Source organism: Corvus kubaryi, unplaced genomic scaffold (assembly GCF_017639235.1).
Source record: "Corvus kubaryi isolate FWS band 111438036 unplaced genomic scaffold, C.kubaryi_AGA036_p1.0 133, whole genome shotgun sequence".
Classification (NCBI taxonomy): Eukaryota; Metazoa; Chordata; class Aves; order Passeriformes; family Corvidae; genus Corvus; species Corvus kubaryi.
Genome location: NW_024580667.1, coordinates 7,766,146 through 7,910,324, shown reverse-complemented (window position 1 = coordinate 7,910,324; position 144,179 = coordinate 7,766,146). Strand labels below are relative to the sequence as shown.

The following is a 144,179-nucleotide window of genomic DNA, read 5'->3' as shown; positions in this document are numbered from 1 at the left end:
GTCCACTGAACCAGGAAGAGCAATTTTATTAAACTGTATGAGCAGTCTGGTGCAAAAGGTAAGTGAAACATGACCCATCCCAATCTTTAACAGTTTAACAGGATTTTCATTGCTAATATTGCATTGAAGAAGAGCTCATTTTTCTGTTTGTGGCTCAGGATGCACAAAGTAAACATGTCTCTAGGAGAAAAAATAATGTCTTCAGTACAAACTGTGAGTCACGGCTTGCTTGAGAAGAAAACTAGTGAGGGAGCAGTGCCATCTACAGGCTATATCCCTGTATCCCTCAACAGGGATGGTTATGGTCCTCTTCTGCAGATGCAGACATGAATAATTAAAGCAGGGTCTCTCAGCAATCTGCCATATGTATTTGACTACCTGTTGGGGATACACAGAATAAATTTTGTTCTCCATTATTTCCTCTGGTTATGGGCTCTTTCTAGCATGCCCAACAGTCTGACAGCTTTTCTGAAGAAGGGAGAGTACTTTATTTTGGAATTGAAATCTGCAGGGCTGCAATGTGCTCTGAGAGCAAGAGGGTTCAATGCTGAAAGGAAAATACTTCTTTCCATAATACAAATCTATTAAAAAAAGTCTTCAGGCTTGAGGAGATTTCAGATGAGCAATGTGTATCCATGATGTCCTACCAGAAGATTAAATGTCCCTGGTAGGTACCAAAGCAATGACTATGAAGAATATTAATAAACAAAAACCACATTGATTTGTTGAATTTACTGCCAGATGTTACCATGGAGCCTGGATTTATATGTGTTCAGAAAGGAGTTAGACGCCTGCACAGATGGGAACAGCTGGTCCTTATATGCTAGGAATAGGACTAATCTGGGGGCCATTTTTGCAAGGAAGTCTCTAAATTTCTGAGTCCCTTTGAGTGAGTTCTTGTGCACTATTTCTTGTATTTGTTCTCTGTACATCTGTATTTGCTACCAATAGGGAGAAGATAACCAAGTACAGCGGACTTTCACCTCACTCAGTGCATCCATTACAGTTCTATTTATAGAAATATCTGAGTGTGCTTGCAGGAACTAATCCTAATACAACACTAAAATCTCAAATACAAAAAAAAAATTTAAAAAGGCTAATAAAGGTCTAAATCATAATTAGCATTAAGCAAAATAATGGGCTATGTGTGGAACCTTCTTCACTGTAACATATCAGAAAAAATCATGTTATCTTGCTTGATTGTTTCCAAAAACAAACAACTCAAAATTTAGGCATGCAGGCTAGGAGAGAAGCCTGCTGCAACAGATGTGAGAGAATGAGTAAATGAACCTTGTCACTCTTCACTTCTATTACATAATTATAAAAGGAATCTATAAAAGGGATTACATAAATAGGTCTATTACTCCTTTTTGGGGGAACCCAAATAAGCATTTTCCTACACTTGCCCCAGCTCTTTAAACTCACGAGGAGTCTGTGATCAGCAGAGATGTAGAACTCATCAAAAGTCGTTGACTAAGAAATATGTATTTTCTTTCATTTCATTTTATGCCTAAAAGCAAAGCATTGTTACTCATGAAATGGATCAGCACAAGTAATCTTAAAAGTGACTTTCTATTATTCTCTCATTCAGTTCAGGATTTTTCCCTATTATGAGCAGACACAGGTATGCTGCCCATCACCAGTGTTTTGCACTTTCTTTTTTTTTCTTACTATCACATTTTGCCTCAGCCTTTGCAATGGCAGCAGTCCAGAAGTGGTTAGTGAACATCAGATAAGCTGCATGATATTCACATGGTACCAGTTTGAAGCTATTCTTTTTTCTGTCTTCAAAGGAATGAGAAACCTGATACCCTCCATTTAAATTGTGTTCATTTAAAGGCTATCACATTCCCCCTGGAGTTCTCATACAACTTCCCATCATCTCAGATATAATCAGAGGAGACTTGCAATGTTAATCTCAGTTCTCTAATCAAAAGAATGCAAATTTTACTGCCCTATCTCAGTTTGACATCAGTAGGACTACTGATTACTACGAAGGGACAAGGGTTATGCTAAGCTTGCTCTAAGTAGAAATACTTTATGGCTTTATGCTGTTTGTAAGATGTCACCCTATTTCCCTTCATCATCATCATCACTGGCAATCATAGAATAGAATTATAGAATGATTTTGACTGGAAAAGACATTTAAGTCCACTGAGTCTAACCATTATCCCAGCACTGCCAAGTCCATCAATAAAACAGGTCCCCAGGTGTCACATCTACAGATCTCTTGAATATTTCCCGTGATGGTGACTCAACCACTTCCCTGGGCAGCCTGTTCCAGCATTTGACAACCCTTTCCCTGAAGAAAATTTTCCTAATATCTAAAATAAATCTTCCCTGGTACAACTTGAGGCCATTTCCTCTGCTCCTGCTATTTGTTACTTGGGAGAAGAGACTGACCCCCACCTCACCACAACTTCCTGTCAGGCAGCTGTAGAGAGTGATAAGGTCCTCCATAAGCCTCCTTTTCTCCAGGCTAAACACCCGCAGCTCCCTCAGCTGCTCCTCAGCACACTTGTGCTCCAGACCCTTCCCCAGCTCCATTGCCCTTCTCTGGACACACTCCAGCTTCTCAATGTCCCTTGTGTAGTGAGGGGCCCAGAACTGAGCACAGGATTTGAGGTGTGGCCTCACCAGTGCCAAGCACAGGGTGGCAATCACTGCCCTGGTCCTGCTGCCACACTACTGCTGATCCAGGCCAGGTGCCATTGGCCTTCCTGGCCCTCTGGGCACAGCTGGCTCATGTTCAGCTGCTGTTGACCAGCACCCCCTCCAGGCACCTTTCCAGCCACTCTTCCCCTGCCTGGGGTTGTTGTGACCCAAGTGCAGAATGGCCTTGTTGACCCTCATGCAATGAGGCTTTGGAACATCAATCCAGTCTGTCCAGATCCCTCTTTAGAGCCTTCCTGCCCAATATGTCACTTTCTGCAAACAGTGCAGCTGTCCAAGTCATGTGCAGCCAGTTTCTCCAGGAGAATTCTGTGGGAAATGGTATTAAAGGCTTTACTGAAATCCAGGTAGACAACAGTCACAGCCTCTTTCTCATCCACTAAGTGGGTCACCTTGTCATAGAAGCAGATCAGGTTTGTCAAGTAGAACCTGCCATTCCTAAACCCGTGCTGGCTGGACCTGATCCCCTGGTTGTCCCTTTTGTGCCACATGATGGCACTCAGGATGATCTGTTCCATATCCTTCCGTGGCACTGGGGTCAGGCTGACAGGCCTGTAGATCCCTGGATCCTCCTTACAGCCCTTCTTTGTAGATGGACATCGCATTATGTCCCTTCCAGTCAACTGGAATCTCCTTGGTCAGCCAGGACTGCTGGTAAATCATGGAAAGTGGCTTGGTGAGCACTTCCACCAGCTCCCTCAGTACCCTTGGGTGGATCCCATCAGGCCTCATAGACTTGTGTGTATCCTAAGGGGTGTAGCAGGCTGCTGACCATTTCCCCTTGGACTATGGGGGCTTCATTCTGCTTCCCTTTCCTGTCTTCCAGTTCAGGGAGATCAGCACCAAGAAAACAACTGGTCTTACTACTACTGAGGCAAACAAGGCTTGAAGTGCCTCAGTCTTTTCCCCAGCCTTTGTCACTGTGTTCCCCCCAGCCACATATCCAATAAAAGGTATTATATCTCCTTAGCCCTTCTTTGGTTTCTAATGTATTAATAGAACAGGTTTTATTGTCTTTTACAGCAGTAGCCATATCAGACTATATATATATAGACAATATCCAATCAAGGTTTGGGTCTTCTCATTTTCTCCCTGCATGGCCTCAAAACATCCTTGTAGTCCCTTTGTGTAGCCTTCCCTGTCTTCCACAAGTCATAAACTCTCCTTTTAGTCCTGACTTCCAGCCAAATATCTCTGTTTAGCCAGGCCAATTTTGTTCCACTCTTCATGTTTGACTCAACATTATCATTAGATCACACAGTAGGGGTACAGAATGACCATTTTTATTGCAAGGTCTGTATATGCCCTTTTCCCTAACTCTTTTATCCCTGCTAGGGATTTAGAACAAATTGAAATTTAATGCAGGGTATGTTTGCTATTGTGAACTACATATATCTGCTCTGAAAGTGGTAATCAATAAAGATGATGTGCCACCTTTCTTGCTGCGTACAGACTTGTTAAATTTTTGGTGCACGTTTCTGGTAGCTTAAAAAGTAATCCTGCTTTTTCTGCCTATATGCTGCTTAGGATCATTTCTGCATTTCCTGCTGCTGTTTTCACCACTGTTCACATATTCCCTGGATGCTATGAATGGGAACATAGCAACCATTCTGGGTTGCCAAGTGAATGCCAAGTGAAAACAGCTAAAACATGGAGATATGCAAGAGAATTAACTATTCAGAAATCAGACTGGGGGCAGAAAAAGATGGATAGTAGTCCTACTGCATGTGACTTTAGTGAAGCTCAGTGCTTTACCTTGACCCTTTTAAGTTCATAGCACCACTTGTACCACTGTAAGAATTCAGTACTACGCAAAGGTAAATCTCCAATACTGGAACTGACAGTAAATAACTTGTGTAAGCTCAACTTTTTATTGATGAATCGGGGATGTGTTTCAGAGTGGTGCAGGAATAAAAATCTGAGATAAAAGCAGGAGCTGTAAATGGTTCTTCCATTATCTTCAAGTTGACAAATATGCGGCCAATTTCAGATATGATGAAACCTGCTCTGTGGAAGAGGTTTTTACTTATCTAGTTATCTCATCCATACTGGGCCACACCAACTCTTACCCAAAGTGTTCTTTGGATGTACACAATCCACAGACTCAAGTATTAAAGAAGGGTTAGTAGAAGTGAAGTGCCCTATCACTGAGCCCACTTTAAAATATGCGCGTATTGAAAAGTCTGATTTTAGAACAATGGATGAGTGAACAGTAGAGCAATGGGGTTGAACAAATAGTAGTCTTTTTTTCCTTCTTATTTTTGGCTTAAACCAGAACAAAAAGCAAATCCTTTTTCAAAGTTCTGAGGGGTTTGTACTGGAACTGAAACTAAACCAGTTGCAGTCACAACTGAACCCAAACTGGCCTAGGGCAAAGTGTTTGTTATATGGCACCCAAGGCTCAGATGCTGAAGAACAAGAATGTGGTCCCTAGATGAGTTTATAAACTCATTGATGGTCTGGTGATTTTGCTCTGATCCTTCTCATCTGTCTAATACCTTTTCTTTGGTCCATTTTTCTATCAATTTAATGTAATATCCTTTTGGTTATTCAAAATTTTCACATGTGAACTATATGATGAATATATAAAAAGAATAGAAAATTTACAGAAGTTATTTTCCTCCTGCAGCAGGAGGAAAATAACTTTCCAGAGAAGCTAACACTAGCGAAAACTACACATAAAGGTTTTATTTTATAGTCTGTATCAGACTAGAGATAACATTATGGAATCTGACTCAGAAAACATGAACATTGAGAAGTTGATTCTGCCCCTTTTGAGCCTTTGCAGCACAAGGTACCATTCAGAGAAGCTTGGATTGAAAGAAAACCCAAACGTATGGAAGCAGCCTACAGTCAGCTGAAAAAGCCCTCCACAGCCTTCCCTTGAACCTCTCTGGGAAGGAGTGGAAAAGTGGGGGAAGAGTGAGAAGAATCACACCAAGTGTTCCAGGACAATTTAAGCTGGTTTGAGGTCTGATTTCTATCCTGAAATACTTGCTTCATGCTGTAATTTAGCCAGATACTTTGTCAGAACAAGAAGTAGAACCTGAAATCCAAAAATTTTATATAATCTTTCGTGCTGGCAGATCCAATATTGCATTCTTCCAATAAAATATTTAGAAAAATGTATTTTTGCATTGTAATAAACCTTTATTTTTAGTCTTTCTGTCACTCCTCTTAATATGGGCTTGTTTATCAGCATCATTCCTCCTGGACTGCCTCTGTAGGGATATAATGTATACTGATTGCATAGTGCCAATTCATCTACAATGCTGTTGAGTCAGTTGCAGACCTATTTGAACATTTGGTAGTTTAACCTTGAAATAAATGGTAGCGGGATGTCTTTTCACCACACCCAAATGTGTTCCTGACTAATCATCAATTTTTTACTTCCATTCCCGTGTCATTATTACAATTCCATTTTTACAGAAGAAAATCTCCTTCTTTAAAATATTTTCCATTATCCATAAATAAATGACCTCACCATCATGTTTAATATGCACTTGCTTTGTGTGGGTGTCTGCAGGGGGTGTATGTGTGTGTGTGTGTGTGTGTGTGTGTGAATGCATGTTCTTTCTGAAATTTTATCTCAAAGTTAAGCTGAAAATCTGTGCTTTGGTTCCAGGCAGGAATGCAGCTGCCTATTTCCTAGGGGAAATAGGGAGCCTAACAGCTGGCCCTGCTGGAGGAAAAGCAAAACAGATATTTGGCTTCAACAGCATCAGAATTTTTGCCCTCCTTATGCTGGAAACTTAAAAGTTATGAAGGACTGAGCAAACAACTCTTTGTATTTCACAAGGCATGCTGTGCACTCTGGGTTACACAAGTTGGTGTTTCTCATCAGTAGTTATCTACACCTGCTAGGAATGAGGTGCCATCTTTAGGAACAACACCCAGTATGAACTACCAGGATCTACAACTAGCACAAACATTTCTAAAAACATTCAGAAACACGTGGTGATTATCCTTAATATCCGTTCTTATCACATGGATACAGTGGTGCTTCAGATAACACGACCCCGTACTAACAGAACTCAGGAAAGGAGCCTCTTCAAAAAGTAGTTTTTAGGTGCCACCTGAACAATGGATAATTATTCCCTGGCACATGCCTTGTAACCCTTGAAAGCTGAAATACGTAGGGGTTAAAGGATGCAGCTTCATAAAGCCATTGTGGCTCACAGGCTGGAGGCTGGGCCACTCCAAATCAGAAAGCGTGAACCCTTGTCAGCCACAAAGAGGTTTGAAATGCCCTAAGGAGATGTGCATAAGGAAATGACTGAACATGAGATTAAAAAGGTGCAGGGTCAGCAAAGCAGCACTTCACATAACCTTATTGTTAAATATCTTTACTGTTAATTTGCATATTCCTACACAGAAATCTTTCTGGACTTAGCTTAATAGGCTATGCTTTATGACATTTTCAATCTACAATAAACATACGTTGCTGATATATTGCTGATATCTTTCCTTTTTTCTCTTTCCTTTTTTTTTTTTTTTTTAATTTACTGTATGAAAAGATTTACCAAGGAATCTGAATGAAGCCTTCATACCAGGTCAGCTGGCAAACAGAGGTCTTGTCATGTTAATGACATATACCACGCAAACCCTTAGAATGTTTACATTTTCCTCTGGAAGATTAGGTATTTGGCAGTTATTCTACAAAGTATAGTGGACCCATAAAACTGAAAAGTTAGAGGGTCTACTAAAAATGGGGACTCATTAAATTTATGTCATAATAGGTAATAAAAGCTTTTATGCATTACAGTCTATAAAAATAATACAGTCATAATTAACTAATAATGAAATATTCAGGAAAAATGAGTTTGGTGTGATGATAGAAGAAAAGTTAAATTTCTTTATAATTCTGTTGTTACTGAAAAGAATTAAGCTTGTTCTCACAAGATTGGTTTAATTTACCTTCCTTGTTTACCATAATATTTCTTCAAACGTGCTCCAAAATTTTTAGACTTATTAGTGTTGATCTCCAGGATCATGACTAAAATTGATGAAATTGAGTTTTTAAGTCACTTAATTATATTAATTTTTTTATTATATATATATACACACACATACATGGTTTTAGTTTAAAAACAGTAATTAATTAGAATGGAGTACATTATTTTGAAAAGTGACATAATCATGACAAATTTTTCAGTTTCTCAGATTGCCTCTGACCCAGTAGCATCTCTATTAGTGTTCCCTGCAGGTGTCACTGGATGTTTCAGTATGGCTTTGTATTCTGACATTGATTTTCCCAGAGTGCTTTTCTCATTGGTGTCTGGTAAATTTAGCAACCAGCAAGGTGGTTGCCTTGTAGGTTAGGTTGATTGCTTTCCTTCTAAATGGTAAACTGTTCTTAGGTTTCTGATAGTTTTTGACATTTCATAGTGTTCTGAAATGTTTGCTTACTGAGTTCTGAAAGTTTTCCAGCTATGCGCAAATGCTGATTTTTTTTTTTAATAAAAATTTTAGACTTAGAAGGTAGATATAGAACACCACTTTCTCAAGGGAAGGATAGTTTACTAGTATAAGCAGGACAGCTTTGAGGTAAAGTAATAAAATTACGCAGTACCGTAAATAATTTATGAGGAAGACAATAATATAAGACAATAAAATAGTTGTAATAATTTGCAACAACTCTTTCTTAGAAAGCCTGTAAAAAATTATTAGAATAATTAATCAAATGGGGAAAAAAATGTATTTAGGAAGCTAATACAAAGCAAAAATTGTCCTGCCTACCTTACAAAATAGATCAAAGCCAGTAATGAGCATAAAATCTGGACAGTTTCCTGTGAGGAGTCAAATAATGATGCTTGCAAAGGGTAGGACCTGAATACTATTGTATATAATAAAAAGCATTCTTAAGATTGAGAAGAAAAAGAGACATCTTTTATCCTTCTGAGCATACAGAATTTGTATTTATTGCTGTAGTAAGCCATCTAAAAACATCAAGGAAGATGAACAGGAGATCAGATAAGATGATGGATAAACAATTTATTTAATAATACCATGTACTACTTCTGGTTTTGTTCCCATGTATCTGTGAAATTCTTATTAGCATATGCTAATGAGCATTTCTTGTCAGTTTTCAATAAATTTCATGGTTTAGGATATATTTTCTTATTTGTTTGTTTATCTCAAAATTGTTCTTACGGTGCTTTCAAATACAGACAAAAGCTGATATTGCAAATCCTCCTGCTTCTTGCTCCCTGTTCCAAATTTTCCCAGGGTTCCAGTGACTCTTTCCCCTGCTCAGTCTTCAAAGCACTGCCTAAGGTACAAAACCTGCTTTTCACCAGTTTCACATTTCACATGTGCCACACCAAAGCACAGAAGACTGTTTAACTGTGCTTCCCAAAAGCACTGATCCGTTCTCTCCTCTGCCACCTTCTTAATGCATTTTTATTTTCTTTATTACTAGTGCAGCAAGGATCATTGTACTTTCTCAGTAGGCTACAGACAGCTTACAAGAAAATTAGTGTTGTAAAGGTGGTATCAGTGTCTGAAAACTGGCAAGAGGGCAAGACAGTGGAATTTATATCTCTGACCTGAGAGCACAGTATCTCATGTGAGCAGAGAGGCTTTGATATGGGTAATGAATGGATGCCCAACAAGAATCCTCAGACGAATCCTCTGACAATTCAGGCAGAGGTTTCAAAGGCATCCCTCAACCTTCTCCTCTAACCCTTGAGCACAAACTAAAGCATCCTGTTCCTCAGCAGCTGGTCTGCCAAAGGGTACCATTTGACAGATCCTTACCAGAACTGTGTAGTAAAATTGTGTTATAAGACCATGTTATTCTACATGCAAACACATGTGTACTGTCAGCTCATTTCTACATTTTTGAGGGACCCAGCTGGCTGTGTAAGGTAGTTCCTGTATTCAGAGCAAGACATGAATCAAAAATTCAGATGTAGGTGTACAAATTTCATGGCTTCAGGTTCCCAAAGCAGGTGATAAGTTCTGTCCTAGTTTTGCTTAGAGGGTTTAGTGATATCATCCTTCATCACTGTTACACAGAGGAAGAATATATATGATGCTCCTATGGGAAAACAAAGCAAAATTTACTCTGCCACTAAAACAGAGCTCTCAGACCTTAAGGAGAGTGAGAGGACAAGACCTGGCATATCCTCAACAATTAAAAGAGGCTCAGGGGATGTGCTGCACCTCTGCTCCTGCGAGGGGCCAGACCTCCTCATCACAGTGCAGCAGCACATGGTCTGGGCTGCAAAGGCCAAAACAAGAAGCTCAGCTATTTCATTATTCCTGCCACTTACTATTTATACATTTTATAAATGTATATTTATATAAATGTAATACCACCCAAATTAAATCCAGAATAAAAATGTACTGCAAGGGCATCATATTAATGTAAATCTATGCAAAAGTATAGCCTTATATAAATTCAATATAGCTATATTTACATAAATGCATTACATATTTGTATTTTTAAAAAGTAAATGTAAGTATACAAATACATATATGCTCATCTTGAAATGACTGAAATTTCAGAACTTTGTTTTCTACATAATTTAAAAAACAATACTCCACAGGACACTCATTTAGTGAACTGTATTTGAGGTATTTCTCTACATTAGAAGTAGGCACTACAGAACTATTTCATGTCAGGTTTGTTCGTTTGAGGATACAGAACTAAAACTAAAATGTTCCTGATCCAGGTATGCAATTTGATTTGTTATGTCTTTCGTGCCTTTTGTGCTTATCATTGGCACTAACATTATTGGAGTAAAAAGGAATATTTCAAAAAGATTATTTTTTTCACAACAGAAAATTCAGACACTATTTCTTTGCAATTTAAACATAAAATTTTAATTCAAAATTGGGAAAGACTATATTTAAGAATAAATATACTTTTTTAAAAAAAGAATAGCTCTTTGGTTTTCTTATTTTTCTGAAAGACTATGCAGCCTGTTTCCTAATGTTTCAAGTGGAAGGAAAATGCAGACTTCCATGAAATTTAGTGTTCCACTGAAGTACAGGAAGCAGCAGCCACAAAATACTGCCTGGAAAAAAAATTAAATTCCCTTGTGACAAATTGCTTGAGGAGAAACCCTGTATTGGTTTAAAACCTGACAGAAAAGTACCACAAATTCCCTCAGAGGACAGTGATTGTATTTAGCATGTTGCCCTTCACACCTTTTTTATCTCTGATGGCAGCTGCATATCTTCTTTCACTTACTGGAATATGGCTAATATTATAGAAGTATATGCAGTACAGGGAACTGCTGGCTTTATGCACAACTATGAAAACAAAACAGTTTTCAAAAGGACTTTTGTGGTGACCTGTTAACCCCGTGATTCTGTATGTTCCCCTTGTTCCCTCCCCAGCCTTGGCCACTCCCTCGGTTTCCCCCTATTTACTTCTGTACCCCAACCCCACCCAGGGATCGTCCCTGGGCCCCTGACAAAACCATCCCACCCAGACCGTGCTGTCTCTCTACCTCTGAACATCGTGGGGACAAGATGTGATTAAAGCCATCCCAAACCCTCATGAGAGACCCTTCTCTGCCTTCTTTACCATCCACTGCATTGTAACACTGCTGGCTTCCAGAGCCAGATCGCGGGGCTGTCCGAAATGGACTCCGGGATGTGACCAATTGCACGGCCCAGGGAAACCCTCACTGTGCTCTCAGGGAGCTGCAGCCTGCTCGGCAGAGTCCAGCTGTTACAACAGATTTTCATTTAGGGTTTCTTTACTACTAGGATCTTTAGCATCAATGTGTCACAGAAAAGTCCATTGATGTAGGAGCCTGTGTGACCTTCAGTGGAATTCCTAGGGAGGGAACCACTGTGACCTGGCCACTCTGGCCAACATGGGGTGACCTGTAGGTGACCTTTGATCAGGTCCACATCTGCACCTGCCCTGTAACCCCCAGAACTGGTGGTGCTCAACTACAGAAAGCTTCATTCCTTTCCCTCCTCTCCCCAGGCTATCTCAGATTTCCAGATTACATTCCTTATTTATGTATTTTCTGTAGCTGGTAGCCCTCTCTTCTAATTTCTTATGAAAATCATGCAAATGTAGATGTCACCTCGTTATGTAGACATTGTAACTGTGTTTCCCTGTGGACATGTAAGCCTGTCTGTTGGAAGCATCAGCTTCCATCCATCATGCTAAGGCGATAACAAATCACACCCATAGTGAAGGAGAAGATTCACAACTGTTTTGGCCCAGCCTGAGCACAAAGCCAGATGGACCATAATGTTATGGGGATTATTGAAGTTATCAACTGCAAGGAGTGTTCTGTGCACACGCTCTGAGAAGGTAATAGGAAAGGAGAGGGGCTGTAATGGGTTGACCTTGGCTGGATTCCAGGCACCCACCAAAGCCTCTCGATCACTCCCTTCCACAGCTGGACAGGGGAGAGAAAGTATAGAGAAGAATGCATGGGTTGAGATAAGGGCCAGGAGAGATCACTCATCAAATGCCATCACGGGTAAAACCAGGCCAGAATTAGAGATATTAATTGAATTTATTACTGAAAAAAACAGATTAGGATAATGAAAAGTAAAATAAGATCTTAAAAATACCTCTTTCATCCCTTCCCTTCTTCCCAGCTCTAACTCCTCCCCCAGAAGTGCAGGGAGACAGGGAATGTGGATTATGGTCTGTTCATCACAGGTTCTTCCTGCCACTGCTCAAGGAGAGGGGTCCTTTCCCTGATCAGCATGGGATCCCTCCCACAGGAGACAGTTCTCCATGAACTTCTCCAGTGTGAGTCCATCTCACAGGCAATAGTTCTCCACAGACTGCTGCAATGTGGGTCACTCTTCCACACGGTCAGTCCTTCAAGGACAGGCTGCTCCTGCATGGGTCCCCCACAGGGTCACAAGTCCTACCAGGAAACCTACCAGGAGTCTGTTCCATCACGGGCCTCCCACAAGTTCACAGCCTCCTCTCAGGCATCCACCTGCTCCAGCCTGGGTCTCCTCCCTTGGCTGCAGGAGCACAGCTGCTTCACCATGGGCTGCACCATGGGCTCCAGGGGAATCTCAGCTCTGGTGCCTGGAGCAGCTCCTGCCCCTCCTTCTCCACTGACCTTGGTGTCAGAGTTGTTCCTCTCACATACTCTCACTCCTTTCTTCTCTGCCTGCAGTTACACCTGCACAATAACTGCTCTTTTCCCTTCTCAAATATGTTATCACAGAGGCATTACCAACATTCCTGATGGACTCAGCCTTGGCCAGAAGCAGGTCCATCCTGGAGCCATCTGGCATTGGCTCTGCTGGACACAGAGGAAGCTTCTGGAAGCTTCTCTCAGAAGCCACCCCTGTAGCCCCTCCGTTACCAAACCTGGCCATGCAAATCCAATACAGGGGAAAGACTGTCTTCCCTCTCTCGTGAAATGGGCATAACAAATATCAAAGGAACTTTAATTTTCCTTTTCCTTGGTATGGCCCCAAAATTAGAACCAAGGGAGGGAAATAGTCTCTATGACCAATGAGTACCTGACGTGTTGGCTTTTCCAACACAGATTTAGTAAAGCTTTAATCTAACCAACTAACAGCAGGTTTGGTTCTGTTTGGTTTTCCCCACCAGTGTCAGGACAGAATCCAGGCTCCAGAACTGCAGCAAAACCTGCTTGTGGCAGAAGGTAGGACACAGCAGGGTCAAAGAGCAAGCCTACATAGGAGTAGAGCAACACAGAAGTGTACTGAAGACCTATTATTCACACTATTGGCCTAAAAGATATTTTACTTTTAAATAACTCTTGCCTAGTCCCATGAACTGCATGCCCACAAGCAGGTGAGCTCACCTCCCATCTTAGTTTCATCTGAAGGGAATCCGCTCCTGCTCTTCAAGACTATTCCATGGTGTGAGCCAAGGCATGGTAAATGGGAGTGACTGGAAAATTCCCTTTCAAAGATAAACTCCCAATCCAAGTGATGCTGCTAAAGATGACTACTCTTATACCATGTGAAGGCACTGGAGCACTTAGATAAAGCCTTTTTTTTAAAACAGGACTGCACATCCAGCACCATATTGAGAGAAATAAGAGATTTTTTAGGTGCAAAGCAAAATTACTTGTTTCTTGAAATATCACTTCAAAAACTGCAGATATTTTAAACTAGTCTGAGGATGGATTGGGGGTGGACTTTATTTGGGTAGGGTATATATTCTTATATAGATATATTTTCATATATATATGAATTCCAGATATCTAATTTAATTCTCCTTTAGGCCTAAAAAATACAGGAACTCTGAGTGAAATAATTATGCCTATGTGTTCCCTGACTCAAGTCAATTCTCTTGGTTCCAATCTTACCATTACCACACATTTTTAAAAATTAATATTCAGAACAAAACCTCAAAAGCAGTTTCTAATTTTTTTCCATTATTGATTTTTACATTAAAAAACTTGGAAGAAAAGAAAACAGTATACCTACATAACCACAAAAGTTATAACTCTATTGTCATTATCTTCTTGTATTTAATTTTGAAGGAAATAAATTTTACACATGCTGAAGGGAAAAGAATATGAGCTTGTAAGAACTTTTATTTTTGTTGTGAATTAATATACCTTAAACGTCGGTAAACATTCTAATGAAATAGCAGCTGAAGCAGTAGTTCATAAAGTTAATATGCATCAAATGACAAACAGGAGATGATCTGTTGAAAAGTTGATCCATAAAGTTTGTATGCATAATTCAAATGATATTTAGCAATTCATATATCTCAGTTATAGCCCCTTTTTATTGCCAAGTCACAGATTGTATTTGTTCAAGTAATAATATCACTCTCTTTCATGGCAAAGTTTAAACAATTCAGATGTCAAGTATTTGATCTGCCCATGAGTGCTTTAGAAATGGGGGGCAGGGCTGGGGGGAAGTAAATATAGAAAAGATTTTACTGAGTACAAAGACAACAGAGCAACTTGTCACATTCTTTTTTTTTTTTTTTTTTTGGCAATATAACATCAACATAACTTCAGCTCCTGGAGAGAGGCTTGTACTAAAACTGAGAAGTATCTCAGTTTTCAAGTTGATTACTTGAATATTACTGAGACATAAATGCCTGCAGTTTAAGCTTTGAATAATGAGACTACTGCCTATAGAAAAAGACTTGGAAAGGGCTGAGATATAGAATGTTTGTATGTGGTATAGAAAGAATTTATATTTAGTAATTGAGAAGGAGTCTGACATATTCTGCTGACATATTTGCATTTGATATCCAGATAGGGGCAAATTGTTTTCTTAATACAAAAAATCTTGAGCTTTAGTCATTTCAGCCTAAGATTTATAACGTGGGCACAAAGTGACTCTGGCCCTTGAATCTTCAAGAACAGTCAGCAGCAAAAATGGCACAGCAGTGTAACAGTGACAGATATCACAGAATGATAAGTTCCCATTATATATCTGAGAACATGGATGGATTCATAAACAAGGGGGGGTGAAAGTAGAAAAGGAAGAGGCATACATCAGATTATTACACAGTCATGCAGTTTTCTGCTAGCTGGTGTAAGAGGTGCACTGAAATTAGGTATGTATAGAATTTAGATTTCACTAATAATCTTCTTGTTTTTAAAAATCAATTGTGTAGTTAAATAGAAAAGAGCACAGTCAGATGGATTTTGAAGAGTCAGTATAAAGGTGGTTATTATTGTTTAAGTATTAATGTGCCATGGGAAACCCTACCACCACAGGTTTTAAACTAAACAATTTCTCTTACTCTGGGACTTTGAGGAGTCTCTTCCAAGTTCAAAATGCCTGGGAGAGGCCAATTTAAGGTAATATATTTGCTAACTGAAAAGTTATTAGCCAGGAGAGTATATCCAATGGAAAATATTTTCCAAGTGTGTCCAAATATTTCACCTGCCATTAGTGAAAAAAAAAGTGTCTAATGGTAAAGCTGTATAAAATACGGAAATTCTGTTCCACAGAGAATTTCAAATTTGTTTTAAATCAAACACAGAATTTTTTTTACACAATCTGTAAAGGAGCTCATTTAGGGGAGGAGGGGAAGAATGCTGTCTGTCAACCAAACCTACATCTTGCTACTTTATAGTGATACACATCAAAGCTCAAATGTAAAGTTAAAAACAAAGTGAGACAAGCAACTTGAAAAAAAATGCATCTCATTTCAGTGCCTTTAAGAAGGATGTTTGACTATAAAAAAAATTGATAGATGTCCTTTAAAATAAAATTCCTATCAAATGCACACAATTCCTGAGGCTTTAATACTGATAGAATCACACAATCTCAGACAATTTATTTCTTCTGACTGAGAAGCTGAATCTGAAGAAAGGTAGCCACTAGGGCCCACATATTAGGAAAAAACCCAACAGCCTCAGTTGAGCCACACACCTGTGCTGCCTATAGAAGCAGAAGACTTCATGCAGCTGGATTGCTGAATGGGCCCCATGGGGACATTGGACTGTGTAGCCTTGAAAAATACCGTTGATATACATCATATTTTTGAATATATTCTCCCTCTGTAGAGGCAGGGTATGATTTACATGGTGCTCCAAATTAGGAGGTAAAAAAAAAAGTATTAAACTTATTTGTAATTCTTTCTGGACACTTTTAGTCACTTGGAATGAAATCCTAGTTATGCTGATTTTGCAGGGAGGCTCAATGATGATTTTTAAGTCCTCATGATTTCTTTCACCCGCTACTGTCTATTTCAGCATTGCAAACTCACATTTAGCCTTCTTAGTCATTCAGATTCTCCCCTACTGACAAGAAGAGAATGATTTAATATTGTGAGGATAAGAGTGGAGATCCCAGAGTGTTATATTTTTTTTCCTTAGATTACTTGCTCTCATTTTCTTGTGATTTTATCCCTTTGTCCTCTTCTATTTGATTTTCTTGCTGAGCATCCATTGTAATAAAGTGCCATGTTCAATGAAGTTGCAGTGAGCAATTTAAATAATAGCTGGTGTAGATGTGTAGGAATTTTGATTGTAATGCACTGCTGTGAAGAACTCATGCATTTATTGCGCAGTATATTTTTGAAACCATTATGGCAATAAGCCAATCAGCTTGAATGTGCCAGGGGCAGTGGTGCAAATGTATAGAGTTGATGGAATTCATTTCAGTCACTTATTCTTGAGGTGGGATTAGAGGAAATTTTGATCAGTTCATGCATCTCCAATTTGGCCTGCAGCTTTGAGCTCTGGCTGCAGCAGAGCTCTCAAGCTGAGCACAGATGGGGCTGGATAGTATCTGGGTGAGAAGCTTCCAAAAAAATCAAAATGCTGCAGTGTGTAGGTGTTGGTAACTCACTAGGCAGCATGCTTCCCTCGGGTCTGCTCCTTACATCCCTGCCTTTCACTGTGTTGGAAAATGCCAGCTTGTTAGAGGTATTTCCTTTGAAAATAAGAGTTAAGATCCAGTTCTTTATCAGTTGAAAATCCTGTTGTATGTTCTTCACTACTAGCCTTGATATTATGTCTAGCTTCCAGCTCAAGCAATTCCATTACATTCTGTCTGCTTTTTCCCATTTCATTTTCAAAAGGAGCAAGGTTAGGACTGCTGTCAATATAAAACAGCCATGACTGCATTTTGCAGAGAATTAGTTGAGGCTGTGTTAGAAGAAAAGGGGGGGGGTTGTTCTGGGTACTAATCACAACCTACTGCAAAAACTCACTTTTATACATATCTGTTGAGAAAATTTAGGACACTTACTTTGATAGTATAATCTCTATAATCTCTTCAAGTTTTCCCTTATCTTGCAGTTCAAGTCAAGCTTTAGTTTTCAAACTACAGCTTCAGTTGTGCTAGAGGAATTCAGTTAAAAGTTCAAGCACTGCAGCTGGGAACGCTTTCATCATGTTATGCAGGTAAACATAACATGACTTACAACTTATGTACTCTATGCAGCACTTGCTCACCCACTGGACACAATGTCGAACAAGAATTTATATGGAATGGTATGGGGCAGAGTAGAAAAGGTCATTTTTTTTCAGGTGCTTAACAGCATTTCTTTCCCATTGGTTTTAACACTACTTTGCAGTCCAGGGTAGGTGTCTCTCAGATCCACTTCTAACACGTTTGCCGCTTAGGAAACTCTGTTAAGCTCTTCAAACATGAAGGAGGTTTTTACCGAGTTCTCTCACACCACAACTGTGCAAGGAAGCTGGAGAGTGAGTTTGGTGTTCAGACGCTCTGCTGAAATACCACTGGGGACAGGCGGTGGGCGAAGTGGCACCATGGCGGTGTGAAATGTCAGTCATGCCATGGGCCAAGTTCTGCTCAAGTTGCTTCTCCAGCCTGCAGAAAAATCAGTGAAGTTGCATGAATATATAGCAACAAAGAGCCTCATCTAAGCCTGAATTTGCTCACTGCTTTGTAATTACACAGCGGATTCACATTGTTTACAGGTTAAACATATTGGTCAAGGTGTAGTGAAGGAAGTAAGGGTGACACTGTGAAGTTACATGCAGGAACATTACTTTTATGAAGTGCTTAGGAATCAAAAACTGCCTTTGCACCCATTGACACACCATCATCACATCTCCTCAGTAACCCGCCCCCAAAACTAACAAATGTAGACAGGATGATAACTGATGTAATTTTCGTGAAAATATCTGTGATCTACCAAAATTTAATCAAGAGATGTTATCATCCTGAACTTCTTCAAAGAAATACCGAAAAAAAAATTTGTAGCTGTAGAAGTGCATTTTGAGAGATGGGAGATAAAGCAATCTAACATGTAAATTATATCTGAAGTAGAATGTCCCAAGCAATCATATATTACTAAAAAAAATCACATGGGATATCTCAGAAGGCAGGAGCTCAGGATCTCTTTTATTCTCTTACAGCTGAGAGATTTTTTCAGTCTTATTGAGTTTTTGGTCCCTGTAGTTACAAGACAAAATGAACATGTTAGGTTATCTGATAAAAGCTCACCTGCACACCCACAAAAGGGCCCAGAGAGAAAATGGAGCAGAGAGACTCAAAATAACACCCTGTCTAGCCAGTTGCAAGCCCACCCCTGTAGCCACAAACCCAGAGGAGCACAGAGGGACAACATCAGGCAGGGGGGAAATCCCAGTTCAAGATTAAAAGGGAAAGGAATCCTGTCTGGCCCTTACCCAGGGCTGTCCCAGCAAAGCCTCAGTCCCAGTGTCCAGGTGTGAAACCTGTCACCATGAGTCACTGGGAGCAACTCTCTGAATCATCTTTTGGACTAAGGATGGTTCCTTTCTAGGGGTGGGATACATCACAGGGTGCAGGGGAAGAGCGTTTTAGGATTGCACAGGATTTTCTATGGGATTCTTAGGGAGGATGCAAAGATGAGAAAAAGGGTTTTGGGGAGTTTGAGGCGTGATAAGGGAGCAAAAGGGTCCATTAACACATAAGCATGGTCTGGTCAGTGCAGTTGTCTTGCCTTTGATCATCACAGTCTTCTTGTCTACTTATTAAAGTCCACCTCCAACTGCTTTGCAGTAAGGAACTTTTCACCTGCTCTGTGTGTGTCCCTGTCTGCCTGCCTGCCTGTGAATCTGTGGTCCCAGCAGCTGGAGTGGGGCTGCATCCTTGGGAGCTCATATGTCCAGGTGCCCTCAGCTGGGGAGAGTGAGCAGCCTTGCTGCCAGCTGGATCCACCTCATGTGTGTGTTCCTGGACTCCCACTGATGGTCTGCTGTCCTGCCCAGCCAGAGAGAGCAGCAGGACAGGGCTGTTGGTGCTGTCTATGCTTTGGGAATGCCCTGGGTGTCTGTCGATGACCTGCACTGCCAGCTCTCTGTATATGTGCCCTGTGCCTGCTGGGAATAATTTTTCAGCCTCGTTATCAGTTGGACCTGGGGACACAGAGTGGCAGCAGCCCTGTCTTCCTTGAGCTGCCAGATCCAGCATGATACACTTTATCATTATATATTTGGAATTTCCAGATATATAATGACCACCAGTTTTCAACAAGTCTGAGCAGGTCTGCTACTTAGCTTCCTGAATGCAGTCCTTTCCTTTGACAGGACAGATTTATTTCACTTGCCAGAAGAAATGTCTACCCTGAGAGTCCAATGGTCACCATGATAGCCATGAGATTCTCACTTGGTGCTGACAGCCACAGTGTGCAGATTTAAAACACCCCATTAAAACTATTCAAATGCATCAATATATCTTAATATACCCTGCCATTTAATTGTTAGATAATGAAATGTCAGACAGTTGAGTTACAAATAGAAGAAGGTCTTTCAAGTTACAGAGTCTAGTTTTCAAAATTCCATGTCTAAGAAATGATTGCTCTTCTAAATTAATAACTAAGCACATTAATGAGGACTTGCTTAGGTACACAAAATTTATATGAATGCATGTGCCTGTGATAGTACTGGAAAGTGTTCAACAAGAATCATACTAATATTCATATGCAAAATATTGTGAGGAAGAAAACTCTTAAAACTAAGGAAAAATAATCAAGAGAGTAAAAAAAAACCAGATTTTAAGGAAAACTGAAAGATGTCACAGAAGAAAATAGCTAAAAATACTGACTTTCATGAAGCAGCACTGTAAGTTATGGAAGATGATTATATTCATTCTGTAGATTACTGAAAAAAAAATCCATAGATGTTTAAAAACCTTAATTGGCGTCTTAGGTTACAATGTAAGATGTAACCAAAAGTGTATATTTTATCACCATCTGTTAAAACCAGGTGGGGCAGTGTTCTTTATCTCTTCCATGACACATCCCTGATAACTCCCTCTGGGGTATATCTGCTGTTAATGGGCCATCCAGCCTCACTGCATGACTCATAAAATGACATCATCCCATTGTGAGATGCCCCACCCAGGGGGAGGAACCAAGCATTCCTGCCTGGGTATAATCTGAGGTTTGGAATACCACAGCCAGCCCTTACCTACTGGGTTCCCAGAGGACAAGAGATACATAACCACCACTGGATGTGCAGAGGAGGGTCAGACCCTTCTACAGGATCACCACGTCACCAGAACCACTTCAAAGAGGATGCAGCCACCACTTAATGGGACTGCTACCACCACCCTGCCCGGCAGGGTGTCAGGTCCTTTCCTGACTGTCAGGTTAAGCCAGTGTTTCTGTACTATTGACTTGTTACATATAGTAGTAAAGAACTGCTATTCCTATTTCTCATATAATTAGCCCCTTAATTTCAAAATTATAATAATTCAGAGGGAAAGGGGTTATATTTTCCATTCCAAGGGAGGCTCCTGCCTTCCTTAGCAGACACCTGTCTTTCAAACCAAGACAATTGGCTATTCCAGTCCCAAGAGAGAGAGAAAATAAGCCTGTTGTTGAAAAGTACATGAGCAAGAAAGAAAGCTTTTGATAATGTCAGCATGGATCCCAATCGTTCTTTCACAGGCTTAAGGTGAATATTGATTAGTGTAATCTCCTTGCCTTTTGGGCTGTGCTTTTTTTCACATTTCTCTAAGGAAGTTTCAAAACAGTCTTCAGTTGGGGTTTTTTCTTCTCATTTCTTAGTATGCATATGAACAGCATCTGCTTTCTTCCCCAGCAATAGCAATGATACGTTTCTACTGCCTCAGTTCTAACCAGTTTAATGTGCTGAAAAGCACAGTGTTGCACGATAACAGCAATTCTGCAGAGCAAAATGTTGATGGAAATGGCAGGCTGCTGTTAGAGGCAATGATGGGGTTATGGGAAGCCCAGATTCCCTGTGAAAGGAGTTGGTGAGGGTCTCTGGGAAAATATGGAGCAGCAACATCTGTGTTTCACTAAGCTTTCATGAGAGAAAATGTTCTGGATGTATTTTATTATAGGCTTTTGATGAAACTGAGATGGCACCATTGAATGCTTCCAAGATTAGCAATGTTAACATTTCCTTCACCACATTTGGGAACGGCTTTTGACAGAGTATGGCATAGCAGACACAGGGAGACCTGCTGTGTAGCAGATTTTGCCAGGCTCTGTAGCAGCCATCATATGCTCCTTTAATCTTTCTGCCTTCTTTTTATTTTATTTCATTTTTCCTCTTCTCCAGCAAAATTCCTGATGTATAAAAGCCTGTGTTGTTTGTGAAGTAAAAGATCTGCAGAAATTATAATGTTTCACTTTTGATGTAAAGCATTCTTCTTTGGGCGTGTTGCAAACAAGATTAGCTATTTTCCTTTCATATCCTCTGCATACTAATTCCAGAGGAGCTGCTGTGTTACACACACACTTGGTTCCCTTTCCTTTCTTTGTTTAAGACAGTTTAAACAAGTAAATTAAAATCCACTGTAAAGTGGAACCTATTTGTCCCAAGAAAACATAATAATGGTCATTGAGACAATGGCATGTGCTGATGATGCAATGAGCTGCATTTCATAGACTCAGGGCAATTAGGCACTGAAAACTACCCATCCACCAAGCTCATCCACCCACACTGACAGTTTAAGAACAGTCCCTCTAGGGAATTTCTAAGTGTTTTAAACAGTCTTATTTTTAAATTTCACATGAGTCAAGACCACCTTGAAAAATGAAAATCCAAGAGATATTTCAGATATAACTGCATATAACATCCAATACTACAACATGAGGTTAGAAAAGTATAAATACAATTTGTATCTATGCAGAATGTTTAGAACTGAAGCTGGAAAATATGCTTTAACTGTGGTTATTGACTATCAGAAAGTGCTAAAGAGATATAAAATAAGCATTTTTAAAAATGTCTATAAAGGGTCCATTGTGCTACTTAAAAAATGATTACATGATAGTGTAAATGGATCATAGAGGACTATAATTCATAATTTGTATTTTTTTTCCTATTCCAGCAGAAAATCTGTGAGTTGCAGTTCAGGAAAGATGTTGACAAAATGGGTGTGTAAAGGAGGTAAGAGGTCCAGGGAACAAGGGTGATTGAAAGAATCCACGCGAGTAGCTTTCCACAAATTGTAGGATTAACAGCCTTCAAATATGTGAGACTTTTCTGCCACAAAGTTTGTCCATGTGGCTGGTGAATAAGTTAAGAAAAAATGAGATTATGCTACACTATAGAAGGGTCAGCTCAGATGCCTGGAAAACTTTAGAATTTTAAGGGTAGTGACACAAAAATAGACTGAATGGAGGTGTCACAGAGTTCCCATCACTAAAACGTTTAAAGACAGATTAGACAAGCTCTTGCCGTGTATGACACAGTGTACAATTCATCCTGTCAGGACAGGAGGATGGATTAGATGATCACATGAAATCCCTTCCAGCCATATGACTATGTAGAAGAACAGAATATACACCCACTGTAATTTATAGCCTGTTTCAGCTTTACTGCTTCTCTTCATATTTTTTTTCTTGTCACCTTTACTGTTCTGTAATAAAATTACTGATGGGAAAAGGGGTTCTTTGCTGAATCACTTCTATGGTTTATATTAAGGAAACATTGAGACCATAGCAACTCCAAGAATACTGGACTCTTTGGGAGCCAGGCAAAACTAAGTAAGCAGTGCCTTCTTCATGCTATCAGTAATTGCTTTATGCTTATAAGGGCTCTAGGTTTGTCCCATAAACAAGGTAGAAAATACTTTCAGATATTTGTCGCGACGTGCAAGATAGTGACAAGGAGGGAAAGACATGGATAACAGAAACATGATTTTCTCAATAAAAAGGAGAAAAGAAGTTATCTGCAACTTCCACGATGCAGCTGGAGTAAGCAGGGCAAGATGCAGTGTGTGTGGTTGTCCAGAACAACCTAACTGGAAGGAGCCCCAACTTCTTTCAGCCTACATGTCTGATGTACGTCCTATAAAAACCAAAGCACTGTGAGGGAGGGAGGAAGAGAACTGAGAGAGGAAACTGCAAGCACCACGTTGGTTTCATCCCAGAGCAGACCTGGGCTGTAGCTTGGGTGTGCCTCTGGTCACAGGAGGGCACATTTCTAATTGAGCTGGAGTCTTAAAGTCTAAGCTCTTTCTGAGCATGATTTCTAGAGAGAATAACTAGTTCCAGCTGATGGTCATTAAGTGTCTTAGAGTTTGGCTGTATGATGCACCTTAATTCAAAGTGTTAACTGGGCTGTGATAATTTGACCACAGCAAATGTCAGTGAAAGTTTTCTGTTCACAACTAAAAATCTCAGAAATTATAGAAAGGACCTGTTGAGGATCAGTTTAAAGGCAGTAACTTCTTGAGTTTTGGTACTTCTTTATCAGAAGCCACTCAGGCATCATTCTTACCTCCCTCAATTTCTGCACAGATTAGTGTGTCTGGAAATCAGCTAGAAACAACTTATAAATTACGAGTCATAAATGCTATCTCAGCCATTTCATCTTGTTTGAGAACAGCTGAAGTTTTCAGCTCAGATGAGCTCAGATCCCACCTGAAATAGGTTTTTCTCTTTACCTTGTTTGAGAGTCAGTTAATTGACAAGCAGGATTTCCACCTAATTATTCTAGGCATTAGAAATGCAACACTGCTCCTCATCTTTCTGGAAGTTCTTAAAGATCTCCTCCAGCTCTGGTTCTTCAGGACACAAAAGTCCTTGACAAGAAGCAGTACACTGGATGGCTGCTGCCTGCTAAGTTGCAACATTTTGAAGGCAGAGTCACATCCATTCCTGTATCTTCCTGACCTGGTAAAGATAGCATGGAAAATGGAAAAAAAATTTAAACCCCCTATAATAACAACGATAAAACCGCCTTGTTCCAGTACTGATTGTTTTGGTCATTTGATCAGTCAAGCCTATCTACTCATTCCAGTTTCAAAGAGACAAAATAAACTGGATTGTCTCTTTCTTTGAAAAATGGATTCATTTTCTTCAGCTAGTTCTGACTTAGAGATGGCAGATATTAGTTTTATACATAAAACTTGGAGCAGCAGGCCTGCGCCGAGGGTGAACATAATTACATGTACAAAAGCTTTTTTTTAAACACCTCTCTACTCTTGCAGGCTTTACTGACTTTCTTGTTATTTCTATTAACCCAGTCCCACAAGAAGAAGAGAATATGAATTGTCCTGCTACATTTTGCTATGTGTATGTGTACGGATACATGCATATGTGAGAAGCTTCACTATGGTCTCAGCTGGGAGAAGATGGCTGATGGTTTGCAGAAGTGAGGGTGACTCCAAAGTTTCATTTTACCAAATTGTAGTGATTGACAGTACAGTGTATAACTTGAATCCAGCCTTATTTTGCAAATTATGAATCCATGATGCCACCCTAAAATAGGGGTGCTGGGATCAAAAGGAACCTGGAGGTCTTTGTGCCTCTCCATCCTCTCCAGACACAGCCCAGATGCCCCAACTAGGCTGGACGTTAAATTTTCAGACAGTTTAGTTTCAGAAAGGTGAAATTAACCCCGTGTGACAAAACATTAAGTGATTCTATACAATTAAAGAAGAGGCTCTTTTTTTCTGGACCTGAAATTAGTGTAATTTCCCTTATATAAAATAAGTAAATAACATATGTACACACAGAAGAAAAAGGGTCTGTGTATCATTTCTGCTTGCATAACACTTGTGTGGTTATTTACCTACATCTAGGCATGTTGTGAATATGTAAATGAAGCTGGGGCAATTTCATTACTGACACAAGCAGTGAAATGGCTACTCATTCCTATCAACAATGTGATTTATGTCAACAACGTGAATGATTCGTGGATTTGCATAGAGCTAACAAGTTATAGTTCTGTGACCTCACAGAGCGTGTAGATTTAGGAATATTTTTCTCAAAGTTCCTCTGACAGTCTCTAGTTCTCTCAGCTATTGAATCTTACTCATGTACACTTCAGATTTAAAATACTACACTTCCATAATTTAAAATAAATATTAGGAGTCCTAAGACAATATGTGTGTTCAAACCTCAAGCTGTATCTTGAAATTCCAAAATTTTTTGATATACTATTTGCTTACACTGTTCAGGACTTTTTTTTAGTGAATTAAAAACTGATCGCCAACTGGTTTTCTGACATTTTATTTTACTTTATTTTTATTATTTGCCATATATTGCAATGCCCAGAAGGTCCACTAGATGAATAAGTTCTCTCTGAAAAGAGACTAAAGTGACTGACAGTACCATAATTTCAAGCCAGTATATGAGGCCAATTCAAAACATGAAAATTTAAGTTGCAGAATCCCAACTTTGGTAGGAAAGTTATTACTCATTAGCAATTAACAACGTTCACAGTCTACCCACAACAGCAAAATGCTGCAAAGTTTAAAGCAAACTATTAGAAAGGTTACCAAAACAAAGGTCATAAATTAAATTTGGAAAAGTAAGATTATAAATAAATGCTATGTTTTTCCTTATCTAAAAGAAACACTCATAAAACTGGAAATGCAAGTTCAAATTATCCTCTTTCCGATCTCTGCAGAGGAAAGGACATTGCAAGGCTACTTTGCCACATGGTACTTTGTGATTAGAAGCCCTGCTGGAGTGGCAGTCCTGACCAGGAGCAATGGGAACCTCTGCAGAGGTGAGTGGGAATGGCTCTTTGTACAGCACTGCTTCTGCCTGAGACACTCACTGTGGGGATCACAGGATTAAATTGCTTGGGAGGCTGCTCTTAGCTAAAATGTCTCTAACACCCTGGAGGGCTGAAAAAAATGGTACTCCTGAGGAGATTCATGCCCGGAATGACAGGGATAGAGAGCAAACAGAGAAAATGCTAAAATATCCTCAGAAGCCATGTCAATATCTGATCTGAAAAGTAGTCTTTAGGACTACTTTTAGGAACTTTTAGGAACATTTAGGAACATGCTGACATTTAGGAACATGAGGAGAAATTCTGTGCTGCACGTGACAGTGCAGAGCTCTCCGCACAATGCAGAGCTCCCAGCACAGTGCAGAGCTCCCAGTATTGCTCAGAAGCAGGCAGGCCTGGAGGCTTTTGTCCTCTGCAGGAGTCAAAAGCAGGCAGCTGACAGAGCTCTCACGTGTTACCTGAGGCTGCAGGAGGGTCTTGAACTGCCCCCTTTCTTCTCGTAAAGGCTACATTACCAAGAAGCATCTTTTAATGGCCACTTTCCTTTCGCCCCTGCCTCCCTGAAGCCTCCAGCAGGTTGTCCTACCCTTGCTGCTCAGGATATCCAGAAAGATCACCCCTTGTGTCACGGCAGTGGCCATGGCCATCCAAGGCTATCTCAGCCAGAGTTCACCCACCCTGCACAGGACAGAAAAGGATCTACTTCAGTACTTCTCCTACCCAATAAAAAAAAATGTGCTGTAGAGCACCCAGGGCCAAAAATCTGGAGCAACCAAGTGGTTTTGCTTAATTCTGAGAGCACTGTATGCTGTTGAAGGCTGAGCAGCTCACTCTTCACACCTGCACAGCTGCCATTATGGCCCCTTCTGCAGCAGCAGCAGCAGCAGTGGAGAGAACAGGCCATTTGTCCCAGCAGGTCAGTGAGGATGCCTGTGTCTTCTTCAGTGTCAGCTTCTGCAAATTTTCTGGACTTGACAGAAGGATCCTCCCACAGCAACCTTTTGGCTCAGTCTCTGGCTTGTTTTGTGAGCTACAATCTCTCTCCAACTCCTTCTACTCATCTCTTGGCACACTGTCCCCACACTAAAATCAGACCCTTCCCTACTGTGTTCCAGAACCACACCCGACCCTTCTCTTCCGTTCTTGCATAGTTCTCCCAAGTCTTTAGCTTGGTTCCTCCTACAAATCTCTTTTAAATGTCTTGCTGTGTCATTCCTCTTCCTTTGGCCTACAAAGAGACACTTTTTTTTGCCAGTTCTCTGCAAAAGCCTTGACAAATTTGTTTTCCCATTCAGATTTCCTACTTACCGTTCCCAGGTGCTTCCATTAGAATAGACAACAGCCAAATGACTAACAGTATTGCTGGTCCAAGAGAGATATTATAGAGTACAGTTCAAGGTGGATTTGAAGTGCATATTTTTCATGACAGCTTCAGGAAATTAAGCAGAATATAGAATTTGTTGAGACATCAAAGCTGGGGATGTAAGCAGGTACCCCTCAGTCATGAAAACTACAGTATTTAGTGGCACAATAGACCCACGCTGTCTCAAGGTGACTGTTCAGCTGAAAATACTGGCCTGTGACCAAGGCTGAGCTATTACAATTAATTGTTAGGAGTACTGCCAACAAGTCTCTTCTGCCACTTAGCAGAGAAGTCTGAACACTACTGTGAGTATTAATGAATTCTGTGTGGCAATAAAGTTGTTGTAATCTGAGGCTGTTGGAGTTCTTTTTAGTCCTTACCCAAGATTCATCGTCTGCCACTAACCACTATTTAAATGTTTCAGTGTCATGCTTTGTGTTTTTGTGGAAACAGGTTTCTTTGTCAGGCATCCTTGAGAGTTAACTACTGTGAGGTCATATGCTGTCTACAGAGAAAGAGGGAAATATATATACATAGCTATGTTAACAGAGATATTAGGTAAGCTCAAAAACTATTGTAAACTCACAGACTATTTACACGTGCACAATAAATATTATCCGTATGTAGATGTTTGTTATAGGTGTGCATAAGCATGTGTGTGTACATATAAAAGGACCAAGCTAATAGAAAAACAAAACCTGCTCTCTTATGGTCTGAACTGGTCTGAAGTCTGGACTGGTAGGTAAGATCACTTTATGTACATATTTTTTCTTTTGAATTTTTGGGAAGCTCCACATGGTATACAAGCCTATACACAGTTATGTGAGCACCAGAACACTGTTCATTTATAGACCACCATTGGTTTTTGGGATGGTTGTGTTTCTTACTTGGTTTTGTTTCCTCAGTGACAGTGTCAAATCCATGAGGAGATTCTTATTGCCATGGTAATACAAATCTCAGTGATATTTATGAATGAACTTGTACACCTAGGAATGTTTGGCTACTTCTCAAACAATTTCTGCTTCCCTTAAGTTCTATCTGGGTAGGTACAAGCCAACAAAAGTGCCCCTGCTCCTTACCTTAGTGTAGGACCTGTGATTATCCTCTGTGCAAGGTGGCAGCAAAAGAAAGCTCTTCAAACTCCCTCCTCTCTCCCCTGCACACCTCCTATTAAGGAGAGCAACTCCTTCAACTTTATTAATTGTGTTTCAAAAACCACCTGTTGCTAGTGGTTAATATATGTCTGAACAATACATGGAGTTACTGATACCTTTTACTTTGGGAACACTGTCACACTTCACTTTCTATTTCTTTACCAATATTCCCCTGAGGAAAAGCTAGAAAACTGCATGCAAAGAAAGGAAATCCATTAAACAAATCCCCTTAAATCACTGATTTTCCCTTTCTGATTTTATTTTTAAAACAGTATTTTTCCAATGAAAACACAATGACTTTGGGAGAAAGGATCCAGTCCAAGACAAAAAAAAAAAAAAAGTTTAAGCTCAATGCTTAATTAAGACATCATCACATGATCTGACAAACTGTGATGGATGTACCAGTGGTACCTCATGTTTCAGCATAATAATTTTGTTTTTCTACAGGAATAAGTAGTCTGAAGAATCTGACTATTGAAATCCCAGTTAGCAGCTATCTAGATGAAATAAGTGTGAAGTCCACCCTGCTAGTTCTCCTGACCCTAATCACCACTGGCTGTTTGCTTATTTTCAGAGGTGGTTTTTATTTGCTTGTTGTTTTGGGGAACAGATTTATTTTATTTTCCGGGAGCCCAGAGTATGTTGAATGGAATGTTTTACTGCAAATATTAGAGTTGATGAAGCTACTTTAAGGTTCATTAAGCCTCAAAATACTCCTAATACATCTTCCCCATATGGAAGAAAACCTTAGGTGAATATTTAATAATCTTCATAGACTCTGATTCTGTAAAGTCAATAGTAGTAAGAATTGCAGTAAGACTGCTTATTTTGAAAAAGCAGGGATTACTCACCTTGAGAGTACAATATAGTAAATATGTTCTTTATTCAGAGACATGGTAAAAGAATAGCCAGTCAGCTTTGGATATGAACATTCTCTACAACCTTAAAGCTTGTTTTGATGATCATAACCTTATTCCAAAACCACCGTGTTTAATAAAAATTAATTTCAGAACTTGAAGAATATTTTATTATGGAATACAAAAATACTATCTATGTAAAAACAATAAGTTAGTTTATTTACAATACTTTACACTATCCTGCTCTGTGGCTTCCTTTGCACTGGACTTATTTTCATTATTTTACACACCTTTATAATTTTGCACAAAGCATTTCCAAAAGCATGTCATCCATGTTCACCGCTCCAATGATGGGCCTGAAGAATAATTCAGCAACCACATTAGCATTAATAGATCTTAACAAGGAGAGAACAACATTCAGCTTGGCAAATCTGGCTTCATCACCTCTGTGAACGAGTCTGACATGTTCCTTTAGAGCTTGTTGTGCTTCCCTCTGCAGCCCTTCAATGTACTGTGTACACTGCAGTCCAGGTAGATCTGAAAAGGAAATCAAATTATTTCGTTTACATAATTTTTGTTTATAAAACAACATTATTCTTACAGAACAACTCCTAACAGCCCACAGATTGTAATTATCACACAAGGAAAGAAGGAAATTAAATTGCTAGAGGACTTCTTGTATGCAAAGTCAACATGCCAAATTTTATTGGGCACGTCAAATTCTTATCATATCATACTCTTCTTCACAAACCTTAAATATGAATGTTCATCAACATTCACTTAAGTGCTAAACAAATTAGCTGATAAAAACTTTGATTGAAGAATGCTCTCCAAAACACCATTACAGTGGAGAAGACAATAAAATTAACTTTTTCAGTTTTTCACTTCTACAAAAATGCATTGTTCACATTTAAGGCTTCTTTTGACAACTGTTTCTACTCCAGTTTATAAGTGGCAAGAAGTACTGACTCCAACATACAACAGAAGTTTCCCAATGAACCATAGTAAGGATACTGAAAGATGGAAGGTGCAGAATTAGGGCTATATGTGACCACAGAATCATTTTGGATGGAAAAGACCTCCAAATTCAGCGAGTCCAACCACTAACCTAACACTACCAGGTCCACCACTAAACCATGTTCCTGAGCAACATAGCTATATTTTTGAACAGTTTCAGGGATGGTGATTCAACCACTTCCCTGGGCAGCCTCTTCCAAAGCCTGACCACCCTTTCAGAGAATAAATTTTTTTTTACCAGAACAATGCCTCTATCATTTTACATTAGACCAGCTTCCAAATTTGCCTTGTGTAACATAAGCTTCACCATTGTAACTTTTTCTCTCTTACCTGTATAGGAAGCAAAGCTACAGGAGCAGGATGATAAATGCAAAGTACTACTGTAGGAACCTAACCATCAATAACTAACAGTTTGGCTGTGGGAGTGCTGGAAGAGCCCTGTCCCACTTTAACAGGGCACTGCCATACTTGGGAAGTGCCATATCCAGCCTGACAGCTACCTTTCAGGCGAAGTCACCAACATGATAATATGTCCCTTGGTAGAGCTGCATTCATGGGAGTCTCCACAAAGAGAAATGGCAAAAAACACCCCGATCATAAGTGCTACACCAAAAGCCAAAACAGCACTTTGTTGTGGAAGCCCTGAGCCTTCCCTTGCTCTCCGGGGCGCGCAGACCGCCGGGCACGGCACGGGCAGACCCGCTGCCCTCGGGCGGTGGAGCAGAGGTCCCGCCGCTCCCCTGAGGGAAACGAGCAAGGAGCCGCTGCTGACTCCCAATTTTCCCTAATCAACTGGCAGGCGCTTGAAATTCGCTTTGTTCGTGGAAAGCATCTGTGGAGGGCGCCAGCCCTCAGGACCCCAGACCGAGCCTCTGCCGGACCCCCTCCTGCCTGCGGCCGGGATCTTGAGGAGGGCACAGAGGGTGAAACCTTGTTCCGCGTCCCTCTCCTCCAGCACCTTTTTCAGCCTGAGGAAAGCCCCGGGTCTGCCCCGCTCCCCTGGGGATACAGGAGGGTCTCTCCGCCCTCCCCGCTGCCCTGTGGCAGAGAGACCCCTCTGCCCCGCCCGGCCACTCACCCGGGTTGAAGAGCACCGTCCCCTTGAGGTAAGCGTACTCTTTGGTGCTGATGTCCAGGCTCCAGCACTTGGCCAGGAAGCTCTTGATAGCCTGGATGTCGCCGGCCGAGGGCAGGTGAGGGCCGTGTTGCGGCCGGCCCGGTGTCGGTGCCCGCGGCGGGGGCTGCTCGCCCTGCTGCCGGGCGGTGAGGATGCGCTGCAGCATGCTGGGCTCCGCGCTCTCCACCGTCTCCAGCTGCACCCGGTCCTGCGCCAGTCCCAGCAGCAGCAGCGGCGCCCAGCAGCTGCGGACCAGCAGCAGCTGCTCCTCCAGCGGCAGCTCCTGGAAGCAGGGCACGTTCTGGACGAAGCGCAGCGTCTTCACCAGCACGGCCGAGGCCGCCTTGCAAGCCACCTGCGGGCTCCGCAGGGCCACCCGCCTCCGCGACCCGCACGGGCAGCCCTGGGGCGCCGGCCCGGCCGGCGGCACCGCCCGCTCCTCGCTGCGGAGGATGCTGTAGAGGATGCTGCTGTGCCGCCGGCCCTCCGCGCAGCAGCGGCAGCAGCGCTCCACGCACGCCATGGTACCCGCGGGTCCGGCGCCCGGGGGCCGGGCTGAGCCGCCTGGGAGGCTCGGCGGGGCGGTCCCTGCCTCCTGGGCCCGCCGACGGACGCGCACTGCTCGCCCTCTGCCCGGCTCTTTAACTTATTTATAGCCGGCGGGGGTGTGTGCCTGTGTCTGGGGGTGTGTGTGCAGCCGCAGGCGCCGTACCGGCGGTTCAAAGGGGCAGACACTCTTTACTGGCTGGAAAAGAGGCGGGGGAGAGGAGGGGGGATGAAAACCAAACCAAACCCTCCTCCTCCTTAGCTGAGACAGCGATACCCGGGGGGAGCCGGCGAGCCGGGCACCTCGGTCCGCAGGCTGCGGCGTGATGAGCGGCAAATTGCACCCTACTCGCCCAGCGCGGGGCCACGGGATGCCCCTTCCCGGCCCCACTTTCCGAGGGGGTCTGGCTGATGCTACGCCGGAATGCTCAGAGCAGGGCAGGGCAGGGCAGCTCCCGCTGCTCTCTCGTTTTGCCACCGTAGGGAGCAGCTCCCGCCCCCGCGATCCCCGCGGGACCCCACCGAGAAATGACAACCGGCCCCACCGCCGTCACAAGTACCCGAGAGGCCTGGGGGAGGAGAGAGAAAGGTGTATTGGTGAAGAAAGGAGTGCTGAATTGGTCCAAATAATTAAATTCCCGCAGGAGAGTAAAAAGTGACACCACTAATGACACAGAGGACTTTTGTGCATGCTTGCCCTAAGGAGTGATGCCTTGTGTGCCAATTGAACTCCTCAGTGCTGCCCTGCGGGGAGAGAGGATCGGACATGTCCCTGCCCAAATGGGTGCTCTGTGAGGGGTGCAAACAAGGCTCTGTCAGCGTGCCCTGAGGCTGGTGCCGCTGCAGCACCCACGGGGATCTCCCACCGAACCACTCCCATTAATAATTCCCTTGCTCTGCCTTTCAACACATGGCCCATCTTTCTGATGTCATGTTGTCCCATCCATGCATTTAAAATATTTTCATTTTCCCTTCAGGCTCTGTTTCTCCATGAATCTTTCCTCTTAGATACTTTCAGTGACCCATCTCCTCCGAGTAACATATGGACTCCAAAGCAAGGAGATAATCCTTCCAGGCCTTGATGTTTACACAGGAGGGACAGGGGAATAGTGATTGTCCAAGTGTGGACTTTTGAATGAAAAATAAGCACCTTCTCAGCTAAGCTAAGTAAAAGTGGGTGCAGCAAAGAGGAGTAAATAAACACTACAGAAAGTAAAGTTACTTCTGTCTGCTGCATATGGGTTAAAACAGAAACATTTTCTGGTTCATGTGATCTGGAAGAGCCTTGACAGAGTTAGAGAAAGCAGCTAGTTTTAAGCAAAATTCTGTACCTGCTCCACTAATATCTTCTACCAAGAGAAGATTAAATCACCCTTGGAAAGCTGCATTTTCTTTCCATAACCTTATTAATGTTTTTTTAAGAAAATACCATTGAGTGCTTTGGATTTTGTAGAAACAAAATAATTTTGGGCTACATCTTGGCAATTTCTTTTCCCTGTGAAGTCAATCCTACCCTATCAGCTTACACAAGCATAGAGTCATATAGTCTTTTCCAAGTGTTTCTTCACAATTGGACTCAGAAGGGATATTCTTTACAAAAGTCTTTTACAAATGGCTTGTGCTTTTTGTAAGGCACTTTTCTATAAAGTTATAAAAAACACTGATGGGCTACCTGCCTCAACTAAACCTTGTTTCCAAATGCAAACTGTCCAAAATCTAGATTATCATACTTCTGGTTTTACCTGTGAAATGCATTTTCTTTTCCACAGACCCTAGCAAGAGAAAGCCCTTTACTGGCTTTGCAATAGCGGAGAACTGCACCAATTAAGTGATGTCTGCACTTTGCTGATAGGTCAGTTGTTTCACCAAACTTCCTCTAAGAAAAAAAAGATGTTAGACATCCAAAACAAATGTATTAATTTCAAATATTACCAATTTTTTCATTTGAATAGTGTAATTGGTAAAGGGAAAACAGTCATTTATTTGTCTAGAATTTTTCTTTGCCGTTCTAGGTTGTTTCCTGTTATAGTCATCAGTGTTTCCTCAGCATTAGGGTTTTAGATAGTTTCTTTCAGCCTTTTTAGTCTTTTTCCTTCTTAGTTTTTTTGGGAGGAGGGGTTGTTCACTTACTTCAGAGGTAAATCTTGACAATTTTTAGAAAAAGAGCGTCTCAAAGCTTTTAGTTGTCTTCAGTAGCATTTCTCCTATGAAGTACAGATTAGTAGTCTGACTGTGGAATCTAGATGTGTTTTTTATGAGTCTAACTTGGAAAATATCTATGGGAAAGCATGGTACAGCTGAGACTGGAATCATTGCCTTTGCAGCTTTGACCTTGGACTCCAGCTGTGGGAATGTTCTGCTTATTATGGGAGGATGCTGCTTACACAGGGCTATAGACAAAGGAAATATTTAACTTTTATACCAAGTCTACAATAGATTTTTCTTTCCCTGATGTAGCAATATTGGTTGCAGGTTTTTAATTTTTCAAGGTATTTCTCTTTCAAACAAGTCTGAAATGTAGGTGCAATTCTTCTGTTATATAATGATTTTTCTGACTCTACATTTTCTAAACAGACTTATACAAAAAGTCTTTGTCTTTGATAACTATAACAAAATGTGTATCCCACACTGAAACTGAAACTTGATTTACTACTCAGTGCCAGAAATCACACTGCTGTAGTTATAAGTGTACTTCCTTCTCTGACAAGTGCATTTAAGCAATCATTTCTCTCATTCTAATTCTTAATGTATTCTGATGTACATGGAAGTTTATTTTATTCAGGTTAGATAATCTCTTTCCCAGCTAAAACATTATGAATGTCTCATAAATATTTATTTGTGTTTTTCATGTTGGTATTTAGCAATTTATAGTCTTTATTTAAAAATCTGAGTTCTGCCTGTCCATAGCATTTAAGCTAAATTAAAGTCAACAAGCATTCTATTCACAACCAAAAAGAAAACAAAATCCCTCACAGACACCTAACTATTTGATGGAAAACGCATGAAAATCCTTTTAGCATGAAGTGGAAGTGCCTGGTTTCTGCTGGAAGATCTGGTGTTGCATGGGTATTACCAAGCTCCTTGTGGTACAGTCATGAATGGGTTTACAAGCTTCCAGACAAAGGATTACTTGTTTGTATTGTTTGGGGCTTTCTTTGTTTCTGTTTTGGGTTGGTTTTGTGTGTGCGTGTGTGGTTACAGGGTTTTTTTAACTCAGACAAAGCCTTGGATATGAAGGTGATAGAGTGCAGTCTTGACAGCCTCTCTCTCATGTTGCTGCTCAGTGTCTCTGTATCACTCATCTGGTAGCACATTTGGTTCTTGGCCAGAGGGCAAGACTTCAGTTTCAGAACAAGACCAAATAAGCATTTGTTTTTATGCCATCAGTGCTTCAGTGCACCATTAGATGAGACAAGCCTTTTTTTCCAGTGTAGAATTTGATCCTCATGTCCTATAAATACACACTCTTCCTTTTAGTATAAGTGCTTAAAAATAAAATTTGATTTTAAGATCATATGTAAAATAGACTCAATTTGGTGATTAGTTCAAGAGATGTTAAATTTTCTCTACAGAAAAACAAAGTTTTATGTGGCATATTGTTATAAGGATATGTTTAGCAGTATGTCTTTTGTAAAAATAAATGCTTTATTAAAACAAGGTTTTGGAATTGAAGTATATTTGTATTTTTCATGCTTTTCTCATTGTGACTATCCATTTGTTAGATTGACCACCATTCATATTTCCCCTATTTTACTGGGGTGTTTTTTGAAATAAGTGGGGATTAAGGGAAAAGTAGTTCTACCTATGTGTTGTACCACATACTCCTGATGGCACTGCTGCCCCCTTCCTGGATGGGCAATGGATTCCTTAGGAGGAGCATACTGAGAGCCTGAGGCAAAGACAGTTGAAGTGGACCCAGCTGAGAGATGCTGACAAGAATTTCCAGAGCTGTTCCAGCTTCCCTGAGGCTGTGATTTGACAGTGTTCCTGTATCCCACCAGCAGCTCACCTAACAGTGTGTGTGTCTTGGTTTGAAAGACAGGTGTCTGCTAAGGAAGGCAGGAGCCTCCCTTGGAATGGCAGATACCAACCCTCTTCCCTTCGAGTTACTATAATTTTGAAATCAAGGGGGCTTTCAGGCAAAGATATGGGAAATAGGAATAACAGTTCTTTACTATTATATATCTATATGTGTATAACCAGTCAAACAAGCAGCAATAACTATGGCAGTAACAGCAAACAATCACAAACCCAGTCCCAGCCTTCTCAGCTGTCAGGCCCTTTCCCCTCGGGTGCAGTTCCGCTCGCAGCCGGCAGGGGCGCTGGCGGCTCCCGGTGAGCAGGGCAGGTGCGATGGTTCCCCCGCGGCTGCAGGGGGCGCTCCGGAGCGAGCTTGGGGAGCACGCGGCACCGGTGCCCTGGGATCCCGGGGAGGGATGGAACAAAGGAGCTTCACAAACCCCTGGGCAGCCGATCCTGGTGTCCGGCCGGACCCTTGGGAACAGCAGGCTGGAGCGGCAGGGACGAGCACAAATCCCGGGTGGCAGACAAGATGTATCCAAACTCAGAAGCTGTGGTGGGAACCCCTCGAAGATCTTGGCAGGCAGGGCGCGACAGGGCACGACAGGGCTACAGAGTAGCAAAGGCTCGCAGCAGTGGCGGGGTCAGGGCGGCTGCAGCCTGGCTCCCAGCGGGGCAGGGAAGGCAGGCTTGGGATCCCGGGGTTTCTCTGGTAGGAGGAAAGCAGCCTAAGAAGCAGCCTCTCTCTCCTTCCAAACGCTGGGAACTGACTGCCCACCAACCCAAGTGATAAAGAGCAATCAGATGCACCCCACCTCTGTAGCCAGGTCTTTTGTTTTTCTTAAATACCCAGCAATTTGTCCCCCTAGCAACACGAATGGGAAAAATTCCTTTAACAGAGAAAAAACAGGAGAACTCCTAAAACCCCAACAGTGTGCTTGGTCTGGAGCAGGATGAGCATATGGTGACACTTCTATGGAATTAGCCAAAGTATATAAAAAAGAGTTTATCCCAGGTTTAGACCTTCCTGCCAGCTGCCTGAAAGCAGGTGATGTCTAATCCGGTATAAACTGTAATGGTGCAAAATCAGCCTTTTAACATATCTTAAACAAACCAGAACATGTAAAAGGGAATATATTGTTGTTGTTGCCAGATCAGTTCTTTGTAAAATGTGGCCATGACATTTTGGATACAAAAATAGCAATCCTCAATTTCAATTTACTCTTATTGGACCACACACTTCACTGTCGTATTTCCACTGGCAGAGAGCAAATTTAAGGATGCCTTTGCATATCCCAGACCTTTTTTTCTTGTACCCATATGCTAATTTCCCTCAGCAAATGCTGAGTAAGTTAATTAGGTTTTGGGGTAGGCAAAATCAGGGAAAGAAGCAGTCTTGTGAACTTTTTGCAGTGAAAGGCACTCAGTTGTTTCCCATTAAAAAAAGATTAATTGATCTTTGGGGTCTGTAAAGAGCTGTGGGCCTCAGCAATCCGAAACTGTATATTTAGATATGCTATTGGGGTTTCAGTGTTTAGAGGCAAGTAATAACTTGTATTTTGGTCCAAAGCAGGTTTATGGGGCTCCCAAATATCTGCCAGTGTGGAATGGTTAAGGTTGCAGTCCCATAAGCCCTCCTCAGCCAATCTAGCAGCTCACTGGAGCTCAGAGAGGTGACTCCCACAGGAGTGTTGCTGACACTGCTTTCCTTGCCCCAGCTCTGGCACACACCTTGTTCTTTGGTGAGCAAAATCTTCTTTCTAATCTGGCAGCATTTTTCTAACAGCCAGTACAAGAAAAGTAGCAGAAAAATGAGATACCTTGAAATGGGCTCTCTGTGCTTTATTTTACCCAGTGATACTTTTGAAGTTTCTGCCCAACCTGAGAAGTTGGAACACTTGTGAAACAGCAGAATTGTGCCTGGTGAGGCAGCAAAAAACAAACACATCAAGGAAAAAAATGTGGTTTTCTGCTAATTGAACTGAACTGAATTCAGCTATGGCTGAAATGGGTGCCAGAGCCAGTGGAAAGGTGTAGCCTTACCACCCTTTCAGGACAATGGGGAAAGAGTAGGAAATACTGCTGCAAACCAGTATTCCACTCCCTACTCCTGGTCAACCTTGTTCCCCATTGGTTGTTTTGTGTTCCCCTGCGCGGGAAGGACCCTGGCTTGTCCCGTGATTGCTACAGTTCTTGGGCAAGACCCCGGCCATGCGGCTGGAAAATAAACACCTCTAAAACATCTATCAAGAATCAGTCCCTATTTTTCCACAGGCCTCGCTGTCGTATGCATGTTGCAGTAATCCCTGCTGCAACAATGGTGGAGATGCTGGGGATAACGATTCCCTGGAGTCAGCGGCTGAAACTATCAAGATTTTGAAGATCCCCAAGCATTCGTGAGTAAAGAAACTTTCTGGATTTCTCTTCTTCCTTCTGTTTGGCTGTTCTCTCTGGACTATGGAAGAATCGTGGGAAATGCGGCTGTCTAAGCCACAGAAGGAAATGTCTCTAGAAATTAAAGAAATCCTGGCACAGCAGAACATGAAACTTGCTCCAGGATATCTGGAACATTTTTTTGACTGGCTTTTCAAAAATTTCCCTTATGTTTCTCGAGATTTACTTTTTGACGTTAGTCCTCCTAAAATTAGTATCTTCAGTTTTTGGACCGAGATCATAGATAGGTAATGGCTCAATCAAAACATACTGTAATGATAGAACTTCTCTGTGCACTTCCTGTAATCAATGAAGTTCTTGAGAAGCACGTGCATGGTCCCTTTACCTCTATGGCAGAAGATGACCGTCATCGCACGGCTGAAACCACGCGGCAGCCATCCCAGGGGCGCGTGACTGCAGCCACAGGATCTCCTGTGCCTGTGTGGGTGGAGGTGCCTGCGCTGGATGCTCCCGGCCCCCTTGGGAACGCGCACCTTATCGCGGGCCCCATCCCTGTCTCGGGGTCCCCTGCCACGCGACCGCGAGTGAGGGAGCGATGCCACAGGCGCCGCGGGTGCCGTGGGCCATGTGCAGCAGAGAGCCGGCACCCACGAGCAGCCAGGAACGGGGGGTCAGCGTGGCAGCCCGCTCTGAGCACACGGCTCGGAGAGCCCTGCGGAGGGAGAAGCGGCGGCTTCCACAGCGACACGAGAAGCCGCGCAGCGCCGAGCCGGAACGGGGCCGCTCTCAAAGCAGTGTGGACTTTGCGGAGCGGAACCGCTCACAGGGTGCGGGGCCTGTGGCAATGGCAACGCGGGGCCGCGCAGAGCCCAGACACGTGCCGGAGCAGCACCGCTCAGAGAGTGCGGAGCAACAACAATGCGGGGGCCTGACAGAGACTTTGGAGTCGGCAAGGCAGCGGCCGCGCAGGACCAGCACCCACGACAAACACGCAAGCACATGATAGGAGAAGTTGTAGCAACGAAAATCACAGGAATTGTGAAATGGTACAATGTCAAAAACAACTATGGATTTGTAACACGAGATGATACAGGGGAAGATTTATTCATCCATAGAACTGCCATTAAAAGGAATAACCCTAAAAATTACCTGCAAAGTGTAGGAGATGGGGAAGTTGTACACTTTGATATCGTTCAAGGAAGAAAAGGCCCACAGGCAGCCCACGTGACAGGGCCTGGGGGTATTCCAGTCAAAGGCAGCCGTTATGCACAAAATTATAAACAATATCCATCCCAGCAACTTCCCTACCCCCAACCTACTTTCCCCTTTTACCCTATACCCAATATGTACCCTTTCCTAAGTTTACCCCATCCCCAATTTATTCCTAATCCGTTTTTCACCCCATGGCTTTCCTATATAACTCCCTTTCCCCACAACTCCTCTCCGATACCAAGGTGGGGATGAAAAAGGGGAGGGAAGAAATTAACTATTGTTGTTTAGAGTTCCAACAGGTACAAATGGAAGAAACCCTCTCCTGCCTCAGTTTCCCCACAAAGCATGCTCAGAGAGTCCTGTCTCCCTTCTGCCAGCACTAAGATGTTCCAGCAAAAAAAAAATCTGTTTGGACATTTAGAGACTCAGGAGGGTGGCTTGTTTTCTTTTGAAATTGTTATCTTATGTTCATCCAGTTCTTTCCAATGTTAAGTTTTAAATCTCTTTTAGTTAAAACAAAAGGGTGAAGTGTTGGGGTTCCTCTAGCCTGGTGTGGGGTCCAGGGGGAGGGGGACCCTGGAGTAGAGGCAAGGCTGACGGAGTTTCCCTACTCCCCGGTCAACCTTGTTCCTCATTGGTTGTTTTGTGTTCCCCTGCCCGGGAAGGACCGTGCTGGTCCCATGATGGACACAGTTCTTGGGCTGCACCCCGGCCATGTGGCTGGAAAATAAACATCTCTGAAAAACATCTACCAAGAATCAGTCCCTATTTTTCCACGGGCCTCGCTGTCTTACGCATGTTGCAGTAATCCCTGCTGCAACACCTCTCAGCCACCAAGTGGAACTGCTCCCTCAGGAAGGTAAAACCCTAAAGCTTGACAGTTGAAAAAATTAGGTGTTAGGAGAGGGCTTGTAGCAAGCTTTGGTTTTAAATTATTCTTTTAAATACCATGAGAAATTGATCTGTGCTCTTGCTGATGACACGAATAAGGGAAGTGTGTTATAAAATATTAGTGTAGAAATAGCTTTCAGTTACTTACTTTGAAGAATACATTCTGATACAGAATAACAAATGGGTAACAGGCAAAAAGCTCAATTAAGCGAGATACTGTTCAAGGTTGTGGCTTAAAGAATAAAACACATTCCAGCTCTACAGTGGCAGGAGGATACTATGTATCCACTGCACCAATTTTTAAGCTTAAAGTTCTGTATGTTACTGCCTCTAATTGTCTGAGACTGGTGAGTTCACAAATACACTGTCATTTGTGACTGATATCATAGGACATTCTGCTAATACAAATTTACATTCAAATAGGCCTATAATTTAGCATATATTTTATCTGAATATCAATGTGCAGGTTTTAAAAATCCATACATCTTTCCATAGGTTTTGATTCATACATATTTCACACAAGTTGGATATTTAAAAATACTGTCGTCTGGTGAATCAGTGAAATATTTCTCATTATTATATATATTTATATATGTTATATAAAAAAAATATATAATAATATGTATGTATATATATATATTATATACATATAATATAATAATATATATCATATAATTATATATAATATATCTATTATATATATATAATTTGTGTAATGGTATTAAAAATGTATTTCTTTGGTTTTTACTATTCTTCAAACATGAGTTTGAAAGGTACATATTTAATTTACAGCTTCATCTATAATCTGTATCTCAAATACTTATGCTCTTCAAATAACTTCTGCAGTTCTTTGCATTCTTTGCTCCCATCACCATTCACCAGGTTTCTAAATTTTCTACCCATTCTGTAGCTAACAGGGAAATCACTTGGCATTCTGTTCTGCTGTCTGCTGGCAGACAAGACAGACTGCATCTTCAGTTTTGTTGAAATAATCATGTTAGCTTACCCTCTCTAAAGAAAGGATTTTTCTCACCTAGATCTTTTCCACACAGCCGGATTAGGGAGTGACCCAGCAGTTCTGTTGGTACATTTGGTGTACTTGCAGTCATTGATAGCCCAAAGTACAGTGGGAAGTGCTCACATCTTAATCTGTCCGAGCTGCAGCCAGACAGCATCCTTGGCTGGGCTGTGACTCAGACTTTGAGGCTGAGGAGGACCATCAATTCCCCTTTCTGATTTCCTGAGGGCACTGTTAAACACGGAGCTGTTGCTGACTGAAGTACAACTTCTGCTCAGCTCTGTGCCTCAGCAGGAAACCATTCAATCTCAGTTTGAAAATTCAGTCCAAGACATTAAAGGCCACCAGTCTACTCATTGTTTATCCAGGTTTTTGTCACTCTTACTGTATAAAATTAGCACTGTGTTACTATTTTCCAGATTCAGCTTCTAACTTCTAGGGTCCTGATACATATTTCCCTATTAATTTAAAGGCACAGGAATAATCCCTGTCAATATTCACCCTTTTTTTAACAAGTAAAACATATTTTATCTTATAAACAGCCTTCAAGCTAAAACTTTGAAGGTCTTTTTTCTCTTAAGACCTGTTTCTTTGATATCCCTTGTGCCCATTGCAATGCTTTTGACAGTTTCTAAAACCCTTTGAAGTGTGGACATCAGAACTTCACAGAGGGCTCCACTTGTGCTGTTCTCACGAGTGCCAGAGAAAGAGACATAGTAACTTCCCAACTCACATTCATTACTCTGGGCTGTTACATTAAAGAATCATTAGTCTTTTGGGGTCCTAATTGCATATTGCACGGGGAACTCATGTTATACTGCTTCTCTGCTGTGACTTCCTACATAGTTTTCTGATCTTATTTCTATGAGCTGTTCATTAGCAGAGATAGGATGTCTTTCTTGTTTCAATTCTGCATTTGGCTGCATTATAATGTGTTCCATGTGAACAGGTCCAGCAATTCAAGGGGAGGCCTTCAATTGCTTCTCCTCATCACCATTGATCCTCATCTTCATCCATGAACGTCTACATATCCATCGAGTTGGAGATGGAAATATTTTCCTCAGTGTGTTTTTCCATTCTAAATTTCTTAAGTCAGTTATTGCTACGGCATAGTGCTGATGTTTTAAATGGTATGTCATGTCACTCAGAAAAATGCCTTACCAGAATTATAAAGAATGTTGTATCTGAGTGGTTACTTTTGGCTGGACATAGACAGAGTTGAATATTACAGTGCACAACTACAAAAATTTATTTAGGCTTCATCTTTTTATTCGAAAATTTATTTAGGCTCCTCATAACTGAAAAGTTTCATGTAATGCATTATGTTAGAAAGATACATACAGTATTTTATGATAAAAAGAAAAAAAAAAAAAGAAGAGAAAAAATTGTGAGTCTGAATCTTCTGGTTCTTCTCATGTCTAAAGACCTGTGTGGTAGGAGTTGCATTTTTTAGGTCCACTTCTTGAAACATTCTGAAACCTCTAAATATTGGGGTAATAACACTGGAATCAATAATGTAAATGTCACTGAAAAACTCAGACAAATCAAGGATCATATGCTATTTTAGAGGTCAATAAGGATGTAATAGGCAATCAATTTAATAATGTTTTGGTTGTTCTGCCTTGAATACTAATCTAGTAATAAAGGAAGTACATTGGATGATGATAGAGTAGCCATAAGATGTGACATAGAAAATGAGCATGTAGAGGAAAACTTTAGCTTAGAAAACTGGAAGAAGAAATTATTAAGTGATGAGAAATAAAGAAAGGAAAAGGAAAAAGAACTGAAAATACAGAATGACTTACAGGGGATGGATACGTTTCATGAATAGACAGAATTAAGACAGTTGGTCCCATAGAAATAGGAAAGATTGATAAATACTTTTCCTTTTATTCTCGCACAAACCATACTTCACATAGATCTCTCTTTTTAGTGAAATTTCACCAGAATGTGGTTATTTTGCTATGTCCCTACTTTCTCTATCCTATCAAAGCATCTTTCTAGGTTTTGTCTCTGAAAATTCAGAAGAAAAAGCTGATTGCAAATTCCTTCTTTTACACTTTTGTTGTTTATTTTGCTTACTGGTATGCACCATGCAGAGGGTCCACCTCAAAAGGAGAAAAAAACCACCCCACAATGTCATCATTGACACTTCTTTATCTATTTCTTACTTCCAGGAACATACTCAGTTTAAATCTTCCACTTTTTTCACTGTTAAGTTTTCTCTGCACATCTGTAGCACAGTAAATCACATCATTACTTTGTCCTTTTAATCTCAGAACTGCAGTAGTTCTGAGAATCCAACCTGTTGCTGACTGTACATGTTAATATTTAAAACTTTTGCCAATTACATGAGGGTTAGTTTGAGTAAAACAGTCATGGTTGCTTTTGATTTGAAGTATGACTTTTTACTTATTATTAACTATGTTCTATCCTTACAATAATAGTTCTCACATAAAGCATAGAAAACTTAATCTGATATTTTGTGGCTTCTTTCTACTTCTCCTAAAGCAAAATTGTATGCTTTCCTTTACCAAACTTAGCAAGGGTTAGTGCTTTACACACACAAATCCTAGAAGTTCCCTGGAGACCTTTGTCTCCCATCCGCCTCCTTCCCCTCCATCTCCAAATCCCTTGGCAGTTCAGGTCTTTTAAAAGTTTCTGTCATAGCCAGTCTGAATTTTTGACAGTCTTTCCTGGTAAGGAAAGAGGGCTTAACTTAGAAGCAGGTCAGACTACAATTAAAAATTTGGAAAGGAGAGAGAAAAATTACCTTATTGTAACAGAAACTGGCTGAGTGAGTTTTCTTCCAATGTCTTGCTTACTAGAGGATATGAAGAGTCTTATCCACTGCCACAGTAGTTATTGGACTCCACCCTGACTCCTGACATTCTTCTCTGATCACTGGAATTACACCAGTGTTAGGGTCTATGTAAAATTGTGGTGCCTCAGACTGTTCAAGTCCTCTAGAGTTTTTTCCATCCCAGAAAATTAAACCAGGGTATTTTTATTAAGTCTAGGAGGAGTAGCAATGACAATGAAACAACAGTCACTGTCCAAGTCCTCTAGGCTGTCAACTATATCACCTTCATTCTAATGGTTAAATTAAACCTGCAGTGGCTTCACATCTTCATTTTGATACGTAGACATACTCTTAATAACTTTGATTTGTTCCCAGTCATAACTACAACTCCCTGATGTTATGAAGCAACAGAAGAATGAAATCCTGTGTGTTCCCAGCATATGGAGCCTGTGTTCTTCTCTGAGACTGTAATTTGGGAAGGATGATACACTACTAAAAGAAAATTAACAGTGTTTTCCCAAAACATTTAAAAGCTGAGGTGATGTTGCTGAAGCACCATCATTTCCTGTCTCTGTTGCTGACACAGCTCATGTAGAAACAGTTTTAATAAAGTCATTACAGGGTCAATGGAAAATCTCTGTACGTATCTGAAGTATGTTGAGTGATTTATGTAAGTCCATGGATATTCATTATGATGATATTCTTTCAGGTTTCCACTGACAGGCAGAGCAATGTCACCAGTAATGTCCAAAATAAATTATATCATCATAAAGCTGGACCTTAAATGCAACAGAATTAAATTTAAGGTAACTGTTAAAGTCTGACAATTAAGGAAACTTAAAGGACATATTTCAAGTAGTAAATTGCCCTGCCCTGGGTAAGTATTGTCATTCAGTAGGCTTTGTGACACAGAAACAGACATATCCTCTGTAATCTGTGCTACAAGTGCAAGAAAGAGTATGTAGTGAGACAGCCTATTCTAAATTCTCTCCCCGTGTCTGGTTTACAGGTACTTTGTATCAATACATTGTTTTCAATGCTGCGTGTCTCTCAGCACTTCAGTTTTCTGTATTAGATGTTTGCTGTGGTCTGTAACCATCAACAGATTCTTCTGTGAAGGTTCATGTGTAAGTGATTATCCCCAGCAATTGTGCAACTGGCCCCAGTGAAAGTAAGGAGTGCTCATGGATTTCCTGATACAGTCTGCTTTTATATTGCTGTTTATGTGGGATGATGATAACTAAAGACTGAGATAAGTGTGCCATTGTGTCAGTGTGCATCTCTGACTAGTAATAAGAGACTATCAACAGTTTGGCACAGGGATTATCACAATTGGCTGAAGAGGATCAAAACCAGAGAGGACAAGCAACAAAGATGTGACATTATTTGCCTGAGATTATTTATTAAATCAAAAACTGAATTGTGAAGCAAATCTGCCAGTTTGTTTAAGCCAGCAATAAATTTTCTCAAAGGTTCAATGAGGTCAAGGTTCATCCCACATATTATGGATTTCCCAATTTATCCTCCCTTCCACACCAGGCCTAGCATACACCTTAATTTTAAAATACTGCAGTCCATGTTCAATACAGCGTGTTCATTTTGCTGAACATTCAAAACCAAACTGGAAACTTGGTTCTCTAATCAGCTGAAACAGAGATCGGCCAATTTCCTCACCAGTAAAGCACTGAGAAGTGTGAGCAGTATTCACAAAAGATCATGCTGGCTATTAAATGTTCCAGGTCAAAGGCCCACTTTCAGAGAAATAGTGGAAGCTAACATAAAAGGGAGTAGTCAGCATTTCTGGTATCAATGCTGGGAACATTTGCCTATTTGTCCACCACTGGTGATGTGCCAGAGCCCTTTCCACCCAGTAAACAGTCCAGTGCAGAATCAATTCTGCAAAATTTGCCATTTCACTTTCATTAATCTTCTTTTTTTTCCTTGTGTGGTGGTTTCATGCAGGTGTTCATTCCCTAAAGCCCAAGTTTTCTCTGAAAATGCTTTTGTAGGCATTACAGGGCCCCTAACTTCAGGATCCAGTAATATCTGTAGTAGTTTTCTCCAAAACATAGAAGGTACTGATACACATCTGTGTCATATTTATTGAAAGCATTTACTGTTCCTGGGGAGTGGGGCCTGGGGAGAAGAAAAAATGCTTAGAAAAGCTAGATTGGAGGGCCTGTTCTTTCATAATCATCTAAAGCCATCAGAGTGGTTTTAGTTCTTTGTGATAAATTGCTGAAGTTAAATAAGAACAAGCAGGAAGAAGATCAAGTGAAAGAGAAGATAATTTTCCTATGTTGAAACCTATCATTATGATGAAATTAAGAATATGATTAACATCCTCAAGGACACTGTCTAGGAAAAAAAAGCCAGCATTTTGAGACTCCAACTTGATACACACAATTTGCATGCTGTTATCCTAGATTTGACTGCTAAAAAGGAGTGAAAACTTTAGTGTTTTAATCCAGTGATAAATCGTGGGTTAATGAAGAGGGAGAGGCTCTATTTTCCCTGTTTAAAGTTGTCCCTGCATGAAAGCCTTGCTATACATCCCATATTTACTGTCAGGGCATGTAACTTCTCAGTCAAGTGATTTTGGTCAGTGAAACACTACAGCTTAAGAGTCCCATGGTGAACTGATGAAAAAAGGTATAAAAATAATGAACCTTGGAGTTATGTATAGAGAAAACATTCCTCTTTGCTTTAGCAGGTTTACATTTGTTCAGCTGCTTCATTGCAGGCCAAGAGTCATGCAGAAAGGAATGGAAACAAGATGGGTAGAAATAGACAGGAAGATTAAAATTTGTAGAGTCAAAGCATGTCTGCAGTTTCCCACTAGGTAAGGCTGTTTGCTTATATCAAAATCTTTGATACTTAACTGTATGCAAGAGTAATGTGATGATTATTTTAATTAAAAGGTAAATAATAAGAAAGAATTCTGTGATTTTTATTTCCATTAAATTCACTCTTGAATGAGTGATTCTGACTGAAGACGTTTCTTGACTTTTTTCAGTAAAATGGTGCAGTTGTGCTCTAATTTAAATAGTTTTATAGTCATATGGTCTTACACTCCTAGCCCTTTATTCTGGTGCTGAGAATTCAGTGTTTAACTCAGGGCAATGAAGAAAATCCAGTTCAAGGAACAAACCAGCTTTTCTACTTTTCTTTCTTTGTGTCAAGAGAAAATAAGCTATTTCCATAAATTTACATACCAATAAATTTATAGCAATTTTTATACCAGGGATTATATTAAATTTGCTTCAGAAATACGTATTCATCCATATTACCATATGGATGTGCTTTCATTCTGAAACAATGCAGGGGCTTCTGAAGAAGACCATGGCTGGATTAATGAATTGAAAGTTTCAAGATCTGATGACTGCTGAAAAGTTGGTTGCTTCCTTAAAATATTCTAAGCAACTAGAGAGACCATCACAGAGCAACAGAGATTCATTCAATTCACAATCAGATTCACATATTTTAATGTCGTCTTCTCCGCCAGCTTTACTTTTCATTTTCATTTAGATCATACAAGTGTATAATAAGAATACAAATCCATTTTCCAGTATTTTTGAAAATGAACAAGTAAATTGTTTGAACCTTGTAGCTCAATGTTCAATTTACCAATCTGAGGATGCTCTACATCTTTTGGTTAAAAATTTGAGATGACTGAAGTAAACCTGCTGTTTTGAAAAATAACTGGGTAAGGGGAAAAGAAAAACAACAACAAACAAAAATCTAAAGTCCAAGAAAATAGATTATTTTAAGAAGAGACAGTAAAAAACATCAGGATAACATGAGTGACTGAAAAATATTCATGAACCACAGTGTGATTTAGACATACAGTTTATCAGAAAGTTGTTCTGAGAGGTTGTGAACACCTTGGTTTGCCCTGTAGCTCATTTTATTTTGACTCTGAGAGCCATCCATCCATCCATCCTTTTCCCTTCATAGCTACTAGTTTCTTCTATGACTAATATATTTTATGGTTTTGAGTTAATTTCTACTAAATCCTCTAGTTATGGTGATTTTTTTATTCTCTTACTCAGATTCTGTAGAGTATGAAGAGGTCATAGGTGAGCCAAGTCTTTGTAATGCTCAGCCAGTAACCAGGGGGAGCAGAAGCTTGACCAGTGTTCATATAAATTGCATCCCACCTTTCCAGGGTCGAGTTAGTCCCTAGTTTTCCATTTCACATCCTGCGTTTTACCATGGTTGCTAACAGCATCACTAGAAGACCTAAACCTATGGAGAGTTCTCTCACTGCTTAACTTTAACCTCAGTGCTTTTAACTTTAAAAAATCTGATTTTTTACAAAAATTCAAGAAATCTGCCCTGAGCATAATATTTGAAATCTTTGAATGTTGGAGAATGTGCCTTTTTGACTCCTAATTAAATTAAATTAAACCTCTCCCTATCAGTTCACCTCTTTATCATAACCTTGCAATTTAGTCCAATAATACCTAAATTCAAATCAAATTACTCAAATAGATTTGGATACTTGGATTGGTTTATTCCTGCCTTCTTGGCTGCACTTCTGCTGTCAATCATTTTCAGTGGAATAAAGTGAAATAAAGAAATTCTGCCTTATTTGTGCCTTTCTGTCCTAGCTTCATGTAGTGGGAATGGATGGGAATGGCATAAAGAGGATCTTAGAGCAACAAGAGCTCTAGCAGAAGAATGCAGAAGTAGCATTCTGCAATAATTTGCATAACCATTACAATATTGGACCACTCTGTTACTTAGAATTCAGACTAAAGAAACACTACAGCATGTTGTGTATGAAAAAATCAAAGAATATTGATAAACTAATCAATTTTGGTTTCTTTCCCTGTCCCTGCACTTGCGTGACACTAATCTGTGTCCAGCCAGACAGGCCTAACTCAAACTATCTCAAAGCAATTTGTCTTTCCACAATATGGAGAAGGTTTTTTTATTCCTTAAATAAAAATTTCATCAGCAAACAAAAATGTCTGGGCCATTTTTCAGGTAGTAGGCAGTAATATGTTCCTGTCACTACTGGATAAACAGAAATACAGATGGTATCATGCATCACTGGTGAAGCAGGACTACAGTGTTTGTTTCACCTGCTGTCTCAAACACCTCAAGTGTAGTCATGGGTAGAGAGACTGTGAATAACCACAGGTTATTTCAGCAAAGCTTCTACTGCCCATTTTCCACTGACTATTTTTTTTATTTCTATTATTATCCCAGTACTAAATAACAAGAAGGAGAAGCCTTTTGTCCAGAAAATGTGTGATAAGGCAGTGCAGATGTGGTTCAACTGTGTCATTTTAAAATAAACAGGAGGTAATTTTTCCTGATATACAACAGCTGACTGATATAAGTTCTATTTGTTATCATCACTATTAGAAGAATGATCTGTTAGGACTTCTCTTTCCCCTAGAGAAGCTTAAGTTAAAACTCCAAGGACATTCCCAAATAGACTGTAATAGTTCAGACATTCTTATCAGCAGCATATGATGAAACTGTGCTGGCTTTCTCCTGCTTTCCTACAAGCCTGTGAGACTTTTCTCAAAACATCAGCAAAGGAAGGGCAAATTCGATGCACATAAGTGCAAAAACAACACTACCAACCTGCATGGTGCAAGCATATAGACAGCTGTAGATGGCTTTGTACCTTTTCTGAGTACCCAGTCTTCTATACCTATTGTCTGTATGTTATCTGCTGAAATTCCATTTGTAAAGAATTGGTCCATACCCCAGTGAAAGCTGCAATGGATTCACAGGAGGATGATATGCTTTGTAAAATGCAATGAGCAGCTTGTGGTCTTAGTGAAGAGGTTATCAATATCTAGAAAAAATATTCAGCATGGCCCTCCACATACTCACAAATACTGTTCAGAGTAGATCATTAAAGTCTTAAGCATGCCAAATCCTGCACTGCTAAGACTATGGCCTCTTTTGACTTTGGAAAATAATATCTGATATTTAAAACTGTATCTTCTTTATAATGGCATTAAAACCAAATCTATCCACCAGATTAGGATGAGAATTTAAGCAACAGAATAGGCAATTAAATTCTTATTACGTTGGAGCCTCTTCTTCTGTTTTTTTTGTCCGATGATACTTCATGAACTGTGCATAAAATCACTGCTTTTTTCTGATTACCTTGCACAACATCCTTGTTGACTCATGTCTATCACACCACATTCATTGTTTTTATGACACAGTTCTTTGAGTGAATTTGTTGATTCTGCTTACTTGAAATTCACCTTTCTCTATACCCTCTTTTGTGATGGTCACCGGGCAATGGAATTGCAGTGCTTGAGAACTGCACCACAGAGCATAGACACAGGCAAGGTGAAGGGAAATGTGTTACAGCTCTAAATTACCTCAACAAGACACCGTTTCAGCACATTATCAATGCTGTTTTCAGACTGCTGTTTATGGCACGTAGCTGTCAGTCTAAGGGTTTCAAGCACACCACACAGATACATTCTGTCACATGCACGCACAATGTGTTCTCCTGGGAAGGGAAAAGAGCAAACGTCCAGGGATTTAAAGTACACAAAAGTCTGACATGTTTTCTTTAATGAAAAGCAAGCCTTCAGAGCAGAGGTGTTTCATGTTTGACATATGATACTGACAATTTCTAATATGTTATAAATTTACATGTTAATTCACAGAATTGTAGAAGTGCAGGCTGCTGTCCAGAGGAGTTTATTGCATCTGTTAAAGGTGTCCTGGGCTACCCTGAGCTCCATTAGCATGAATGGAGCTTTGCTTGGATATTGTGCATAGAGTTCCTCGGTTCCTGTGACCATCTTTAGCTACATCACCATAACATGTAGTGACAGCAGAGACTACAACTTGGTTTGTAATATTTTGATTTGCCTTTTTCCCCCACAACTCAGTAATGAAAAAGGGTATCCTGTACTTACTAATTTATTTTTCAATTTCCTTGCTTTCCTTGACTTAGTGATTGTATCAAAACATTTTTGAGTTTGTTTTTCTGAGCTTTAAAGGGGTTATGGGCAGAGCACAAACATAAGCAGAACAGCCCTGCTTCTATCTCAGTGTTTGTGCTTTGACTGTCAGGTAAACACAAATGAAAACCAAAAATGTTTATGACTTGGTGCACCTAAAAAAGGGGAAAAAGAAAAGCTTGTTTACTAAAAGTTCCATCTATGACCTTTAAAAACATGATGTACATTATTCAGAAAGCAAAGAACAGTGACAAGCCAAGTGTTCTTTTCACTAGAAACACTATTCTAAAATTATTTCATAATTACAAAATTTCAAGAGATACCAAGGACAATAGAAATAAAATGTTTCTCCGAGAGGAAAAAAAAGGGCATTGTTTAACAAAAATGCTGGCAGTGCAATGAAGCAATTCAAGAATCTCACAATAATATGTTAATTTAATTTGCCTCTTGTGCTCTCTTAACAGAACCTTTATTTATTTCCATTTACCACCTGTTTCATCCTTCTGCTTACCATTAGATGCTAAATTATTTCTTCCACATGTTAATGGTTCTCTAGTTAATCACCATCCTAAAGTGTGGTGTAAAAGGTTTTGGCAATTTTTGTTTCTGATTTTTTTTCATATAAAGAAAATGAAAATTATGGATATACAAACTGAAAGAGTTGTAACTGTTACCTTGCTTATAAAGGTCCACATAGTCAGCTTAATAATATAATTATGGCACTATTAATTTCAGATTTTAGATCTAACATATTTTACTGTGCATATTTAGATCTTACATATTTTACTATTTTACAGGAAACATGGACCCTGTGGTATTATGTGCTTTAACAGAAATGGAAGATGTGACCTTACAGACCTCATGTTAGAATTGCAAAGAATTGAAAAGAAATTCTATTTCTATATTAGCACTATATTTAAAAATATCGTCTGGAACATAAAAAAATAGGATTATTCTCCTGGTGAATGAAATACTAACTTTGATTAACTTTGTGTTGCTGTACCATTTAATCCTTGCTATTGACCCACTTTTCTTATTAATCATTTGAAAAAGTTATTGCATTGAGACTTATGCTCTTGTTGTTTGGAGAAAAAAATGTCATACTGTGGAGGGCTGTAATTAAAATAAATTGTATTTACTGAAAGTTTTAGCCTCGCAGTGTTAACCCTTTACAAGCTTGTGAGGAGGCTTTCAGGCAGCAGCTTATTTTAAACTGATAGCAAGTCTAAATTAAGGTCATGTTCAATACGAACATAATGAGAGAACTAGATGGGATGCTGGCAGAGTGCTGGTGCATGGCTGTGCAGGTCTCTGCTCATCTCCCAGCTCAGACAGCAGATACTGTGCCTGACCTTGGATAAAACAGTCTGTCTCAGACTTCAATTTCCCGCCTGTGAAAGGGGACTAAATATCTTCCTGCTGCAGAGGTCTGTTTTGAAAGTGATGTTTATTCATGACAGAGAAACAGTTGCTCAGGGAGGCTTATACAGATACTTGATAGTTCCACCAGCTGCAACGCAAGGAGGTGGTACAGGTTACAGATAGTGTGCCTGGGAAGGAGGGGTTTTACCTACCAGAACTGGCTGCTCCTGTACAACACCTCAGAGCATGGCTGAAATCCAGCTTTATCATATTTATATTCATACTATTCTTTTCCTTTCTTTCTTTTCTGCTTCATATTTTTTAGTTGTATTTGAATTTAGTCTCCTTGATGATTTTCTAAGTCTGTAAATTAAGACTAATTGAGACTGACCAATAAACCCCAACAAGGGAAGAAGGTGCAGAGCAGATGAGCAAGGAAATTTCCCCAAGAAGCTTGGGAAAAATGCAGGGTTTGAATGACCAAAGCTGTTATATAGAAGCTGACTTAGCACAAAGGGGACCAGAGGGTGGCCTTTGTTTTAGGTAAACAGCTATCAACAGTTGAGTGGATCAACAGGCAACAGGCGTTGTAAATGTTTCTCCTTGATGTCATTGGAAGAGTGGGAATGTCTCCCTGAGTTGGACCGATCAGCATGGGGGAGGAATGAATACTGACTTACTTCAACACAGAGTACAGAAACTGAAAAACTAACAAAATGGTTTCAAAGGGAGCAACAGGCCTGAGGTGGCTTGAACCCATGGCTGAGGTGGCTTGAACCCGTCACTTTGGTATTGTGATTGAACTCCATATTGCAGCTCCTGTAAATGCATTTGGCTAAGTGTAACTTACGTTTGTATTGTGCTGTGCAGTATATTTTGTATGACTCTGACAAATCAGAATTCCCATGTAACACAACCTTTAAATAAGTACATTTGATGTTAAACATTACAGCCTCCATGGAATATCTAAAAGAACCTGATCAGACAGTATTGGGCTTTGGTGCTACTTCACACCCAGCTTCTGAAATAGGTAAAAGAGAGTGGTGGCTAATGAAAGTGACCAGAAATAAACTTTGAAGTATTCCTCTGCCTTTCGATAGGCCTTAAGTCAACAATTTTGATGACTGAACATAATGGCTTTTTTTAACATGTATGTTTTCCCTTTTGTTTTCAGAGCAGTTCCCTAAGCATGCCGAAGGTTTTAGCTGCTATGAAGAGTCCATCTTCTGGCAGCTCTATTTGGTTTTCCTCATGTTTTGCAAGGACAGCATCTTTTTAAAAAACAGCTGCAAGAGGATCAGAGATGCTATCGTTGGCAATATGAAAGTTGTGGTGGTGTATAAAATGTAAGTGGTTGTAACAATATAGGGCTCTACTGGTATCACACCTTCTGTAACAGGTGTTCCATGCAAAGACCAATTATAAAATGTATTTAAACCTAAATATTGCCACACTGCAGAGATAGATAGTTTTTCAAAATTTATTTCAGACTGTGTTACGAGCTCCTGGTCACCAAAACAGTCCCAAATAGGATAAGGATTTGCATTGTATTTAAAAAGAGTACAAAAGGGCAATTATTTACAGCTTCTTGTGAAACTAGTTCATGTGTGGACTTCAAAATATAAAAGTATGTCTTTGTAGAGTACACTCCAAACAGGAACTACAGGTTTTATGCTTTGTTCTTGATTAAGAATTCTCAGTGTTGAAGATTCCTCTTTTAATACAAACACTAAGTATGTGCTGGTCTGTAGGGTGTGCCCAGCCACTGCCCTGGAGGGATGTCTGCTGAGATAAGGAGATGGAGCAATCTTCCAGCAGGACCCCCCCTGGGAAGCAGCTACTCTTCAGTTATTGAGAGAAGAAGATCGACCCAGAATCCTCTGGGAGACCCTATGCAGATCCTTTGTAACCCATTGGCCTTTACCCTCCGACACCCATCCCATGTACCCCCATAAAGCTAGCCCCCTGCCCCTGCGAGGGCAGAGAGTCACTCATCCCTAGTTCCCCTTCGCCGGAGTGCGGACCAATAAAGTTACTTTGTGTGGAACAGCTACATGGGCCTCTTGTCTCTCCCTGCTCTGGTCTGGAGGATGCCCTGCAGAGCTGAGCTGGAATCACGAGCTGACAATCACTGAAGAGCTGACAGACTCTGCACAGGCCCTCCTGGCCAGCAGCTGAGGGAAGACACCGGGCCTCGGGAAGGCAATTCCTTTTGGGACCATCTCTCCTGACTGGTCACAGCTTCCTTGGTCAGAGCTACTGACCCCTCACCAGCTGTAATACTGGTCTGTCAGTATGGGTCAGAAATTACCCCCAGTAGAAAGAAGGCAGGAAGGAAGGAAATGCAACTTTTGCAAGGCATTTTTCACCTTGTTGACAATAAATATGAGCAGTCTTTTTTGTCAAATGTTTCAGACTAATATAGCTTTTTTGCATCGGGGTCTTTGTCTGACAGATGAAATTCATGAGTTTCACGATGGGTTTCTAACTGGAACTGTGATCCCAAACTATGCGCTGAGTTACGGAAAATTCAGTTACTGATCTTTACAAACTTTTGATTTTCATTAACCTTTGTTTTTAAGCATTACAAGCAAATCTAGGTGGAGTTCATATTTTGAGAAAGATACACATAAAAGATAATGTGCCCAGATGCTTAAAATGGCCCTAAGGGTAGCTGACAATGGAGAACCTCACCAGATCCCTTTCTTCATTGCTTTTATTAGTATTGTAAATTTTTCTTCTATCTGTAGGCCAGTTTTCTTACACCAGCATTTAGACGAAAAATACCATGGGTCACTGTGATATCCATGGTTTGCATTGGCCATGAGCTGTCAGTAGGACATAGGAAGAGGTTGGACTGAAATATTTTAAGGGGTTAAGAATTTCTACTGTTTAATATTGGCAGACCATGACTGGATGGAACTCAAGGGTATTTTCCCCTTAGACTGTGTGCTTATAGTGTAAACATTGCTCAGTCGAGTTTCTGGAGGGAATATTGTTCAAATTCCAAGTCTGCTCTAAGGAAAAACTACATTAAAAATAAATGCACTCACCGGCTCAGTGCTATGTGCATTTGTGCTGGGCAAAAATCTTAATCTCACACTGCCTTTAGCTCCTAATAGTGATTTCAGATTTTCATATCTGTACATAGCCCTTCATTCTCCTGTGCTTTAGAATTTCTGAAGAGCATGACCACTTTTTTTCTCAGATAGAGGGATATGGTTTAAGGTCTGCACTAATGAAAATGTGTACAAACTGCTGAGGGAAATTATTTTTTATTATTATTTTATAACTTTTTAGTTGATTAAATTAGTAAACATCTCATCTTTTGTAGATTAGGAGTATGTTTTCTAATTTTTTTTCTTGGATGTGGTTAGTTTCATTTTCTCCATTTCAAATTAGTTATGATTAGAGATTAGGAATAAGAAATCTTAATTACTTTTGGGGTTTTACTGTGCAAATTCTCATACATAAAAAGAACTTGGTATTATTTGGGCTAAATGGAGTTGTAGAATTTTTTTGCTTTAACTGTGAAATTGTATGCAGATGAAAAAAATAATTCTGGGAAGGCCTAGGTCTTGAAATTATACAGGCAGTTTCCTAGCATTCAGTATTTCTTTTTTCTTCACTAGTTCATCTATTTTTGCTATGTTTTCTTCACAAAGATACTATAACAGCATGCCTGACCAACCTTAAGTTGGCTGCAGATGAGTGAAAACTCCAAGTTAATTGCTTCTTTCTGTCAAGGTCAGGAAAATCTTAATTTGGATCCACTGAGGGAGAAAGTTTTTCAACCAACAAGTACAACCTATTAGAGTGTCCTCAGCTTTATATGACTGAGAGCTTTCAACAGCACACAAGGGCAAGCTGACCTCATCTTTCTTGTGAAAACTTATTGCCAATTTATACTTTTTATCGTTTGAGAAGTGCATGTGCACTGCTGCATTTTGAATCTGATTTTCTCTTTTTCCAAAGCCTGTGCTTTGAATCTCCTTCCTTCTTCAGCACAGCCTGATCTCAGCCTGTTTAGGCACACAAAAAAGGTGCACCAGCAAACACATGTAAGGTTTTCATGAGGTTTTTGGAAGTTTGAAATCTGAATTGTCTTTTACGTGTTTAAACCATGATACTGTGTAATTTTTTATATTCTAAATTTTTGCTTGGAAACTAGGATTTTAAAAAGGAAAGGTAAGAGAGGGCAGAAAACTCATAAGGGAAGTGCCAAATCTCCTGACCAGTTAAGAGATACTGGCTTCATACAGGTTTATCATGCATGCATTCAATAATGAGTCTCTGCTGACACCTTCTATATGATCCAAAGGAAGCCATGCACTGAATATCCATTTTTTTGGAGGGAGTAAGAGGCAAATTTGATACCCAGAACAAGGCAGTTTACCGCAGTGCAGTCTCATGATGTATTATTTTTCCTTACTGCTTCAACCTAGATATTTTTTTCTACAAAACTGTTTACAAATAAATTACGTTATCAGTAAGAAAAAATTGTGACATTGTAATAAAGCCAGTGACATTTATGGGAGAATAAAGTAATCACATTCATTTTTAATTGATTGGTGTGTTCACAATTTCTTGCAGCGATTTGAGATGAAAATGGCCACTTTATTTCTAGCGTTTTCTGGGATTCTCTTTTGTCATTCTCCCTCCTGGGTTCATCAGTGTTTGATTGCAGGTGAAACGAAAAGTAAAAGCAGTAGTTTCAGTAAGAAGAGCAAACTCATTCAAGGGACAGCTTCAAGGCCTCTCTCTGAAGCTACAGATCAGTCTTTTTTTCAAGGGAATATATTTTCTTACATCTCTACAGACTTACTTTAAAAATCACCTTTGTCCGTATATTAATTGACATACTTATTTTCTGGAACTTCTAAGTGACAATTTTCAACTTTCACTCTCACTTTTCTATTTTCTTCATACCGTGTACATCAGCTAAAATGCAAACTTTGATTCATTTGCCTTGTCCAGGATGCAATGAATAAATATTTACTATCTTTGTCTTGCTTATCTTCTTTAAAAATCTTGCTTCATTTAATAGCTGATGCTATTTCATCCCTTCCTAACTTTTTTTGGTGACAGTTATGTATTCACTAGTCTTCTTTCTTTTTAACTTAGACAGCTCTGCCAATTTATTGATCACATTTCTGAAGAAACAGCTTGTTCTCTGATACCAGTGAACAAGCCACCCCTAATAGTTCAGAAACATCTGAAATAGTATATAGGCATAATAAATGTCTAATTTAAAGATGATATTTGAAATATATTTTGCTTTCCTGTGTACACTCTTTCACAATGACTTAGCTGTTTTCTTCTAGTCTTGTGATGTGTGTCTTTGCATGACACTTATTTTAAAAGTATTCAAGACAGTGCCTTACTATGTGCTTCTGCAAATATTAAGCAGAAAATCAAGAGAAGTATAGAGCTAAAAATATTTCCTCAGCTCTGGCTTCCACCATCACAGCTGCTATTGCTATTTATTTATCTCAGCTTGCTTCACATCCAGTTCAGAAAAACAAAGAAACGTGGGGAAGAAAGAAACTTAATGTGGCAGTGCAGGTGGCTCCAACCGCCGTCTCTCGAAGAGCCCAAACAACCAGCTGTGGTGGTCAGCAACCCAAGTTTAGCATGTAACTTTGCAGTCATGGTGAGAACCCATGATTCCTTGTTCTGCTGTTTGCATGTTTTCCCCTGACCGGTTAATGTTTTTCCCTCCTTGCTTTATATATGAGGTTGTGTATATTCATTTCCCAAGTTTAATATCTATCAGTTCTAGAAAGTTCTTTGTTCCTCGATGCCCCATTGGTTCCTTCCCTAAATCCCTCCTTTGTTTTCCATTGGTTCCCTTGTGCTCAACCCTGCCTCCTGTCAAGTATCCCATTGGCTGTACCCCTTATCCCCGCCTTTCCTATCCCCACTATAAAATCCCTGGACCCTTGTCAGATCCTTGGCTCTCCATCTTGTTCCCTCATTGTCTTGCATCAATAAACCTTCTACATAGGAATTACATGGAGAGTCCCCTCTCTCTCCCTTCTTTGCCTCTTTCTGCGTGCCTTCACACCCTGTTTAGGGACGGCTCCCTCGGGAGAGGAGCGCAGCCCCGTCTGCCTGTGCTGTTGTGTGTGGCTGTGCCTGCTGTAGTGCAGTCGGGTTGCAGCCAGACCCCTGGGCTCTCTTTGAGCTAGCACGCAGAAACCTGACAACCTAATACAGCAGTCTAGTCAGTATTTCAGTTCAGCTCAATATCCCTGCAGACTGCGTTACAGAGTGGTTTTGGATTGTGCAAACTAGATTCTTCTGGGCAAAGCTAGACTGAAATGTTATCCCCAGGAATGTACCTGATGCTCTCCAAGTGCTAATGGAATTGGTTCAACTGACCAGACTGGAGTTAACCCACAGGAAACCCCCTGGAATGCAGACAACATCACTGTTGAATCCTCAGCACTGTTTGGTTCCTCCCACTGTGCTGCACTGCAGTGCTTGCTAATGTGGCTACAATGTGATTCTCTTCCCACTTTACAGAAAGTTGTCCATCTACCCCTGACACAATTGTTGTAGCAAATCCCAGTAAGAGGCAGATGAGAGACAAAATTCTTCCAAGGGAAGGAAGGTTAAGGCTACATTTCAACAACTAAAATCATTCAGTGCTGAGGATGCTCTTGGAGCTCTATTACATAGAGTACCCAGAGAGAAAAAGAGAATAAACTGGAATCCTGTGAGGGATGAGTCAGCAGCAGGAGACAACTCTTCAGAAAAGCAGCATTTTTATGTGACCAGGCCAGGGTTCGGAAACTGAATGAACAGAAAAAGCATAGATGCACAAAGAAGCCAGGAACATCTTTTCTTTCTCTGATATTTTGGTTTTAGAAAGAATAAAGCTGATAGAGGAAAGACAGTCATAGAAGGGCACTGCTTCTTCCCCTGCATGCAGTTTTTCTCAGCAGCATTAATCATCATGCATAGTTTCATAAAAATTTCCTCAATGTGTATTAAAAATAACTTGCTGTCAAGCAAGAGTTCTGAATCAAAGGCTGGCACAAAAGTATCAGTATTTGCAGGCACAGAGTTGATCTGTGAGGTGACCTCCCAAGTCACAGATACCACTTACACTTCTACAAGTCCCAGAGTACCTGTACTACGCTTAAGACCCTCATGACAAAACTAAATGTGGAAAAGTTTCCCAGGAGAGCCAAGCTGCATCTTACCAGAGGGAAAAAGACCTCAGTGTTTAATGATAGAAAATCCTGCCAATACATAAAATCCTCCCTCTTTCCTGAAAGGACATGATGTGGAGTGGTTTTGATACCCCTTTCATGAGAGGGTCTTTCTAAGATAAATTTACGCCTATAGAATTTTCTTTATTTAGATCTAATAAGTGATTTCATCAGGTCATCAGCTTATGTCTCAGTTCCATTCTCCTGTAAGGTTGAGGATGTCTGTTATATAAAAATAACTTTGAAATGTTCTTTTCTGCTGGCAGACTCAACTAAACACAGTGGGTAGGTAATAGTGAATGCACTCTAACTTGATGTTAGTTGGAAAAATAATGATACTCTAGTTTGGATTTTGATAAACAAAACACAACTTCTGCAAGCAAAATTTTTTTCCCTAACATGAGAATTCATCTTTTTTAGGTGTCATTTATTTGTATAATATCTTGTAACCCATCTTAAAATTTGCTTTATTTTTCCTAAATTTCATCTTCATCCTTCTTTTCTCTTATATTTTGGTAGCATGCAAGTTTAGGTTCAGCTCTGTAGAGGAAAGCAGTTGCAGCTGTAGCTGTGTTCAAAATTCAAGATCACCTTAAAAGTCTGATTTTAATGTCTCTTAATATTTCCTCTAAATGGATTCTCCCCCTAAATTATGTTATTCCTCCAATGATTGATCAACAGATACTAACAGCTTCTTTGTAAAGGCTTCTTGCATGACATAAATCACAAAAGAATAAATTGATATTACAGCACTTTAAAGTAATTCAGTTAAACTTGTGAGCCATTAAAAACTTTTCCATGATTCACTTTATGAGGGCTTAATTTTAAAAGTTAATAAGAAACTTAACTCTCAAAGTCACCCTTACACTACCCACACTGTTACTTCTTCAAAGCTTCTGATATCCAACACTGTACATGTTCTCATGCATTCCCAGCTGTCCTATTCATCTTTTTATATTTCTTATTGATGATGTAGAAATTTCTGATGGATGCAACACCATCTTCAGATTGCTATTTAAGTACAGTTTTTTCTCTTGCATGATGAACAGATATAGGATGTTCCCAAAGCCCTTCATGGTGTGGAAAATACAGAAGCACTTTCTGGAATCATCCAGGAACTTGTCATTGAGCAGGTAGTGCAAGGAAATGAAGGAATACAAGTATTGGATTCACAGTAAATACTGTAATTTTATATAATTATGCTTAGAATCTACTGTTTGTAAGAATTTTGCCTTTGTGATAGCACTTAATGGCTGAATTTCTAATTTTCACACTGTTTATCCAAAAGCTGATGGGCTTCTATTGATTGTTTTTTTTTACTTTATATGTAACCAAACCTAATGTTACTCCCTTTCAAAAGTCTTTAAAAAGAGATCAGTGAAATCTTATAATGAATCTTCATCTTTTTACTGAAGGCAAGAAATATTTTAATTGTGGTCAAAGATTCAAACAAGACTTCTATAGTGAAGACAGCTTTGAAGTCTATGCATGACCTTTGTATAGGTGCTGTACAGTGCAAATGTGTTCCAGGGATCTGTGATGATGGAGTCCACAAAGTGCTGCTCCAGTCATCTTCTGCTTCTGGGGATGAAGTTAATGTCACCTATTAGCTTTTCTAATATTGTGGGTATAGTCCTGAAATCTCCGTTATTGGGAATTGCTAAATTACTGCATTAAGAAACATGTTCAGTATCATACTCTCTTGCAAAATGAAATTCTCATGACTTCTTCCAAGGCTGCCTGAAAAGTTTCTTGGAGAACATCCAGACACTGCAAAAGCATTTCCAGGATTATCAGAGAGTGAGGCATTTCTCAAATGTTCAGAAAGGCGAAAGCCCCAGGAATGTTTAAATGCTTCCTGTTCGTGGCACAAGCACACGGCCCACACAGTGTTCTCAATGCCAACTAAAAATAAAAAAAGGTCTGCCTTTGGGTCTCAGGAGTAGGTACCAGTACAGATTTTTCTGATGTCTAAAAAGACAGAAACATGTAAATTAGCCTTTTTTTTAAGTAGAACCATTAATAGAGTTCCTTCCCACTGCGTCAAGTTACTTCACATATTATAGGAATGGAGTGTTTTCATGACTTAAAAGTTACTGAGATGGAGAACAGCTAGACAGACTGGTGAGCAAATTTAGGGTGATTGCCTAATTATTATTTTTTCCCATAGAGATACAAGTTAAAATGCAGGTAGAGTAAAAGTTCATAAAGGACTAGCAAATATTTTATACATCTCTGTCCACCCCACATCTCTGTATGGATTATAGTCAAAATTTATCTACTTTAAAATATTTTTCTGCATAAGCTCACAGAGCTGTCTTGTAGAGTCCAAGTCCTACATAACTTAAGAAATTTCTGTGCTGCAATCATCCACTCTAGAAAGACTAATGTGGAAAGTGCTGGTCAGTTCAGCTTGCATCCAGTAAAAATGGACTCATCTGCTGCTTTCTGTGCTACATACTGGTGATACAAACAGTAGTATTCTTTTTAGGAGGAACCAGTGTTCAGAGTCCTTTGGTCACAGCTTGGAGTGCTTTTGAAGGGCAGCAGAGATGAATCAGAATTCTTTTCATTCTCATGAAATAATTGAAATAAATACTTGTTAACCTGGTGGGTGTTTGGCATAATAGTGTGACAATTTCAACAGTAAAACCAAAATGACTAGTTTGTATTTTTCAATGTCTGAATGCTTATTTATTTTAGTGCTGTAATTGTTTATGTTGCTGATAGGCATACATTCATGCAGGTTTTGTCAATAGGATTATGTTGCAGCAATTGATTTTCTTTCAATGAGTAAATAACAAAATAATTTTGCTTTGCTGAGGCCTTAATCAAATATAAGTTCTATATTTTTCTGTGAGAGGCTGCATGTTCTTATCTTTCAATAGGTTATGTGTGCACTGATGAACTATTTCTGCAAGTAGCACAGTCTTTCAAAAAGTCACCTGTTCCTCATGTTTCCCCCATATATAATGTCAACAAACACTATTTTCTCAGGGAGGTACTATTTTCATGGTGCCAGCCTGATTAGCTTGTGTTATATCAGGTACTGCTCATTGTTAATGACCTTAAAAATATCTTTCTCTGCTGTGGTAGGTTAAAAAGGTTGATTACTTTAAGGATAGGCAATGCTATTTATTTGAAAGAAATGGTAACTAATTATTTTTTTCCAATTTGTATGTAAACTCATTTAATTCTAAATCAATTTATTTTAAAAAATCTTCACAATCAATAGGAAGCTAACATAATTTCATTATTTCAGTGGAAGTACATCAGTTTACAAACAAGTTAGGATCTTTTCTTTACACTGCCATATCACAACACTAAAGTGCTCATATGCTTATATTCTCAACAGAGTATATATTTCATTGTCAGGGTCAGACCTAGTGATGGTGGGGGAAGTAAAATGTAAGTACCAATGTAGTGATTTCTGAAGGGGTTTTTCGTTTGGGCTTTTTTTTTTTAGAGATACTAGAAACAAGATGAAAAATCATAAAAAGATTGAGAATATCCTGTTTGGTCTTTGAAAATGAATGCTGAACACTATTTCAGTAATCAGTGTGAAACAAAAATAGTGTCTGAGTTTTAGCTAAAAAAAGCTTTTCTCAAATTTTTTTGTGTAACTTCCTCTGAGAAGGCAACTGAGCCTCTGCTGGACCAAACTTCTGCAAAGCGTGGAAAAAAGAGGTGATAATGTGTGTCCTATTTAAGATAAAGGGATTGAGTGGGTGTCCTTCAATATGCTGAGGAGGATGACTGGCAAAGATATGGAGATATCAAAAGGTTCTGTGATTCTACAGCTAAAGTTGCATTTCAGAATAGATTTTCTGTGAAACAAAAATGTAGTTCTTGAAAAACCTTTATTGTGAATTTTCACACAGAATTATGGCATTGGATATAAATAGCAAAACAGCATTTCACATACATCACAGAGACTTTGTATGCAATTCTTCTTGGTCTGTAAATCTCCAGATCACTGTTGCTCTTTTTTTCCAAGCTGCTCACAACATCTTTATCCAGCTTCATCAGTAGGTCTGAAGTATTTTACCAAGCATTAAAAATTTCTAAAAACGTATATATGACAAACTGTGTTTTGAAGGTTTCAAAACTACTCACAGAACCTACCTGCAAAGAGCAGTAATGCCAGAGTCTCAAAACAGCATGTTTTCTTCACACATGCTGAAACAATCTTAATAAGACCATTGAAATTTGTGATTTCCTCTCCCATTCAGTCTTCTCTCACATCAACATGTTTCTGTGCCAGATTCCTCAGCAGCTGATAAGAATAGCTTCCTCAGGATATAATGATGAGAAGGCTGAGTAAGGAGAAATAAAACTACAAGTATTTACTATTTTCTAACATGTTGTGGTCAGAAGAATGGATAAGTTGTAACCAGGTGGTTTAACTTCATTGCTTTGCTTTTGCAAGGCTGAATAAATCATATCAACTATAAATTTCCAAATAATCTGTGAGTTAATAAAGTTCTTTCATGTAAAAACCTCTTCTGTGATTTTTAATATTAGCCTTGCCATAAGGAAAGATCACTGACCTAGTGCTTTCATCAAAGTGAAAGTAGAAGCTGAGCTTCAGCAGTTCTCCATTTTGCAAGAATTCCCTCAAAGCAGTGAAGATCAAAATCAGCATTGTTTGTCTTCTCCTCCTGTAGCTGAGATCTTGGGAGAAACAAGAAAGTTTTTATTAGACATTTTAAAGGTGAGTGAAACACAGTTTGAGCAAGCAGCAGGAAAGGCCGGCATCCTATGGAGGGATATTATTGAGCAGGCCTCTGTTCTGAAAGGTAGCAAGAGAAAACTGAGGCTAGACCAAAGAATATATGGATTTTTAGGCGGTGAAGAGGTTAGATAAGTTGCAGTGCCCAAGACAGACAAATCATCAGTTGCAAAAAAGGTTTGTACTTGCTATCTACACCTTTTGTCCATTCTTTGTTGTCCTATAATTAAAGATTATATTCTAAGTGAAGCTGACAGCTGTCCTGAGATATTAGTACCTGAAGTACATAGACTGACAGAATGAAACATTCATTTGCCCTTAATAATCACACAGTAAATGCATGGAAAGTTCATTAAATTAATCTGTTTCCTGTCAAACCTACAACGGAAAAATCCCTGAGTGAGGTGAACTAAATAAATATGTTTGCATAAGTCAAGCCAAGGTTTTCTGTGATTTTCATGTGATGTTTATTCAGTAAACAAGCCCAGTATCTTTTCTGCATTATCAGTGGCTGAGATGCATCCAGTCTGTGAAGTTCACTTTTAAATCTTTCATCAGTATGCAGTGTTACAGGTTTCTTTGACAGATGAGAGGTGACTCCGGACAGAATTTTATGTTTATTTTTATATTGGTGGCTGCTGCTAATTTGCTTTTTGGGTTTTAAGTCTTTTTTTTTTAATTATTTTTTTTTCATTTAATCCATGTGGTCATTGCCAATGGATTCCAAGTTTCTGGGAGAACTGAAGATCCTTAGATAGACACAGTGGTAATGGATTTGAATTAAAGGAATTGAATTATAGGTTGTCCAATTGGGTGGGATTAAAAAAGAATGTGAACAGAATTACAGTAGTCAGGAAACAGGAATAACTGCTGCTCTGGGGGCCTGCCAGCACTCTCCCTATGTGTTTCCCTCTTTAGGTGAGGGATATCCAGTACAGCTGTGAAAGTCTATGGCACAGTCAGTACCTAAGTGGCAGAAAGAAAATTACTCAAAATCTTATTTCTTAATGTCTTATGTGAATTTCCTTTTTTTTTTTTAATTGAAAACATTCGTTTTTTGACCTTCATGATTGAAACCAGAGAATATCTGTGATAAAGAATTATCCTTTCTTTTATCAAAAAAATTCTGGGGAATGAAGATATACATATATTTTAATGATCTATGCTAATAATAGCATGATTTATTGTATAGATGGTATCCTCTCCTTTCTGTGTACAGTAACAATCAAACAACTGAGCCCCAAACAACATTTGGCTCTGGTTCATGTCAACTCTTCATTTTCTTAATATTATTTTAATCGCACTATCAGTCTAAGAAATACAAAAATCAAAACTAGAAACTTCATTTTGATAAACAATCATGTCTATTTTCATTTAATGAAATATAAAATGGCGTTCTACAGGGTGTAAGAAAACTTAGAAGGCATCTTATTTACATTACCATATATATTATCCCAATTTCAGAAAAGTTTGTGTTACATTTTCACTCAGAAAACAGGCATGAAAAACTTCTACTACTTGTAGAAATTAATGTAAAAACAATATAAATTTCTTTCATTTGCTAATGACACAGTTAATTATGATTTTGGAAAAAGTCACAGAGTTTTGACCAGAAAAGATTTTTTGTGGTAAAATGAAATACGACTGCAAACTCCTGGACAGCCTCCTCTTCAAGTGATCTGCTGAATAGCTCACAAGTAAATGGCATTACTCACAAGTATTTCAAATAAATTGCATTTGCTTTCTGGCACCTCCTTCTGAACTTCCACATAGGAAGTTGCATCCATCTTGCAACTTCAGAGAAACTAAGAGAAGAGCAATCTACCAAAGAAACACTAGAAGTAAGAAGTTCATAATAATGGTACTGTCAGGGCCTTGAGGAGAAGCTGTGTGAGGAGGGACTGAGGTCCCTTGGTCTGTTCAGCCTGGAGGAGACTGAGGGAAGACCACACTGCAGTTACAACTTCCTCGTGAAGGGAAAAGGAGGGGCAGGCACTGATCTCTGCTCTGTGGTGACAGTGACAGGCCCCAAGGGAATGGCCTGAAGCTGTGTCACGGGAGGTTTAGGTTGGGTATTAGGAAAAGGTTCTTCACCCTGAAAGTGGCTGGGCACTGGAACAGGCTCCCCAGGAAAGTGGTCACAGCACCAAGCCTGACAGAGTTCAAGAAGTGTCTGGACAACCCTCTCAGGCACATGATGTGACACTTTGGGATGATCCTGTGCAGGACCAGGAGTTGAACATGATGGTTCTTGTGGGTCCCTTCCAACTCAGAATATTCTATGACTCTATTTCTATATTTGTGGGAGATACAGAAGGTTAAGTCTAAAGGAATAACAAAAAAAAAAAAAGTTGAAGCCTGTTTCTGTTTTCAATTAACTTGTTAAAAACCCTAAGCAAAACTGTCAAAAGATGCTGGAGGTATTTAATTAAAAACTGTAAAGGTACTGAAATGGAAAATGATAGCATTCCTTTTATATGTATTCAACTTATCGTTCTTTCCCAGTCAAGTACATGGGGAAAAAAGAATTCCCTGAGATTAAAGCAAACTTTCCAGTGAGATTTTTAGTCTCCTCTAACTCAACTGTGGGATCCAAGCTGGGTCAAACTCTTCCTGTAGTTGTGGGATTTTCTGGAGCTTTCCAAAATTATTGCACACCCATGCCAAGAAAAGGATAAAAGATGTTGTTGTGAAAAGTCTTTTTTCTGGTTTCAGACCACAAATATAGTTTTGAAGGTCTTCATTATCTATTTTTGCTAGTACAGTGAATTATGGCTGAAAGTGCTATCTATAAAGAATTTCTGCTCTCAAAGCAAAGATGACACAACGCAAAAAGATCCAATTTATTCTCACAGGGTTTTAGGAACTCAGAACTCCATTTTGTAAAGATCTGACAGTCAGATTGTAGCTTCCTATTATGTTACTGCTCATCATCTGTGTCAGGGTTGCTGCACAATGGCCTTCCTTTATTCAGGGCAGACCTTTGATACTTAGGTTGAGCAGTACAACAGGGATGAGCTTGCACCTCATGAGGTGAAATTCATCTTAAACCAAAGGCAGACTTAATCAAAGTAATTTGGGCTCCCTTCAGAGAGCCAACGCAGGGACAGAGGCACGCTTTGCCATCATTCATCTCATCCTAAACTGCTGTCCTAGGGTAAGAATGATGAACTCACTCTGTAAAATTTCCTGATGGGCTACTGTAAGTCATTCATGGGCCTGAGCCCTGAAGCAGTTCTTCAAACTGGTCTGCAGCCTGAAGGATGGATAAATCCACCAGAAGAATTGTCAAACAACTGGTCTCATGCTCTGTTCTCCAACTGTCCCTTCAGTATTGTATTGAAGTGGACAGAGGTGGCTTAATGCATTATTTCTGGCATATGAAGTCACTTCCTTATGCCTTCTACCCCGTTCTGTGCATTTCTGTCATATGGCAGATGCAGCCAGACATTTGAGGGGGTTTCCATCTGCCCAATAAACATGTACAGTCTCATCCTGTGTTCTCTTTCTGGACTCACCTGTTCTCTTTTGTCTTTGTCCAGTTACAATAAGGAAAACAATGTTTTTCCTGTTCACTTTATGCCCAAACTATATAATCTCTGCCTGTGGCCCTTGTTTTTTCCTCATATATTAGCAGGACCATTCTGTAAATGTCACAGGACAAGTTGTGATATTTATCAAATTTCCTTTTAAAGAGAAGGTTCACACAGGAGGAAGAGGTGACACATTAGAAAAGCTAACTAGAGGAAAAGCTCTTCGCTCTATAACACATCACTACAGGGAGAAATTTAAAGCTTGATGAAGATGCTGCAATCAGTAGAAAATAATTTACATTGTGCAGCAGGTCAAACCACATGATCACTGTGTTCCCCTCAGGTCTCAAAATCCATGTATCTTTAGTCTGCTTATTCTTCTCTATCGGAATTTTATTTCTCTAGATGTGATTAAGATGCCAGACTAATTGAGGTTTAGGATCATTAGGGAGTTTTAACTGTTATGGAAATAGAAGTAGCCCATATCATATAAAACTGATTGTAACAGCTCGAAGGAACTTACTCTCAGAAGGACAGAGAACTGAAAAACATCAAACCACCAGGAATATGCAAAAGAGAGGGAAGAGAAACCTGACAAGAGAGAACTAGAAAAGTGAGAGAGCAGATACTTACTTAACTGTTACAGACCTTTCTGTGTCAATCACATATCATGGTTGCACAAGCCTAGAGGAAATTAATGCTGTGAGTGCTGGATTATTATTTGGCTTGTAATTGCTATTTATTATTTCTATAATTATTATAGTCCTGATCTTTATGGAAGGAAGATAGATTTTTTAAAACATGGAAATGTTAGAGACTTTTAGCTTCATATATTTTGTTTAAGTTTCTGAAGATCCAGAAGGCAAATGCTAAGAAAAGCAATTAATCTAATCTCTGAATTGAGCTCTCATTCCCTGTGAAGGTCAGAAATATCTGATAATCTTTGCTAAGACTCTAGTGTGTATTTAATTTCTTTCTGCCACACTGATAGCAAGAGCTCATTTAGCCTCGAGAAGCAGATTTGTGCATCTTTAAGTCAGTAATTGGCTAATGATTGTCTAAACACTGATACTGAGGTGCACAGGGGTGCCAAGAACTGGTCTCGTATTGTCCATTTGGAAAGGGAACAAACACATTCCCACACTTCTGCAAGGACAGGGCAATCATCTGGTCATGGGCTTGCACCCTACCTGGTGAGGTTCTCAGCAATTTCCAGCCTCAGCTTCAGGGTGAGGGCACCTAGAAACCATCCTTCCTTATCTTCCACACTCAAGCATTTTATGCCCTTGCCCATGTGTCTCTGAAGTATATTCTCCTATTTTCCTTTCTTCCCATTATTTCATCCTAATAACCTTGCAGAAAATAAGTTTCTACTGTGCACTAAACCAACAAAAATAAAAGACCTATCCAGCCTGTTATCATTTTTTCATAGCTGGGATCTCAGAGCAGCCCAGGATTTAAGAATGCATCTCAAAGATGGACCTCAGCTTCTACCATATTTTCTAACCAAAGAACTGAAATATTGATGAAGAATATAAACCATTTAAGATTAAAATATGTACTGTAAATCAGACACCAACAGATGACCCCAAACTGGATATATAGCTGAATTAATTTTGGTTTCACCTGATGTCAGTGTGGCCCACTGAGTGAGTTACAGCCTTGCATTCACTCTGGGACTATCTATTATCTAATATGTCTTACTTGATTTTCAGTTTCAGGCAGGCAAATTGACCATGTATATTTGCTTGTGTCAGTAGCTAATTTTAGGTAGCCAGTCTAATTGAAGACGTTATGCTCCTTTAGCTTGTCAAATAGAAATTCACATTTTCTGATTAATGCGATTCATTTATATTAGATTCAACTTGACAGGGTGACAATGTGTAATATGGAATACAAGGATGACAGGGTTCTCCATCTCCTCCATCACATTTCATTATGAATTTTCTAGTCAAGGCTGTGGCCTACAGTGTCTTACCTGAGATATGATAAAATTTGAGCAGTATTGCAGCCATATATGGCCTACACAATCTGTTCCCACAGGTGGGGATGTGCCTCCAGAAGGGTGACAAACTAAACTGCTTTCTTACACTGGTAACCCTTCTATGTAACTGACTTTGTGACATTCGGGTGTGATTGAAAAATTACTGAGAAAAACTTGAAGGAAAAGTGAAAATCCTTGAAAGAAAGCTTAAAAAAACTTTAAATGATGCAAAATAACAAAACTGCTTTGGAGCAGGGAAGTATACAAGGAAAGTTATTGCTAACTAACACATCAAGTGGTGGAAGAGAGAAAGAGTTAGATGGAGAACATGGAGCAGTATCTAGAACTTGAAAAATGCGTCAAGAAATAAAAACAAGGCAGCAAATTAAAAAATACCAGTTTAGTAGTTCCAGCACAGAGAAAAAAGACAAAAAAGCAGTAGATAATAGAAAAATGGTTCTCAGCTTTGTCTATGGAGGAGGAATATACATAAGCCCTTCCACAGCAAGGGGCTGTGTGTCAGAGATGCAGAGGGTAGTCTGTCACTCCAGAGCTTCTCAGACTCAGGGAGAAAGGAAGCAAAGGGCAGAATCTCACCAAGACCACAGATGATATAAAATATGTGGGATTAAGTGGAAAATTTTGTATCCTGTTGCTTCTATAGGTCAAATGCCTTGCATACATGCAGTGCATCTTGAATACTCAGTTTCCTGTGCCACAACAGTGTCCTTTCTAACAGTGTTGGCAATCTCACTGCCTTCCTGATAATTGTGGTAGGGACAGGACTTCACCTGCTGGAACAGATCAATCTGCACAGTCAGTCCAACCTGGCCTGGCTCATTTCTGCTACCAAGCTCCCACTACAGAACTGCACATGTACAGCTGTCACTGACTCACAGCACCACTCAGCTTGGATGAATCCTTGAAACACATCTAGTCCAATCTCCTGCTCAAATTAGGTTCAACACTGAGTTTGGGTTTTTAGGGGCTTGCATAGCTGGGTCTTTAAAGGAAAAACTGTCTCCAAGGACAGAGATCCACAACTTCTGAAATGTCCACGTTAAAGCCCCTATTTCCCTTCCATGGTAAGAATTCACTTCAAGCCCTTCCCTACCCCCATGCTTACTCAGCACTCCTCACACTACTCGTACAGTAAGAATAAAGAAATCAGGAATTAAATGGACCTCAGTCAAGGTGAAGGCTATATTCAAAAAGTAGTAGCACTGCTACAGCCATGATGGATAAAAGCAAGGCATAGTGCTAGAGACAAATCTTTTACTAAAACCAACTGGGATGTCAAGGAAAATAAATAAACATTGGTATTTCCTGCCCACTAGTATATCATAAATATAAAATATGTCCTTCAAAAATCAGGTACTTGTTTGAGATTCTTTGTTCTTCATGCATATTTTTTTACTTCCATCTTTGCAATTTTGCAGTTGCAATGTTGTTACAGCTATAATGATCTAAAGAAATTTTCTTCAGTTGTATTACATTAGATAACTCTATTTTTGAAACACATGAGACAATCCTGGTGTTTTGTGGGCAGGGAAAATATAAATAATAACTGAAAAATAGTTTTGAAGGACACTTAAAACAGATAAATTCTTGAAAGTGAGGGACACCTACACCACACACTCCATGTAATGTGGAGATAGCAGGAGATGTAAGAAGAGACTGGTGAGGATGTATTTTTTGAAAAGAAATGAAAGCTTTTTTTGTTATATCTTTTTTTTCCAAATAATAAAATTTACTACCCATTTTCCCCATGTTCCATTTTTAAAGAGAATTTAAAGAAAAGATGAAAAATATGTAGACATGTCTAAAAATAATTATTTTGTGTTTCATTAATGTCATTTTTCAAAAAATGTTCATATTTTACACAGATATTTCAGTTAGCCTGTGCTAATATTTGTGAATGGTAATAAAGATCTACAGCTGACTTAAATGAATTTGGCAACAAACTTGAGCTGTGCTTCTGTTTCTTCGTTAATAAAGCAAAATGTTGCCTCTGTCTTTTGTGAGTAATATATGTGACAGTACATATAGAACTATAAATATGAATACAAGAATAATGCAAGGTATGTGGAAAAACTCAGAGCTGTATTTTGATGGGTCAAGTATAAGTGGAATCCACTGTTCAGGAATCCGTAGAGGAGGATCAGGGTAGGTTTGACATCGTGTTCCACTGTTGCCAAACAAAAGATGCTCCTCTTTTATAAATCCTTGTTAAAAGGGCTTTTTCCAAAGAGCTATGAGTCAGCCTGTTCTTAAGAGTACTTCTGTTACCTGCTCTCAGCTTGTCTAATCAAGTCCTTGTAGCTTGAGTGGCAAGGCCAGTCCACTTTTATTCCTCCACAAAGATATAGCACAGGTAGAATTATCCCAAGTTCACCCTTGATGTTACCCTTTCCTCAATTTCTGGTACTTGTTTCTTTTTTGACCATTAAATAAAGTCTGGTGTCTCAGTATGCATTGTAACTTTAGCACAGACTGTATTTATTTCAGAATTCCTGAGACAACCGTGTGTGCAATGATCATATTCCTTCCACAGATACCACTATGGTACTTGATACAGATTTGGAGGTGAAGATAATGGAACCAGAAGTTTATGGTAATAATAGATCTCTTTCTCTTCATTACATGAGGCATTCTAATTCATGTAATGTTCCTTCTCCAGTGCAGGACTGCAGCATATTGCCCATTTTTGAGCTCAGTATTAATTATGCTTACTAGTGATTCTGCAGTTGAAGGTCCCATGATAAACTCCTATTTTATTTTTAGGGGTTCATAATTCATCTTTAAAAGCCCACTTTGGACTGAAATATGTCACCACCATCTAACACCAACTTACCTGACCCAGCAGTAATATATGATAGATATGGAAGGAAGAAGCTGCACTTTGAATAATTCAAGGTGATTATCTCATGTGCAAAATCATTCTTTTCATGTGCATGTCATCAGAATGGCCATATAACTATGCACCTGGCACTGACAGGCTATATCTCATCATAGCACTATGTCAATAAACACAGGCTGGGTCCTCTAACATACCTTTTCTTCCTGATAAAATTTGCATTACAAGAGCTGAATTAGATATTTTTAAAAGTCAATAGAAAATATGGGAAAAGATAAATATAACAGTCTTTGGACATTCCAAGTGATAGGATACATGGAAGCATGATTTTTAAAGAATACCTTAATTTGTATGTCACCAGAGGAGAAATCATATCCTACCATTCTTGTATTAGTGGCTCTTTGTGAATTATGCAGTTATTTGATTTCAGAGCAGAGTTACAGCTTTAGAGGACAGGTGTGTGCATCACAAGGCCTGACACTAATGAATCTTGTTCTCAACAAAATCATCAGACTTAGTACTCTTTTTCCAGACTATAGACTCAGTTCAAAATTGAGTACCAACTTCTTTCTGCCAAAGAATACAAGTAAATTATAAATCAATGGAGCATGTAGCTGTCAAAGTAGACTCATCAGAATAATGATTAAGCTGCCCTTTGTATACAGGAAATTAAGCTTCTACTTAATCCATCTCCATCCCAAGGGACTATGAAATATTGCCCTCTCCTTTTTTTCCTCCAAGCCCAGTAGTGATAGGGAGCAGACCAGGTGCACACTGGAAGCTGGGAGCCATTAACCCAGAATAAGATCTGCCATAGAACAGACTCACCTCAGTTTGCTTGTACATTCCTCTGTGCTTATGTGCTAGCCTTCCCAAAAATTTATATTGTACACCAGGAAAAGCCCTCCAAAAATGCAAGAATGGAAATACTGATGTAGTTATAACAGTGAAAATAACAATGCTACAGAGAAGTAGAGATCTCTTCTCCTCTAGAAACTATTGTAGCATAGTTTTGCTTCTCTATTTACTAGCTTTTACTTCACTAAAACAAGGTAATGTTTCAGCATAATTTAAATTCAGTACTAAGTACTTGCAACACTGTTACAATATCCATCTCTGTTCTACCTTTTCCTATTCCAGTCTTCACTTCCATCATTTTTTTCATATTAGTGGACAGAAATACTTCTGTGAAAAATGGCAGTTTATATATTTGCTCACCATTTGACATTGATCCCCCCTTTTAAAGTGCACCATGTACTTTGCTCATTCCAGAGCACATCTGTTTGCACCTTCCCTTAATTTGTACATACTGCATATCCTTCCTGGGTAATTTGTTTTTCAGACATTCTTTGCTCTGATGAACTAGACCATCAATAATTCTGGATTTTTCAATTGGGTACAGACTTACAGGATAACTCCATAACTGAGATGTGGCACAGTACACTTCACTTCCAAAGCTCTCTGTACCACAACTATTGGGACTAGAGCACCAACAATTTAAATGTATTCCTGTAGTAGCAGCCTTCAAGTGGATGTATTATGAGGAGGATCTCCCAAAGAAACAATAATGGTAGAAATTTTGCTAACTATGAAGAAACACCAGGGAAGGTAGAAAATATCTCAGCCAGTCACAGTATTTTTAAAATATGTGGACAAAAACTATCTTAAAAGAAGAATCTTCGGGACTCTGCAGTCTTTTGGAGTCAGATGCAATGTTTATTATTCCATGGTTTCTACTTAAGCCAGTATGACCCTCATGAAATTTTATTTAGAATTTACCTTTAAATGGTTCAAGAGTGTTGAAGACCATTTAAAGAAGTTTTAGTATGTATGAAACTGAGGATGAAAGATTCTTCTTTATTGTGAGATAGTTATGTATTGTAGTAAAATGTGTTTGATTTTTCGTAAATGTTTTCATTTAATAAATATTTAATAAAAATTTAATACTTAATAAAGAAAATTTAATAACTAATTCCTAACTGGTGTTCAAAATGTAAGTTTAAAAGCATACAGGTTAGTACCCTCTAATAGCATCTTCCTGAAATTATTCCATTATCTATCATTGTAAAGTTCAGATTTAAATACCTTGGTTATTCCCTACTGTTACTGGATGAGGTATAGAATACAGTTTCAAAAGCTGACAACAATATGTACTTAATAGTCTGAAATAGTACATTTTTCTCATTAATAAAAAGAGTAGAAATTCCTCATTAATAAAAATAATGGAAATAATTAGTATCATATTCAAAATGATCAGTGTAAATTATAGTCAAAACATATTTAAAAATATTTTAAATTATTCCAGGATCCTGAGTAAACTTAAGAATCACAAATTAATTAACATTTTAAGCTTCCCTTCACCCCTCAAATCTGAAAGCTGTGCCTCATTTACTTATTCTCAAAAGTGAGAATTTATATTTCTGGATAAAAAATTATCAGAAACACTGAACAGTACTGAAAAATTCTCTTCAAGAGAGTTCACCATCTCTCTTTGAGATAGCACTGCAAACTCATGTATCTTTTGAAGCTGATTTGTGCTTTTTCAAGATCTACTAAATATATAATATATATAAGAAGTAGTTGGCAGTACTACTATTGCTACAATACAGTCCTCTGATGCTTTCTTTTTCTGTTAGATGAATACTACGTAAAAAATTAGCAATAGCAAGGAAACCCAGCACTGCTCTCATAAGACAGCTCTTGTTTCCTCAGCAATTCTATACACAGAGTGAAGAATCCCTGCTTGGGTGCAGTGGATATTCTGGCTTAATGAAGCTGATCGGGGGAAGCATTCATGGTGGAGAAGTCCAGTCAATTAAGAAACTTCCTTTAGCAGTGCATGTGTTCTGGCTGTCTGTGTCTCTTACATGTTTTGCTTTTAGGGAAATTGTCCACATCTAATGTTGTTCAGTGTCATTTTATCAAAGCTCTTGTTTGAGGAACTTGTTGAGAAAATTAGAAGTGATGAAGTGGCCCAAGGAGGTAATGCCAGAGTGCACAGGAGATTCTGATGTGAAGCCCTGGCTTCCTAATTGTTATTACGCTTACAAGGACACCCTTAAAAGAAAAATGAATGCCTTGTTTCACACCCGCTGTAAAAGGTGCTGCAACTCCGGAGCTTGCTTAAATCATTCTTCCTGCAGCAAACTACAGAATGAAACTGAGGCCATTTAATTTCCAAATACCAGTAATTAAAATGAGTCACTTCATGAGAGTTTGGCAGGGCTACAGCTTTCTTTTATTTTTTCATTTTCACATAAATTTCATTGAAGGTCAGATTTGTTGGGGGAGGAGAAGAGCCTGCCTGCTTTTGTGCTCACAGGAGGTTAAAATATTACTTGCTCACAGTGTCCCTCATAGTTCAGGACTTAATGGTCCTTGACGGGGATAACCTAGAAGTTAATTTTACTTTGTGTCCCAAAAGCAGTCATTGTCACTGTAATCCTTCTTGCAGTCTGAAGGGTATCTTCACCACCTGATCAGTCTTTCAATAGCAATTGATGAGCAATATCATCAGCCAAGAAGCACTTCCCCAGTGCTGGCAAAAGACAAAAAGAAAAATAAAGAATTGTGCTAGCTCACCTTTCCATAAATATAATCCTTTTCAGTGCTCCTTGCTTTAAATGTGAGATTTTGCTATTTCTAAAACTCAAAGTACTGCAAAATGAGAAACTGCTTCCTCTTTGTTTTCCTCCGTATTGCTCAAGTCCTGCCAGAGAGAAGGATGAGTACTTAATGGGGATATACAGCCTCTTTCCAGTTTTTTATCCAGGGAAAATGAATACTTGATGCCAAAGATCAGCACAATCAGGAAGACCTATGCTCTAACCTCTGGACAGCAAAGTGTGCCATGCACAAAGAAATCTCAAAATAAATTTATTTCCTGACTGATAACCTCTAACTAAGCCAGTTTGGATAACACATCTTTGAAACACATACACATGTGATTTCTTATTTGTTTAAACTTTTCCAGATTCAGGAATGTTAGACATGGTAGGCAGAGCTTTGGTGGCAGAGCTGCCCTCCAGCCCTGTTTAAGGTCACTGTTCTAAGACCTAAGCAATAAATCTTCTCAAGTAAACAGTTGCAAAAGTATTTTAATATAGGCATAACAGAATGCTTTTTTCCTTCCTGGACTTCTGTACGAAAACTGAAAAATCTAATGTTTTGTTCTATACTCAGAATTTTATGCTATAAAGGATTTCCTCAATGGGAATCAACTACAGAAGCACTGGCTTTAGGATAGCTCTGACATTGGAGCAGCAGGGCATTTGTCTCTACAAAACTGCATTAAATTATGTCAAGTTGTGGAAACAGGCGCAAAGAAAACTTTGCTGTATGATGGATTTTGTACCTGATTCTATTAAATTCTGTGGAGATTAGGCAGAATTATTAAATTTAGTTATAGAAAAGAACCCCTACATTCAAATTTCTCTAATTGTGAAAATATTGCTTCAATTGCAACTATGATCCTAATCGTATTTTTGAAAGAAAACGCCTTTTATTTTTTTTTTTTTACCCCAGTGAAGATAGTAACATGATAATTATATTTATTCCTATGAATTTTACTTTCTTTTTGGAAGATTTGCAGGGTACTTTGATGGATTTAGTCATCCTAATTGTTCTTCAAGGGTGTGTGGCTCCAGAAGCATCTCTGTGAGCAAGGTAAGACATTTATTGGAATTGTCAAAATAAAAAATTACGTTGAAAATTGTTTCAATTCTACTGCTAGAGAAGTCAAATCTAACTTCTTTTTCCTAGAAGGGACAGTCTTGCCTATTTGAACAGGCTGGTAAGACTGACTTTGGGATTTCAGCAGAGCCCCTGCAGAGAGCAGATCTGCACAAAGGGTAGATTAGAGATGTGGCTGACAGCTCTACCCTTCCCATTTGTAGGGGCTTCCAGACCAATCTTAAACATCCCTTGGCATTTGAGGAGGGGCCCATCTGGCAAATTTTGCACTATAGGAATTGAACAAACATGAGAATTATATATTTTTAAAGGATGTTTGATGTTAAATAGAAGTCAGTTATAAATATATATCCAAATGGGTGGAATAGTTTTAAATACACTGCATGCTAGAAGTTTTTATCACAACTGCTATCATTAGAATTAAAGCTGTATTGTTTTGTATAACTAATAGTAAACATTCCAAGCACAATTCAGATTGTTTTCTGTTGCAGCAGAAAGTTTAGGTTAATGTAACATTGTCTCCTAACTATGATAAAACCTTCTGGCCTTGAAAGATAAGAAAATATGTTTCTTGATCCATGTTACCTTAGTAACTGATAACATCACCTTATGAGTATTAGTGACTGCAAAGGTGAAAGCAGTTTGTGTGTTCAAGGGGAAATAGGCAACTTTTTTTCCCCTATTATATGAAACTGGAATCTTCTTCACTCTGATCAGCTGGTATGGTGGGGATCAGTCTCTCTCAATAAGCATCAAGTTGCTTATCAGACAGCACATGCAGTTAGAACTGGTTTTGTATGAAGGAGAGCAAGCAAAAAAAATAATTTCTTTTAATACAAAGCAAATAGTACTTGAATTGTCAGCCATGAGGAAAATTCTCTTCCTTGACACTGCTCACATTAGAGAGGATTATTCAGTTTCACAGGCCCTGTCCTTGAATTATTTTTCACTGGAGTCATCTCTTGTAGGAGATTAACACGAAGAAGCATTTAGCAGTACTAGGAATGATCAAGCATATTCCCTACACTGAAATTTCATAGTAGTGGTAATAACAGACTATAGGTGAAAAGAAAAAAAAGTGCAAAATATTCCCTAAGGATGCATATAAGCAACACAGAGACCATTATCATCCTCTTTGACCTCCCCTACTATTTCCAGTTTGGCTGGAGTTGAACAATATAAATTTCCAATTCAAACACTGTTTACTCTCCTGAACACTCAAAATAGAATTAATATCATTATTACAGGATTAACAGAGTAGGATATATTGAGTGTGAAAACGAAAATGTGACCTTGTTGATCTAAAATAAATATATGCTTATGAGGTAGTGCCCATTTCTAGGGTTTAACACCTCCTAACACACACCAAACCAGAGCCTGATCTCACAGCTCAGTGCTCCTGCTCCCTGACATTGCCCCCACTGCCATTGTGGGGTTTTTGTGACTGTGAGCAGGTTCCTGATTCCAGCACTAACACGGAGCACACCCAGCAGCAGGAACAACAACAAGGGTGACTGCAGGGCTGTGAATTCCTCACATCATCCCTGTGCTGGGCTGCAGCCAGTGCCCTGAGAGCTGCTCTGGGCTTACTTTCTGCTCCACACAAGGAGGTTGGCCCTGTGGGGCTGGTACAGCTGGGTCATCATGTAAGATTGAAGGAACTCACAAGGAACAGGATCATAGTGGGTTTTGCCCCTTACTGCACAAAATTCCAAAAGCTATTTATAGTGAAGAAGAGGGAAAATGCAAGTACTTTTCCAGTACATGCTGGAAGCTCCTCAATTTCTCCTCTTTTCTCCGTTAAGCCACTCATTAAAACAGGTACTCCCATTATGTCCTGGCAGCTGTCTGCCAGTGGGCATCAGACCTCCTCTGAAGGAGACTTTTCCCAGAAACACCCTCAGGCCCTTTCAGCTGTGAATTCTCTGGTGTCTGCTAAGGTGAGGTCACATTGCTATCTTCTCTTAACACTTCTTCAAAAGTTATTTATAGGAAACTAATCATCTTTGAGATTCTGTCCCTTGACAAATTTAGATAAAATTGGTCAATGAATTGAATATCATTATAAATTAACATATGAGGGTATATAGGCATCTACAAAGAAGGTGAGTCCACATGCAAGCCTTAGGAAACCAAGCTAAAAAAAAAAATTAAAATGTGACACTATGTGTACTAGTTTGAAAACAAACCAGTGGGAGGCACCAAGTCAGAGTAACAATTTAATGGGGAAATTAAAGAAAAGGAAAAAAACTAAAAGAAAACACTGGTTCAAACTGACAGAGTCAAGATACAACCTGAGTCTCTGTTAGGCAGGGTGGTGGTAGCAGTCTGGTAGAATGGTGGCTGCAGTCCTCTGGAAGCAGTGATCCTGTAGAAAAAGGGTCTGCTGTTCCTCAGAAGGTCCAGTGGTGGCTGTGTAGCTCCTGTCCTCTGGAAATCCAATGGAAAGGGTTCTCTCTGCTGTTCAAAATCTCAGATTATATCCAGGACGGAATGCTTGGTTCCTCCCTCTGGGTGGAGCATCTCACAATGGGGTAATGAGTCATGAGGCAGGCATTGATTAGGCTCATTAACAGAAAATGGTCCAGAGGGAGTTATCTCTGAGTCATGCAGCAGGACAATGATGGGCCATTAACAGAAAGATAGTCTGGGGGGAGGAGGCAAGGAAACACTGTCCCACCTGATTTCAACAGCTCATGAGGATGGTAATAGAATACATTGCAACCCAGGACACTATGGAATGATGAACAGAAATGAAGGGGGCATGTTTCCCCATTTAAAAGAAGATTTAAAAGATTAATTTTTTTAAAAAGGTATGGGCCAGTTATACAACAGAATGAGAAAAACAGAGGAGGCCAACCAAGCCCTCCTGCTTTGAAGGACAAGAGGTCCCTTTATGAAAACAGAAGGTAATAAACCCAAAATAGAATGTACTTGTAATACTGTCCCTGCCCAGCTCCGTGGGGTCCCACGTGCCCCCACAGATGCACGGGTGGGTTCAGTATTGGAGTCGGCAGCAAAGAGCCGAGAAGGGCATTTGGGTGCGTTCTGCCAGGAGCATTTATTGCTGCTACACTGCCGAAGGCTGCAGAGGCAAATACAAACACGATCCCAAAACTCACAGTTTTATCTGGGGGTGGGGAAAAGGTGGGACCAGGGAACGGGGACCAATGGGGAATCTCTGGGGGAGTGACAAGGGGTAGAGGCTGCCAGCCAACCGGGGAATCCAAACTGGGATAGATTAACATAACAGAACACTGCGTCCTGGGAGAAACCTTTCTGGTCTCCCTAACATGAAGTGGTCCTTGTGGTACTGGGGACTTGTCTTACTCTGTTCCTTGTAGTGTATGTTCACTGGTCACCACATACTTGAAGTAAATGATTTAGATTTTTAAAAGCTCCAACATACAAAGGACAGCATCTGCAATTGCCATAGCTGAGATGGCAATTACCGTAACTATTCATCTTAATAATTTGGAGAATTAAATGAGTGCCATGACCCAAAAAGTCTATCTTTTCACCATGATATGTTATAAGCTCATATTAGTCATGTTACAGAGCAAAGCGCTGGACCTTCAGCTGAAGCTGGCTGTGGACTGAGCCAGCACATTGGTGAGGATGGGGAGAGCTGTGTCCTGCCTTACTTTGCAGTTTCTCTTCCATCCTAAGAGACAGCAGTACTCAATAGTAAATTTTAGGAAACACCATCTCCTTACTTATTTCCCTTGTTAGCAAGAGTAGGCACATTCTGCTACTCTATCATCAGCTGCATTGCTTAGTAAAGAATTCAAAGGGCTTGAAAGAAACCAGCACTTCTCCTTTACAAGAAAGAACAGCAAGGTTTGATTGTTGAAACCATAAATATTGATTATTCTTGGAAGTACAACATTTTCATTTTATTATGGACAATTTTTGGGGTTTCTTATGGAAAACACATACTCCTGAAGACAGCAGAGAAATACCATTCAAGCCTCCTATAGGAGAGGTGCATTTTGGAAAAGTCATCACAGTATTTTGACTGGCCTCTAAAGCATTCTCATATTTACACTAGGATTGGTATTATCTTATTCCATGCTTCAGTTCGACCTTGTTCACCTAGATACCATGAAAACAAGCTTATTATTTTTTTCCCCCTGACAAATATGCTGAGGCCATTACTGAATCAGTTACAAGTATATAACAAGTATGACTCCTTCAAATGAAATTGTCTCTAAAACAAATTGTGATTCTTCAGTATAATGTGGCATTTGTTTTATGCTTCTGCACTGAGCTCTAAGTTTTATGCAATCTGCTGTTTGTTAGTCTCCTGTGATCTTCCAAACTTTGTTGTTTAATGCTTGAAGGAACAAATAAGCTGACCTTTGTATTCCAATCTTCAGATTCATCTGACCTAGGGTGTATCTGGACATGAGTCTAAATACATTTTAAATTACTTGTGGTGTTACAGAAAAACTTGCTTGAGAAATCTGAAATTGTATTAAGCACCTTGAAAATCTTGAGAATTATTTTTACATTGCAATAAAACCCTCTTTCACATTTTATATGAACAAGGGGAAAAAAAGAGGTTATTTTTCCGCAGGTTTGAAAACTTATAACTGTTGTGGTTTTATGTAATTTTTGCTCCAAATTTCTTTACAAGAACTTAAAACTGTAAAACTGAGGTTTCCTGAAGTAGTCCCCTCAGTGCTTTTAAAAGAGTTAATTTACTTCTTAGAAATAAATTCACCTGCTGGTTTACGTTTATTACCCAGCTAATCCCTATCCATCTGAAGCATCTCAAAATATTTATGTATTAACTCTTACAACATTCTGTGAGCTACAGAGTGCTATTATTTTCATTTTACAAGAGCCTCAGGTCATAGAAGTGTCTTTCAAATCAAGCAACTGAATGAGCCTCCAAATCACAGGCTAGCTCAGTGCCTTAAACATTTGTATCTGTATGAATTTTTGTCAGTTCTTAAGATGAATAAAAATTATGAAGCAGAGCAAACAAAAAATCACTGGATTAACACTGTTATCTATTCAGCTTTGGTATTCTAATTAATTCTTTTCTGGTTAATCTTGTAAGAAGCAGGAGATAATGAAAACTGAAAATCTGAGCATAAGTGGTAGAATGGGCTAATAGTGCCTTAACCTTTTACATTTTGCTCACAGTTTAAACAAATGCAAATGTTATTCTGAAGGACTTTCAAGGTGAATAAACAAATATTTTGTTTTTTTTTTTTTTAAAAAGGAAAGGAAAGACAATCTAACTTCAGTGTCATTTCTCTTCCAGTACTAAGACACTCAGAAGCTGCCATTAACCTGCTAAAAGATGTGTTACTACTGATGTGAAGAACACCAATAATTTGTGTGTTCTCTCTTCAGCGTCTTTCAGGATGGAATTGTAAGACTTGGGATTTCTTTGCAGCCCACAAAATCACTGTTGGACTTCAGTTTAAAGACAGACAAGAAACTAAAGAAACTTGTGGTGTACATAGCCAAGTAGTATCAGTCACAATCTGGTTTCAGCTTGGGATCAAGGTTCTCAGGTAGCATAAATCAGCTTGTCTCACCCCAACTCCAACCTTTCCAATGTCAGTAGTGTGCACTGTTCCAGCTTAAAAACTTTCTTTATTGTATTATTTGGAAAATTTGAATTGTTTATCATTCTTAGGTACAGCTTTGATTTTTAACATGCACAAAATTCAGGTCTGTTGGACCTTGGAAAAAGGGAAGGAGTTTCAGATCTGCCTTTGACTATATCTTTCAGTAAAAAGACGTAAGTAGACGAGCAAAAGACAAAGGAAAAGAAATAAAAAAACCACAAACCCAACCAAACCAAAAACTTTAATTCATCGCCATATTTCCATCACCAGAGAAGGACTGAGCACACTGAAAAATTAGCAAGTACACTATGTTGCTATCTAACTATACACTTATCCTCCCACCTGCCTGTATTGGCCAGCACAGCAATCAGGGTGAGAAAGGACAAGATAGGACATTACAGAGTGTATCACAGAGGGGACAACACATGTCTTGGAGGCTGCAGCAGTGTGGCATGACCCACAGAGTGTTATCTCAGAAAAACGCATCCCACTCACGCAGTGACGTCACGGCTGTGTTCAGCACCTTTTGGAACGTGCCCAGATCCTCCACCCTGTGCCTTGGTGTGCTGCAAGGAAGGAGACAGATATAAAAATGTGCTTCCTCCTTGGTTCTTGGGTTCTTTCTTTCTTGTTTCTGTTGTATATACCTTGAAATCAGGGGGTGACTTCACAGACTTTTCCAGAAGGCTGCAGGAAAGACCTTCAAATCCACAACTACATTGAAGCATGTTAAAGATTTCCATGGGAGGCGAAAGGGATTAAGTTAAACAAGTTTGAGTTGGTTCAGCTTGTCAAATTCCAGAGAAAAAGAGCCAATGTCAGAAGTCGTACGTGGGTACTATGTCTAATTCATCATAACTGCCAAAAATTTCTCAGTACCTTGCACAAAGTTAGAGAACTTTTATCTTAAGCACTTGAGAGAGTGAAAGAACACAGGTTTTTCATTTCTTAACTTGCCATGGAAGCTCACCTGAATATTGCACTTCCAAGCTCTGGTCCCACAAGACTGACATGACATGAAATAGCATTGCCCTGTTCCTTTATATCCCTGATGAGAAAAAGAAGTCATTCATAAAGCCCAGCAGTCAAGCCTGCTGCCAAATCCCCTCAAGAAATCTTTCCCAGGCAAATGACTCACAAGGAAACCAGAAAAAAAGTAATAACAAAATGCCAAAAATGCTTCAAATCAGCACTGGTAAGGAAAATGTTTCTGGGACAGGAAGACCCATCAACCACCCTTATTTATAACTGCATAAATTAGGCTAAGTTATGATTATTTTTACTGCCTATTGCTAGGCTCTGCAAACACTGGACTGCAAGAGAGATCTAATCCCAACGAGTTTGCAGGCTAAGAGCAATTTATTTCTAAAAACCAAAAACAAAACAAAACACCACAAGGTGATTGGGTCAAACCTATCACACTGCTACAATTAAAATTTATAATTCTCCCAAAAGGCACACCTCTTTTATGGGTAATTACTTAAGGAGTTTAAAAATGTTCATTAAATCACTTTCATTTCTAAGGGATACTAGTCATTAATTATTTTCTCCTTAATTTTCTTCTTTTCTACATTTTTTATATTTTGTAATAGCACTATGCAAACCAATCTGGACTACCTAGATTTATTTTGGCTTTCCTGAGGACTTGAATTGTAATAAGATGGGAGAGTAATGGCTGGAATAAGAACTTTTTTTTCCTGAAATTTAAATTAAGATTTCTGTTTTGTATATTTTACAGAAGTCTACTTATGCTCAGTAGAGCAAACACGTTACTCAAGAGAGTCGGGCATACACGAGATAGAGCTGTGAGTCTAACAGAACATTAATCCTACACATATAAGGGATTTGTGGTTTTTCCCACATAATAGTCTGAAAAAATATTATTACTAGAGTTTTTTCCTTATTATTTTCATGCCCAGAGGACCAAGCTGGCAAGGGTTTTACAAAAATGCATTTTGAGAGAGTTCCATTCTTGCAAAGATTACACTTTAAGTAGAAAAGAGAGAAATTAGAAGGGGAGGTCTGACAACAGAGATATTACCCAGAGTTTTGCAGAATTTTTTATAGTGTTTAATTATTATATTTATTGGTATCTAATCCCAACAGTAGCTCTGTTCTAAAACCAGGAACAATAATGACTAAATCTTGTATTTGAGATTTCACTGAACACTGAGAAACAACTAAAATTTTTGTGTGTGTGCATGAAATACATAAAAATAGGCTGAGAGTCTTACAGAATAGCATGTGGGGCTTGTTGGGGGTGGTTTTGAAATGTCATGTCTCATGGAAATTCTGGTCTTGCATTTCTTGGCCCAGGAAGCCCATCCTGCATGAAACCAATGAGAAATAATAGCTTGGAATGATAACATATGTGGGCCATAGACATAAACACATCTCTGAGGCCATGACATGTCTATCGCTGTTACTGGAATTTAAAAAATGTTTAAAGAGGAATAACAGACAAACTCGCAAAAGCTATGTTTTGCTAGGAAATTATGCTGGAAAATTTTAAAAAATGTACCAAACTCTAGTGTCATGAAGGATGGTTATTTTTTCCTCTGCTTTGAGTTTTGAATTAAGACATGTCAGGAGCTGAGATCTCACCTGTTAGATTAGTCCTAATCAGTTTATAAGTCCTGCATGTCTTGAGTTATAAAGGTTTGGTTATCCCAGTTGAGATGTTGAGCTCTATAGTACGTTGATGAAGATGTTACCTCTCTGATTGGGTTATGGCATGATGTCTATGTCCAACCACAAATGATTCAGTTGTCATCCTTCCAAAACTTTTTTAAAAAGATTATTTTAAAATAATTTTTATATTCAAAGCCTTGTGCCTTCTGGCTGATAGACATGAACTTCAAATGAAGCACCAGCTCATCTTAAGAATATTGCATGCTTTGGAATTGTCCATTGAAATTTTAGCAGTAACTTAAAATGCCCAAAGGGTATTCTATATATAATTTCAATAGGCCAGTAGTATTTTACAGCTTGGACTGGGAAGTGATTCACTCCCAATACCCCTACCACACTACATACTGCTGATAAATCAGACACAAAAGAATTTGTGATTCAAATTAAAATTTCTTTCTAGTACAAGATACACTTTATCATTGCTGAATCCTGAAGAATGGTATTTTAGCTGTGACAAGTCTGCCAGACTTTGTTGTGAAACTTATGTAATAGTGTTAAATAAATTATAGACTCATGCATTGCCTTCCTGGTTCCATAATGGAAGGAAAGCAGGGGAGAGATTGACATTTAGCAGGCATGTACTGCCTCCTGAAAAACAGGATGCACACCAACGTGCTGCCAGGAGAGAAAAGGCTAAGAAATTCAAGGACACCTAACCAAACATCAAAGGAAAGCATCTGCTGTCAAAGAGATCTTTTCTCTCTTCTCATACCTCCCAGAAGAACAGCTAGGAAGCAGATAGGAGGGTGAGCTGCCAGTAAGATTGATGTCCCACCAGGATTTACTGTACATTCCCTGCTCACTTACACTACAAGACCACGGTCTCAACACTGGAAAACATCTTAATCCCCAATAGCCTGGTCACTTAGTTTTCATTTAAATTTAGTTTTCATTCAACTAGAAGGATTACATAGCTATAACTGTCCTTTAGTCATCCTGATCTACAAAACAACCCACTGTGTTAAGTATGTTGTCTAAGGAAACTCCAGTCCAGGGTTTTGCATAGGGCTCTCTGGGTTAGAAGGGACCACCAGCTACTACCCTGCTGCTGGTTGGACTTTGTACTGCTGATTATCCCTGGTTTAGCCCAACAGCCCAGACAATTTGTAACTCACCATCCAATCCATAACTCACCAGTTTAAGGATACTCCAGGAGCCCCTGACAAAGGTTTTGCTAAAGGCAAGATAAACATCCACTCCTCATCCACGCTGTCAGTAGGCCCCTCAGATAAATCAGGTCAGGCATAATCTGCTCTTAGCAAATCCACCTTCTTGGTTCATGTGGCTGGAATTGACTTCCAAAATATTGGTACCCCAGGGACTGAGGTCAGGCTGATCCTGTAGTTCCCTGGGTCTTCCTTCTTGCCCATGACCTTTCCAAGAAAGCCTTTTCTCTAAAGGATGCAGGGAAACCAAAATTCTGCTAAGTAACCACATCCAAAGTTCATACCTCCAAAATTCCTGCTTGCTTTCAACTCACCTCTGAGAAACCTGAACCTACGAGCTTTCACAAATACTTATTCACAGGAACATAGAAGCTACTTGAGGGTATGCTAAAAAAGACCCTAGGCTGGACAGTGTCTAGTTGAAATCTGAAAACTCCCTTCAGCAAAGGCCCAGCTGCCTCCCTTTCAGCTGAGCATGTGAAGCAGACTTCACAAAACATGACTTGTTCTCTTTCGCCTGGAAGTTTGTTGAGTAAACTCTTATGCAGAATGGGAATTACACAGATTTCCTCTTCTGCCTGAGGAAACCAAAACTGTATATATCATTTCTACCAGAGCTGTGTCTATCTTGCTCTTAAAATGCTACATGGATAGAATTCCCTTGATTTCCAAAACCAATTTGCTTTATTGGTACACATTTCTCCATCCAGTCTTTTCATCCTTTTTTTATGAATATTTAAGTTAATGACTTGTTGTTTACAGAATGGAGAGTAATACACACACCTGATGTGTTTTTCCATACCAGGAGTGTAAGAATCATTCTGATCATCCTATTACCCTTCTGTGCACACTTTCTATACTTTGAGCACAGTGTCCAGAGTTGGATACAGCCAAGTCTCCATTATGCTGAGTAAAGATGGAACAGTCTGACAAGCCTTAAAAACAGTAGTGCTTTTTATGCATCCTAATTTCTAGTATGCCTTTTTCACAATATAGCATTCCTGACTCACACTGAATTTGTCCTCCACTGTTGTCCCAAGAACATTTTTGATGGTCGGGTGCTATCCAGGAGTTCTGTATGCAAAACATGGTCTTTTCTCTCATTCTCCCTCTCTTTCTCTCTGTTTTGTAGAGTTTGGGTTTGGGTTTTTTTGTCCTTTGGGGTTTTGGGTTGGCTTTTTGTTTGGTTTTTTTTTTTTGGTGGGGGATGGAGGAGAGGCAAGGGATGGTGAGGGGATATGTCTCAGCTGTTGTAGGGGATGTCACAGTGTTTGATTTGAAAGGTTACAAGTACAATTCTTCAAGAGGGGTTTCAGCCTGTGGAACCCAGAAGACTGAGGTGTCATTGTACACCTCAGTGGTGGATTAGTCACCTGTGTCTCTGTTACTGAAATGTTTCTTTCACAGCAGTGTTTTGAAAATAAGATTCTCAAAGGATCTGGAGACTCAAAGGCTCTGCAGAGGCATCTGGTGCCCTTTGTGTAGATCACTGTTTCCTGAACCACAAAGACTGGACCTGGTTACCTGCTCCTATAGGGATAAGACATTTTAGTGGAGTCCCCATGAGAGTTGTTTTCAGCTCTATTCACTGAAACTTTACTAGCACAAAGAAAATTGTCAAGAGTGAAGTTCTGATGAAAACCAGCATTTAGAAGAAAAATACAGACAAAAACCTTCTGGATGCTCTGACATTTGCCTTTGAAATAGTCACATTTGACTCTGTATGAATTCCAGTAACATATGCTTTGTTGTAATGAACAGTGCACGCCCTGTTTGTATTTGACCTGAAAGTAAAACTGATTTTGAAGTTCTAGGAAGCAAGCAACATCAAACATCCTCAGTTAAATACCTCACTACAGTGGCCTGAAATGAATGTGACACAGCAAATCTTTGTCTGGAGCCAAGGTTTTTTTTGAAATTATAAATCTGTTCTTTTCCATGCCACACACACACACTTCTTTTGCTACCCAAAAAAAAAGCAGTCTGGAAGTGCCCTCATTAGCATTTTACAGTAGGCTTTTACTGAGTGGAGAAGATTTTGTCCTAACAAGGGGCACACCTGGATAAGGACGCGAACAGTTTCAGAGCAGCTGCCTCTTTCTCAGGTGAGGGGAGAGCAGGGAATGGGCAGGAATCCACCATCCTTTCTCTTGGCTTCTCTCCACCTTTGGCCTCCAACATTGCCACACAACAGAGGAGCATAAAGGGTAATGAGTACCCCAGTCTGCCCCTAGCTTTGAAGGCAATTGAGTGTTTTATTCTGGCAAATCTCTTGGTGGTTGTGAGTTTGAATTCTGTGACAGCAGCTCTGAGGTTCACTGGCACACGCAGAGTGCTGCAGGCAGCAGGGCTGTTCCACACTCCCTGTCCCTGCCAGGTTACATCCTTCTGAAGGCACCCCACTGAAATAAAACATCAGGGGGTTATTGTTGGGTTGGATTGGGGTTTTCTCCTAAGTGAAGCCAAGAGCTACAGTGACATGAAAGACTGAATGGGGTTTGAGGCACAGTTGAATTAAAAAGGTGAGGAATACACAGTGCATGCAAAGACTTCAGCAGCCACAAGCTGAAACTGAAGCAGCATCCCCTGGAAAAAGCATTTAAAAAAGGCTTAGAGACCGTTTAGAAAATGAGGACAGTGAAGAAACATACTGGCAACTTAGGGGCAATCAGCACATGTATAAGAAAGTGACAAGAGGTGCTGAAGAGCATGTGGGGCTGGGCAGGTACTGCAAGGGCAAGTGGCAGCCACAGGAGGAGGAGGAACAGGGGAGGCAGGTGGAGGGCACAGTGCTGGAGACACGGCTGAAGGCACACACCTTTAGGGGAGAAGATGCTGGGGCCTGGCACTGTACTCACACCTGCTAAAACACTGCTGGAGGCCTGGCACTGTACTCACTGGCACTGTACTCACACCTGCTAAAACACTGCTGGAAAACTCACACACAGTTTGAGTTATGGTGCTGTTGGCCCTGGCCAGCACAAGGTTTTCATAGGGGCAGCAGTAACTTCGGTATGTTATAGCCGAGATCAGGTTTGAATACAATTTTTGAACCATCCTGTTCAGAGGCAGGATGCTGGCCACAACTTAATTGTCAGTGGAGAACTAAGCAGAGTGAGTTTTCGTATCATTCAGTCATCAAAATTTCAAAGAAACACCTCAGATTTTAGTCTTTACAGGTGTTAAATAAAACCTCTAAAATATTTCAAGGGATCTACTGGTGTCTTCAGCTAATCACTAGTCATTGGAAGGAGCATAAACAGTAACATTACCTGCTTGAAAGTTGCTGGGAGCCAGAAGAAGAAGGGAAAAGGCCATTAAAGTGTTCCATAGTGTCTTATGTACCACGTATACCATTCCAGAAAAAAATTGAATACTGAACTATGCTGTAAATCCTGCAGTAGCCACATGAGGTTACTTCCATTTTACCAGCTGATACTGTAGAAGGAACTAATATTTTTTCTGCTTCTCAAAGTATCATGACAGTACAAAAGTGATTAGAATTGTCAGCCAACTGGCGTGATGCTAATGAGAGTCCTCCAGCTGTGCAGCTGTTGCCCTGGCACCCTCTGTTCTTTAGATAGCAACAGTTGCATATATTAATTATGCCAGCAGGGAGACAGCAAATTTATGACAGTGCTTAGGGGAAAGCTGAATGCACCTGGCATTTATACAGAAGAGTAGAAAAGGGAGCATGAAATGATCTTGCCTTTTTACAGGTAATTTAAACAGTTATAACTTGGGCACTCTGGCATAGGTTGAGGGGAGTGGAAATGTATTTTTAAGCTAATGCATAGATTTAATCCCTTAAAATGCTTTTAATTACCTCTCTTCCGAGGTCTTTGGCATGTGTCATCTTGAATAACTCATGCCTTCAGTGTCCTGCTTGCTTGCATCCCTGCTATTGTGCGAGGATGTTTTGCAGATTCCCAGAGGTGAGTCCTGGGCTGTCACGGACCCTCAGGGGCTGCCTGGAGCCCCGGAGCCAGACTGATTAATCCTGACCTCAGGTGGAGCTCTGGCTGCTGCAGAGGCCTTGGCAGCTCCCTGACCCCCATCCCCACCCCGCTCCCTCCTCCCTGCTCCCTCCATCCTGCTGTTCGAACAAAGCATCACTCCTGCATTGTTTGCTGCAGGAGCTCAGCCAAGGAAGTCATAACAAGACAATAGACATATCATCTGATAACCTTGTTAACTTGGTTGAATCAGAGCTCTTAACAAGTAGAAGAGTTTAGTAAAGTGGAATAAAAATATTGCAAATATTTGTTGTCAATGGCTTTTCAGCTGTGTCTTTGAAAACATAGCATTTCTTGTGCTTTTATTTAAGATTAAAGCTAAGCTCAAGGACACTAAACAACATTACCAAGGTCAAAAATGACTTTAAAAAACCCCTACTACAAATGCTAACTAGAGCAAGCAGGCAGACTTCTTCATTGTGTTCAAATATCAGCAAGTAAAACGACATAAAAAGATATGGATGTGCCATACCAAAAATCTCTGTGCAGTAACAGTCTACAATGCACTGTTTCATATTTTATCAGGACTAGGCTGTGACAGTGCCAGAAATTCTAAATGAAGGGCAATGGGTATTAACATTGTCACATTAGCAAGTGAAGAGCAAATTGGTGATCCCAACCATATCAATCACCCACTGCTCCTCTCAGAAAACAGTCTGGGCTTCCCTTCCCAAGCAGATATCCTGATCAGACTGGTGCCCCCCAGGAAAGAAACCAGAAGGCAGCAAATCCCACACCACTGCTCTTCCTGGTCTGTGCTTCCTGAGAGAGTGTGCACACATGTATTCTAGTTAATTAACAACAAACAATCCATAAATCCCACTTTTCTTCTTCTGTAGTTGTTATTTTCTTCTCCATTACCTAACCCTGGTAATGGTATCTTTCATTTTGAAGCATTCTGCCTTAAAGTTTGTTGAAGACCTTTATAAGTACTTGGGCAAAAAGTTGCATGCAGTGCTAAATAACGTCTATAAAAATTAGAAAGAGAGAATGTGTTATCTGTGGTCTCGACTTTCTTCCCTTGGAGGAATCATATGTCACATGGGGTAGGAATATCATTTTGCTTGTACCATTTCCCATGCTTGTACCATGCCCAGAGGCATTCTGAAGTCAGAATGCGAGATGCTGTTAAAAAAAGGGTGGTTTTTTTTTTTTAATTTAGGGCATTCAAATTCATTAAATCAGTAGCATTCGTTCTATTTTTAGGCAAGATGACCAGAAAAAAAAATTACAATTTGTAAATTGTTGGAGGAAACCCTTTGACTCAGATTTGTCTGTCTTTCAGTGTTTCTAGAAGTGGCATTAGTGACTAAAAAGTAAACTGTTTCCCGGGAATCTGACGAGTGCTGAGCACTCATGAAAATCTGATTGCCTGTCTACGTGCCAGAAAATAGATTGAGAGATCTAACTTCAGGCAGCCAGACTTGAAATTGCAGGGAAGGATCAATCTTGAGGAATCTTACCGCTCCATCTGTACAGTTATATGGGTATAATTTTTGGTGTAGGCATTATTTTTGTAGAAGAAATTGTATTGTTTATCTTCAAGAAGCTATTTTAGGGTCTGCTTTCCCTGGCAGAAGGCAGTTGCAGTTATATTGGTAGGCCTGTGGCTTGTTTTTGTTAGAAAAGCAGCACAGTAAAGCCATGAATTTTGAGGAAAGGAAGCTATATTTTTAAAATGCATTTTTGGCAGTAGAAGTGTAACTCCCTGGGGTGTCCTGCTGACACGACTGCCTTGGAGATTGCAATTTTTACCTCTTCAAACTGTGCCACCTAAGCTTGCAGGAATGTGTCTGTGTGCAATGGCAGGACAGGATCCTCCCTGTGTTGGATAGGAAGAGGAGGGGGAGCTCCAAATCTCTTTCACATGGCCAGAGAGGCAGGGGAAATATCCTATATGGAGCTGATAGGCAGAGAGAAGTGGACTCAAACTTCTCTGATCCTTTGAGGCAAGGGGATGTAAATTTTCTGAGAGTCCTCTTCAGACACAGCCTGGGGATGTGGTTAGGAGGGGCCAAGTAGTCACCCCCTTCTCTGGTGCTGCTGGTAGCCAGGTGCCCAGGGACATGGTGGCTGGACAAGGCCTGGGCATCGAAATCATAAATAAATAAAATAACATCAAGATAATACTATAACATATAACATAACAACATAACCATAAAAAACATAATAATAACATATCATAATATTATAAAATAACATATATAGTATTATAGTGTTATAAAATAACATAAGAATAAAATAACATCACAATCAGTCTGCTTTATACAGGAGCCTGGACCAGGTACTCTTCAGAGGTCCCTTGCATCTTAGTTTGTTTTAGGATTATGCAGTGAGACAGTTCTAGAGAAAGGAAGGAATCAGCTAGTTCCCTCTCCTTCCTCTCTCCTCTGTCATGCACAAGGTGATACGCAAGAAATTATTTAAGAGTCAGGAGATTATTCCAACTATAAAAAGACAGTTGCATACTAAGCATTTTCCTTCACAAGTTTCTCCTCAGCCTCATAAACAGGGCCTGAATTCTTTTTGTATCTTTAAAAATCTCATTGTTTAACAGGAATCTTCTAGTTCTTTTATTAATATCCAGTGGAATACTCAGAATTTTCTGTACTGAGAACATTATTGAAGCCCTATTTCAAATCACAGCACTTGGGGCTACCAAGAAAAAGGCTCCTGGGGAAAGTTTTTGATTTTTTTTTTTCCAAAGATCACAAAATAATTTAGCAGCATTTTTTTTTAAATAAATATAGCTGCTACAAAGTCAGTACTATTTCACTGATTCTCCATGTGCCTCTGAAATATAATCTTTTGCTGAAAATCAAGAACCACAGGGACAGTCTTGATCCAGCAAACAATATAAGTATGGGCTGGAAATGAGTGTTACCCACTTCACCAGAAAGGGTGAAATTTCTATTCCAACAAGCAAGCTTTTGAATAATAGAGATGGGATCTATCCAAAACCATGCAACCAGCTGCTTAATTTCTGCTACTGGGAGGTGTGCTCTGGGTATTCTAGAGCTGTGCTCCAAAACCTTGTAAAATACGAGAATTTTTAGTTCTGCTAATGATGCATCATATGAAAGATTAGTATTTTGATAGCTTTAAGTCCCCTGAAACTTCTATTAAGAAAGAATAACTTTTCTCTGGACTGTATTAAATAATATCAAAAATACTTTCATTTTTAGAAAATCCCATAGAACTAAAAGAAAATAAGTTTATATTTCCAAATAATTGTTTATTAGAGCTAAAATGTCTCATGGCATTGTAGTGGATATTTTTAAGATTACAGAGAGTATTATTTATGATCCAGTTCAATATTATTTGTCATCTCTCTTCATTTAACATAGGAAGAGGAAACAGGACTCTTCATTTTTACCTTCCTTTTTCCAATTAGGGGTAAATATGGTGAAACAGTATATCTGCATGATTTTCTCAAGTTCTCTCTTATTATATTTTCCAGTACTTGCAAGTCCTGTGTGATTTGAGGAGATTGTTGCTTTTCTCTAAGGTGAAACTTTGAATAAAACAACATTTTTTATATCCTCATTTAATGTGTAGTGTTTGTTTTACTATTTACTGTCTTAATGAATTTCAGGTTTTAAAAAACGAAGTTATTTTCAGCCTTGAATATTAAGTCTGTAAAAGCAGATTTTGGAAAGCATTTTAGAGTTACTTTACATATTTTTATTTAATCACCAGAAGTCTGCTGCACAATCCCCTCTAGATTTCAGAAAGGTGCTGAGCACTCAGATCTTGTGGGTCTAAAGAGGAACTGGACGTACTTTGCAGAGTCTTCCTTGATGGCTCAAGACATGCAGGCTGACTTTGCTACCACCTTCTCAGGATGCATGAAAATAAATTTCTTGCACAGAGTAACCATTTGCCTCATTAAACATACTCAGAGGAAGCTGATATTTTGTAGTTTCTGCTGTACATTTCTTTACATTATTTTGATCGATGATAAATTTAAAAAATTAAAAAATAAAAAAATGCAGCCCAGAATTAGCTCAGATTTCATGAAGGAGTCTTCCAAGGTTAGCAAGAAAATAGGAACTACTTTTGGCACTACCGATGAACTTTTTGGTGGTGCCTATGCGCTGTCTTCGGACGCAGCTAGAAAAGAGCACAGGTCCTTCTGTCCCACTGGTAGCAATGCTGCTGGTTCCAAATGTGGAAAGCAAAGCAGATTTGCTTTCCCCATGCAGGAATCTTGACTTTTCCCTTCACTTTAGGATTTTATTTGTGCTACCAAAGTCTGCCTTTGATAGAAGCAGCTCCAGCCTGGGGTATCTCTATGTATTCATGCTATACATTAACAGACCTAAGCAGCAGAAGAGCTCTCTTGCAGCATCACTAAGAACTGCTTTCTCTGTCCAAGCTTTGAACATTCACAATGTTGTGCCTGTTTACAGACACACATCAGGTCAGACAGGAAACAATCCCTAGAGTGAAACCATTCCAGCTGGAGACTTGGCGCTCACCCTCTGAGCGCAGAGTTTCAAGATTTTACTCCAGATCCAAGTTAGAATGCTAATTTAAATACATCCAGTAGACTGGATGAAATGTGACATCCTTTTACTCTTTCCCAGAAATAAGAGTTGCTAAATTAAAATTTAGACTCCATCACTGTCAGACATGTATTTTCTGCACTGTGAACTCAATACTTTCCCACCTCTGAAAGCATTTGTCTTGCCACTTGCTTATCCTGTCTGGACAATCCATCAAAGCAGCAGGAAAAGGATGAAAGCAAGCAGATTAAAGCTAAGAAAGCTGTTTGCAAATCTTTTAGTTAATTGAAGGGCTGCTAAGGAGGTTATAAGTAACTCAGTTTGGGTGCATGTAGTGGTGCTGTAGCCCATGGCAAGAGGGAAGGAGCAGTGTCTGTCAGCCACTGGTGTTTCACTCTAACAGCTGGGGACTGTGCTTTAAGCTAAGATGCAACTTGAATGAGTTAGCAGGGAATAAATTATCTCCACCCTTGGAGTTGCAGGACACACCAGTGCAAACAAATGCAGCTAAGGGAGCTGCCTCTGGCTGGTCACCCAAGGGGAATCGATGTGGTCTGTGCCCCCACACTGTGCCCAGTTCTACAGAGGTTTGGCCAAGTTCCCATTCCTGGTTATTGTGGTGTGAAAATGAGGCCATAGCAAGTGCTAACTACTAATGAAGCAAAAGCCAGAGAATTTAATGATGCTTTTCATTGGCCACAGTTGCAGAGGTCAGTCTGTGTTTGCTAGTATCCCACTCAGCTTCTCACTGTCTCTCACTAGGGTACGAGTAAAGCTTATCACCTCTTCACTTCTATAAACTTCATACACTTCCCCATAAAGGGGGTTTACCAATTAATCTCCCTAAATCCTTACAAGCAGGTTCTGAAATCTGAGTGGAATTATGCTTGAGGTGAACACTGAGCTAAGGGTGAAAACAACTGAAAGACAAATTGAAAAAAAATTGCCTTTGAAGATTATGTCAGATAAAATCCCATTATCTTTTTATTAATGGGATGTTTGACCAGTGAGGATTATCAACTCCATATCACATTGCTCGATACCTTCTCTTTTTTGAAAAAGCCCAGGACCTTTTGTTTGCCATAGAATATAGGTTTGTAAATCCATATGGTTTGTAAAGTCATAGAATAAATTATTGCTACATCTGAAATACCAACTGCATTTGGGGGTTCCTTTACCTCTCCCCAGATAGCATTATTCCATTAAATTCCATATCAGATACACAATGGTAGGGAAAGTGTCTTTGAATATAAAGGCATTCAAGTCATTCCTGAAATATCCCCAAATCTATTGTGTTTTATAGCTCAGTCAACTTCAAAAAAAAAAAGGAGGTATTAAGACTAATGAGATGAAACCCAGTGAACCAACATGGTTTTATAATATGGCAAAAATATCCCTTTTTACGCTTTTGTATACAGACAGTATTGTTGTTGTTATCGAGCAATTATGTCAAGGGCATGAATGCAACATTCATATCAAAGGGGAACATTCATATTAAGCATTCAAATTAAAAGGAACTCATTAAAAAGGTGAGTGAAGTTGTTTTTCATGCAGAAGTCACTGAGGTTTATCTGGTGGTGTGATGTTGCTGTGCTCAACAGCATGAATTAAGCAATAAAATGTGACAGAGAGTGCAATACTGAAGGTTAAAATATGACTAAAGGTGCATTATGAGTCACAAGGCTGAGAGAATAGAGATTTCAGTCTGGAGAGCAAGGCAGTCACCTTCTGAAAATGGACTGCCCAAAGTGACTTATGATTATTGTGTAAATGCAGAATACATGTAATGCTATGTTTAACTATGGACTCTCAGATCCAGGTCACTCTATTACCTGGTTGGAGGTGAGCACTGACAAGGGAGGCAGCTACCTGCACTGTCAGTAAAGTATGGCCAAGTCCATATATACATATTGACCAGGAAGTGTAGATTCAATTTGTTCATTTCTTAAAAATTTCGAAATGCTTGAAGTCGAACTCGCTGAACTGCTTAACTCAGCCGATAAGCAGGAGCCTCACGCTTTGCTCCACATTTTCAGGTAATACATAAATCATATTATTTTGGAAGGAAAGGTAGTTTTATTGCTTAAACAGTAGCTTGGATATGTTAATTTCAAGATAAATCATAGAAAAATTTCAATTTCTGGCCTAAGATCTTGAACAAAGCCAAATTTATTTATTTCAGTGTAATGTAGGATTTATTATAGAACCTCATTTAAAATAGAAAAAAAAAACCGTTGCCAAATTACAATCTAGAAGATGGCAGTAAAATTAAACTGTCAGCTGTTACTTAGAAAATCAGAGGTATTGGCTTTTTCCTTTTGAATCAAACCTTTTGATGTTCTTCTAAGCTCTAAATTGATACAGAAATCTAATTAAGACCATGTGTCCTAGGTATTTCAATATTCTGAAGTCCATTTCTTATTTCTCAGTGATCAGTATACATTTCAGAGTGTATGAATAGTTGCCCTCTCTTTATTTATAGAGTTCTCTTTATTCATAGAACTGTCAATGCTTTGTGTTTGCCTACAGGAACTTTAGGTTAATTTAAACCTGAACCAGACTCCTTGAGATACACCACTTCAAAAGATAAGAAAATGACACTTGCCCTATTCATGAATAGTTCTTCAAAAACCACAGAAGAAGCTTCCAGTGGGAAATTTCTACTCATGCTCAAGCAGCTTAAAGAATCCTTTTAAAACTAAAAATATAAAGCAAAGGTTTTGCCAAGTGGATAAACCTGTGAAGGTCAGTTCATGTAAAAAACCCCAAAACATCATCTCTAACTGATGTCATTGTTTTGAAGAATGAAATACATCCCTTTCTACCTAATTAATGGTGGTTTAGTACAGTCAGAAGCAATGACACATCCTACCCAGCGTGACAACAGCCGCTGAGGTCCCCAGGCTTTGTTCCAGCAACATAAGGGTGGAAAACTGCTCAGAAGATCAGCAATGAATTCCCCAAGAGATATTTATTCTTGCATTACAAAATCTCTTGCTTTAACCTTTCCCCAAACCATGAATCTGACACAATAATTTAGAAGTCTAATTAACAAAGAAAATGTTGATATTTTTAATTCTCTTCCTGTGATCAATTGACTTTCCCTTTAATTGCACTGTCTTAGCTGAGGTCTGCAATGCACCATTTCTTAGGCTGCTTTGATAAAAATACCTCAGGCTCCTCTTACTCATCTCTCAGGTTAAGAGCTTATTTTGCCTTCCAAAACATGCTATAGGGCATTTATGGTTTTATAGATTAAACAGTCTTAACTAAAAGTTAATTCAAAGTGTTTAACAATAAAAAGAAATAAGGAGAGAGAAATATAAGCATGACAATTCAGTGAAGTATTTTCTATCTCTGCCAGCATTCACTCTTGTAATTAAGTGCACTTGATAAAATTACATAAATACAGTTTATGGTTCAGATTCAATAATATGCTCCCAAGCATGTGTGCAGGTTTCCAGGATTTTTTTTCTGCCTTTCTTTCAGTGTCTTTATTCTTCTATCCATCCTGCTTCTTTTCTCATTGCTCTTGTCATTATCAGACATTTTGTGCTTAGAGCTCTCATTATTATCCGCACATTTCCCCACAAAAACTTTCAATTTTATAAAGAAGAAAATAGAAAAGGAAAAAAAAAACCTGTGTGTAGTTATACAGCAGAGTCTCCTATTCAACTATGCATAATTGTATTCCCCAAATAAATAAAGCAGTTCCTTTCCTCTATTTTACTTAGTTTTATAATCAAATTTTTTGAGCTTCTGAAACATCCAGGTATGGGTATGAATATACGTTGAGTATGTGTGCACATAGAAATGGAAGCAAAGATGAAAGAGAGCTTACTAAATCAGCATGACAAAGACTCTCTGGCTATACCTGAGGGCAGTGATCCCTAAAGAAACGGAGAATAAATCTCCTATTAAAAGTGAAAAAGAGGTTTGTTCTGTGCTGAACTGTGAGACCAGTCATGGCATGGAAATGCCTGAAAACACCAGAAGGAAGCTTGAAACATCAGGCAATTCCTGCTTTTTCAGGGCTTAATCACAGGGCTTAAGACCATCACCAGGCTGGAACTGAATTGGATAAACAGAAACATTGAAAAAGGGATTGGGAAGAGACCACATTGGTGATTTGAGGTCCCTAAAGATGTCCATTACAGAAAAGAAGACAGTGTGATACTTAATGTGTGATGAAGAAACTTCTGGAAGCCTGCTTACTGCTTTTACATTATTTATGGAATGGCACCATTTCAGAAATTCTTTATCTTTAATCTTCTACATGAAACTATTAGAAGTCTCTGCATGTGCACTGAAAAATGGTTCTATGTTCACAAATTGAGAAAGTCTGAGTCATGCATTACTAGATTTTCTAATGCTCATGGAAAAGAAAGGAATAGTCCTTTCTGTTGCAGAAATGTCTTGTGGCATGACAGAAAGAAAGATTCAATTGTCACAACAATTCTTTCCTCCCACGTTTCCAATTTGTTAGCCATCTTTTGCTTTGTCAAAGTAGGCTCAAGATTTATTGTTATTATGGGTCTTTAAACATTTGTGGAATGTAGTCAATTTTCATCCGTCTCCAAAAATCAGACATTCACATTGTGGTTCTTAATTACACACATCACTAGAAAGGTCTTCAAGACCTTCACAAACCATACCCACACACTCTTATGAAGAATGGACTCTGGATATTTACACTGTCTGCCAGTGTTGTTCCTACAACCATTATGAGTATCTTTTTCTATCCTTTTAGGACGTCCCCCTTTTTCCATTCAAATATAATGCCAGTCCTTTTTACCATTATACTAAGTTAATTCTTTTAAGTATTGCTGCGTTCCAGAACAATCTTAAACACTTGTATTGTAATACAAGCTTGTCTTATTCTTTTTTTCCATGCTTTAGCAGTATTAAGACATTCCTTCTTTGGTCACCAATAGCTTAAGCAATCCAGGATACGTGATCTGCCTTTTTTCATTATTTAAGCACCCTTTCATTTTTGTGATGTTGCCAAAAATAGCCAGAAAGCTTTATCTTTTCTTCCTAATAAAAGCACCAATTGACAACCAATATCAGCAAAGGTTTATATTTTCTTCTCTATAAAAGCACCAAACAGTGCAGTGGCAAGCAGTCATTCTAGTGGGAAGACTTCAGGCAGACTTCCATTCAGTGATCATTTCCCATGGACAAGTGCTGCTGGAGAGCCAGGCATAGGTTTGTCCATTTCATATGGTCCTGCACCAGTGACATGTGACTGTTCCTCAGTACTGTTCCTCACTTTGTAAAGATAATTGTTTCCATTCCCTTTCAGAAAACAAGAAGCCTATTAAGCCCTACCTAAGATAAGGTGGCTTGAGACAGAACATAAAATGGAAAAGTAATGTAAGACAAAAGCAGTATCTTTAAGGTCACATCACTGTGTGTCATCTATCTATATTGCAGTCTTGTAACCTTCCTGTCCAAATATTATGAAATAAAATGCCTCTTATTGTATTTTGATGAAGTCAGGAATCTTCCATTAAGAAGGCTCATCTTAAGGCCACAGCCCTTTGTTATCTTACTTCCACAGTGTTCCCCTGCTACCGTATCCAAAGGGAGGAATAATGTAGACATTGCTAGTGACTGCAGTTACAATGTTTTCCAATCAAAACTTAATTGGAGTATTAGAATGTATGATACTTCTGTGAAGGACAGTCTGTACCTTAGGATTTTTTTTAAGAACTGGTAATAGTCAGGCTGTTAAAAAAAAAAGAAGGATTAAAATTAAATGTGTATTTTTCTCCATTGTGCTGCATCTGTTTTCTGTCAGAATGAATCCTGCTGATCTTGGTTTCAAGGTTTCCATTCTGTGTGCTTTTAAACCAAGGTCAAGCAGTAGGCAGCAGAGGGACCTTGAAGGTGTCATTGGCTAGAAATACATAAGCTTTATAGCTACACCACTAATTATTTATCATACATAGAAAGAAATATAGATGGGCAAAATGATATAGATACTGATACTTCTATAGCTGTACACATACCAGAATGGCAAAAGTCAGAAGCTTAAGATTATTTGGCTGTGCATGTGAGTATACATGTACATTTATTAGTGAGTGCAAATGTCAATATGGTGATGTGTGTTCGACCTCTTCTGTGTCCAAAATAAAATTGTTTTCTGTATGTGCTACATTGCTCACACATATGGTCTAAGATGCCTGAGAAATCTATGAAGGGAAAAATCATTTAACAAAGCTGCCTGTCTGTCTAGTATGGTTATATACTACTACGTGTTTTTTCAAGGTAGTTTCTTTTCATTAAAAATAAAGCCCTTGGAATGGGGCCTTACACCTGAGAAGGCAGACATTTTTTTTAGTGAAAAAAAGAAAAGATTACTCTAATAAATTGGGGCCTTCTCTGTATTCCTTGTTGTGTTTTTTCCTTAATTTTGTGATTGCCTTGAAGAAGATACGACATCCTTTTACACATTACCAGTAACTTATGGCTTCTCAAGCATTATCTGTTTAACTTGAACTTAAAGTAGAGTTTATAGGAATGTACATTCAGGTAAGACATCCTAATTTTTCTAAGGCAGATGTGACTTCTGAAAAGCAGCAGGAGCAGAGCTTTAATTTGTCAGACAGACACCATGCAGACTGACACATTGGGCTCTCAGGAGTAAAAAAAAACAAACCCCAAATAACTCATCCTCTGAGTCTCCGAGTGTAGGGGCAGTTTTTTGTCTCCAGCTGTGGCTACACTTCTGGACAGGCAGTCTCTACTAGGATAATAGACCCAACCTGCCTGACACTGAGTTGTCCAGCCCAGGGAGCTGGGGAGCTGCATCTTAGCTCAGCCCCTGGCTGTGGGTCCAGATCTCCCTGCGATGCTGCCACTGTGATCTCACCATGGCACAGAGGCCAAACAGGACCAGGCTGAGCATCCAGAGCCAGGACTGGCAAATGCACTTTAGCTCCACGGGTTGGTGCAGCACTCGAGCATGGAGTGCTGGCATTTCTAAGCTGTTTCCATTACCAAGACTGCTAATGCAGATCTGCCGACTGCAGCAGTCGATGCTGAGCATGTGTCATATGCACCGTAAGAATTTTGGGGAGGGGGTTATGCCAGAACAGCTTTGCTCTGGCTTTATGGAATAATTGCTCATTAGCAGCTGGAGTGCCTTACGTAGCCACCAGGACAGTGTCTGCCAGTTCACTTTCATCAAGGAATCCAGTTTGCATCCTCCAAGACAAATCTCTGATGCGAGATGCATTAAGAGGAGACAAAAAAGCAATCCTGGTTCAAACTAAAATACCAAAGTAGACACATGGTCATTTCATGTGTGTGGCATGTTGATATACCTGTATGGCTTTCTGCATTTTCTGTAGACAAAGTATGTCAAAATATTCAGTCTTCACAAATATAGATATTTTTCAAAAGAAAAGCTCCCAGTGTTTGAAAGAGGACATGAGTTTGATTCACACAGTATATGGGGTTTTTTTATTCAAACTGCCAAAACCCACTGAATTTATTCTGACTTAATAAAAAAGTTGGAAGAAAAATTCCTTTAATAAACTTCCTTCTCTTTAATGTACGACAGAAAATGTTTTAGTCTATCTGTCAAAATCATCACTGATGTTAACAAACTCATATTTCACAGGTTTGCCAGGAAACCATGACATTCCCTTATTAGGAAATAAAGATTTAAAAATTCCCTGTCTTAATTTAGGGAAAAACATATATACTCAGTTTAGGCCACAGCGCACTGATTTTCCTTCCTTTATTTCCTTGTCCCCTCTAAACAATTCTGTGAGACAAAGATCAGCTCCCAAAATTTCTCCTTTTATAGAAGAAGCACCAACACCTACATTTGCTGACTGTAAGTGCTGTGTCATGCTTTAGCATCTTTCTCAGTTTCTTTAAGTTTTTCCGCTCAGATGAGGATAGCATTTTCTCCCTCCCTTCCACCCCCTCAACCCCCTATATTTTCATGATTACTTCCAATTTTGTCTGCCTTACTTGTTTGCTGCTTGTTTTCTTCCCACTTGTCCAGAGTGGTGGGACACTGGAGTAATGTTTCTGTAATTGATAAGGACAAAAAACACTAATTATTTTTAAGATTGATAATTGCTGCCTTCATGAAGGTGACAAAGGTTCACGAGAAGCTCAACACGACCCAGAAATGTGGGCTCACAGCCCAGAAAGATAAATGCATCCTGGACTGCCCTACATGAGCAGTGGGCAGCAGGTGAAGGGAGCTGATCCAGCCCCTCTGCTCTGGTGAGACCCTCCTGGAGTAATCCATCCAGCTCTGGGATCCCAGCACAGGAAGAACATGGACCTCTTGGAGCAAGTCCAGGGAAGGCCAATGAAGATGATCAGAGGGCTGGAGCACCTCTCCTATGAAGATGGGCTGAGAGAGTTGAGGTTGCTCATCTTGAAGAATAGAAGGCTCCAAGGAGACCTTAGAGCACCTCCAGTACCTAAAGGGAGCCTACAAGAGAGAAATAGAGGGACTTTTTACAAGGATGTTTAGTGATGGGGCAAGGGGGAATGGTCTTAAGCAGAAGGAGAGTAGCTCTAGATGGGATAATGGGAAGAAATTCATTACTGTGAGGGTGATGAGGCCCCGGCACAGGTTGCCTGGGGAAGCTGTGGATCCCCCATCCCTGGAGCTGTTCCAGGCCAGGTTAGATGGAGCCTTGGGTTTGGTCTAGTAGAAGGTGTCCCTGCCCATGGCAGGGGAGTTGGAAGCAGATGATCTTCAAGGTTCCCTCCAACCCAAACCATTCTACAATTCTACAATCACTTGACATAAAAGTCAGGAAGCTTTGTTTAGATTCTACTGTCATGAGGACTGGAACTCCAAATGAGTTTTGGCTTCCACAGGATTAATTGCTTATAAGTTGTGTTGAGTTTCTGGTGACAAAGGTGATGAGGCATTAATTCTCCCTGAAATGTTTCCTTTGGGACAGGCATCCACTTTTCTCTGTGTATGGAGCCTCAGATACTTCACATGAACTGGATGTTTACGTCAACCTTTTTTCAAAGTGGTTGAAAGTATTTTTCTTATCTATCCAGCTCCCTAATATGTTAAAATATAACAGTTGAAATTTCCACAAGGTGGACAATCTGAAATCTACAAACAGATACAGGTTTATGGTGAAAGAATTATGTAAAAGTAGGTCTAAAACAATTTCCATTTCTACCTGGGGAGAAGGGAAGGTGTGGAAGGCTGAATTACTTATGAAACTCAGAATATATTGACAAATTATTTTGATTTGTCTATAGATATATTTCAAGAGAGTAATGTATATATTTGAAAAATTCCATGTAGCTGTATTTGCGATTTGCAGTGTCCTGGCTGGACCCCACACCTTTACCCAGCACTGCTGCAGCTTCAGTTCATGCACCAAGTCTTGGGCACCCCAGACTTTGCACGCTGTGGCCCAACTGGAGCAGTTTTGCATGAGATTCTTTACAACTGAAAAATAGCTCAAATAGCATGTTTTATCAGAAATGGATTTTGATAAAAAATGCACTCCACAGGGAGCACATCTAAAATGGAGCTTTCTCCACAGGCACTCTCCTTTTATGCACATGCAGCATCTGTAATGGAAATGAACCTCCCAAACTGCTGCTTTTAGGTGGAGAAAATGGGAGGGGAAAATGAACCCACAAGGCAGTTTCATTATTCAGAAGGCAAATGGATGTATACAGGATTTATAAAACTTTTTTAAACTGATCACTGAGCTTGCTAGTGTCTTGTACTGCTAACTGGGAGTAGACATAAGACATCTGTGTTGCTTTAAATGTTTTGGGAGTTTCTGAGTATCAGTTCTTCCACTGTTAATACTACCAGCAAATTGTTGCTCATGCGAGGTCATCATAATCCTGGATATAAACATCAGTACTTCAGATTAGTTTGATTTATTGGGAATAGCACCACTTGGACAACTCCTAAGGTGAGCCTGCACCCTAATAAGATTTGGTTCACAGAAGTTTCTTTGCTTCTTCATTATTTTTTTCCCCTGACAATTAGAGTGAATGCATTTCTTTCTTTTATTGTCTTTTACATCATCCCACAGAGTAGCAGTGTGTCAAGGTTGCTGCATCCTGCAGAGAGAGTGAGAAGTTGATCTATTTCATGTCAGAAGAGGTGTGGTAGATGTGAGGGATCCCTGAAGGCACCAGCACTGGCGTGCTCTTCCAGCTAGACTTCCCTCCTTCCTTTTCCATCCTGGTGACTCCTCTCCTCATGGGGTCTCTTCCTCCCCACATGGCAAGTACCTCCTTGTTTGCTCTGTTTCTCCGCCATTAAATTAAATTATGCTTGCTGATCAAGTGCAAAATTAAATGCAATCTGTACTAAATAATTCCTGCATCATAAACCCACTTGTGTGGGTTTTTTTCCAGACATATTGAAATAAGTAGCAGTCTGGTCACTGGAATTGGTGAGGGCCCCTTATATCTAATTATTGTTTACATTTCTATTGTGGGAATTGTAATTCCTGTAAAATTTCACTCTATAAAACTAATTTCTGGATTTTTCCCGTACAAGAACACCAAAGAATGATTGAACTACAAAGACCAAACTCATCTAGGCTGATGTCTGACTGCTACAGATGTGTGCTGGAAAATTATTGCAGCTGAGCTGAACCAGGCAAAGATTCATATGTTTTAATCCATGCTGATTAAATGAATATTTTTGCAGTGACATTTTACATTGCGCAGGCAATCTGGTCTCTTCAAAGTTCCAAGAAACACTAATTGTAAAGGGGCTCTAAGTGTCTTTATTAACAATTTAATTTCTCTAGGGTATTAAATACAGAGCCCTTTAATACCATGTTTGACCTTTCCTTTCCTACAAATTTATTTAATACTGTTCCTAAAACTGATTTTTGGGACCCTGTACTTTTAACCTTTTTTTTTGACTGTGAAATGCAGCTAATTCTCATCATTTGTTTCTGAAAGCCACCTTGGAGTCCACAGACAAGGGCTTCAAATCTTCAGAAGTAATTCTCTTCAGTTTCCCAATGTACATTCTTAAGCTCCAGTCTGCCTAGAGAAATACAGTCCTGGTGAGCTAAAACACACAAATGAAATTACCTACCATTTGGCATTCCCTGTGCCTGGTGTCAAAATGAGGTCATGTGAAATGTTAGCTTTAGCAAAATGTCCATTTATATATCAAATAGACAAAAAATTACATTTCCTCCAGATTTGTTTCAAATTTATGTTTGTTTCAACATCTTGCAAAAATTGTAGTTGAGCACAGAAACCATATTATATCACCCTGTGCTGGTCTTAGCAAAAAAGATTTTTGCTTAGCAATTGAGTCTCTGTTTCCTCTTATATTCTAATATAGTGTGGGGAGAAAGAGAAAACAGATAGTGAAATGCTAAAAAGGTCTTTCAGTTTTCCTGTACTGAGTTGTGCTGTGACTATATCATTCCACCTGGATTTTAGCACAAGTTCTGCCCCCTGGTTCACTCTCCAGGCAAGCAACAAGCTGGACACCCCCAAACCCAGGACCAGGTCCCAAACCAAAAGCCAGGTCAGGACCTAAATCCATCAACACATTGGAGTGTTGAGGCATCCCTTCCTTCCTCCTGCTGCTTCCTGTGCCTCCCCACATCCAAAGTGAGATCCCTTCGTTTTCATTTGTAGCGAGGTACCCCAGGGAGCCCCAGACTGTTTCCTAGGGCAATTCTCTGCTCCCAGTTATATTTGCTCTCAGCTGCACTGCTGAACCACACTCTGCAGGGCCTGAGTCCTTGAGATACAATTATTAGTTCTTAACCCTTCAAGCAGAAAATTTCTGGAATTATCATTTATTCCAAATGCAGACAAGCATCTCTCTACTTATCTCCTTCCTTTCACACAGTGAAATGTATCCCTTTTATGCAAATATTTATTAGCAATGTGTGCAGCCATTATTATTGTTGTCCTGGTTAATGCTGTCTCTGAGGCAATGGCATGTGAAATACTGCTTATGGCATCCCCAAGTAGAAGCAAAACTGCTCTTAAAATGTTCTTTTCGGAGTTTAATACAAAGAGCGAAAATAAATAACGTCAGGTCCTTGCCATGATCTGCCCATTTTAAACTTTTCAGTGGCACAAATCATCATTAATGAAGCACTTAACATTACACTCCCGGCAGCACAGCATAAAAATTACTGCAGTCATCCAAAGGATAAGAAGAAACATGGCAGATAACTTCTGGAGAGGAAAGATTTACACTCTTTTGATGAAACTTTATGGGTTCAAGTTTACATTAGAATAAAGCAGGGGTAAAATACTTTTCTCTTAAAAGCTTTTGGGGGAGATATTTGGAAGGAAATTGTGGGCTTTTTCCCCAAATGAATGGAAGAAATGTCAGAGAGCAAGGTCTCAACAGTAGTGAAATCTGGTTTGCATCATCAGCTATTTTGGTATAAAATACTGTAGCTGGAGTAACAGGACATAGAGATTTGCATTATAATGCAGAATAAAGCAAATTCTAAAGCAAGTTCCCTTGTTACATAGATTTAGTCACAGTTTGCTCCAAAGTAGCTGACAGTAAACTCAACAGCTGGCATCTAATGCTTAATTTCCTTCCTGTTTATTTGTAAAAGCAGACTATCATGCTCTTTGTATTAAATCATGCATAGAAAAAAAATCTCAAATTCATATGCCTGAAAGACATGGAACAGCACAAAGTCTCCTGTTTGTGATAAAGGATATGACAGTCCAGATAAGAGTCTGTGAGAAGCAAGAGGTTTTGCTCACTTCAACTCAGAACTATGGCAGGGTTTCTGTGGAGGTAGGATGGAGGCTGAGCAGGTCCCAGTGGTGGAGGGAAACAGGTCTTGTGGCACAAGTTGATCAGTGCCATAAGAGAAGACCACTCAATCCAGGCTGCTCCCAGGTAGGAGGTAAATTTTAAGCCAGGACCTGGCCAAAGGGGAAGAGGAATAACTCTGTAATTAGCATTTGTGATCAGAAGACGGAAAAGTATAAGGATGGAAATAGAATTTAGCAAAACCAAAATGAACAAATTAAAAATTTCAATGCCACATTTCATCATGCAGCGATTTTGAACAGAACCAGCAGAAGAAAGAGGTAACTTTAGCTTGGGTCCATAATGCACATAACTAGAAATAAAAGACTTGGGTGCTATGATGGCTTCCAGGTGGAAAAAAAAAAAAAAAAAAAAAAAGGTATAAACACCAAAGAAACAAACAAAACCCCTACCATTCATCAACATTTCACACTATTCAATCCAGTGAATACAGAATTCTGTTCTCCCACAGAAAGTGTTTTGAGGAAAACTAAAGCAATACATTATATTGAGAGAAGTGTTTTGCTCTCCTGAGCTTATAAAGATGGCATCTAGGTTCTGAAATTCAATTTGCCTGTTTATCAAGAGGAACACTGACTGTCTTAATTGCAATCAATTCCTACTCAAAATAAGGTGATGATGTTAAATGCATATATTTTCTCAAACTTGACCCACTTGATTGAAAATTTTGGATTTTCTCTCTATTTATTAACCAAATTATTTCTAAATTTAGTCCTACTGTATTTTTTATGCAAGCACGTGATCTATTTAAACCCTGTTTGCATTGCTTCACACTTTCTCAGAGATTCGCTTCATTCACTAGCACATTTAGCTTATCCTTTGCAAAGAACAGATGGTCTTTGTGGAAGGATCATAATGATTTTAAAAAGTCTCCTCTGCTCTCTGTATTCTATACAGGAATTTTCTAGAGTATCACAGACTCTCCCAGATGCTTCTGGGATGAAATAACAAATAGCAGCAAGAAAAGCAGTAGAAAATTATGATGTATTTACATGTTACTAACCAAGGAAATGGTAAAAGAAATTTAGGCTAAAGTTAAATTCCTGTTGATCCTAGATCAATATTTTTCTGTTATCTGCACTATAGATTGTTGCAGCTGTCAGATTTATAATCGTTATAACAATTTCCCAAACAGGAAAAACAGAATTTGCTCTGTGCATAAGTTTTAGAAAATGTATCATTAAAATGCCACACAAAGGTGAAAGTGTTGCTTTTCTTTGACCCATTAATTTTGCTCTCTATCCAAAATTAGTCAAACATTCCTACAGTATAATTTTTTTTTAAAAATTAAAATAATTTTGAGGAATTGGTGTGTAATGCACATCCCATCTTAACAATTGTGCAACCAGCTTTCAGAAATAACACTATGATAACTCTGCCTCTGATTTTGTCATGAAATAACGTTTTCATTTGACCTATTTTCTTCCAGTATTCCTAATGGTTGCTGTGGGAAACCAAGACAACCCTGAGCTTCTGCTAAGTTGAATGTGTCCCTGTGGTTATTAATTTTTTGAAATATAGGGCTAATGTTTGTCAGCACAGAAGCTGGAGAAGGTAAGGATTACTGGGTATGTGATAAACACTGAGCATGATGGACTGCTGGAAATGTGTTTGGTACCCTGAGGGGAGAATTTCAAAGGCAAAAATAAGAGTTAAGTGCTTTTGAACATTAATGAGACATTGGTAGATGAGCACCCGTATCTCTTGATTAACATAATGACAGTGGGAAAGAACAAAAAATACTTTGGTCACCAGAAACCTGCTTCTTATGCAGTCTTCAGTACCTCTTTATATTGAGACAAGATACTCTAAGGGATCACATCATTTTTCTCTTTATTTTTCCACTGAGAAAAATCATACAGTTGACTGACCTGTCCAATTAATCACTACAGTCTGATTTGGAGCTGAAAATGCAGGTTAAACCTGGTGAGTGTAAAACTTGGCTATAAGGAAAGTCCTCTCTAATCTCACTGATTTTCTCTTCCCCATGTTGAAGATAATTTTGATCTTACCTGCTTCTGCATTTGGCATCCATACAGCTCTGGTCTAATGTTTTGCGTGATGTGACAAAGAGTACCAAAATTTGGCAGTCTGACTGCCCTGATAATTCTGTCATCATAACACTGTGACTCATGTGAGCCTTCAGTATGGTCGGTGGTTATTCTACATGGATACATATTTCAGGAGAAATACCTGACCAAGCACTGAGTGTTTTTACTGGGGGGTTGTGTGGGCAGTCTGTTTAGCCTGGAAGGACTCTGAAAGGACAAATACTTTGATTTTTGTCCTTTTCTTTGATGCACGAGAGCTTGAGGGTTCTCAGTGAATCTACCACATACCCCACTGTGCATCCAGCAGGACACACAAACAGGATACATGGTGACACCTTAACTGGAGTGTGTTCAGGGACCAAGCTGTGCCTTCATAGGCAGCTCCTAATCAGCTGCTGCAGATCTGGCAAACGCAAAAAGCTTTTATGAAAAGAGGATTGTTAAGCACTGAAAAGAGCTGGGGCATTTCTTTCCCTTGCTGCTCTGAAGGCCAGAGAAGTGTTTTCAGTGAGGCTGAAGCAGCACTGGGGCACTTGAGCTGTTTTCCCCAGGACAGCAGAGGAAGAAGGGCCAGGCTGAGACATTTGGCCAGCAGCAGACTGAGGTCCTGCTCCAGAAATCCCCAAATGCCATCACAGCCACAGCTGCAATCAGTGGACAGAGTCTCCACTGCTGCATCTGCACTGGCACCCAAGGAGGCAAAAGAGAAGGCTGAAGCCTCACCCCTTCCTAGGATCAATGAATAAAGTACACAGTAAAAGCTCCTGGTCTGATGGGAGTTTTTTATAATAGAGGAAACATTATCTTTGTAGCTGTTATGTGACATTTTGAGCCCTTCTCTAGAAAGCATTTTCCATCAGAAATGTTATTGCTATTTATTATTTTCCATTTGGTTTGAGGTGCAGTTTATACAAAAATTATCACTCTCAAGAGAAACAGACATCCATGGCTTACAGTTTGAGCTGGAAAGAGATCATTAACATGGTGACATTTGCAGAATCATTAGCAAAGGTGATAGGTACCCTTGGCAGCCTGGGGAAAGGTTTTACACAGCGCATAAAGGTCCTAAAGGCATTCCTCATAAAGACCTTCTCTCCCAGTGACACAAGTCATGCTCTGACTGACAGTACAAGATTCAACATTGGTTCTGTGAAGGCTGATTTTCAGTTTAGATACTTAAAAGAATGCATATGTTGGCTAGGGAAACCTAATGAAAGCAGAAATAAAAGTAGGATGAAATAGCTAAACACAGAGAAACCTGTCAGAGAAGATGTGCAGCAGTGTGAGCTGGAAGCAGAGCTGGGTGAGACAGCAGTACGCAGTGCAGTGGATGCCACACTGCTCACCTCTGCTACCAGCACCTGCAGGAACTTCTGGTAAGAGATACTGCACAAAAAATGCGACTTGTTTTGTGTATTAAATCGAAGAAAAAATCTGTGTTTGGTACATTCACTGGTAAGAAAAGAAAAGCAGGAGGCCCAGAGAGAATAAAGCTTTTTTACTACTGACTTTTTTAGTATCAACACTGAATGACAGCTCTCTGGCTGCTCAAAAAATGTACCTCTAACTAACCAGTGATAAAATTCAGAAGAAAAGTTGATGCAACAGAGTCATATTTTCCTCTCCCTACAGCAAACTGACTGAGGCAATTACACAGCCTAACGTCTTTCTGAAATCCAGCAAACTCCTGTGGATAAATCCCCTCTTTTCCACACTTCAACACTCTTCAGTGTGTCACTCCTTCTGCACAGAAAAGATAGTGATTTAGACAGCAATTTCCAGCAAACTTTTCACGTGCCATTCTGTCAGTAATCTTCATCCCAGGATGAAGAAATATTTCCAGTGGTTTTGAAGTTTTGGAAGGTCCACTGAGATTTCCAAGACCAATTACAAAATGAAAGATCTACTCACCATTTTAAACATCCATTTTTAGGTGAGAGTGATATGATTTAACGCCTAGGATATCTGGTTTGTTTTATTTTGTATTTTATTTTATCTTATTTTGTTTTATTTTATTTCAGCAGTATGTTGCTAGATTTATAATTTTTGGATACACATAGGACAGCTGTATCTGGCCTTCTTAGCTCACAGTCTTTGATCTCAGTATTGAATGCCTGTGTTGTACACCAACAGGTTCCTATTGACACATCAACATTTCCCATTAAACCATCCCATGGTGGGAACCTCAAATGTCCTCCCCAAGGTCATAAGTACCTGGGCAAAAAATTCCAAGCAATAGCTCCTCATTCACTGCACAGCATTCCGTTACAACTCTTCTTGTTACATCCTCTTTCCCAGCACTTCTTCCAGTCTTGCAAGTGGATGTCAGGTCTCTCCTGCTGTATTTGTGAGCCAGCTCATCTTACTCCCTCATTTCCCCCCCCCCCTCTCACCACCTAGCTTTTTCTCAAGGTTTTTGCGTTATGACCTCATTGGAAATAGTGTTTCTGGCTGCCCTGAGCACAGCCAGTTGGCTGAGGAGATCCCTACGTGGTTCCCATTTAAAACAGAGAAATCCTGGCTGAGCAGCCAACTCCCAGCACTGCACCAGACAAGCCCTGTAAAAGTGATGGATACCCATTTTCCCCCAGACTTTCCCTGAGATATCTAGCCACTTTTTGGCAACTAGGTGTCTATCTGGAACATCTCCTGAATGCATAAATATTCCTGGGGTTTACTACCGTGTTAATGCTTGAGTCCATTCTTTCCTGTATGTTCTTAATAGCAGAATTTCTCCTTTGCAGTGTCGTACCTGATGTCTGCATAACCGGCTCAGTCTCACATGGAGCTCTGCTTTGATTATACCAGCACAGCTACACGGGCTGAGAGAGCTTGGGCTGGGGCTGCCTGGAGAAGATGAGGCTCCAGAGAGACCTTAGAGCCCCTTTCAGTACCTTAAAGGGGCTACAAGAAAGACAGGAGGGCTTTCTATGAGGTCTGCAGTGATAGGTCAAGGGGGAATGGCTTTAAATGGAAAGAGGTTTAGATTAGATGTTAGGAAGACATTTTTTATGATGAGGGTAATGAGGCACTGGGACAGGTTGACCTGAAAAGTAGTAAAATCCCCATACCTGGAATCATTCAAGGCCTGGCTGGGGGGGCTCTGAGCAGCCTGGCCTAGTGGAAGGTGTCCCTGCCCATGGCAGAGGGGCTGGACTAGATGACCCTTAAAGATGACCCAAATCATTCCATGATCAAGCAAGCAAGCAGCGAGACAGCCTTCCCAGGGCAAGCAGCCAGGCAGGGAATGCAGTGGAAGGGAACCTGACCTTCGCCTGAGGGCACAGAAATATGGGTTTGCCCAAATGGCACGTCATCCTCCAAGCCATCAAAACAGAACTAAAGTTCCTTACCTGCTATCGAGGTAAGGGGATCAAATGGCCACACAAAATGCCTCTACACTAGGAAGGGAAAAACAAGCCTGAAGACCTTGAAGGCCTGCTGGTACATTAGTAGGTGTCAAAGAGATCTTTCTAATTTAGTCTTTGACAGGTCGCTATTTTCTACATTTCTCAGGCAACTAAAACCTAGATAATTATCTGTGTCTGTTTCCAAGTTCTTAAAATGCCAGACGAAGGAATTTTTGCAAATTTTCCTAAAGTGTGGCTTTAAAAAGCTGATAATGGTAAAACAATGACACCTTGTGGCACAGAAGAGCAATCAAACCCACACAGCCACAGATTTAGATAAAGCATTGCCAAGAAAAAGATTACATTTCCCAGAACTACTTTGAATTATTGATGAGCTAAGTTTTCGGCTACAAGTTTTTGCTTAGATCTTTAATCTAAAATTGTTCTTGATGTTGACAATGTTTGAAAGCATCCTTCTAATGATGGGAATAATTTAGACCCTTGTTATTCAGGAATACAGCAAATTTCCAAGATAGTTCTGTAACTATTCTTGCAGTGAATAATAAATGTTTTCACTTATCTAATATATTCACGTTGTTGAAAAACACTCAGAGCAATTGATCTTCTTTTCAATGTCCTTGACCTTACTTCAGGCAACCAGGTGATTTAAATTGCACTGGCTGGCAGGAGAAATGTTGTGCAGAATTGCTAACAAGAAAGATGTGATGCCTGTTTGTTTCATGCAGGTTAAAAGGAAGACTCCAGCTGTCCAGAGTTTTCTCAGTAAGGAGGAATTTCTATTGTAATTATTTTAAATGGTCATAACTGAATGGAACAGATGTGGTGCACTGACACTTTAGAGTTCTTATCAGATTTTAGAAGGCTTGATAATAGTGATTTTATATCAATGCTATTAACTCCAAAAGACTGGAGAGCTAATGACTTGAAGGCAGCTCTTCCTTTAATTTGTGGATCTTTTCAAATCAGAAAGCATTAATGACTATAAGTGGATGAGCATTCCTACAAACTGAAAAAGACCCCAAGATTGTAGCAGCCTCTCGAGTAAAACATTTCAAACTTTATACTGTTTACAAATATTTTCCTATCTACTGAGTGCCAGCTTGCAGTACCAGCACTGATTACTGACCTTACCAGTATCTTCTCTGACCTCCATTTAGACAAGTTATACTGCAAATTACTGGGATTTTGAGTGAATTATGATCTGATTAAGATGACTGGTGAGCTATTCCTGGTATTACATTATGCAACTAAAACATTATGCCTGCATTCATATATTTTATAACAGTCTAAAAATTAAAATCTTTTTGTCAGCATAATAACATTGCTGGGACAGCAGTACTCAGTTCCAAGGGTATTCTGGGGACAGGAATGAAACCCACAATGTTATATAAAAAGCACATCGTCATCATCAAAGAAGTGATATACGGGAACAAGGTATATTTGGTGCCTCTATCGTTTGTCACTGGGGAGTTTTAAATCTTGACACCCTTTTTGCATCAAGAGGTAATTTTTTTCCAACGTGATGGCAACAAACTATATGTTTTACATTGGCACAGTGGAAATTACAAAATAAATCTTAAATAGCATTCACCTCAAATATTAGACAACAAATAAGTCAAATATATCAGCAGTGGCACATAACTAATAGTGCACTTACACAAAATGTGGAAAGCACTTCTCCTCTTGTAAAGGAGCTTGTACTCACCAATTACTGCAAGATCTAATGATGCATTAAGTGATTGCTGCTGTAGGCAGTGCACACCCAAAAAATCACAGAGCTTCTCTAACACACATTAAACCAAAAATCCCACCCTCATGTCATGCTCAGGACTGCAGTGCAGGCCTTGGCATGTGCTCTGCTTCATCTCCCATCTTTCAAACATCACAGCCTGACACGAGGCATCCTGCACCTCATCATCCATGAGGGGCAGGTAAGTGAAGTGCCACTGGGAGATTTGTCTGATGGGAGGGGTACTGCTGCTCAGCAGGGCAAAGATGTGACAATTTATACCTCCCAGTTTCAGTCCCTGTAAACTTGCTCTACGGACAGAGACTAAACCAGCCCTCAGTTACACCTGTGCTTTGCCAGCTCTCCTGTAGCTGCAGAAGAGCCAAGGGCAAGTTCACAATAGCCAATCCTCTTCTCACCATTTATTTATGCCTCTTGGCCCACGTGAAGCCCAGCTCGCCTGGGTGCTGGAATACTTCTTGCATCCAGCAGTGCTACAAAGCTCACAGGCAGGAGAGTTTTTCCATGATCATTGTACATGTGCTTTATTGCCATTGTGCAGCATCCTGTTATGCATGTTCTGTATTCACTCAGTTTACATCGGTCACTGATTTCAGGGACAATTTCTGGGATTCCACTTTCAGTAGAGATGAGGGAGCTCAACTGCCTGCATGCCTGCTTTTAAGAGAAAATAAAAATGCTGGAAAATGACAGAAAATAACAGTTATTATGCTTATGCACACTGAAACAGCCAGGCAACTCCAAAAAAAGGGATGTGCTTTTTTACTCTTTATTACAGTGTCATGGAAATAGAATATTTATGTCCTGATGTACAGAGCAAATGAGATGCTTTTACTTGCTTGCTGTCTCATTGAGTCATTAAAGTGAGTTGATGAACATTCATTTTTACATCAGAGAAAAAACAACAAATGAGACTTCCTTTCTTGCTTTGTTCTTACCTTCTGTTTGTAAAGTTCAAGGAATTAATAAAGAGTGGCACTTTCACAGCTCACAAATGAGAATTAACCATCCTTATTGTGAGTTTGGAGATAGATTTAACATCCTTTGGCCCTGTTGTGAACTACACCTGTGGCATTTTTAATGTTTTACCACCTTAAACACAAAAGTAGATAATGAAATCCCGAATCTTCTAAAATCCTTTAAATATATTCTTATTTCTTGTTCCTGGAAAGTACCCAAATCTCTCTGTTTCTTCTGACCTTTTGCTTCCTTGGGCTACCAATCTTCTGATTTGCAGCCACTTCAATCCTCAGGGTAGCATTGCTCCACCACATAAACTAGGGGTTCAGGGTGGTCTGATTTTGGGAATACCTGGAGGCTGAAAGCTTCAGGCATCAGTGACACTGCTTGTCAACCCCTCAGAAAGCCTCCAGAATCTGCCTGCCTAGTAAAACCCCTTTGAGAAGTAATGGCATTTTAACACAAGCGACATGTGAACTGCATGGCAGATGAGATGAACCCTTTCACCAGCCTCTTACAATTCATTTGCTACAGCCCCTGACACATGTGGAATCCTGACAAAAAAATAATGAAATCTTTCCTTGCCACAGGCTGCCTGGCACTAATATTTGAGCTTAAATTAAGAGCTTCTAGAGCTCAGAATTCCTCCCCTCAAAACACAGCCACAGAAAAAGCTCCAGAAAATTATCCAGGGTTGAGCTAGTACCTGGCAAGTAACCAGATGGCATGGGCTCAGGTTTACCATCTTGAAGTGGAGCAGAGATGTTCAAAATGTAACGAGCACCTTTTGGTTTTTGCCTCCATTTCCACACCCTTGCATTCAACCAGTCATTCCTGTTTACCCCTTGCCTGCCACTGCAGCCCGGCCACTGAGCATGTGCTGCTCAAACACTTCTGCTGGTGGTGGTGAAATACCAAATACTGTGACTCACCTGGCCCTTGATGAGGTGAAACCAGTCAGAAATGAAAGTGGGTACGTGGATGAAGACGTTTAAAAGTGGACTAGGGCAGCTGAGGGAGGTGCCATCTTATTACTTTTTATTCTTTTTTTTTTTTACATCTCGAGTTCTTTTCCTCACAGTTTGAATTGAGACACAGGAGATCAAGAATTCTTGTTTGGACTTAGTTGTTTATTATATCTTATCAGTAATACAGCTGCACAGAGTGTGCCTCTTTGTTGGAAGGGTGGAAAATGGCCATGAGTTTTAATTTTCCAAGCTTTTTAAAGTCTAAACTAATCAATTATGAGATGTTTTTACTTACAATCCAGTTACTAACTTTTCATGTTCTGCAGTGCAGAACTTTTGACCCAATGACAGAACATTCAGGTTTGTGAAGAAGGAGAAGGAAGAAGGCATAAATCCACACCCAAAATTCTCCATGTTGTAACCTATTATTACCTATATGCTCTAAATCTAATTTTCTACATTTCTACATATTTCACCCAGTGACATAACCTTTAATTACACAGCAACAGCCTCAGTGTTATCACACAATTTAGGAAGCTTTTCCCAGGGTTTTGGATCGAATACAGTGTGTTTCTGAGGATCACTGCCTCTCAGCACTGAAAGGCTGAAATTCTCAGAATCCAGGGTTCCAACACCATCTGAACCCCCACATACCTTCTGCAGTATTGAAGCAGGGCTGCTGTCCCCGAGTTTGAAACAGCAGCAGATGAATTTTTCTGGACTCTTTCTTCCTCCCCTTTTCTGTTCTATATATCAAAAATCTTTTGAAAATGGCTCATACTTGACTTCTTTGCTCAGAGCAGTTTTTCAGACTCCCAGCAGACTGAGAGAGATAAGGAAATTCTGGATAGAGTCACATTCAAACTCTGCTGCATGATCTCTCTCTACAAAAAAAAGGAAAAAAAAAAAATCTTTTTCAATTAGCTGGCTGTAATTTTTGCATGACCACACCAGAGGCTAAGACATGTTCCCATAGCTCTTGGGATGGTTCATTTCAACTATCCACTGCTCATTTTAAAACACTTTTTAGCTCCAGTCAAACTTGCACTTTAGTTGATAAATAAATCATAACAGCATGCCCACTGCTGTATTTTATGAACTTGTGCATAAGAAAAAGGGATGTTAAATTCATGCAACTTTTGGGGAGGACAAGAGGTTTGTTTTAAAACTGTGATCTGAGATTAAAGCTCTTGAATGAAATTGCTCTGAGTTGGATCTTACAATCAGGTCATGGCTAAGCCAAGAAATATTCCTTCTTTAAAACCCTGTTGTGCAATGTGTTTCAATTACAGGAGCTTTGGACTAACATTACCACTGCACAGCTAACATGTTCCTAAATTTATTATGGCCTAAACATTATAAAAAGAATTTAAAACCAAATTGCTTGAATCATGCACTCATACATTTTTAGCTATGCATCAAGATATAATTTCACTACCCTAAATACAACCACAATATTAAATCAGACTGTTTATGTGAGGAAGATTATTTACATATTTCCTCAGAATTAGTCATTTGGTTCTTAAATTCAATTGTGGCTGTTGCATGTATTAATGCTAAAATCCCTTAAATATATTTTTTTCCATTTCTGAGAAGCAGACAAAAATCTCTGCTTCTTCTTAATACCCTTTGTCCAATGTGTTCACCAGGCCCAGAAGTGAAAAGATCAAGTATAGAAATCCCCCAAAACTGGATAAAACTAAACTGTTTTAAATACTCTGATGAAAAGACTTCTCATTTTGCTTTGCTCAACCTTCAATCTTTCACAGACTAAATGCTCACTAGTTCTTCAGTCATTCATTCATAAAAAGGAAAAGATAAATAACTTTGTCTGATTTGTTTTTGCATGTCTTTTAGTGATTGTTATTTAGATTTAGCTCAGTCAGAACTCAGTCACTTCATCTTGTGTGCAATGGTACCTCTATCATTGCACCAGTGTGCATACTGAATTAATACTTGACTCAAAGCTAGCTTTTTTGATGCAAATTTAGGAATTTTTTTACTCACAGGTGGAGTTGGTGTGTAGTAGGTGAAGATTTACTCTGCAGTGACACCAAATGCAGTGAAAAGGAAGCAGAAGAGGTTAAACAAATGAAATCCTGGAACTGGTCACCAGAGAGAAGAGATCAGTGCTTAGGACAATTTTGTAACCCCCAGACACTGGATAATTTAATCACATTCCATTTATCCCAGCCTTACATGCCTGTGTCACTGAAGGCATTGAGTAGGCTCATTTAGTTTAAGGTGTTGTTGAAGCTGGAGAGCCCCAGGTGGAAACATCTGCTCCTGGAACAGCCCAGACACTGCTAGGGGAATTCCTTTACTTTGCACAGAAAGGTCAGGGGAAAATTTAAACCTAAACTCTGCATCCAACCAATAAATTTTGACTCTAATTTGTTTCTTTCTAAGAAAGATGCTGCACATAAGGCTTGTATGGCCAGGAGAAGTTTCAGATCTTCTAAACTTGCCTAATCCAATCCAGCATCCTTCTGAGTGTTTTGATGTCCTGGTAGCTTATGGAAAGCCTGCAATTAGGACAAGAAATCAATGCTCCCTGACTCCATTGATATGGTCAATCAGCAGGCACAGCTTGAATTTCAGCTGACAACTCACACTGAGCTGTTCAGAGTCCTTTCACAGTGGAATAAAATGCCAATAGGAAATTATTAAGATATCATTTCAGTGGAATAAATGCAAGAAAATAACAGTCTCACTACACCTTCTGAAAGCAGAAACAGGAATTGTCCAGCTAATTATTTAAGGTGATTATGGAATACTTTTTATTGTTCAGATACTGAATACTGTCACAGAAAATGTGTCTGGTCTTCTCTAAAAACCCTTTGCTCAAATAATTCAATATAAAGGTCTAATCTTCAGAGGTTATTTTATTCCTTGCTTGTACACTTGAAGCAGATATAAAATTCAGATCCTCTTTCTCTTTTAACTTACAATATTTGTTTCAAAATTCGCCTGGGTCTGAATCAAAAGCTATGCAAAAAGTATGCACACACTTTATTGTACACACTCCCTTCTGAATAAAAAATCAAATATCTATCATATTTTCAAGCATATCAGCTTCACAATTAGTCCAGATAAATTGTAAATGCTGCTGTAAGTAATGGCAGAGTCTATATTTTCCCTCCTAAGAGCGAAAGATAAATTCAATGTGTAAGACTGAAAAGTTCAAGAAGAGGTTTTTTTTTTACTTAATCTGCATGTGGAAGGGCTCCGATGGCAACTTTTTAAGGTTTTTTCCCCAGCTGTGTTTCCTTGGCATAACTTAAATATCACTCAGTTTTACCTTAATTTGAGAGTTTGAGCCTGTTTTAATTCCTGTGGTTAGACACAAAAAATGCTTAGTGGTTATTGTCTACCCACAATCTTCACCTTATAATGATCTTTTTCTTTAGATTACTGTCTCTTCTCATTTCTTATAGAGCAAAACTGCACTCATGATTAAATTTAATGAAAGAAAGGAAAAAATATGGAGGTCAGATAATTTAAATTATGTCCTTTTCCATACTGCAATACACTTCTGAAGAACTGCTTAGAAGAATGGAAGATTGAAAAGTCCTTTTCATTCCCATACCATCTTGTATTTTACTTATATGAAAAAAAATTATATGTCTGAAATAATTATTTTTAATTAGGGGTTATCTATTCTTTTTTCATAAGGAGTTCTGGAACAGGAGTATACAATTAAGAGATGACAGTTCAGTGATCCAAAGTCTTTTTATTTCCCAAGGTGCTATGGATCAGTCCATGTTCCTACTTCTTTCTACAGATAGCCCAACAGGTTTTCCATTTCTGGAGAGTATCTTTGAACAGTTAATTCCACTTTGAAGAAATAAGAAGCTTTCCAGATGACATTTTACATTCATCAAAATATGTCATGCTAGATATATTAGGCCTTTCTTCTGCTAATTTACAGACAAACTGAAAAAAGATAAAAAAGCTGATTCAAATTAGTTCTAATGATGTGCATCAGGAAGACTTCAAAACTAAGCCTTAGTCAAGACATGGAAAAGGAACAGTACTAAATATGGCTTCAAAATATTGTTCATAATACACATTTTATATAAAAACGCATCCAGCTACAAACTCAGATCAGGTAGAAAAAAGGTAAGAACAGTAATTTCTGCATGCTTTCTGTCTACAGTGCTGCATACTGATTCTTTCCCCTTAAAGCTCGCAGGCAAAAGTCAATAAACTGTCTTATTTTCTTTCTTCGGTATCAATAAGGTATTTGCCAAGGTAGACAGCAAACATGGCTTCTGGTTTTATTAAAATTCAGAATTACACAGCAGAATATCTCTTACCCTTAACAAGGCTTGCCACCCAAGGAACACCAAATTTATGACCCTTCTTTCAGTCAAAGATACTGATCTTCATTCATCAAGTGCTGTGAAATCTCAAAATTCATTCAGGTCATCTCTCAGTCTGCACTATGAAAGAACAGTGTCAAGGAGTCTACAGGTCTCTCTGCCTCAAGAGCAAATTCATGTTTTCCTTTTGCATGTGGATCTGGACACAGTGGCTTTCATTTCATTGCCTCCTTCATTTCATAGCCTACATTGCTACAGCTGTCAGTAATGTAGAAATGAAGATAAATGCAAAATCAATCTATGCTTTGAATTAATCTGTTCCTTCAAAGGCTGCAAAAGAGCACACAGCCACAGTAGGCTGTAAGGATCATGTGCATGCTAGATGGGGTTCCACAAAGTTGAATACCAGGGTCTCTGTGGTTGCATGCCTTTAATCAGGACAAGTTGCTCTGAAGCATTTTCATTTGTGTTTGCTTCTCCACATAATACTCCCCAGTCAGCTGAAATCTAGAGGCCTGATTTTTCAAATGCATTTGTTTTTCTGGATCCCACTACAGCAGACACAAACAATGCTACAGCTGTGCTCATTTGGGACACATCAAGTCACCCACACCAGTGAGAAACTGAGAAGCAGAGAAGTCAGGCATGGTATGTAGTACATGTTAAAGAAACTTAAATAATTCCAAGTGGTTAAAAACAATCTCCAGAGCATTCTGCCTAGGAAAAGCTTTCCTGCAGTGTGACTGTTCTCCTTTAAGTGTGAGTAAGGAATAAGAAATGACTAGCTATTTCTCATCTTCAAGAGGAAGAGGAAGCCAGCAGGAAAGCTGCCAGCTTTCCCTGTCCGAGGGTGAACTGGGAGCCCATTCTCAGGGCTAGGCACACTTACATACTCAAACCATTGCTCGCATCCAAAAGTCCATTTAAACATCACAAAAATATCCCTAACCCAGAATATAGATTTCTCTACATAACACTAGTATACTTCTCAACTGCATTCCTTTCTTTTTATTAATTCACTCCATAAACTAAAATTGGAACAATAATATAAAATTGAAAGTCTCTCTTCTTGTCCTAGATAGCTCAGTATACTCTTGGCACATTATTATGACATCTTTACTTGCTGTAAGTCTCTTCAGTATTTGGAGTTCACTGTTGGAAAAATCTCTAGAGGAAATGCTGAAAGGTAGCAATCTGCATTTTAGCCAAAAAGTGGAATCTGGATATACAGAATGACAAGCCACATCAGAACAATTACATTTCTTCATTTTTATTTCCCTCTGTTCTCTTACCATTTCTGGAGTAACCACTCCATTTATAAAAGTTAGCATGTATCTGGAGTCTCTAGACATTTCCTTAAGCACTTAGTTTTCTTAAGGAATTATGTCTTTAAAATTGGTACTCAAGTAACTGCCTTTCCTTGCAAGTTGACATTGTGCATCCTGGATCAGAGCACTTCCTGGGAGTCTCAGGTTTCTCTCTTATTCAACACTTCCATTCTCTCCCTTTCCTCTCTTTCTTCTCATCTAAATACAAATTTTAAGGTCTTCTGTCCTCATGCCTCCTAATTCCTGCAATCTGAACCCATGAGTCTTCTTCCCCAATTTCATTCTACTTACATATTTTTTCTCTCCAGTCTCTGCCTCCAGCTCCTGCGGTAGGTGTTCACACAAACCCTTTGCCATACATTTCACCACACACTGGGCAGCCCCAGTCAGGTCTCCAGGGCTGTTTTCACCAAACACTGTCTTCTTCTGATCTCTCACTGTTTGTGTTTTACCAATCTTGTCATTTTCTGTGCTTGTTTCCCACTTGTCCCTAGCCAACAGGGCCACAAACTTTTATATGGCCACCCAGTTCAATAACATTTTTTCATCTAAAGATATCTCCTTTCTATTCTCTTTCCTTTTTCCTACGAGCATAATTGTGTATTTTCCCTGTTTCAGCCACGACTCCTAAGTCCTCCTAGACAAATCACTCTGCTTTTGCAAATCCATTGACCACAGCTCTAGATCTTTTCACATCTTTTACCTGACATCACACTTTTTCGTATTTCCACCTTCATTATTTTTCTTGATAAAAGAACTGTTGAGCATGCCAAATTAAAATTACATTTTAACCTCTCGATTCCATGACACTTTACCTCTTCATGCCCTCATTTTTCTTGTACAATTTCCCCCTCCTTTTTAAATTTGATCTTGTCTGTTTGTCTTCACAGCTTCATGTCTCCAGTACCATTTCTTTTGCATTTTCCTGAATTCTTTTCTATTTTTACCTTCACAGTTCAAAGATGTTTTATCCAATTCTGTCTAAACAACAATTTAAAAAACCTCCTTTAATTCTATTTGGTTTCACAATAACTACATCTGCAAATTGTCCCTTTACTTTCAGTTTATTCCACATTCCAGTTACAACTGGTGTCCATCAACAAATACAGCTGGCTCTTGTCCAAGTTCTCAGCTTCTGCATTGTGGGAGCTCATGCCTTCTGATTAATGAATCAATATGATTACGCAGAAGCTTCTTATTGTTTAAAATACACTCCACTCACACATCTCACAACTTTGATATCATACCCTACTTATACATTTCACTTGCTTATCTTATACTGCTTATACATATACATATCACTCTACTTATACTTTTTACAACCTCTACATAACACAGTACTTATGCATTTTACTTACTTATACACTTTACCTACTCATACATAGTACACTACTTATATATAATACCTAGTTTTACATTTTCTTACTTATGCATTCTACCTACTTTTACAGGATACAGTACATATACATTTTGCAACTGCTGTGCATGAGATCTCACATTGCTTGATTGGTTTCTCTATTCTGTCCATGAGCTCCACACACACTTTTCTGATAATATGATTGGTTTTAATCCAGCACAGCACAGTTCTTTTTTATCAATTCCTTGCTGTCTTGGTATTTAGTTTTTCAGCTTCTTCATTCCCAATTCAGCACAGTTTACCTTTCAGTCCTTGATGAATTCCTGAGGGCTCTAACACGTGGGGCTCCTGATCCAGGCAAGCAGCATTGAGATGCTAACAGCAACAAAACCCATCCAGTGATCAGCAGCCAAGTTAGTCCAGGAAAGCCAAACAAGACGACAAAGAGCCAATATAAGCCTGTCCCACCTCTCCCCTCAAGCCTTCAGACTGGAGCTTAAAAACCCTCTTGGGGCTGATGTGCTGCAGCTGAAGGTGGAAAGGCCAGGTGAAGCCACTGAGGGTAATTCCAGCCTGGTCCCACTCTGAGGGCTCTGGTAAAAATAACTAAAAATGGTTTGGCTGGGGCACACTATCAAGGTTTAAATACTTTACAACACTGCATTCTCAAGCACTACAACATCCTTTACTAATTCATTTCTGCCTTAGCTACCCTTCTACAAAGATTGTTTTACTATTTCCTAATTTTGAGCACATAATTTTTCTTTCTTCATTCCTCCACTGCTATCCTACCTTCATATCATCAAACATGAATAAAAGTAGTGTTACATCTCCTCACAGCCTAACCCTATTCCATCTATCAAAAGCTAAATAAATAAATAAATAATAATAACAATAACAAATGATGCATGGAAACACACTACCTCCAAGATAATGAGATTTAAATGTCTAATTGTGAAAACTTCAATCTAGCTTGGCACATCTAACAGATAGCTTCTCTACCAGTTATAGTCACATCACTGAAGTTACTGTTCATATATTTTGGATAAATTTTCTTTCTTTGTATTGAAGGCTTGCAACTGGTGCCTTACTTTAACTGAGTAATACTTTGTTTCATGACTTAGTCCACTGAGGTCATGACTTGCAAAGGAAACTGTTGTTTAATTGGAGCCAAGATGATGTAACTTGTCTATAAAAAAAGTTGGCTTTTAAATATTATTTTAAAATTTTTATTTGAAAGATGGCACATTTTTTTCCTCTTCTTTTGCTTCACTGTTTTTTAAAATATATCAATCACATCTAACAGTCAAGGATCAGGGGTGACTTCGTTAGATTAAAAAATACGATTCATAGATTTTTCTCATATGCTGTTGTTCACATCGTGAGCAGAATAAGGAAACAGGTCACTGGTGAGCTTCATTTCACAGTACATAACAACTGGCATGCAAACAGAATGCAATCTCAAACTGGTTTATCTTCTTACAACTGCCTTTGATCTTCACTTGCATATTTCTATACATCAATGGTTCAATAACCTTTATAGTGTATGCAATGACAGCTGACATCAGATAAATTGATTTTTACACAAGTACCTTAGAAATATGACAAAATAATTAGTAAATAATCATGTTTCTGGCTGAAAGGTAATATATTATTTTACAAAGGGGTGACTCTATAATTTTAATAATTTCAAATTGATTTAATGAATATGATTCTATCAGGCACCATTCTGCTTTGCTCCAGTCTTCAAAAGTACACTTATCAATAGACCTTCTGTTTTCCACAGGAGTGCTCTGGATTCTATGTTCAGTCTGGAATTTTTTTTTTTTTTTGCAATAAGTCATAGGCTAACAGAAATAAGAAACTTTACCATGCTTGTTTTAAGGAGCTTATGTTGTTCTAATAGATTCATTTTAATAGTTTTTCCAATGACTAAACCTCTATCTTCTTATCTAAGTTTAGCTGGTCAAGGCCTGAGTTAAAAGTAGGAAGGGGAAAAAAGCTACCTTAGGGCTGCTCTGTGTATCACCATTGATTCAGTTGTGTAATGTCAACTGTTATGCTAAGGGAGGACACACAAGTTGCCTGGACCAAAGGACTATATCCAAAGGACAAAGTAACAGAAAAAGAAAATAACAAGACCAGAGGAAATGAAATTAATTTAAGTGCTCACAAATCAAAGTTGATAAGAGAAGATGATAAAGCAGATATATACAAAGAGCTGGTAGCTTCATTGGAGTAAAAACTGTAAATTTGATGCTATGGGTTTGAAGAATACAGTTTGAAGTAGAAATTAGTTCTGTGAATTAAAAGTAATTAACTAGTTCTTTTTTCTACTAATAAATTTCTTCCTACTGTTGCACTCATTCCAAGTCTCACATCTGTCTATAATGAACCATAAAGCTTTATATAAAATTAAGCGTCTTAATAACAATTAGAGTTGCATACTTTCATGGCTTTGAATGTATTTTAGTCAAGCACTGGACATTTGAAGTGACGCTTCAGCCAGCTTTTGCTAAATAGGTCAATTAAACCTTGAGATTAAAAGTGTTGGAACTGTAAACCTCTAACCTCTCTTGCTTAAAATTGGTGAGCCTACCTTTGTTAAGCTCTTTTTTTTTTTCTTTTGAAATGATTTCGATGTAGAAATGCATTGGAATGTGTCACCTGTGTTAAAATGGTACTGATCAAATTATTACTGACTGGTTTTTTTATCCTGTTCCACCCCTACCCTCCAAACAGGATCCATTTCCAGGCAAGGGAGTTTGTCTGGAAAGATGAACACTGCACAACTGCATCAGTGAAAATATCAAAGTCAGCTCTGACAACTATGATTTTACTCATATAGTCTAGCTCTAGTTACAGAAAAATTAATCTGTAAAAAAAGCCACTGCATGGCCTGACTCTGTAATTCCCTCTTTCCCATTCTCATTGCTTGTTCTTAAGAGAGCTCTCCTATCCCACTTTGTGTTTAGCAAGCAAAGTTCAGTGAAGGGGGAAAATACCTGGTGGTCAGAGCTGAGTAAGCCAGTGTGGCAGCCTGGAGAAAAGTTGTGGAGTGCCTGGGTGGCCACTGCTCCTGCCACACCAGCAGCTCCTCCAGTCCCCATTGTGACCCCCAGGAGCAGGAACAGAGAATGGAACACATCTGTCTGGCACAGAACACATCTGATGGGCACTGCTGTGGCCAGAGACCCCTTGTGGCTGCAGAGGGAAGGAACAAAACCCCATGTTGAATTCTACAACTCTTCATGCTTGAAAAATGCCATGGGTGGAGCTGGGGAGATTGCTGTCTTTTAGATACAGAGATGCTCCTTCCATCCAGGGAGTGGCTGGAAATGCTGCCATCCCTCAGGCTTGTCTTCACAGGGAAAATTGTGAAACCTCTTTCCTCAGCTCCCCACTATCTCCCAGTAGGTTTCACAAACTCTGGTCTGCAAGGGCTTCCTCCACCTTCACAGGAGTCTTTCACTTCTCCCACAGGAACTCAGGCCATCACCAGACCACTTTAGGTCTCCCCATCATCCTCTCCCTTTGCCAGTGCTTCCCTCCAGTTCAGTATCTGATTCTGCCATTGCACTGGTGGTTCTGGTTGTCAGGGGACCCAGGATCATCTTCTGTGAGGGAGGATTATAGCAGCAAGGGGAGGTTAGAGAGCACAGGAGCGCAGCTTGCAAAACCACCAAACGTGGGGTTGCATGGCAGGAGGATGGAGGGAAACGCTGGGGCAGTCCTGGAGGTTCTGACACGGCAGAAATGCAGGAGCCCTCAGTGACCAGCTCTGTGGAAAGCTAAAGCAGGAGTGTCACATTGTGAAGGACAGCAGCACAGGGCTCAGTAATAACCAGATGTTAAGTCAAAATGAGGCACTTTTAATACTTCTAGAGGGGATTTCCACTTCAATCAAGGTAGTTCATTCAATATTTGCCCTGAAAGAGATGTAAGCAGGTCTGAGAATGAGCCTCGGGAACATTTTTCCCTTCAGCCCTTAGAAAGCCTGCCTAATGTTCCGAAAAGCCATCCTAATCCTGCCAGCAGAAATGCCTAAGAGACAGTAAGCCAGCTCTTCCCAGTACAGCAGAAGCAGAAGTAACACTGCAGTGCACAGAACAATTCTGGTTTGACCTAAACTTCTGTTCCTTTACGTTAGTCATTTTTTGCTACATCTTTCTAAACTGCAAATGCTCTCTGAAGACAGTGATGGTTTTACCCAGCACAACACAGATTGGGGACCGGGTCTCAGTCCATGTTAGCTGACATGTCTCCACCAGCCAGAGGCCAGCCCTGTCAGTTTGGATGCCAATATATTGACTTAAGCTGCTCGTTGTGCTCACACTCTGTGTAATTAATGCAGATGGAGAAATTCATGTCCCTTCTGAGCACTGTCCATAGCTGTTGTATGAGTCTGTCAGAGAGGGGGTGACTGTGAACAGAGAAGTGCCAAGCAGACACACACCAGCTGTTGTAGGCATACAGGTTGCATTTAACAAGGTGTGTGGCAAGTTAGTAACTTCACCGGTCATCAAAGTTACCAAAAGTGCAGCAATCCTTTCGTATCTCAACATTGTTTTAAAATCTGCAGTGAGATGTTACTGCAACATGGTGATTGATCTCCCTTAATTGATAATTATCCCTCCTGAATCTGGGAGAACAAGGGATGCCTCCCAGCCCATACTGTCCATACCAGTAAGACATGTTACAGCAATTCTGATAATCAAGATAACAAAACCTGCAGTCCCTTTTACCCCCTCCTGCCCAAGCCACTTATACTGGCAGCTGGTTAAACCCCAACAGGTCCTGTCTCAGAAAGAAACCTGTGGTGGGAAGAAGCTCAGGGAAGTGATAGTCCTAAATAAATCCCCATTGCTTCAATCTTTGAAAAGATAACAGAAGGAAGATGAGATGAACCTTGGGGTGCTGAGAGGAGCCAGCGTCCCCACGGTGAAATACCAGCAATCCTGGCTGGAGTCAGCACTGTAGAACTTCATTTATTTCTGGTTTAGATGCCTGGCTTTTTGTCTGAACCCAGCAACCAGAACATGAAATGCTTGCTTTCACATTCAGCACAAAGCCCAGTCTGCACTTTATATCCCTTTTTCTTCCCTCCAGTGTTTCTTGGTACAGACATGAAATTAGAGCCAGCAAAGGGGTTAAAATCAAAGGCAGGACCTACAGGTTCCAACAAATTTGACAAACCCCTTTTCCCTCTCTTTTCCTCCCTCTGACAAAGATTTTTCTTGTCACACTGCATGTCCAGGCTTCCTAGAGTCCACAGGTAATGTTCATCTGCCACAGTGATGGGTTCAGACTCTTGGAGGCACAGTCGCACCATCTATAAACAATAAAATTCCTAGCTGCTGTAATCATGTTGTCAGCAATGAGTAATATGTTCTGCAAAAAACGCCTAGGGAAGCTGCTGGAGTATGCTGAAGGTGGCTATAAACTATCCTTCTGAGAACAGTTTCTTGACAGTTGGTCAAAATATCAACCAAAGAGTTACTGAAATATTCATCACAATTTTCTTTGCCTTCTTAAATTATCTTAGTCATATTAAAATAGCCATAATGTTAGGAGGTATTGTGAGGCAGAATTCAAACTCTCCTCTCCAACACACACTCCCCAGCCACCAGGGCTCTTATCAGCATTTTGACAAGCTCGTGCCAAGAAATGATGTGCCCCTGACTAAAAATTAGTTATTTAAGAGAGCTGTGAAAAAATTGGCATCTCTCTCTTTAAACGTTTGACCCTGAGGCAGAAGGGGGATGGGGAAGAGAGGAGAGAGAATATGATAATCGCTTTAGATAACAACCTGAGTCATGGTAATAGCAGCCTAAATGCTATCCAAGTGCTTTCAGCAGGAAACAGGCACACCTAGAGAGGCACCTGTGCAGAGCAAGATTAGTTTTAAATGGAAGAAGGACAGAGATATAAATGCACTTTCATCTGAGTGTAGTGGAATGTAAGAAATAGTTGTTTATGTAGAAACTACCTGAAATCCAAGAGCTGCTTCAGATAATGGGATGTGGCTGGTATGTAATTCATGTGAGAAACAGGCACACTAAAGAGCTCAAAGTGAAATGGGCATTTATATTTAGGCAGAGAAAATAAAATAACCATATGTGTGGAAGAAGTGGCTGATGCTATCTTTCCAGAATAAATCAGCTTCTGCAGTGATTATGACCTTTTTATAAAATAAAGTAAAATTAGTAATGTCAGTCTGACAATACAAAACAAGATCTTTCCTTGAAGGTCAATATGACTGCAGTAAGTGATTTGCTTGGAAGAAAGCTGCCTGAGAACGGAACGGTTTGTAGTTGACTGATAAATATCAAACATGCCCTTCATATGCATGAGCCTGCTTTTGTGTGTTTAAGATTTGTTGTTCTTCTCCACTGCTGCTCTCTGAGCACAGCCCCTGGCTCTGACTGCAGCCCCTTGACAAAGCAGCTGGGGGAGGTTTCCACTCGGGTTCGGGCAGAGCTCTTGGCTCCTGTTGTCCAGCCACCTTCCCTCTCTCCTGCTTCAGTTCTGAGAAAGGGGACGTGGTGGCCAGGTGTTGCCCACGTGTCTGGGGGGGAAATGAACATTGGGATTTCTGAGTAAGAGACGATAAAATGCTGTTTTGCTTGCGCAGGACGAGGTCTGTGGAGTGGGGAAGAGTTGAGTGCAAGAATCGATTGCATCCTCTGATAAAGGAGTCAGATCTTTCAGCAAGGGTATTGATTTACGCATTCAACTCTGCAAGTTGTTTTCCACTACATCTTTTGGAACTAAAACTCAGTGATGTGAATGCCAATAGGCATGAACAAAAGCCTCGTATATTGAAAAGCCTGAATCTGTATCTGTAGAATAAAAACTGTTACACTTCCTTGCTTTTTCTCTCCTCTGCAAGTCATTTTCCAGGTTGTTGTTAATGGATTTTGCATGCAGAATGTATGTGTGTGCCTATGCATTACCATGATTGCTATTTTCCTCTAAAAATAGCTTTTTTTGTATATGTAAATAGCATTTGATCACAGTCTAGAAATATTGCATGCCAGAAATTGTCTGTCTTGAAATCCTGAATAATAGTATTTGGGTAGGCTGTTATGGCAACAGAGACACACCCTCTGGATTCGAGCATCACAGGTTCTCATGGCAACTTTTTTTGTATACCTGCACATGCAGGAAAATATGCTGAGCTATCCTAGTAATCTCTGGAAAAACAGCAGCAGTAGAATAAGCTGATATGTTTATCACCTTACATTTGTTTTTGAAATATACATAAAAACCTGCCTTAAATTAAAAAAAAAAAAAATAGAAAAAAAGAAAAAGCACACAAAAGCCAAAACAAAACTGTGGAAACAATAACATAAAATCATTTTATGAACATTTACTATAAATTAGTATTTATATTATACTGACAGAGCTTCAACCAATGGTGGATTGGCATTGTCAATACATTTTACATTATGAACACAGAGTAGGTACCAACCCTTGCCATGAGGCAGCTCTGCTTATTTGTTTTTTCTTCTTTTTTAAGACTTGGTGAAATTTTACCAAATAGGACCTTCTATCAGAAATACATCAGGTTCAAATGATCTTGACCTATGACACAACAATCCTAGCAAAAGAAGTGTTCAGCCATGCTGTTGAGCCCTCCATTTCAGCTTTTCCTCTGCATTCCAGGGCACTGATCACATTAATCCAATGGACTTTGGAGTAACCGTTTTTCTTTAAAGTGCAATTCTTTTAACAAAGCTGAATTCTCCTTCCTCTTCTCTATTTATTACCACCACTGTCCCCACATGTCCCTTCCACAGCGTTAGGTGTGTAAGTACCTGGTAAAAGTGGTGTCTGTCTGTGATCACAGGTCCCCAGTGCTCATTGTGAGGGTTCAAGTCAGTGCAAACCACAGAGGTTTACACACACACTCCTGAGGATGATGTCTGTTTGGAAACAGAGCTCGTCCTTCACAAAAAGTGGTGGAAACTCTTGAACAGGAAGACACCAATTAAATAATTAGGGTTAGCATAGAAAGAACAGCAAAGTGTCTATCCCTCAATATCTTTAAGAACAAATTATAAAACCTTCTGGGAAGGATGTCCTAAGTAAAGCCCTTAAGGGCAGGGAGGTGAACTAGATGGCATCCTAAATTCTGTATTTCTGTGGCTGTGCCATCACTGTGCTTGCTTGTCCTTGCATGAGTGCCAGCCTGCACAAGCACAGACCCAGGGTAGGATGGCAGATGCCAGAGAGAGGAAATTTGAAATGATGCATTAAGTATGAAAGAAGAAAACAAACACCTGAGCATGTGGAAGAGCTTCACCTGCTCCTAGTCATTTTTCTATGAAACTTTTTTAATGTCTGAGGTTCACTAAAAACACTTAAAAAAAAAAAAAACAAACAACTTACTGGTCCACAGTAGGAGCTGCACAGGACAGGAGTACCTGTAGTTTTCCTTATTTAATATGTACTGAAAGGTTTTATTTAAGTGGTGGATGGTAAACACATTTTTATTAAGAAGTATCTTAAACTAAAAACTGACTTTGAAAAATATACAAACTTTCTAACATTCAAACACTAAGCATTAATGTGACTATATTGGGAAATATGCAGAGTAGGTGTGCTCATTTCTGAGGAAATCTTCCCACTGGCAATTTGTAAGAAGCGGCTAATGACAATGTCTTTGGCTTTGACAGCCTCCATGTTCCTTTCCCGTGATATCTGCATGCTGATTTGATCCACGTTAGTCATGATTAGCTCCGAGGCCAGGATCTGGGTGGGGGATGCCCTGTTTGCTGTGCTGTCCATGATGTACTGCTTGTACAGTTCCACCAGCTTCTGCTCAAGGTAGTCGTTCAGGGCGGAGTCGGAGAGGGGCTGCAGGTGGGGCCCTAAGCTCGTCAGCCGCCAGCACGAGGAGTAGCCTTGGACTGGCCTGCGGACAGTGTCACTTGTGGGGGGAGCCTTCACAGACTCCATGGCGGGAGGAATCTCTGAGGACTCCAAGAAGGGGCCTATGCCGCTGTCACAAGCAAAATCTGTTGTGACTGAGCTAATTGGCACCACATAGTCCCCAGCTATATGCAAATCGTTGTAATTCTTACAAATGCTCTTGCAGGAAGGTGGAACCAGGTAGGTGACCTTTTTCATCAGCTCGTCGCAGACATGTGTAGCTGGAGGTGGCTGCCCTGTGGGTGTTGGGTGCTGGACAGGCTGTGGGAGATTATCCTTCTGCCTTCTGCTGTGCTTGCTACCTCTAGAGCAGACTGAGGAAATGCACTTGCCAGCAGATCTGCATCTCTGAAGGAGGCTTTTTCCTTGTGCTTCGCACGTGGAAGAATAATTAATGGACCTCATTTCATACACCCCTTCATCAGGCAAACTCTTGTAGGGTGCAGGGTTCAGGTCTTCACAAAAGTAGGTGATTCTATGAAGATAACCTTCTGACAGCATCCTTCTCCAAAGGAAAGGAATCACCAGCAGACAGAAAAATGATAAGAAGAAGTTAATTACAAAAAGTTCATTTTAAACTCACTGAGCTGTGATTACACTCACCAGTCTGTTACTGGCTGCAAAGAGAAGTCTCCGATTTGGACATGAACAAGAGTGTCTCTGCCTTGCTAGAGGACTTGAGTCAGTGAGTGAAGTGATCAGCCAGTCTCCCTGTTGTGCTATTAACTCAATCTCATCAATCATATTCTGTATAAAATAAGATGTGGCAAGTCCAATGCATCCAATGGCAAGTGAGTTGTGGCGAGAAGACAAGAAGTCTTTTGTTGTGGAACAGCTGCTGTAATAGCTTACACTTAAATATATCTAATTTTGCTCTGGAATTCAATAAGAAGCCAGGGGCTTCCCCCTTTTCTCATACGCTTTTAAGAAGCCAGGGGTTTCCCCCTTTTTCTCATATGATTTGAAGCAACTTTTGTTGTGTGTGGCTTGTCAGCTGCCTCTGAACTATGATGATTTAAGATTCATGTTGAGAGTATCACCCCTTCTGTTCCAGACTAGTCAACAGCTGTAGGTGTGGTTCCTTTTCATTAAAAAATCTTAGACCGTTAAATTTGCACTTTGCACTTCTGCATTGCAATCAGGATGGAATTAATTGTCTCCAACTTTTAGACATGAAAATGTCAGTGGAAAAAGCAAAACATTTTGGAGGCATGATTCATCTGGCCTGGTTTAGACACCTAAAACAAAATGAAATGAATTGTGCCCTAGATTTGCTTACCACTCTCCAGCTGCTATAAAAGGATCTTAAACTAGATCCTAGATGTAGATATCTGCAGGGTACTTTTGAAGAGACAGATTTCAGTGCAATGCATAGGAAAGTGCACACTTCAGAAGTACTCCAGATCACTCTTTCACTGTGGGATTAGTCGTACCACAGCTCTGGAATCAGTTTTCATTGCATTTCTGCAAAGACACAATCAAGTTCCAGCAGTCACTAACTCTCTCCACTCTCTGAGCAGGCAGCTCAGACCCAAAAGCTGCACAGACATGTTAGTAATTAAAGACAGGACTTGCTAGCAAGGACATACATGCATCTGCACATCAGTAAATTTCTGCCCAAGTTTTAGCAGCTCCACTATCACTGAAATTGTTTTAAGACCACCTCTCTTTTTTTTTTTTTTTTGTAACAGATGTCAAGGATACAATCAATGGGAAAGATGTTCTAAATAAATTGTTTGGTCCAGCAAAGAAAAAGCAGATTTAAAGTGAAAATAAATTAAAATTAAAATTATTTATGTAATACAAATTGTCTTTTCCAAGAGTGAAGGGACTCTCATTTCTTAGTAAAGCTTTTCATGTGCCACAGTCGCTAGTGAAAAATGCTACAACAATAATTGTTGGCTAAATCCTGTCTAAGCATGGAGATAGACTTTCCACAGACGTTAGGAAGGGGACAGTGTGAGAAAACACTTTCCTTGAGGAAAGGGAATCACTTCCACACCGTGAAGAAGAAGGTTGAAGGGCAAATAACCTTCCTTCAGGCAGAAATATTAATGGGAATTAGATGTGTCCAAACACATCTTGGTGTTTGGCCTTGCTGACCCTGGATTCTCTTTGTTGCTGGCAGTTGTGTGAGATTTCTCACAGGCAGTAACATTTAATTAAAAGTCACCTATTTACACAGAAGGGAAAAAAATAATGTTTGGGGCTTGGCAGTCCTTGCAGTATGCTGCTGTTGTCTCACTTTAGGTTTTAGCTTTGATTAAGATGCCCCCACAGAAATCTTAGCCAAATGCTAGAGCTGCTCAGGTTGTCAACTCTCTCTTCTGCTTCTGTTCCCCTCTTTTGCAAAGGCTGTTCCCTTCCCCCAGCAATCTATGGTCCAGATGTCTTTATTGCAAAGTCACCACTGACTGTGACTAGCTTGAATCTGGAACTGTTATACATTTATTCACACGTTATTTTTAACGTGGATTCAGAGAAATGAGTGGAAATGTAACTTATGAACTGTCCACTGCTCAACCAACGTAGGCAAAGGCAGTTGTCTTTGGGCAGCACATGACACTTTGGTCTTTCCTGCTCCCCAGATGTGAGTTGTTTCTGCCATAAGGTGCTACATGAGGGAAATGAAACCGCTGGTTTCATTTCTTTGCAGTGCATTCTGTTATGCTTATTTTAAGAGTGTTGGGGCACGCTGTCTGAGACAGAAGTGGAAAAAAAAGAACTGGCAAATTCAAAAATATTAGGGTCTCATTGTGCTCAGAGTTGTGTGTTCTGCTGAATGACTTACAAGCTTACCCTCTGAAGCTGGAAAAGGCTGCCACACTAATCTGGCTTTTCCCAGCTCTACAAGGAAATCTGACTGAAGTTTTGATAGGCAGTGTTGAGAGCATGAATGCAAAAGGGAGGCACATGTATCTGTAGTGTCTCTTGTCCTAGTACTTAATATAATATATACCTCTGTCAAGTTATTATCCCGTCATTCCAAGTCATGCAACTGTGTCACCTTTAATTTTTGCATTTTAAATCTGATAAGGATTGCAGTTCTCATTAATTCTGCTTTCTCGTGCCTCTTCTCTTAATCCCCTCTCTGTGCCACAGACACACATACACCACGATTCCAAGGGCACAGGGATTATATCTAATATCTTTTAATATTTGGGTTTCTTGCTCCTCAAATCCAGATTTCACTTTCACCTGCCTGAAAATAATTGCATAACTTTTTGTTGCACAAGGAAAACCAGTCCTTTTTACAATTCTGATCTGGCACATTTTGCATGTGAGGTGAACAAAGACATTTTCCTTGTTTAGCTACTGCCCTGGCAATGGGCACTGACTACATTGTCTAAGCCTAGTGGAGATAGAGGGAGAAAACTGTCTGGTTTACACTGTCTTTTCTATCTGACATAGTCTTTATTACTGTCAGATGATCTTAAAACTCATATGTCTTGCCTGAGGTTTTTGTTCAGTTCTTCAGCAGAAGAAAAGCCTGAAGGCAGGATGAATGTTTAAAGTCACATGGAGAATCCAGGGGTATTACCAGTGTGTGGCAGCAAATTTGCTAGGTTGTAATGCTCATACACAGTGCCAGTGTTTGCATAAAGACCTCAGATTACAGTCTGAGAGCAGGAAAACAGAATGGGAGTTCTTGGTCCAGGATAAGCAAAACACTTATGGAAAGCCTGAGAAGTGAATACAAAGAGATAGAAATTGTGTCCTGTTCAAAAACCTGAGCAAGATGAAAAGTTGCTAGAAAGAATGGAAACTACATGGTGCTAGCTGCGATCGCAGTTCCGTGGGGAAAGGGACATTCTTCTGCATTTCAAAAGGAGGGGATGGAAACTCACAGAAGAGACAATCTGTGTTGGATGTGTCTGACTTTCAGTTCCCTGAGCAGGGCTCTGACTGGCATTAAAGTTGTGCTGCTGGGGATTGGAGCTTGAGTCTTACCACAGGGTATACCTTGAGTTCTATCTGATTTACTAGATGGGATCCCAGATGACAGTCTCCCTGTCTCGAGGGCACTCAAATCCTATGGATCCATCCATAATATTTTTTCCCTATTTTAAGAGACGTTTTTTCCAGGCTGTGGAGATACAGACAGATCCCCCCTGTGAGGTGTGGGATCTGCCTGAGATTGCCAGACACACATGCAGGAGTCCTGGCAAGCAGGATAGTCTGTACAGCAAGCTTATAAGTATTGCAGGACCCATATCTCACCTTCCCCTGGGGCTGGTGTGGAACAGCTCCCAGGAAGCCTCAGGACAGTCAGAGGGGGGGAAACCAGGATAGTGAAGTATATGAGTATAATGAGCTGTGCACATGGGTAAGTAGAGGCTCTCTTTCATGCCTGAAACCTACAGATCTTTGGTATCTGAACCTCATTTGGCTTGGGTACAGATAATGCTGATGACACCAAACTGTGGTGAGATGGACATATGTTACAGGGAGACCTGCACAGGCTGGAAAGTGGGCCAGCAATAACAGCATCAGGTTTAACAAAGGCAAGTGGCAACTCTGCACTGGGATGACACAACCAAAGAGCCCAGCACAGGACCTGTGTGCCTGGGGAGTCCTGCTGAGATGGACCTGGGGGCCCTGGTGCACAGCAAGGTGACCCTGAGCCAGCAGTGCAGTGCTGCAGTAATGAGGAAAATCAGATCCTGGGCTGCACCCACAGGGGCACGGCTGGCTGAGATAGAGACGGGATCTTCCCACTCAGCATTTGTCAAGCTTCCCCTGGAGCATCTAGTTCTGGTCCCCAAAATATAAAAAAAGGTGTGGACAGACTGGAGAGGGTCCAATGGAGGGCCAAGAAGATGATCAAAGGGCTGGAATATCTGCCTTGTGAGGAAAGTTTGAAGGAGTTAGGACTCTTCTGCCCAGAGAAAAGAAGACTGGGGGAAGGGGACAGCTCATCACAGTATTCCAGTATTTGCAGCTGCAAAGAAGACAGAGGCTCTCTCTTCAAAAGCAGCCACATGGAGAAGACAAGTGGCAATGAGCACAAGTTGCATTGGAATAGAATCACTTCGGTTGGAAAAGGCCTCTAAGATCATCAAGTCCAACCCTTAACCCAGCACCACCATGTTCACTGCTAAACCATGTCCCCAAGTGCCACATCCACATGATTTTCAATGCTCCCAGGGATAAGAGGGAAGAGGTTTCATATCAATATGAGAAGGCAATTTTTTACAGTGAGAACAAATAATGACTGGAACAACTTCCCCAGAGACATGGTAGAGTCCCCTTCACTATTTTCAAGGTGGGATTGGACAAGGTTCTACATAATCTCATGTATGCTTCCTTTCCCATGAAAGGTTGGATCAGATGATATTTTGAGGTCTCTTCCAACTTATGCTGCTCTCTGACTATGATTCTACAAGAGCAGTGGCTGCTGTTTGATGTAAGAGTGGCTCACTTTGCCCACAGCAGAGGAGAAGATGAATAGCCAGGGGGTGGTTTTGTGCAAGCATCCGAATGTTGCCCACTACGTGTCACTTCCTCTCCCTGCTGCTGCTGCTGCGGCTCTGGAAGATCTGGTGCCTGCAGAGTTGCACCATGAGGCTCTTTCAGCAATCACTGTGAGCCAAACCATTCTTGTTCCCTCCTCACAGCTCTCTTCACTCTGATCTTTTGGTCTTTCCACAGGAGAAAACATAAGCCCTGCTCATCTTCTTTATTCACATGTCAACAGTTGAAGATATGCAGAAAACCTAGGAGTTCCTCACCCATGGGGGAATGTGGGCTGGTTTGAGGGGAACAAGTAGGTTTGAGATGATAATAATCCTGTATATCAAGAGTATGAGGGAATCTCCTGAAAGTACAGGCTAAAGGAAGCTAGAGAGGAGAGACATCTTCCCCAAGAAGTCTACTATACTGTTGAATGCTCTTGTTATACAAGTGCTTACTCAGTTTTGATCATGCTAAATGGATGACAATGAGCTTCAGGAGCATTCAGCTTCTTTCATTTAGAAACACATTCTCAGTGTATTTTTGAATGCTGTTGTATCTCTAAGTTGAGTTTGTGGGGACATGCTTCCATAAAAATACAATGAAAACTGTATATTTGTAAATATAGCTTTGTGAACTCTGGAAGTTTCCCATCCAAGTTAGTTAGAAACTTCATAGAGACCAAGCCTGGTTCATTTTCCATACCTTTCTTCATCATCTACACCTAGACAAAGTTGGTTTAGGACCCCATCAATCTTGTTCAATAGCATTTTGCATCGCATATCCACAGCTGTAAACAACAGCTTGAAATCTGAGGCAGGAATGAATCAGGCTCCATATTCACAAGGAAGACTTGGCTACACAATATTTCTACCCTGTGCTTTTATTATTTTCTTCCTGGGGTGGAAATAATTTCATGTCTCTGGATGTCTGTGTTTATTTTAATGAGTTGTTAGCTGTTACGACTGAACTACACGTACTACAGTATTTTATATCTAAGCATTTGAAGTAAAGGGGCAATAAATCCACAGGAACTCTTACTGAAGAGAATACAGTTTCTAGAAATGAAAAGACTAAAGGGTAAATCAAGAAAGACAGAAAAGGCTGAAGGTGTCTCCCAGAAGGAGTGATGGAAATGGTCCACAAAAAGGCATTGAAATGTTAGTCACATTTGCTGTAGAGCATGAAAAAGAGGGGAGAGGAGGAATGTTGTGCATGTACACCCATGTTGAGCTGAGAATTTCCAGCAAACCAGGAAATTCACTGAAAACTGGGAAAATGTAGTTATAAGGTTTCTTTGTTCATAATTTTTAACTTCATCGTGCTTTCAGAGAAGTCTCATCTTTCTTTCTATGATTTTTCTTTTTAATATATGATGCCCATATTCATCTATTTTGGTGCCTATTTTTATTTATAATCTACAAATAGAGTACTCCAGTTGGAGGACTTTACTTAGTACAGTAACATGCACAGAAATTTCAATAACAATATCTTAATTATGATAAATGCAACACTAGAGCTAGTAAGACTCACTTTAAAAATAGTCTGAAAAGCCTGTTTAGTCTGATTTTATGAAAGTCTTTAGAAATATCAGAGGAGAAATTTTATTTGTTTTCATTTTGAAGTCTCATTGCAACCACAGTTGGTCATTTTTGTGAAGATGGCATCTTGGAAATGTTCTCATCACTTCTTAAGGCAGCAGAAACTGCCTGTGGACAGCGGCTGAGACTCTGCAAACACATGTGCATTTAAAACAGAAAAAGTGCATCTTCATTTTACCAGCTATCAGCTGTGGTCCCACAAAACAGAACCAAGACACTTTGATAAGCAAAAGCAACATTTTCATACATTTCTATAATGTGCAGTATATTTTAGTTCTTACCTCCAAAGATACAGCAGCTGACCAGGTACAGAAAAATTGATGTCTTCTTACTAGTTTGAAGCTTCCTGTGAGTCTGTCCTACCCCAAAATGCAATGCTCTGTTTTTATTTCCTTTTTAATTGCACTTCTAAGATAACATCTGTTTTACTTCTAATCCTCTAGAGCAAAGAAGTATAGAAAGAAAGTCCCTTAGGAGATGGGGGGGTTTTATAACTGACTGAACTGCAACACACTGAACTTGCTTCCTCTTTTATGTCCAAATGAAACTTCATTGTGAAACTGTGTACTGCTAAAATAACTGATTGCACCACACTCAGTCCAGGCAGATGGGCTGTTGTAAGAAAAACTCTGTTGGGTCAAATACTCAAAACAATCTTAGAGAAACAGTTCATCTGCTGGCAGCTTACAGTGCACCCCATTGCAGCCACTATCCATCCCTCTCCTTTTAGCTGACACAGTGAGACATTTTGACATGTCAAGACTGCCATGCCAAATAAGTTAGAAGAGTGAGGTGCCAAAGCAGAAATGCATTGCACAGCAGGCCTACTTTGTTGTCTGCGGACCTTTGCACATATAATTTTCCACCAAACAGCACAGCACAGCTCCTTTATCAGGCTTTGCTTTGACAAACTTGGAAACACTTGCCAGGACAAAAGTTAGACCTGAAAGTTAGGCCTTGTCTGTTTTAGCACTCAGTACCATACCCAGGCAGTTTGTCTTAGCAGGGGCAGTGGATGAAAATACCTGGGGCAAGCAGGAATTCATCCTCCGAGTGTGAGGTGTGCGAACAGTGAATCTGGCTTTGAGATTGGTGTTGGAGTGTTCCTTAAGGGGCAGAAGACAAATACTGTTTTGTAGGTTAAAGGTTTCTGGGGTTCAGGGTCCAGTCGGGACGGCCGGACGTAGACGGAGAGATCTCTATAGGCAGGTCTCGGGACACAGTCGGTTTGTTGTAAAGGGCGGGGGTATTGGGGCACTGCTCAGAGCTGGTAGACTCAGCTCTGAGCAGGCCCAAGAGAGCAAGAGAGTGAACGGGTGAGAGAGAGAGAGTGTAAGAGCAAGAGTAAGAGCAAGAGTAGAAGTGGAAGAGAGAATGGAATAGAAGTGTCTGAAGTCCTGGTTACAATACAATAAATCATCTTCTGTACTGAATATTCTAATTGTCACTAACCAATCTAATACAAGATACAAATCCTATAGCATTTACATACAGCCTATAAGAGTTCTTATATTACCATAGAGTGTTACATCTTAACTTCTAAAAACTACTCTTTGGACCCCTTCTGCTGAGCTAGTAGGGTCTGCTCTGACCCTTGGACCTGTTTGCAAGCAGAGGGTATTGTTCCATCAAGAGGGGATTACTTCAGTGGCCATACCATTGTTTTCTAGTTGTTCAGTAACTAAGACCTGGTATTTCAAAAGTGGCTTTCATTTCGATGTTGCCTGTAGTTTTCATATTCCCAAAATCTTTTGTCAGGCAATCATATTTCCAAGGCTTTCCTGTTTCATCTTCCCCAACACTGTTTGAAACACATAACCAGACTGGTTGAATTTATTCCAATCAGACACACAGAATTTGCTTTTAAAGGCATCATTATGCATCCATACATTGCAATAATAAGAGAAATATACTAGAAATATATTCTAATTCTCAGTGAATTTTAGCTTCCTCATTCAGTACCATGTGTTTTTCTCAGAAGCCTCCAACTCTGCCAGCCAGAAACAATACTTCTACTAACATTATTTTCCTAAATATTCACTATGATGCAACATATTATAGGGACTAATATCAAAGCCATTTCCAAAATCTTCTAAGGCACAGGTATGGAAAAAGTAAAAATATCAGTCTGGCCCTACCTACACGTCTGTAGCTAATTTATACAACAGTTTAATAAGTAATATTGTACCCAGTCATATGCCAGGCTAGGATCAACAGCATCTAAACAGCACAAAAACTGGACAACACTGGCAGTTTAATGCAAGTCTTATCAGATACCTTTGCTATAAAAGCGCTCCCTGTGGAAACAAAGCTACTGCCATAACAGATCAACTTTTCATGCTTAACATTAACATTATTGTAATTTTTTCTCTGATTTCTCATTTGTACTATGGACCAATCTCAGGTTTTGTCACATTTATACTGGTCCAACACTTTTTTTCCATGTTTCCTTACCTGGATGAAATGCATTGAGGGGAGCAAGAAATAAACATCTGTGAGGTTTTCTCTCTTCTGTAGATTCAGAGAGCTCTATATTCACAGAAGCTCAATATTTCTAGTTAGACTGTTGAGAAAAAAACTTTGGTAGTATAAAAAAGCATTTCTGTAAAGGTCCTCAGAGAGTTCTCAAAATATTTTTTTAATAATCTAAATCAAAGCAAAACCAGGAAGATACAAATGGACAGATATTTTAAAGTAAAAGTGCTTCCAGTGCCAGAATAGCACAGCTACCCAGAACCACTGCAAAATCAATCTACTTTCATAGATTTAACTAAGTATGGATTTTAAGACTTACCTTCAGGCACCTAGATTTGGATAAAATAAGGGGCCTTTTTTTGTCATGCATGTGGAATGTTTCCAGTTCTCTAGAGGAACTCAAACACTGCCTGCATTTCTGCACAACAGCTTTGTGTACCTATAGAAGGCAGATGTAAAACTGTCATTTCTTGTCACCGAAATTGCACATCAACATACTGACAGTCTAGGCTTTCAGGACACCCACTTACTCTAGTGACATTTTCCACATTCACTCCTGACCTTGGAAGAGTTATCCTCAGCTAACCAGCACTGTCCTATATGAATTTTTGCCATGTGGCTTATAAACTGCTCTGAGTGCAGCACTCTGAGGCCAGATCCAGATCTGAATGAGCTGGGTACAACATAGCAGCACCTGACCCCTTTTGCAAAGATCCCCGTGTGCGCTGTGCCTCCCATAGCCAGCGAAACAAAGAGAATGAAAGAGAAGAAAGCTTCAGCACCTTAGGGAGTCTTTCAGTCAGTCTCTTCATCTGTAAATGTAGTTCAGATTGTCTGAGGCCATGCCAAATTATTTTTTCAGTGTAATTCACTACAGCAAGCCCAATGCATCAAGATTGTGTATCCCTAACCTCCACCCCCAAAAAAATAAAAATATTTCAAGTAAATTGCCTTGTTTCCTTCTCTACCACATTATATACTCAAAAGGAATTTCCTTGAGGAAATTGCTTTAATTCTGATCCTAAGTAATTCTGATCCTTAGCTTTTTATTAAAGTTCAAGAGT

At 39.7% G+C, this 144,179-nt stretch overlaps 2 protein-coding genes and 1 long non-coding RNA gene across 4 annotated transcripts; all 3 read right to left on the bottom strand.

Annotated features, from left to right (window-relative positions):
- Positions 1–29,399: 29,399 nt before the first annotated feature.
- Positions 29,400–32,268, bottom strand: NR0B1 (nuclear receptor subfamily 0 group B member 1). Of its 2 annotated transcripts, XM_042035748.1 has the most exons (3): positions 31,500–32,268; positions 29,849–29,941; positions 29,400–29,760 (listed from the first exon to the last, which is right to left on the bottom strand). In XM_042035748.1, exons 1-3 carry the CDS (start codon positions 32,059–32,061, stop codon positions 29,741–29,743), a joined length of 675 nt encoding a protein of 224 aa, XP_041891682.1. In that variant the 5' UTR covers positions 32,062–32,268; the 3' UTR covers positions 29,400–29,740. The 2 variants fall into 2 exon arrangements, with proteins under 2 accessions (XP_041891682.1, XP_041891672.1); XM_042035738.1 differs by having other exon boundaries at positions 29,400–29,941; positions 31,500–32,256.
- A 51,298-nt stretch (positions 32,269–83,566) lies between these two features.
- Positions 83,567–125,195, bottom strand: LOC121668204. Its single transcript, XR_006017303.1, has 3 exons — positions 118,293–125,195; positions 103,714–103,773; positions 83,567–83,909 (listed from the first exon to the last, which is right to left on the bottom strand). It is a non-coding gene; the product is annotated as an uncharacterized LOC121668204 (long non-coding RNA).
- A 6,810-nt stretch (positions 125,196–132,005) lies between these two features.
- On the bottom strand, positions 132,006–141,113 carry TASL (TLR adaptor interacting with endolysosomal SLC15A4). Its single transcript, XM_042035723.1, has 2 exons — positions 140,922–141,113; positions 132,006–134,087 (listed from the first exon to the last, which is right to left on the bottom strand). Exon 2 carries the CDS (start codon positions 134,084–134,086, stop codon positions 133,211–133,213), a length of 876 nt encoding a protein of 291 aa, XP_041891657.1. The 5' UTR covers position 134,087; positions 140,922–141,113; the 3' UTR covers positions 132,006–133,210.
- Between the last annotated feature and the right edge of the window lie 3,066 nt (positions 141,114–144,179).

What these genes read in the sequence shown, in the direction of transcription:
- TASL (XM_042035723.1), bottom strand. Translation starts at nt 134,086, where the DNA reads ATGCTGTCAGAAGGTTATCTTCATAGAATCACCTACTTTTGTGAAGAC.
- NR0B1 (XM_042035738.1), bottom strand. Translation starts at nt 32,061, where the DNA reads ATGGCGTGCGTGGAGCGCTGCTGCCGCTGCTGCGCGGAGGGCCGGCGG. An exon ending in GACGGTGCTCTTCAACCCGG is followed by an intron (nt 29,942 to 31,499) that starts GTGAGTGGCCGG and finishes TTTCCTTTTCAG; the next exon opens with ATCTACCTGGACTGCAGTGT.